Source organism: Bubalus kerabau, chromosome 6 (assembly GCF_029407905.1).
Source record: "Bubalus kerabau isolate K-KA32 ecotype Philippines breed swamp buffalo chromosome 6, PCC_UOA_SB_1v2, whole genome shotgun sequence".
Lineage (NCBI taxonomy): Eukaryota > Metazoa > Chordata > Mammalia > Artiodactyla > Bovidae > Bubalus > Bubalus kerabau.
Genome location: NC_073629.1, coordinates 83,140,613 through 83,284,791, shown reverse-complemented (window position 1 = coordinate 83,284,791; position 144,179 = coordinate 83,140,613). Strand labels below are relative to the sequence as shown.

Here is a 144,179-nt window from a genome sequence, read left to right as displayed (position 1 = left end):
ATAGGGTATAGAACTCCATTACATCTGAGGTAATGAGAGGATTGAATGTGTGGTAGAAACTATATTGCAGAGGGACATGTAGGCATCATAAAGGAGATAGATTAAAACTGGATCAAATATACACAAGCTTTAAAAGAAAAAGCTATATTATTTACCACCATAGTCTTGACTGCTATGGCTTCTGATGCCTTTTTAAAAATTTTTTTTACTTTGAAATTCACTGGACAACATTCTAAACTATTTATATAACCAAATCTGGGTTCTTCCAAAGAGATGTGGATTTAGTTTTTCAGCAGTTCAAAACATTTTTCTTTCTTTCTGTTTTTCTACTATCTCTGATATTGCTGTATTATTCCTCCTACTCAAAAGCCAAGAAAGACATTCCAACTACTTCCTCCTCCAGCATACTTACAGGAAAGAATAGAAACAATTCTATCAACTCCAGCTGGGGCAACACAAACGCCAGAAAGCTTTTTTTAGATTTTTTTTTTTTAGTCCTTCGTGACTCTCACTGTAGGTGCTTTTCAACAATTCAGTTTTCTTTTTCTTGAATTCTGTTCGTGCTACAGAAACCCTCAATTGTCTAACACTAGTGGCATTTAGTAATCTTTGCCAAGTTTAATTCCAATTCTGTCACTTGGAAGGTTTCAGTGACCCTGGAAGAAGGTTTTGTAAAGCTCCTTATTTTGGGCAATAGAAATTTGCTCAGGAAGTGTGAGTCAGGCCCCGCCCCCTCCCTCACAGCAGAATAGAATTGATTCCCTTTTTTTTCAGGCTAAGAGCTGAAGACAAACCAAAAAGTATGACCATCACCCTTGCTCCTACGCCAGTACAAGTTAAATCTGCAGCATTGCAAGAAGCAGTGTTTACCTAAGGGAAGTATATGTATCTCTGATAATACTCAAGGTCATTTTAGGTGGTAAGCAGGCAAATTTTTTAGTTTAATAATTATGTATTCATTTTAGGGTATATTAGAAAAGTATAACAACATTAATCCATCATTTCATGGATGTTATTATTTCCCATTAGGCTAACTAATAATGAAAGAAGGTTCTATGAAAATATGAAGTAAATGATCATATGATTAGTATGCATATCCTGAAGGTGGAATGTGAAAAATGGTGTATGAACAGCTGATGTTTAAGAACATCGTCCAATTAAAATATACTCAAAATAGTCTTAAGACAAAACTGTTTTGAATCCCAGCACTGTTACTCTGTAGCTGTGAGCTTGGTAAGTTTGCAAATTTTGCTGAACCTCAGTGTCTTCATTTTGTAATGTAAGGATGCTTTCTACCTTACAGAGTTGTTGAGAGGAACCAAGCTACTGGATTTAAGTGTATTTTTATAATAAGCATAGTGTGTGCTTATTAAATGGTAAACATTGTATCTGATTCCTCTCCACTCTGTTTATTGTTGTTTATCTTAAGTAAAAATCTTGTAGCCACAAAGCAAGTAATCAGCATTCCTGTTCAACATTAGTGTCAGAAAATACTGGCACCCTTGAGAAATAGGGAATCTAATGAATAGGGCACTGTTTCGAGAATCAGGAGATCTGGCTTTCACCCTGGACTTACTGCAGCAAGTGACTTAACTTACAAAGAGACCATGAAAACAAACCTTATGCCTGAATAAATAAACCATCTCAACTCTTTTCCTTGATGTGTTTGATTGTCATGAGGTTGTTTTCAGAACTAGGAGACCGTGACTTGAGTTCAGTTCAGGTCAGCAAGCATTTTTTTTTCTTAGCACGCAGTCTGTGTCAGGCACTGTGAGTTCTCAGATATGATAATAAACAAGGCAAACTCCCTGAGCTTTCATTCACTCATTCAGTAAATGTTTCCGGAGTACCTAGTAGGTAATAAAAACCTTGCAAGGGTTGGGAAGTCAAAGAAAAACAGTTACTGCCCTCATAGAAATTATAGGGACAATTATAGAGTGATGTATTACTAATTGTTAAGAATTAGCTCTATAATAAAGAAATTAAAAAGGTAGATAAAGGGCTTTCCCTGGTGGTCCTGTGGTTAAGATTTTGCGCTCCCAGTGCAGGGGGTGCAGTTTCGATCCCTGGTCAGGGAACTAGATCCCTTATGCCAGAACTAAGAGTATGCATGCCTCAACAAGAGATCACACATCTAGGGCAGAAGGTATGTGCATGTGTGTATTAAATTTTGTTAAGACAAAGAATGTGTATCACACAATTTTTAAATAATATATATACCTTTTTGTAGAGTCATTATAACAAATTGATTCTCACAGAATGATTTTGTAGATTTTTGCAAAATTCTTTTATGCAGGGCCAACCTATGATTGCAATTGGCAAATGAGTGTGGTTCCACCTGAATGTTGGTTAATATTTTCATTTAAGTTAACAATATAAAAGTGAAACAAGAAAGAGAAATGTCAAAACGTCATTTGTTTGTCAAAACTGATTGCCTTGATCAATGAGATAATAGTTTTCAAATATTTTTGGAAGACTATATCCTCAATTATTTTGTACTGTTCACAATCTAACCATTACAGACACATTACAGACACAATCTAACCATTGCAGACACTATACACTATCTAACCATTACAACACACCCTTAAATTTAATTTTATTACAGCACATTTTTAATTTATTTATGTGATTGCAGCCATAAAATTAAAAGACGCTTACTCCTTGGAAAGAAAGTTATGACCAACCTAGATAGCATATTGAAAAGCAGAGACATTACTTTGCCAACAAAGGTCCGTCTAGTCAAGGCTATGGTTTTTCCAGTGGTCATGGATGGATGAGAGAGTTGGACTGTGAAGAAAGCTGAGCGCCAAAGAATTGATGCTTTTGAAGTGTGGTGTTGGAGAAGACTCTTGAGAGTCCCTTGGACTGCAAGGAGATCCAACCAGTCCATTCTAAAGGAGATCAGTCCTGGGTGTTCATTGGAAGGACTGATGCTGAAGCTGAAACTCCAATATTTTGGCCACCTCATGTGAAGAGTTGACTCATTGGAAAAGACCCTGATGCTGGGAGGGATTGGGGGCAGGAGGAGAAGGGACGACAGAGGATGAGATGGCTGGATGGCATCACCGACTCGATGGACATGAGTTTGAGTGAACTCCGGGAGTTGGTGGTGGACAGGGAGGCCTGGTGTGCTGTGATTCATGGGGTCGCAAAGAGTCGGACATGACTGAGTGACTGAACTGAACTGAACTGAACTGAATTAATTATTAATATTTTCTCTATCACTTAAGTCTAGACAATGAAAATAACAATATAAATTCCTTATTTGTATCATTTTCTGATTTCTATGCTATAAATACTCCCACTATGACCACTTTTAAGCTGCTAATATAACTTCACTGAATATGGAGTTGGGAAGCATCACTGCATGCGTGTGTACACAGTCGTGTCTGGCTCTTTGCGACTCCATGGACTGTAGTCTTCCAGGCTCTTCTGTCCATGGAATTTTTCAGGTAAGAATACTGGAGTGGGTTGCCACTTCCTCCTCCAGGAGATCTTCCTGACCCAGGGATTGAACCTGCATCTCCTGAATCTCCTGCATTGGCAGGCAGATTCTTAACCACTGAGCCACCTGAGAAGCACATCATTAAAATAGGTGTAAGACCACAAATAATGTGGTCTTATTATCTAATAAAATAATGTCAAGACCACAGATAATAAAAATTCACTAAAATCATGAGGAACTGATAAATTTTGAGTATTATATACTTTTAGTATAAATTATTTAATTGTAAGTTGTAAACTACAAGAAACATTGTAAGCTTATTTAATCTTTAGTAGTGATTAACAACTGGCTCACAAATTCCTGAACATAAAACATCTATTCTTGCAAGCCAGTATGAACTAGCTCCAGTACTGTTGGAGATGTTATAATATCTTGAAATATTAATACTTGTGCTTTTTTTCCTATACTTTCTTGTAGCTGATTATTTCCCTGTAACCCAGAGGTAGCCATGCTGCCTTGAGAAGAAGCATGACAATCATAGTTCAAAGGAGACAAAGGTTTTGGCTGTATATGTTAGATTGAACACATGTATTCACCACAGATTTCTCCTGAAATCCCCATAAAGGCATAAACCAAGAAGGACCAAGAGAATGGGAGAGGAGACAATATAACAAAATTTGCAGCATGGAAGCAGATGAATAACTCACAGCTAATATCCTAGTCAAGGGAAAGCTCAAATCTAAACTTGCAGAAGGGAAGGTACTAACAAGCTGATTCATGCTGTGAACTCTCAAGAAGCTCAAGAATTGGAAAATAAACTTGGAAGGAAACCCTGAGAAAGTAGGATCAAAAAATAAAAGTTTAAATTTAAGAAGATGGAAAGTGGAAAATAGATGAAAATCAAGAATTTCGGAAAGAAAAACACAGAAAAAACAGAGGGGAGGAGATTATCAAAGTCATAATTCAAGCAAGTTTTCCACAACTAAAAAGACATGACTTTCAAGAGTTAGAGAACTCACTAAGTGCTGAGCACAATAGCTTTAGGAAGACCATATTGAGGCATCTCATGAGAAGTTTTATTTACCAGGGACAAAAAGAAGTTCCTAAACATTTCCAGAGGGAAAGAGAGGCCATAAAGAGCTAGAATTAGGAAGGAATTGACTCTTTCACAAAGCTTCATCCAAGAAGACAATGGAGCAATGTCTCCAGAATTACAAGGAAAATGGAGTCAGTCTAAAATTCTATATTCAGCCAGATTGTCAAGTGTGAGGATAAAGACATTTGCAAATGTTCGTGTTCTTTTTTTTTTTTTTTTTGGCCGCACTTCGGGCTACTTACCTGATCAGGGATCAAATCCATACCCCCTGCAGTGAGAGTGCAGAATCTTGACTACTGGACCACCAGGGAAGTTACAGATATTTGTGCTCATACGGATTGTACTTAGTATGTACCTTTTGTCAGAATAAGTATGAGGGAGATCCAAGAGCAATAACTGCATAGTATTTCTAGAGAACAAACTGTTCATTTGGAGGGAGCAGGAAAGCAGAGGGATCCACCAGGGATGTTGCTGTCTAATGAATAAAAATAAAAATAACCTGATGTACTTGAACATCATGAAAGGAAATGTATAATTCTGGAGGAATTTTAGAGGATGTGTCAGTTATAGGAATATAGAAAACTAAGACAATAATAAAGATAGTTTTTAATTGCAGGAAAAATTAAAAAATTGTACAAGAAAGGAAGTGTAATTGTTTTGCATTGCTTGGTCATGTTGAGTTAATCAAAAGTTACATATAGTATAATCATATAGGTAGAAATGAAGGAGGAAAAGAATGCATGTGAAGGTGTGAAGTAGGGCATGGGTGGGCAGTGTTACAAGAGAGCCTAATCTTCACCCTCCATAGTAGGAAGCTAAAAGATATGAAACTGAGCAATCTCAAAATAGCAGCAATGCAGGGATGTCACTGAGAAAGACAGAAGCAAATACTAGAAGAATATTCAGCTAATATAATGGAAAAAAATGTTGTATTTGAGAAGTGGTACTCAGGGTAGAAAAAGAGGAACAGTATACCACTTTTTCCCATTATGAGTCTTACAGTATTATTTAACTTTTAGAACTCTGTTCAAAGATAAACTATTGTTTTAAATAAAAGAACAACAAATACCTACTTTATTTTTTCCAAATAGTCCTTTGAAAAACAAAGAGAATGAAATGAGGAAAGTGATAGTGGTATATGAGGGAAAACTTCAGCCCTGATGGTTATATAGTTCTGGACAGTGGTAATTAGTATCAACAATAATCAAGTGCATGCTCAGTTGCTCAACTGTGTCTGACTCTTTGTCAACCCATGGACTGTAGCCCACAAGGCTCCTGTGTCCACGGAATTATCTCTACAAGAATGCTAGAGTGGGTTGCTATTTCCTTCTCCAGGGTATCTTCCCAACCCAGGGATTGTACCTGTGTCTCCTGCATTGGATTCTCCTCAGTGGTAAAGTGGATTCTTTACCACTGAGCCACCTGGGAAGCCTAAAATAATCACACCCTTAACTTTTATAAAAGAAAAATTATAGGGAATTGAGGACACATAATAGGGGAACTCAATCCCATCCGGAGTTTGTGGAAGGTTTCCATGTAGAAGCTTACAGTTCAGCTTCTACATGGAAAGAAGAAGCTACATGGCAGCTTCTACATAATCTGCCAAGGAGACAGATTATGAACAGATAATTTCAACACAAGGCAGAAGTAGAAAGGACAGAAGTACACGTAGATGGGTTTAGAGCACAGAGGAGGGGATATAGCCCAGTCTAGATAGGTCAGCAAAAACTTGCTAGAGTGAAGAATGACTAAAGATATGCAGGAGGGTAATGAAGGCTATAAAACAACAGTCAACCTGAGCAACTCAGCTCTTTTTGTGTTTTATTTTTTTAACTTCCGTGGTAATATTTTAACAAAGAACTCCTCAACAAAGACAAACAGTGCTTTTTTCAAATCACTGTACATTTAATATTTCATTTAATCCTCAAAACAACTCAGTATGGCTGACAGATCATTTTTCAAAATGCTACTTGAGAAATAAAGATATGAAAAAAACCAGACACTGACTGACTGAGCCGCTTTTATAGAGCTAGTTAGCTTTATATCTGAGATGAGAATTCAAGGTCAGATGAAAATTGTCTGGGGAATTCAAGGTGGTAGTTTCTTATAGTTACTGAAGGGTGAGCCCCCAAATTAGATTTTTAATATCTACAACATTCGTATCTCTCCCTGAACCTGTTGGGGTCACCAATGCCGCATGACCCTACTGAAGGATTAATTGTTCCAACCCTAATACTTTGGTGAGTTTTATTTCTAAATTAAAAATCGAGGTTTGTAATCTAGCAAAAGATGTTTTACTAGAATGCGTGAATTTATTTATAGGAAAAATCTTCAAGAAACATAAGTTAAAATCCAACAAAGGAATGACCTTTGCTATGGAAAAACAAAAGAAAAATCAGGTCTTTTCTGAAAAATCTGGGACACTGAATCATTAGCAATATGCTTCCCCCCTAGGGATATAGGTCACTTTCAATATTTGCCAAAGTGTTAGATCAGCCAGGCAGTAGAAAACATTTTTAAGCTTAGTAACTGAGCTGCTTCGACGTCTTTTGGTAAAAGTTTAAAACGTCTCTGGCCCCATTTTATAGAACATATATCTTTGGTATATGACATCTCTCCCTAACTATATTTGTGAGAGAATAACCATCTATTTAACAATTTTTATTTTGTATCTAGGGGCTTCCCTGGTGGCTCAGTGGTAAATAAACTGCTTACTAATGCAGCAGACACAGGGTCAATTCCTCTAGAGAAGGAAATGGCAACCCACTCCAGAATTTTTGCCTGAGAAATCCCATGGACAGAGGAGCCTGGCAGACTGCTGCTGCTGCTGCTAAGTCGCTTCAGTCGTATCCGACTCTGTGCGACCCCATAGATGGCAGCCCACCAGGCTCCCCCTTCCCTGGGACTCTCCAGGCAAGAACACTGGAGTGGGTTGCCATTTCCTTCTCCAATGCATGAAAGTGAAAAGTGAAAGTGAAGTCGTTCAGTTTTGTCCTACTCTTAGCGACTCCATGGACTGCAGCCTACCAGGCTTCTCGGCCGTGGGATTTTCCAGGCAAAAGTACCGGAGTGGGTTGCCATTGCCTTCTCCAAGGCTACAGTCTAGGGGTCTCAAAAGAGTCAGACACGACTCAGAGACCAAACAACAATAATTGTGCTTCTAGTAAGTGTACCATGTATAAGGTTGTTTTGTTGCAAAACTGCAGTGATTACAGCTCTGTAAGAGGGTTTGGGGAAAGAGGAGGAATTTGTAATCTGAATAGGAAAATCTTAATTATTCAACTGACTAAAAGTATGTCAGTCTTCTCTGCTTTGCAAATAAACTAGAAATCAGGGGCAAACTTAGATCAAGAACAAAACCTCAGAGATCTCTAGGCAAGAATACTAGAGACGGTAGCCATTCCCTTCTCCAGGGGATCTTCCCAACCCAGGGATCAAACTTGGATCTTCTACATGAAGGCAGATTCTTTACTGTCTGAGCCACCGGGAAAGCCCAGTAACTAAGAAGACAGGCATTAAAAAAGAAACTGAAGCAAATTTGTTGTAGGGTGGAAAATGAGAAAACACAGATACTTTCTTTTTAAGAATTAAAAGCTACCTGAAATCCCACCAACCAGAGATAAGGATTATTAAAATTTTAAGAAACATCCTTCCATACTTTATATGTATATATCCATCTGTACAATAAAAACTATATATTCTGTTTTATAACTTGGAATGGAAATTTTAAATTTTTTAAAAAAATTAATTAATATATCATAAGCATATTTCTATGTCAAGTGCTGCTGTGGCTGCTAAGTCACTTCAGTTGTGTCCGACTCTGTGTGACCCCATAGACGGCAGCCCACCAGGCTCCCCTGTCCCCAGGATTCTCCAGGCAAAAACACTGGAGTGGGTTGCCATTTCCTTCTCCAATGCATGAAAGTGAAAAGTGAAAGTGAAGTCACTCAGTTGTGTCCGACCCTCGGCGATCCCATGGACTGCAGCCTTCCAGGCTCCTCCGTCCAAGGGACTTTCCAGGCAAGAGTACTGGAGTGGGGTGCCATTGCCTTCTCACTGTGTCAAGTGAGAAACTAAAATGTCCTGTTAGTTATTACATAGTGTGTTATTAGATTAATTTATCAAATTTCCATAGAAAGATCTTTATTTGGGAATATCAGAAAATCTGAGTTTTGATGTATATAAATATTAAAATGGTAGACATTCTTATAACCAAAGTCTTTGGAATTTCTTTTTAGTTTCTGAAGATAACCTCAGAAATGGAATTGTAAGTTATATTGGTGAAGACTCTTTGGGTGCAAGTAACAGAAACCCAGGTAGAACTAACTTAAGGAAAAAGGAAGAATGCATTGACTCACATTCATTCAAGAATCTTTATGAAGTAGCAGAGCTTTTGTTCATTGGAAACTATGAGGATACGTTATTTATTTTCCAAGTTGGAAAACAGATCTGCTCAAAGAAAGCTATAGGAAATGTTTTTGTGTTTTTACAGTTCCCACTTCAGACTGTTCCTCATTTCTATACTCTGATGAGTAGTCAGCTAAACAACAAAGAGGAACCCTGCCGATCTGCAGTGCACTCTCTCAGTGCAGCAAGCACCTCTCTAGTGTGTTGGCGCTGAGAGTTCTAGCTGCCTTGTCCTCCCAGGACCCCCAACTCCATCTTCTCAACTCAGAGAGATCGTGAGGCTCTCTGAGTTCCCCCTCTTTGCAATGCAGTACGAAAACTCTCCCAGTGTTAAAATGGGGTAATCATAGAGCTAATTTTGTTTGTTACCTCTCTCAGAAATCACATCGTTCTGTACTGTCTGATGTCCAATATCTAAAAACTGGTTTTTTTTTCCCTCATGTATTTTCTCTGTCTTTTAAATTGTTTCAGAAGGAAGGTAAATGTGGTCCCTGTCACTTGATCTTGGTCCAAAGTGAAGTATCTGTCTCAACAATGATTCTTGGCATGCCTGTCATGTGCCAGTCACTTGCAATCCTTCCTTTTATAGAGCAGTGATCAAACTACAGGAAAGTCAGAAGTTGAGATAGCTCCAAGGACCTCAAGATCCAAGCATATAAATGCTACCAGATTTTAAGATCTCTGTTTCTCTGTCTCATTTTCCATTTTTGTGTCTCTGTATTTTTTTGCACAGTGATGTTAATCTTTGCTTCTATAGATGAAGTGAATTCATGAAGAGTACACAGACAAAGCAGCTTGTAATTTTATTCTTTCAAGCTTATCTTTTTTAGAAGAAGATGAATCTTTTTCTCAACTTCAGTTTCACAAATCTCTGGGAAGGAATGATGAGCCCATTCCTTGAATGAATCAGCAGGGCTGGGGAATTAGGAATTTAAACTGACCCAGTCTGCATCATGTGCCTACCTTTGTGCGCAGAGATCTGGAATTTTCAAATCATATACAATCACAGAGGAATCAAGTGAGCAGCCACTCCAATTTGCATCTAAAGTTCTGGGCATACTATTTTTGATACTTAAAGAACTACTTTGAAATAGTTTTAAACTTCATGACATTCACCACTGGTTAGTATTAAGGCTCAGATGCTTGCCTAATATGTTGTGTAAAGAAGCTAAAGTAGAAGTGCATTCTCAGTCGCTTCAGTCCTGTCTGACTCTTTGTGACCCCATATACCATAGCCCACCAGTCTCCTCTGTCTGTGGGATTTTCCCAGCAAGAATACTGGAGTGGGCTGCTATGCCTCCTCCAGGGGATCTTCCCAACCACAGGCAATACAGCTCCCATCTCTTGCATATCATGCGTTGCCCGAATTCCCTGGAGCTGCGAGCCACTGGGAAAGCCCTAAGGTAGAAGTAGCCTTAATATTTAATTAATGAATATGGTTCAGACTAGCAGTATGTTATTTAAAAAAGCATATGAGGATCCAAAAGAACAAGAGAGAGCATTAAAACGGCCAAGGAGACATTTAGAAACTACCAAAAAGGAACTTAATAATAAGTTTGGGAAATATTTTCTCATTCATTGAGCCATGGTCGAGAAATTCTTAAAATATCAAGGGTAGCTATGTCTCAGTCTGGAAGAGAAAAAACTTTAACCTTGGAGTCATTTTTGATTTGTCTCCCCACTCTTTACATTTTCAGCCAATTATTTATCCAGTCCTGTCAACCTTCACGGGCCTCTCATTATCCAAGTCACTCTCATCTCTCACTTGGATACTGGAAAGATCTTTTAGCCTCCTTATAAAGGAGGCTTGTGCTTGCTGCCCAGCATCAATTTCTGGTTTTTCTTGGTAGCAGGACTCTAAAATTTCCTTTGGGGAAAAAGAAATCTCTATCTCATTCTCAATCATGTAATTTGGGTGGGATTAACCTCATCTTCAGTTCCAGAAGTGGATTTTGGTTAGTTTAGCTACTCAGTGAATTCCTAATGATGTAGTGAATTCACTAATTCACCTATTCTTCTGACTATAGTGATTATTTTAGGCAAAATGAGACACAATGACATGTTTGTTGGGGGCTTCTGGGAGCTAACTTCTATTTTTCCTTTGTTTCTGTATAAAAATGTCACTTTCTCATGAAAATTTCCCTAATCTCACAATTTACATTGTTCTCTCATGCTGTACACGCCTATAATTATTTTTTATGATAAATATTGCTTTTGTAATTACTTATTTAAAGTTTACCTCTTTTTAAAGAATATCCTCTCCCTGGGTGCAGATCTTCCTATCATTGAAATATTCTCAGAGTCCAACACAAGACCTGAGACCATATACACAGTGAACAAATCAAAAGACCAAGAATGAACATGGAGCTCAGAACCTATAGAGAAGGTAAAAAATGTATTTTAAGAAGGAATGGGCAATCCACCAAATCTAGCTTAAATGTCAAACTAATATTCATAAATCTGAGTATCTTGGTTTAAATTCCAACTTAGATTGGGCTAAGAGAGGAAATGTGAAATCTTATCATGCCTTGCAAGTCAACTTTTGACTATACGTTCCTTATCTAATGTGCTCTGTGAACTCATCTGTGTCTATGCCTGTGCATGTCATCATTTTGGAATTTTCTTATTCACTAATTCAACAAGTTTGTATTCATTATCTCCCCTACTTACACCTGTTATAGATGCTAGAGAGACGATAAATAAAATAAGATCCCATAAGAAATTTACAGTTTAATTAGAAAGGTAGATGTGTAAAAAAATTATAATATGACATTGTAATTGCTGAAAGAAGAGAATAGTGATTATGACTTGCTTCAAACATGAGGTGTTATTCATCAGAGGTCTTTCAGTTAGAAGTGACAGAATCCCAACTTCAAATAGCCTAAGCAGAAAAATGCAATCTACTGGCTTATGTAACTAAAAACTCCAGGGTTGGAACTGAACTGAGGAACTCAAATAATATTAGGGTTGGGCCTTTCCATTTCTGTCCGGATTTATTTCTTGCTGTTTGGGCCTCATCTTCTTCTTCTGAAGATGGATTCTGAGGTGGATTCTGTGGTGTACCATTCAGAAGCCACTTTTAGGATGGAACTACTGGTTTCCCCCAGCTATGGGGAGTGTTGGTGTTGACGGCTTAAGGTTAATTGTCTCTCTCTGGGAATTGCCCTTGCACAAAGGAGGAACCTCACTCAGAGCGAGGGCTATGCTTCCTCCCTGGGAGTAGCTTGCATCCAAAAACTGACCAATGAGGAATACCAAAGCCTGGCCTCTTTCCTTTACCGAAGATATATCTGAAGACGCTTTAGAATTATCCATGTGGGAGGCTGAGAAGTTTGAGGAACTGAGATCTGACTTCTGGCAGATCTGTTCTATAAAGAAGAGATACTGAGTTTATTTGTAAAATTCTGGATAATAGGGTAGTACTGGAGAGAAGAGAAGAGGAGCAAATACAAAGTGAAATCAAAGATTATTCCAACTAAGACAAGACCGTGCACTTTGCCTCTGACTCCTCTTTAGGACTTAGCAGATCTCCATCAAGTATTTGAGTGCAAGTGTTTGTGTGTGTGTGTGTGTGTGTGTGTGTGTGTGCGTGTGTATGAAAGCAGTGAAGAGACTAGGCATCCTCCTCGGACTGCCTAGGATGGGGTAGAATACAGGTATATTTGTAAGTTTACAGACATAATCTGAGGAAATAAGTTCTACAACTTTGCAGAAACAGTGGGTAGGGCTATGAACACTATAGGTTATAAGGTTTAACTAGTGAATATCTGGATATATCTGCTACAGCAACAAATATTAGAGAATAGAGTATAACTTTATTCTCCAAACATTTGTGCAGGAACTAACAGTAAAACTAATAAATGACAATATAATAAAATAAAGATAAAATGCTATGGAAATAGAAAGGTCTTGAGTAGCTAACTGATATAGTAAAGACAAATTTTGAACATCATCATTTAGTTTTACAATACAGAGAAAGACTAAGGGAAGAGTTAACTTTAGAAATAACCAGATCTAAATTTATTATAAAGAAATGAGATATCAAGAAAAATGGGAAATTCATTCTCCATGAAAATTTAAGACATAAATTATGTTCATCCATCTATCATGACATATATAAAATAATCAAAATTCTAGGCTCCAAAAAATATTTCCAAAATGATTTTCTTAAAAAATAAAGAAAAAAGAACCCTCAGAAGTACCCACTGAAGAAGGACCTCTACAAATTAATTTACAACTGTGGATTATAAACCCTACCAGAAGATAGACAAATACATTAGACAACTCCTGGAGAGCCATTTCTACCCTGTTACCGGGGTTGTTTGATTGTGTGACTTTATGCATAAAAGCACAAAACTGAACTGAAATAAAATAGCAAATTAAGAGAGCCATCTACTGGTAGCTCATTGAAATCTGTTTAATTTATCAGGTTTCTCTGACAAATAAATTTCCATAGGTGATACTGTGATTAACTTTCTGGCTAAATTCAGTCTGACCAATATTTTTGCCATACTTTTTATGGAGGATATATTTAAATAATATCATAGTTATAACTCGAAGCACATATATTCACGTGGAGGAGTTATTCTTTTACTGTTAGCCAACTAAACTATTACAGTAAGAATGGTAACAACAGGATATACGACGTTTAGTGATCTGTACAACATAAGAACAGAAAATGTATGTCTAGTATGGCAGAAACCATCACAATATTGTAAATTAATTATCCTCCAATTAAATAAATTTTACAAAAAAGAAAGAAAATGTGTCTCTAGCACTGTTCCATGTATCTTACTTACATTAATTCTTAAAACCCCCACAAAATCTTATAAATTAAGAGCTATTATTATTCTCATTTTGCAGGTGAAGAAACTGAACATAGAGAAGCTAGATATCTCCACCAAAAGTCAAGCAGCTAAGAAATTTCAGAGAGTAGATTAGAACTCAAAAATGTGGAACAGACTGGTTCCAAATAGGGAAAGGAGTATATCAAGGCTATATATTGTCATCCTGCTTATTTAACCTATATGCAGAGTACGTCATGAGAAACACTGGGCTGGATGAAGCACAAGCTGGAATCAAGATTGCTGGGAGAAATATCAATAAACTCAGATGTGCAGATGACACCACCCTTATGGCAGAAAGTGAAGAGGAACTAAAGAGCCTCTTGATGAAAGTGAAGGAAGAGACTGAAAAAGCTGGCTTAAAACAACATTCAGAAAACTAAGATCATGGTATCTGGTCCCATCACTTCATGGTAAATAGATGGGAAAACAATGAAAACAGTGACAGACTTTATTTTTTGTGGGTGACTCCAAAATCATTGCAGATGGTGACTGCAGCCATGAAATTAAAAGACGCTTGCTCCTTGGAAGGAAAGTTATGACAAAGCTAGACACGTATGGATGTGAGAGTTGGACTATAAAGAAAGCTGAGTGGGGAAGAATTGATGCTTTTGAACTGTGGTATTGGAGAAGACGCTTGAAGGTCCCTTGGACTGCAAGGAGATCCATCCAGTCCATCCTGAAGGAAATCAGTCCTGAATGTTCATTGGAAGGACTGATGCTGAAGCTGAAACTCCAGTACTTTGGCCATCTGATGTGAAGAGCTGACTCATTTGAAAAGACCCTAATGCTGGGAAAGATTGAAGGTGGAAGGAGAAGGGGATGACAGAGGATGAGATGGTTGGATGGCATCACTATGGACATGAGTTTGAGTAAACTCTGGGGGTTGGTGAGGCATGAAAGGTCGCAAAGTAGTTGGACATGATTGAGCCACTGAACTGAACTGAATTTGGCTGCAGAGTGTATACTCAACCATTAGGGTTGTTATGGTTTATAGAGATACTAAGTCAAATTTGAGAAAGTTACATTTACTTAGGATCACAGATGCAAATGTAGATAATTGTAGCAAAAATAATGTGGTAAGTTAATTAAACTATGTAAAGGATGCTCTAAGACCACAATGAAAAGGCACTTAGCTCAACTGGATGGAGGAAGAATGGGATAGTGTCTTAGCTTGTTTTCTTAGTCATGGGACCAAGCACATTAAAATGTAACTACTTGCTTACCTTTCTAGAGTGCAAAGTCCCTGAAGTCAGGGGCTATGTCTGCTTTCCTCACTCCTTTATTCCTCATATTGGGCATTACATATTTGTTTAATGAATGAATGCAACTCATTACTGTTGAGAAAAAATTTTGAGACACAGAGTGATGAAAGATGAGGCTGGAAGAAGTGCAAAGGCCATTCCTAGAGGCCTTGATACATTACCCTGTGCTGCTGTGCTTAGTTGCTCAGTTGTGTCTGACTTTTTGAGACCCTGTGGACTGTAGACAGCCAGGCTCCTCTGTCCATGGGGATTCTCCAGGCAAGAATACTGAAGTGGGTTGCTACATCCTCCTCTTGATACACAATCAGGTCAGTTCAGTTCAATCGGTCAGTCACCTCTGACTCTTTGTGACCCCATGGACTGCAGCTCGCCAGGCTTCCTTGTCCATCACCAACTCCTGGAGCTTGCTCAAACTCATGTCCATTGGAGTCAGTGATGCCATCCAAACATCTCACCCTCTGTTGTCCCCTTCTCTTTCTGCCTTCATCTTTCCAGCATCAGGGACTTTTCCAATGAGTCACTTGTTTGCATCAGATGGCCAAACTATTGGAGCTTCAGCTTCAGCATCAGTCCTTCCAATGATGTTTGACTCCTCAGTCATGTTCGATTTTTTGCAACCCCAAGGACTATACCCCACAGTAGTCTGCCTGTCTCCTCTGTCCATGAAATTGTCCAGGCAAGTATACTGGAGTGGGTAAACATTCCTTTCTCAGGGGATCTTCTCGACTCATGGATTGAACCTGGGTCTACTGCATTGCAGGAAGATTCTTTACCATCTGAGCCACCAAGACTTAACTTGTTAATTTCTTCAAACAGAATACATTTCTCCTCTATCACCAAATCTGTTCCATTATCTATAGTCTTTTGTTGTTGCTGAGTTATGGTTCATATATTATTAAATTCATGCTTTTGAAGTATACAATTCAGCATTTTTTAAGTATATTCACAAAATTGTGTAACCGTCATCACTAATTTTAGAATATTTCATCACTGCTCCTCCCAAAGGAAATCCCATATCAGTAGGCATTTACCATCTTATCCTTCCCTCCAGAATCTGGCAACCACTGCTTCAGTTCAATCTATATGGATTTGCCTATTTTGTACACTTCATAGAAATGAAACTATGCAGTACATAGCCTTTTGTGTCTGGCTTCTTTAATATAGTATGATGTTTTTAAAGTTATTGTTTATTATAGTATAATGTTTTCTAAGTTCATCTGTGTTGAAGTTTATATCAGTACTTCCTTCTCTTTTTGATGACTAAATACCATTCCATTGTAAGGATAGGTCACATTTCTTTATGTATTCAGCAATTGACAGACATTTGGACTGTTCCCACCTTTTGGCTGGTATGAATAATGCTGGGACAAATATTTGCGTATAAGTTTTTGTGTTATATGATATATGTTCTCTTTCTCGAGTGTGTATGTACCTGGGAATGTTATTGCTGGTTATGTGGTAATTCTATGTTCAACTTTTAGAGGAATTTATTTTCCAAAGCAGCTGCACCATTTTATATCCCTACCAGTGATACATAAGAGTTCTGATTTTCCAAATGCTTGTCAACAGTTGCTATTATTTCATTCTTTTTCACAGCTGAGTATATACACCACATCTTCTTTATTCATTCTTCTGTCAGGGGACACTTAGGTTGCTTTCATGTCTTGACGATTGTAAATACTGCTGCAGTGAATGTTGTCATGTGTGTATCTTTTTAAATTTTAGTTTTGATCCAGAATGGGATTTCTGGATCATAAAGTAACTCGATTTTTACTTTTTTTTAAAGAACCTGCAAATTGTCCTTCCGAGTGGCTGTACCAATTTACATTCCCACTAACAGTGTATGAGGGTTCCCTTTTCTACCCATCCTCTTCAGCATTTATTACTTGTAGATTTTTTTGATGATAGCCATTCTGACTGGTGTGAGGTGATACCTCATTGTAGTTTTGAATTTTATTTCTCTAATAATTAGCAATGTTGGGTGTCTTTTCCTATGCCTATTGGCCATCTGTATGCCTTGTTTGGAAAAATGTCTGTTTGGACATTTTGCCCATTTTTTTGATTGGGTTTTTTTTTTGTTTGTTTGTTTCTTTTAGAATATTGAGCTATATGAGCTATTTGTAAACACTTTTTGTGGTTAGGGTTTGCATTTCTTTGATGCTAGTGATGTTGAACGTTTCTTTGGAGAAACATCAGTTCAAATTCTTTGCCCATTTTAGGTTGGTTTGTCTTTTTATTTTTTAGTTCTTTGGGACACGACTGAAGCAACTTACCAGCATACTCTGGAGATAAGTCTTTTATCAGCAACATAATATGCTTATTTTGTCACTTTCTTAATGAAAATAAAAAACTTTTGAAGCAAAATACATTTAATTTTGATAAAGTTAAATTTAAAATCTTTTTCTTTAATCATTTATGCTTCTGTTATTGTATCTGAGAAACTTTTGCCTAACTTACAATCATGAAGATTTACTCTTGGGTTTTCTTCTGACAAATGTATTGTTTTAGCTCTTACATTAAAGTCTATGATCTATTTTGAGTTGATATTTGTGTAAGGCATGAGGTACAGGTCTAAACTGATAGCTTTGCATTTGGTCCCAGAACCACTGAAAGGGAATCCATGGTGGCTCAGGGGTAAAGAATCCACCAACAAAGTTGGAGGACTCACATTTCCCAAATTCAAAAGTTACTGAAAAGCTACAGTAGTCAAAGGCAGAGGTACTGGCTTAAGGATATATATATATAGAATTGCAAGTCCAGAAATACACCCCTATATTTATGGGCAATTGATACTTGACAAGGATGCCACCACAATTTACTGGGGAAATAATAATCTTTTTTAAAAATGGTGATAGAAAAACTAAATGCACATGCAGAAAAATGAAGTCATATCATATACCAAAAAGAACTCCAAATGGATCAATCAAAGACCTAAGTGTAAGGGCTAACACTACAATATTCTATCTTCCTATCTTGCCAAAAAATACTTTTATAGCAACAAATTAAAAAATTGTTTAAATTTATGGTTTTATCTGACTGAACGTCATCAAAATAGGAAAGATGATTGAATTTAATTATTACTGTACATGTTTGTATATTTTGTCAATGGATTGGCAATGTCTGGATTAGTAACAAAAAAAGATATGTATAACCCATAAATTATTGTTCAATCACTAAGTTGTGTCTGACTCTTTGCGACCCCATGGACTGCAGCACACCAGGCTTCCCTGTCCTTCACTATCTCCCAGAGTTTGCTCAAACTCATGTCCATTGTGTCAGTGATGCCATTCAATCATCTCATCCTCTGTCACCCCTTCTCCTCCTGCATAAATTATTGCATGATTTATTAGCTTGCTAGGACTGCCATAACAAAGTACAACAAAAATTGTGAATTAAACATTAGAAATTTATTGCCCCACAGTTCTTGAGGTCCATGATCAATGTGTTGGCAGGGCTACGCTCTTGATGATGGTGCTAGGAAAGGATCTGTTCCAGGTTTTTCTCCCAGCTTCCAGTAGTTCCTTGGCTTGTGACAGTATAACTCAGTCTTCAAATGGTGTTCTCCCTGTGTGAGTGTCTCTTTGTCCAAATTTCCCCCTTTTAAAAGATCATCAGTCCTATTGGATTAGTGATCCACCCTACTCCAGTGTGACTTCAGCTTAATTAATTACATCTACAAGGACTCTATTTTCAAGTAAGATCATATGATGAAGCAATGGGGATCAGGACTTCAACAAATGACTTTCAGGAGGGACACAGTTCCATCAATAACAGATTTTTTTTCATAAGTTAATATTCTTGCTTTCATTTCAGCAAAATAATTAGTGATACTCACCATCACCAATCATAAAAGAAAAAAAAAAGACAAGGCACAGCAGGGTAAATAGTTTAAGATTGACTACTTTGAATAATTCCAGTGGGCTCTGGACTATAGACTTGGTCTCTAGTTGCCTGATACCCAGCCCTGGGATGATTTAGAGCAGGGGAGATACTGGTTTAGTGTGAGAGTTAGATAAGGAGATGGTTGAGGGTATAGACTCAGGATTGATTGGTTTGCACATTAAAGGCATGCTCAGTAGACAAATAGTTATTATCTGTAGGAATTAGCTAGCCTTTGGAGGAGTATTCTCTCCCTGGGTCCCCAAGTGCCAGAGCATCAAAAAGATAGAAAATAGGGCCTGGGCTCTGCACTCAAGCAAGGCGATTGTGGCATCAGCTGGTTCTAGGCCATTTGAGCTCCAGTCAGGATGATCAAGGTTGTGGCAGTGACTGTCTGGGGAAGAAAGTCTGCATTAAATGCAATACTGATGACACCACTGGGGACCTTAAGCTGATCACAGCTCAAACTGGCACCTGTTGGAAAAAGATGGTATTGAAAAAATGGTACATAATTTTTAGAGACCATGTGTCTCTGGGGGACTATGAAACCCATTATAGGATGAACCTGGAGCTTTATTATCAATAGAGGAGAATTCCTCTTCCCTGCCCTTCCCTCTTTTCCCACATTCCTCCCCCTACCCCAACTAATATGAATGCTTGTTTTTGGAAACTCATGTTGATAAAAACTTAGAGACTGAAAAAAAAAAAAAGAATACAAAAAAAAAAAAAAAAGCTAATACAAGATTTGACCTGTAATGATTGGATGCCAAAGAGGCAAACACAGAATCTAATAAAATATAGCTAGAACAACTTCATCCCTACTGGGAAGCTATAATCAAAAAATGAAAAATATTAAGTGGTGTAATACGTGTTGGAAAAGATGCAGAGAAGTGGGAACCTTCACACATTGCTGATGGAATATAAAATAGTACAGGTGCTGTGAAAGAGTTCTGCAATTTATCAAAAAGTAAAACAGAGTTATCATATGATCTAGTAATTCCACGACCACATATACACCCAACATAATCAAAAACAGGGATGTAAACAGATACTGTGTGCTAGTGTTCATTGCAGCATTATTCACATATCCAAAGAGTGTAAATAACCCAAGTGTCCATCAACAGATGAATGGGTAAACAAGTGGCATATTCTTACAATAGAATATTATTCAGCCATAAAAGGGATATAGTACTTATAAATGCTACATCATAAATGAACCTTTAAAACTATAGGCTAAGAGAAAAAAGCCAGACAAAAAGACCATATGTTTATGATTCCATTTATATGAATTAACCAGAAATAGCAAATCCATAGAAAGAGAAAGTATACTACTAGTTTCCAGGAACTAGTGGAAGGAGTAAAAGAGAATGACTGCTTAATCAATATGAGGTTTCTTTCAAGGGTGATAAAAACATTTTAGGACAAGATAGTAGTGACAGTTGCCCAACATTGTGAATTTACTAAACGGCACTGAATTGTATAATTTGAAATGGTTGAAATGATGAATTTCATGTTATCTGTATTTTACAACAACAACAACAAACATCACACACACACAAAAAGCCCATCTTCTGTTGGGTACTTCAGGTTTGAATGTGACAGTGAGAACTTTCAGTTCAGTTCAGTTCAGTCACTCAGTCGTGTCCTACTCTTTGTGACCCCATGAATCCCAGTACGCCAGGCCTCCCTGTCCATCACCAACTCCCGGAGTTCACTCAGACTAACGGCCATCGAGTCAGTGATGCCATCCAGCCATCTCATCCTCTGTCGTCCCCTTCTCCTCCTGCCTGCAATCCCTCCCAGCATCAGAGTCTTTTCCAATAAGTCAACTCTTCGCATGAGGTGGTCAAAGTACAGGAGTTTCAGCTTTAGCATCATTCCTTCCAAAGAAATCCCAGGGCTGATCTCCTTCAGAATGGACTGGTTGGATCTCTTTGCAGTCCAAGGGACTCTCAAGAGTCTTCTCCAACACCACACTTCAAAAGCATCAATTCTTCAGCGCTCAGCTTTCTTCACAGTCCAACTCTCACATCCATACACAACCACTGGAAAAACCATAGCCTTGACTAGATGGACCTTTGTTGGCAAAGTAATGTCTCTGCTTTTCAATATGCTATCTAGGGTGGTCATAACTTTCCTTCCAAGGAGTAAGCGTCTTTTAATTTCATGGCTGCAGTCACCATCTGCAGTGATTTTGGAGCCCCCCAAAAATAAAGTCTGACACTGTTTCCACTGTTTCCCCATCTGTTTCCTATGAAGTGATGGGACCAGATGCCATGATCTTCGTTTTCTGAATGTTGAGCTTTAAGCCAACTTTTTCACTATTCACTTTCACTTTCATCAAGAGGCTCTTTAGTTCCTCTTCACTTTCTGCCATATGGGTGGTGTCATCTGCATATCTGAGGTTATTGATATTTCTCCTGGCAATCTTGATTCCAGCTTGTGCTTCTTCCAGCCCAGTGTTTCTCATGATGTACTCTGCATATAAGTTAAATAAGCAGGGTGACAATATACAGCTTTGACATACTCCTTTTCCTATTTGGAACCAGTCTGTTGTTCCATGTCCAGTTCTAACTGTTACTTCCTGACCTGCATATAGGTTTCTCAAGAGGCAGGTCAGGTGGTCTGGTATTCTCATTTCTTTCAGAATTTTCCACAGTTTATTGTGATCCACACAGTCAAAGGCTTTGGCATAGTCAATAAAACAGAAATAGGTATTTTTCTGGAACTCTCTTGCTTTTTCGATGATCCAGTGGATGTTAGCAATTTGATCTCTGGTTCCTCTGCCTTTTCTAAAACCTCTTGAACATCTGGAAGTTCAGGATTCACATAGTGCTGAAGCCTGGCTTGGAGAATTTTGACCATTACTTTACTAGCGTGTGAGATGAGTGCAATTGTGTGGTAGTTTGAGCATTCTTTGGCATTGCCTTTCTTTGGGATTGGAATGAAAACGGGCCTTTTCCAGTCCTGTGGCCGCTGCTGAGTTTTCCAAATTTGCTGACATATTGAGTGTAGCACTTTCACAGCATCATCTTTCAGGATTTGAAATAGCTCAACTGGAATTCCATCACCTCCACTAGCTTTGTTCGTGGTGATGCTTCCTAAGGCCCACTTGACTTCACATTCCAGGATGTCTGGCTCTAGGTGAGTGATCACACCATCGTGATTATAAAACTAGAGTAGACTCATTAAAAAACAGACTTTTGACATTCATCAGTAAAATTTGTGTACTTATTGAGTAAATAATAACCTTTAACTCTCTACTGAGACTTAATAAACAAAATCCTTCCCAGCTTCTGTGTTTCTATAGACAAGTCAAAAAGAATTAATACAAAGAAGAATTCTCTTTTGGCTGTCTTTTTACTTTAAAATGTATAAATAGAAAGTTTTTCTAATTTTATTTGAAAGCTACAGTTTAGTGATATTAACATTTAATATTAATATTAACTTAATATTCATCTTAAATTAGTAGTCTTTTCTGAACATTCTTCCAATTCGAAGTTTGAGTCCTGGCTTTGGTTCAAGTGACAAACCGTCAGTATTAGACTCCTTCCTCTTCCTCTAAGCTAACTGAATTCCTTGGTCTCCAAACATCCAAAATAGTTAATTTTCTATCAAAAGAAAGAGAGAGAGATTATTTTTATTATTTTATTTATCTATTTACTTATTTGGCTGTGCTTGGTCTTACATTAAGCAGGATCTTTGTTCTTTAATTGTAGCATGTGGGATCTAGTTCCTTGACCAGAGATCAAACCCAGACCCCCTGCACTGGGAGCATGGAGTCTTAGCCACTGAACCATCGGGAAAGTTCCACTTCATTTATTTTTATTGTAGTAAAATACACAGTTTTAACCATTTTAAGTTACAGTTCAGTAACACCAAGTACATTCATATTGCTGTGCAACCATCACCATGTCTCTAACACCATTCATTCAGGGTCAAAGTTCTGGTCCACAAACACTTCCCTGTAGGAGGTTCAGTACTTGAGAAAGAATTTGTAATAAACCAAACCTCCTAGGATGGGTAGCTCCAGAAAAAAAAAAAAAAGAATCTTACAGAATCCATTCTATCTTGCAAAACTGAAACTATATCCATTAAATAATGACTGTTCCTTTCTCTCTCCCAGTCACTGGCAATCAGCATTCTACTTTCTATCACTGTGAATGTGACTACTCTAAATAAGTCAGGTAAGTGAAATTCTACAGTACAGTTGACCCCTAAACAACATGGGTTTAAACTGAGTGGGTCCACTTATTCTCAGATTTTTTTTTAAATAGTAAATACTACAGTGATATATACTCCAAGGTTGGTTGAATCTGTGGATGCAGAACTGTGGTTATATAGGGCTGGCTACAAGTTACATGTGCAGATTTTCAACTGCATGGGGATGGGTGCCCTAACTCCCTCATTGTTCCAGGGTCAATTGTATTTGTTTTGTTGTGATTGGCTGATTGGCTTATTTGACTCAGTACAAGGTCCTCAAGTTTCATCCATATTGTAGCATGTATTAGAATTTCCCACTTTTTAAAAAAGTAATAATGATACATTATGTCTGTACACCACATTTTGCTTACCCGTTCACCTGTTGATGGACCCTTGGCCTGCATCCACCTTTTACCTGTTGTGAATAATGCTACCCTGACGAGAGTACACAATAGGCACTGCTTTTTGTTAGAGAGAAAAACTTTTTCCAGAAGTTTTTCTTCCCTTCCAGCCCAGCAGATTTTCCCTCACATATTATTGCCTGAAATTATCTCACGTGTTCATGCTTAAACCAAGAGAAATAGGCCACAGTGTTTGCTTTAGAGTCTATATGTTAAGCAATTCACAATTTATGACTTGTAGGGTTTGGGTGGGGGTTATTTGTCTCCTGAAGCTCTTGGCTGTGAGGACTCTGAGTTCCACTATAAAAGAGAATGTGAGTGTAAGTACACTCTTGGCTGCCAAGACTAGTGAAGCCTACATATACAAATTCGGGTGAATGGCAGATTCATATAGGATTTCTATTTTTAAACCTTGAGGCTGGTGAATACTACCTCAGGTTCCTGGCTGGTCATCATTTTTTCTTTTTAAAATGTATTATTATTATTATTATTTTTGGCTGTGCTCACTTTTCATTGCTGTACACGGGCTTTCTCTAGTCAGGAGGTACTCGTTGTTGCAGTACGTGGACTATGTCTTGCGGCGGCTTTTCTTATTGCAGAGCAGGGCCTCTAGGTGCGCAGGCTCCGTGGTTTCAGTTTGTAGGCTCAGTAGTTGTGATGCACAGGTTTAGCTGCCTAGCAGCACATGGGATACTCCCAGATCACGGACTGAACCCGTGTTGGCAGGGGATTCTCAATCACTGGGCCACTAGGGAAGCCTGATCATCATCTCTTTTGTGTTTATTCTCACTCGTGCTTCCTTTCTTATGACCCAATCTCCCACTACTTTTCTCCATTTGAAATCTTTCCATTCTTTCTCTGATGCTCTAATTTCCTACTTCCCGATTCTTCTCACTGAATTCTTTAAAAAAAGTTTTTTTATTTATCTGGCTGACCTGGATCTTTGTTTCTGCGCATGAGCTTTCTCTCTAGTTGCGGTGTGCGGGCTTCTCACGATGGTGACTTCTCTTGCTGTGGAGCACAGGCTCTTGGTGCTGGGCTTCAGTAGATGTAGCTCACAGGCTCAGTTGCCCCGCGGCATATTGGAATCTTCCCAGATCAGGGATTGAATTCACGTCCCCCGCATTGGCAGGTAGGCTCCCAATCACTGGACCACTGGGAAAGTCCAACCCATGGAATTCTTCCTTTCCTTTCTGGTCTTAATAAATGCTGACTCTTCTCTGAAGATTCTGTATCCCTGCAATTTTTTTGAATTTATGCTTTTTTTGTCTTTCTGATCTCATTTACTCATGAACACCCAGTCCAGGTATTTGACCCTCTCATTTTTCAATGCTACACCTAAACCAGGAACCCTCTATTTTTATGTAAAACTCCTGTTCCTTTCAAAATTTCATGATATTTACTTATACTGTTCTCCACCTCCCTCATTTCTGTCACCTTTTGGCTTCCTGGTTACTAGCTCAGATCCCCACCCACCTGGTTCATAATCTGATCTATGCCCATGATTTCAACTCTCACCTAAAGCTAATGAGTCCCAAAGCTATGAAACAAAGTGAAAGTGAAGTCCCTCAGTCGTGTCTGACTCTTTGCAACCTGTGGACTGTAGCCCACCAAGCTCCTCCGTCCATGGGATTCTCCAGGCAAGAATACTGGAGTGGGTTGCCATTTCCTTCTTCAGGGGATCTTCCCGACCCAGGGATCGAACCCAGGTCTCCACATTGCAGGCAGATGCTTTAACCTCTGTGCCACCAGGGAAGCTCCTGTAGATATATAGCTATATCCCAAAGCTATAGAGTCAGCTCAAATCTTCCTCTTAAGCTCGATAGCTAATTGCCTCCTGGGCACCACCCTCTGATGGTGCTAAAACATTCTTACTCAACAGGTAGAAAATTGAAAAAACAGAAACCTGGGAGTCTCCTTTGCTTTCTCCCCACCTTATCCCACCCTTCTCTGGGTTCGACTGTCTTAATATATGAGTAGTTTTTTTTTTTTTTTAATCTTCTCTTATTACTATGTATTTCAGATCTCCCATTTTCCTCAAATCTGATTTATGAAAACAGTCTCCTAACTGTTCTTTTCATTCCAAGCCATTCTCTATAATCCTACAACCAGCAGTCAACAATGCAATCTGTCATTCCCTAAATGGTTTCCTTTATAACCAGTTTAAAGTTCAAGATTGTTACCATAGTATACAAGTGCATGTGTGTGTGTTAAGTTGCTTCAGTTGTGGCTGACTCTTTCTGACTCTATGGACTGTATGGGATTCTCCAGGCAAGAATACTGGAGTGGGTTGCCATGCCTGTTCCAGGGGAATCTTCCCAACTCAGGGATCAAACCTACCTCTCCTGCATGGCAGGAGGATTCTTTACTGCTGAGCCACCAAGGAAGCACAGAATGTACAAGTCACACTTCCTAAAATTGTGTGATTCAAAAAAAGACTTCATCGCCTAGGCAGAGTGCTTTGCCCCAGCAGTACTTATGTATTTGTTGAATAAAAATGAACATCTTGTGCAGTTACTCCTATGCAGTTTGCAATTGGCTGAATAGGAGTCAATTTAGAGGAGAGAATATTGCTGAGTGCTGCATCTGTAAGAATCTCTTTTAAAAACCTAAAGTCTCTTACATAAATTGTGTACTCTTTAGACTCTTTCCCACGTTCATTTATACAATTGATCATTGAAACTGCTTTAGAAATATGTGTATCAAATATTTAGCATATTTCAAAGCTTCCTTAATAACATCCCTAATAAGTGGATCTAATTATGTGTTTATTTACTACAAACACCTATGAATAGCAGATAACCTAATTATAGTTTATTATTACCTCTGAATCATTCCAATGAAAATGTTTTCTCTCACAGAGTTCACATTGCTTTGGTGCATGAGTATAGAAAGCAGCAGATTGTTTTCCATGATAGTAGGTTTTAAATATTTACCTGCTTGTGCTGCATAATTTAGCACTCGGGAGTTGGATAGATGCCATGCCAAGGTTACAAATATATTTCCCCTCTGTGACTTCTATGTGAAGTTGTAAAAGCGGAAAGTATTCTACTGTTTTACTAACCAATTAAAATTTGTTTTGTACAAGTAAATCCACAGAATACCAATGTTTGTGGTATACACAGTTTTATTTTGTATAATTACCATGTAGTTTAATGAAGGAATCAAAGCATTGTTTCTCACATCCTGTTATTGTATATTAAAAATAAAATTTATTTGCTCTTGTAATCTAAGACTTTATGAAAGTAACAAAAAATCATCCAGAAAGCTTGTTAAATGTATATTATCTGTCCTAAAAAAGCAAAAGAGTTCTGTATTTTAAAATGTGGATCCACCAGCTGTCTAATCAGGCAAGAAAACAGTTCTTTTGTTCGCTCCCTCTAATAAATGCTACATCTTACTATATTCTTTGTGTGATTGGTTATTTGGTTGCCCTACTGCATAACAGAAAATAAGTAGTTGTGCAGTTACCTGTTTTTGTGAGAATAATAATAAAAATAATTCAAACCATTAAACACATAAAAAAATGAAAACGTTTTCAAATCTAATTTTGAACTTTTCAACTCTGCATTCTGAAAGATTTTCTTTCCCATGTGGTTTCAGAGTCCGCTAGTACAGACTGTTAATTTTTCACTTCTAGCTCTTACTGTAATTCCCTACGCAATTCAGAAGCATGTCTCGTAGCCCTTGTTTCAGCAAAATCTTACAGCATTACACTTCGCAATAATTTAGTATTTCTCTCAACACACCTTATGAAAGAGGATAAAAATTTCCATTTCATAAAAAGCCTTCGCAGACTGTTCTGTTTCAATTCTGGAAAAAAACATGGAAAATGAAAGCACACATTCCTTGATATTTTATAAGCATTTACCTATAGTCCCTTCAGAATACTTTCACAAAAAGAAAAGAAATACTTGTATTTTATACCAAAGTGGAGCTCGGTAGAAAGGTCTATATTAATCTAAAGGATTTAGTGAGTCTTCAGAAAGCGCTTTTGGGGTCTGCGGGTGTTTCGGGGAGAGTGAGAAATAAACGGCACAGTGCATGCTGGATCTTGTAGTTCCCGCGTTAGAGGAGAGGGCGTGGTGTTCACGGCACGCTGGGAGTTGAAGTCTGTTCAACACGAACTCAAGGCAGGAATGATGTTTTGTCTATCAGAGACACCGCTTATAGGTGGATACTTTCCCTTGGTTCTGTGCTTGCTATATTGGTGGCTTGGAGCGAAAAAAGGATGGACGAAGTAAATAGATTAGGGGCCTGTCGCTATGGCTATTGCACATTTCAGTTCAGTTCAGTTGCTCAGTCGTGTCCGACTCTTTGCGACCGCTTGGACTGCAGCACGCAAGGCGTCCCTGTCCATCACCAACTCCCTGAGTTTACTCAAACTCATGTCCATCGAGTCGGTGATGCCATCCCACCATCTCATCCTCTGTCGTCCCCTTCTTCTCCCGCCTTCAATCTTTCCCAGCATCAGGGTCTTGCCATTGGTCTGGCTATTGCTGCCGCCAATCAATAGGCTTTAATGCCCCGGAAGTGGCTGACCTACTAGGTTTGAAGGGGGTGGGGTGGGGCGTTTCTCTGACTACGGTGGCCGGGGAGCTCGAGGTGCCTGTGGCTGCGGCGCTGAGGTCGGAGAGTCGGCTTGTATGCGCGCTGCTTTTGGGGCGGCTGCTGCTGGAGCTGGAATATTTCCCGGTTGGTGGCTCCTGCACATTGTTTACACTTCTCCAGTTCTCTTTTTGGTGAGGGAGCGACTTGAGGTTCTTCTCCTGACTCTGCTAGCCTCAGGAGAGTCTCTGGTCCCCTCGAAAGATCGGGTTCCTTGAGGAAGAGGCGGGTGTTGTCTTGCCCTCAGTGGAAACGCTGTGGCCAACCTTTTCGGCTCTCTGAGGGTTTTGGCGTCACCCTCATCTCTCCTTTCTGGTACCATTTTTCTGACTCCTTGCCCTTCCTGGGCTCCAGCGCTAACTAACCGTAAGCCTTCCTGTGGGCAGCTGTTTCCCCTCCTCTAGAGGGTTTTCTTAGGTGTTTCTTAGGTGTTTCAGGCACGATCTCTTTTCTCCTCAGTTCTTGCATCTATTTAGCTCCTTCCCTATTTCTCTCCGATAAAAAAAAAGAAGAAGAAAACCCTCCCCCCCAAATCAGATCCTCAAGATCTTAATCTTCTCATTCCTCACTCCTTTATCCCTTTTTAGGCCTTTGTTACTGCTTCAGACACTTAATACATTTGCCTGAATATCTTAATGCTTTTCCATCCAGACCTTAACAGTTTACTCACTCTATTTGGTTCCTACTCATCCTCAACCCTTCCACCTCCATCCACATCTCAGGGCTTTTGTAGGTTGGAGGTTCAAATACATCGTTATGATGACTGGTGAATACGAGAGACGTCAACTATCAGCTAAACGTGACTCTATGGAGTTTATACTTAAGATCTCTTTGGCTTACGTTTTCGGTTTGTTTTGATTATTTTCCCACAAGGGGTTACTGCTACCCCATGGTTAGAGGAGAATACCTCCTCCTAGAGCTCCTTGTATCTGAAATACTTAGATGGGATCTTTTTCTCTTTTCCTACTCAAGACATACGTCCCCAGTGGAATTTTTGCGATGATTTTATGTCAATTAATAGCAGATAAACACAATTAATAGTAGATAGACACAATAGCTCTTTCCTCCTTTGTTGTTTATGATTGGTGATTAGATCGTGAGTCATTGAAAGTACCCAGAGGGATTGGAAAAGCTTTGAAAGGAAAAGTTTGTGTATATACCAATTTACAAAGTAATAAAGTGTCTTCCCTGAACAAGGGAGAGTTTCTAATTAGTTCAGTAATCTGATGCTATGTTGAATTAATAATCTCACTGTAAAATTCTGGGAACTGTTTAAAGTTAAAAAGTAGCCAATATAAGAAATATAGGTTTGTAAAAAGAGTTTAAAGCTCATTTTAACTGATCCTCTTTTTTCCCCTGTAAAATTGAATGCAAATATATTGAAGAGTTTATTTGTTGTGATTGTTTATCACATATTTATATATATTTTGATAGAGCTGGTAAAACTGCTTTATATAATTTATTACTCACTAGTGTTTTGTAGACAGAAACTTTTGTACTTCTCGGCTTTCTGGGGACCATGTAACTTCAGTAACTGCAGCTTTCTTTTATTCTCAGTATTTTACTACTCTAATAATAAAATTATTGTTCTTCTTTAGGAATCAAATATAATCTCTATGTGTCAGTAAAGTATAAATATTAATACTTGTACACTGTCTACTTGGTGGGGTTATTCCTAATTAATCAGAAATGGTTTCAACCATGCTTAAGATTGAGGGTGAATGTGCATATAATATTTCAGAATTAATTCACTCATGAATTCTTTATTGAATAAATGATGAGGTTAGACATTGCTCAAACTTAATATTTTTCCTGAGATTTTATTCATTTAATAGGCATTTATTGAATGCTTCTTACTGTTTAACTGTTGTCACACTATCATCAAAACATTTACTGAGAGCATCCTCTTGTCCTCAGCTCTGTACTAGATGCTTTAAAGCATTATTGCATTGAATCATTATAACAACTCAGTGTGCTATTGAGTATTATTTACATTTAGCAGATGAAGAAGCTGAAGCCCAAGGAGTTCAACTCATTTAGTCCAGTTCCTTTTGACTCTTCCCTCTTACTACAGCTGCAAAGATTTGTTCTGTACCCTGGAGTATATTATTGTTGTTCAGTCGCCAAGTCGTATCCAACTCTGCGACCACGTGGTCTGCAACATGCCAGGCTTCCCCGTCCTTCACTGTCTCCTGGAATTCACTCAAACTCATATCTATCGAGTCGGTGATGCCATCCAACCATCTCATCCTCTGGTGTCCTCTTCTCCTTCTGTCTTCAATCTTTCCCAGCCTCAGGGTCTTTTCCAATGAGTCAGTTCTTTGCTTCAGGTGGCCAAAGTAATGGAGCTTTGGCTGTACTTTGCATTTAAGTTAAATAAGCAGGCTGACAGTATACAGCCTTGACATACTCCTTTCCCAATTTTGTTTCATGTCTGATTCTAACTGTTGCTTCTTGACTGCATACTAGAGAGCATTAATTCAGTAGATACTAAGCAGCTATTATGTACCAGATACCTTTCTAGGTGCAGGGAATATAACAGTGAACAAAAGAGACAAAAATCCCTTCTTTTAGGGAGCTTACACTCTATCAAATTGTATGACATGTAAACCTTGCCTTCAGGAAACAGAAAATACAACCAATATGGGGGGCTTCCCTTGTGGCTCAAATGGTAAAGAAAATCCAACCAATATGCATTAGATTTCATCTGTTTTAAAATGTTAAGGTTGAAAGATTAACTAGGGGATATTTCATGAACATGAAATATGATTTAGAGCTAAAGTATTGAGTAGGAATTTTGTAGATAGAAATTGGGAGGAAAGTAGTTCCAGTTTGAGGCATAAAATGAGCAAAATTCTGAATTATAAGAGAGAGATTAGTGGAAAGCACATATAGCTGGACTGTTTGGTATCTTCACTTCTTTGCATATAGGTGCACAGTGTTGGTTGAATTTGAAGCAAATATTTAAATGAATGAAGCTAGGGCAAGAACTCAGCAGGCAACGTGGAATTAGATAGGTGTTGTGTCATTATTCTGGGATTTAAGGAAAGGAATTGATTTGATAGCTGTTGGTGAAAGAACCAGTAGGCCCTGTTAATTATTGAATACGGCAGTAGCACAGTAGCCAATGGAAAAGGGAGGTTAGCCTACCAGGTTTGAACTGAGTGAGCCAGATTTACCTGTTTCATCAAATCATGAGGTTTTTTCCCCCTTGTTTATTTTATTTCAAGATGTGCCATTATTTTATGAACTGCTATGAAAGAAAAAGATTGCCAATTAAGCATACAGAGATTGTTGACTATAAGATGTATCCAGTTTTGGAGTTAAAGATATAAAAATAAAAAAAATGAAACGTAACAATGTGTGATCTAGAAATGATGAAATAAAGTACCCCTTATAATGGTTAGTGAACCTTATAACTACTTAATTTTTGGGGACTATTTCTAAATAAGTTTGTAATCTTTGACATGCATTCAATCATTTAGCATTTATATATTTATTTACTAGGCACTTTTCTAGGCCATGGTGATATGGTGATGAGTAAGTAGTGTCTCTACCACACAAAATGTACAAGGGAAGGCAGACATAAATATTCCATCAAAAAAGGTACAGGTGCAGTTGTTTGTTAAGTTTTATGAAAAAAGACTAGATGTTATACAGAAGAAAAACTTAGAGAAGATAGTGTAGATGAGAAGAGGCCATATAAGAGACGATAATACCTTAGACAAAGTGATGGTGAAGATAAAACTGGAGGGGTTTTAGAGATGTTTAGGTGTGGAATTTGGTGATTAATTGGGTATGAGAAATGAGGGAGAGAAAGGTGCCACTGGCCACCACTAGATTTTTTGGCTTGTGTAACTAGATGGATTGTGGTACAATTCATGAAACAGAAAACAGTGTAAGATGACTGGGTTTGGGGGGGACATGCTTTGTTTTCACTGTGGCATCGGTGTTAAAGGTTAATGTCTTAATTATTCTTTTTTTCCTTTTATGTCATTGTTTAAGTATATTTGAGAAATAGTGTACCTGAAATAAGTTTTTTCAGTATTATTTTTCTTGAGTGGGCAGGGAGGAAGTTCTAGATGAAGGCCTTTGGAAAAATATTGGAATTTGTTTTGAATTTTTATGTAACATATTCAACCATATATATGAATAGATAACTGAGTAATAAAGCTATATATCATCTTTATTTTCACTTGGGGTTTGGCAATAAATTGGGCATCTGGTTAAATTCTAACTTCAGTTGGTGTATATATAAACATAAAAGTGTTTTAGGGAATGCTTTTGATTTTTTCTGAAATGACTCCTTTATGTAATTTTTGGTAGATATTGGATCAATACAAGTTGGTTATTTAAAAGTTATAGTTCATAGTAAAAAGCTGTAGAGAGTACAGAGCAAAAAGCTTGGGCTTGGAGTCAGGTTGCCTGGATTCAAGGTGTGTTTTGCTATTTTGTAGCAGTATAATCTTGCAGCATTTAGCCTTGTTAGTTTTTAAATCTATAAAATGAGTATAACAATAATACCTGGCTTAAAGAGTTGTTGTGAAGATTAAATGAGATGGGATGTGTGCATAGGTTAACAAAATTCCCAGTACAGAGTTTGTTTTGTTATTGTTATGATTATCATTATAGTGATGTTGTGTCTGAGATCATCTGGATTTCTGAACAATGTTTTAATTTTAGAGTTCCTTTTTTAGATCTCTTGTTTGGTAGTCATATTTGGATTTGGGGAAAATATAAGAAAACTTTTGTTTATTCACAGTTACTCATCCTAAATGAGTTAGCACATGTCATCTTTCCCAGAATTCTCACCAGAATCTGCCTGCCAATGCAGGAGACTCAGATTTGATCCCTGAGTTGGGAAGATCCCCTGGAGAAGGAAATGGCAACCCACTCCAGTATTCTTGCCTGAAGAATCCCATGGACAGAGGAGCCTGGTGGGCTATGGTCCATGGGGTTGCAAAAGAGTTGGATATGACTTAGTAACTAAATAACAACAGCAACAGCTATAATTGGAAATTAACGATGGATTGGCTTGTAATTACTTATTATTTGTTAAAATTACTACTTTTATTTTTAGTCCAACCTTTCTGAACTTTTATTGGCTTTTAGGTCTTATGGATAGGGTGAAGAAGTAGTTAAATGTTATAAAATCTGATCAGCTGCTCTAACGTCAGTTTAATTTCCATCCTTCTTTTTTCCCCCAACTTATTTTCTTTTGAAAGTTATAAACCTATAAAAAAAGTTGAAAGAGTAATACAATACCTATATATCCTTCACCTAGATTCACTTGTTGTTAGCATTATGGCTCGTTTGCTTTTTCTCTAGCATGTGCGCACACACACACACACATACATGCACTTAGTCACTTTAGTCGTATCCAACTCTTTGTCACCCCCTGGGCTATAGTCCACCAGGCTCCTCTGTCCATGGGTTTCTCCAGATGAGAATACTGGAGCAGGTTGCCATTTCTTCCTCCAGTGGATCTTCTCAACCCAGGGATGGAACTCACATCTTTTACGTCTGCTGGCATTGGCAGGTGAATTCTTTACCACTAGTGCCACCTGGAAGCACACACATAAATGCACACTTTTTTTTTCTTGTTGGACCATTTGGAAGTAAAGTAGAAACATCATGACACTGTCTTCCTAAATATTTTGTCATGCATCTCCTAAGATCTAGGACATCCTCTTAACATAACTATAATGCTATTTAATTTGATAATATTAACCTAATGTACAGGCCATATGAAAAAAATTGAAATTTATCCAAATGTTCCAGTAATTTCCCTTATAACTTTTCAGGAGAAAAATATTAAATTTAAGAGGAGATTATAAACTGTATTTAGTTGTCACATCTCTCTGTTTTATCTAGAACAATCCTCATCTTTTTCCTCCTGTCTTCCTTCCTTTTTCTTTTTTTGGTCTTTCAAGACTTTGACAGTTTTGAAAAGTCCAGGCCAGTTGTATGTAGAATGTCTCACAAAATAAATTTGATTGTTTCCTCACAGTTTCAGGCTATGTGTTTTTTTCCCCTAAGATTGTTATTATATGGTAGTTATTGTAAACTTTTCGTTTGATTACATCAAGAGTAATATAATGATAATTTGTAAGTTTTTGGTGATGTTAAGCTTGACCGCTTAGGTGAGACAGATTCCTACATTCTAAAGATATCTTTTCTGTTTTGTATTTAATAATTAATCTCTGGAGGTGTTACTTTATCACTGGATATTCTGTTTTCTATTAACTTTTTTCTGTAACAGTGGTTTTAGTAACCATAGATGAGCCTTTTCTGAATCAACCATGGCATGGTGGTTTGCAAATAATGGTTTTCTAGTTCTCTCATTCTATCTACATGTGTTGGTTGACTATCTCTCGAAAGAAGATATATTCCTTCTCCTTTTCTTTTTAGTTTCACTGTGTACCCAACAATTCCTTTTGAAAAAATTTATCCAGTGTGATGATCTGTTACCATTATTCTTTTAAAAAATAATTACATTACTTAGTTTATTTATGGCTGTGTTGGGTCTTCACTGCTGCGCAGGCTTTTCTGTAGTTTGCCAAGTGGGCTTCTCATTGCAGAGGCTTCTCTTGTTGTGGAACATGGGCCCTAGGGTGTACAGGTTTCAGTAGTTGTAGCACGTGGGCTCAGTAATTGCAGCTCCTGGGCTCTAGAGTACAGGCTCAGTAGTTGTGGTGTACAGGCCTAGTTACTCGCAGCATGTTGAGTCTTCCTGGATCAGGGATTGAACCCATGTCTCCTGCATCGACAGGTGGTTTCTTACCACTGAGCCACCAGAGAAGCCCATGTTAGCATTATTCTCTTTTGATGATTGAGTTATCTCAAATTTGATTAGTCCCTTCAAAGTAGTTCCTGTGACCTTTGTATATGTCCATATTGGTATTTGGGCACCTTCTTCCTTTTTTGTACAATAAATGTTGCAGGCTTACCTTATCTATTCTCTGCTTGAGGCTTGGAATCAACACTTTTACCACCCTTTTTACCTCCAGCACCCTTGTTCATTTTAGTGGAAAATGGTACTTAGAAACCAAAATTTGGGCATTGAAAAAACTCATTACTACTGGAGTATCGTTGCTTTTGGGCCCTTTAAATGGACACACACACACACACACACACGTTATAAAAAAAATCATGATTTTATAGGATACCTTCAAGTTCAAAACCACAGAGCTCAACTTTACCTTCCCTCAGTTTATATTTGTGTCTCCCTTTTCCTACAGGGAGAATTCTGATTCTTAGCCATATTAATATATTTACTCATTTATATTTACTCTGTCTTACACACATATATGCCTGGAGGAGGGCATGGCAACCCTCTCCAGTATTCTTGCCCTGGAGAATTCCATTGACAGAGGACTCAGGCAGGCTACAGTCCATGGGGTCGCAAAGTCAGACATGACTGAGAGACTAAGCATGCACGCACGAGTACACACACACATACCACACACACACACACACACACACACACACTAGTTTTGGAATTACTATACTGATACTCCCTCCTACAACAGATTTACCAAGTAAAGATTTCTTTGCCAGTTTATGTCCTTGGAATATATCCCTCTAAAGATGTATAGTCAAAGTAGATGTTCAGAGTTATTTGAATTATTTTTTCTGTGATTATATTATCAATTTAAAATATAGTTAAGTTCTTACTAAACTACTTTTTAATAGATTTCCTGTAAAATTGGTTATCAGTAAAACTACTAAAGTAGACATAATAATTTAAAATGATATCATAATATATAGTAATAGGAAACTCTAGAATAGTTAGAGAATATACAGTTTTTATCTTTATAAGGCTTTAAACTCATAGCTCTATTTTCAAACTGGTGTTATTTTTTTATTATTTAAAATTAAAAATGTTGAGAAAAATGACATCAAACAATCCCAGTTGTAAGCCAGAACAATTGTGTTTGTGAACATTTTAAACAATGCTCTTCTTTTGACTGATAATACAATTCAAGCATTAATCTTTAACAATAGATATAATTGTTCAGGGTGCTTTAACTCACTCCTAAAAACTATGGCTAGTGTTTTCCTGTATTTATACCCAGAATAGAAAGATATTATATAAGTCCTTGTCCTTCATATTTAAAGAATGCCTTTTCATGTGTGAATATTCTCACTGGAAAAGGAAAAAATATTTCTCTTAATAATTGAGCATTTTATATTTCTAATGTGAGACATAATAGCCATATTCAGTCTTGCGTTCTGATTAGTTATAAACATCTTGCTGATTAAAATGCCGGGTTAATGGGGACAGGAACTGGGTTTTGTGCTTATTGTATTTCCTATAGTGCCTTACAGAAGTGAGCACTGCAATACTGGATGAATGAATAAATATGATGCTTTGTGTTTATATGATATGTAATTTCTAGTTTGAATAATATGGTTGCATCTTTTCCTTGACAAAAGTATCTAATGGAATGGGACTTAGAGGAGATCTTATCCAAATTTGTTTGTTACAAATCTCAAAATCACTGTGTCTCACACTGAATCCCCCATCTTTCTTTAGCTTTTTATCCCCGAGTTCCCCTTTTCTGTTAATAGTATCATTATCCTCTTAGACATCAGACCTGAAATCTCAGTCACTTTAGTCTCTCTCCTGTATGTGGGCATATAAATATTCATATACGATGTTGCTCATTCTGCCATCTCAGTTTCTTGCTTGTATCTCCTTATTCCTTATCCCCTTACCAGCGCCCTGATTGAGGCACTCGTTACCACTCATATAACAATCCTCTGACTAACTGAAGGAATTAAGAATATTGAAAGTGAAAAGAGATGATGGGGTGGGGTGAGGAACAAGAAGTATGTCTTTTTTTTTCTTTAAGATTTATTTTTGGCTGCACTGGGTGTTCGCTGCTGCTCAAGGGCTTTCTCTAGTTGTGGAGAGCTGGGGCTACTCTCTAGCTGTGTTTCACCGGCCTCTCATTTGGTGGCTTGTCTCGTTGAGCAGCAGAGGATCTAGGTGCCCAGGTTTCAGTAGTTGTGGCATGCGGGCTTTAGAACGCACGCTCAGCAGTTGTGGTGCAGGGGCTTAGTTGCCTCCCAGCATGTGGGATCTCCCCAGAGCAGGGCTCGAACCCATGTCCTCTGCATTGGCAGGCTGATTCTTAACCACTCAACCATGAGGGGAGCCCAGGAAGTTTGTCTTAAACTTTCTGATGGGCTGTCAAATGGAAGAGGGATTGATTTCAGAAAACACAACTAGGAACTGTTAGTGGAAATTATCAGGACAGAGACTTTTGGTTTTATATGTCATTCAAACAAGTGTAGGTGTTTAGAATTGTTGTTGTTGTTCAGTCACTAAGTTGTCTTGACTCCTTGTGACTCCATGAACTCCAGCACGCCAGGCTTCCCTGTCCTTCATTATCTTCTGGAGTTGGCTCAAACTCATGTCCATTGAGTCAGTAATGCCATCCAACCATCTCATCCTCTGTTGTCCCCTTCTCCTCCTGTTCTCAATCATTCCCAGCATCAGGATTTTTTCCAGTGAATTGGCTCTTGGCTTCAGGTGGCCAAAGTATTGGAGCATCAGCTTGAGTATCAGCCATTCCAGTGAATGTTCAGGATTGATTTCCTTTAGGATTGATTTGTTTAATCTCCTTGCTGTCCAAGGAACTCATTATGTTAGTAGAGAATAGAGAATAGTTTAAAATATTATCAAACTTTTAAACTTATAGCTGTATATTCAGCTCAGTACAAAGCTCATTATATACTGAGTTCCCTGTCTTAGGAGTGTTCACTCAGAGACTGGTTGAATGCACTTGGCAAGGTTGTTCTAAAGGAAATTGTGCTGCTGTATGAGTGGATGAACCTGATTAGTGATTAATAAGTCCAAACCAGAGAGCAGATCAGATTCCTGGGAGAAGAGTGATTATTTTTTTTAACTTACACATTTTCTTTCACTGCTGCTGCTGCTGCTAAGTCGCTTCAGTCGTGTCCGACTCTGTGCGACCCCAGAGACGGCAGCCCACCAGGCTCCCCCGTCCCTGGGATTCTCCAGGCAAGAACACTGGAGTGGGTTGCCAATTCCTTCTCCAATGCATGAAAGTGAAAAGTGAAAGTGAAGTCGCTCTTTCGTGCCCGACTCTTAGTGACCCCATGGACTGCAGCCTACCAGGCTCCTCCGTCCATGGGATTTTCCAGGCAAGAGTACTGGATTGGGGGGTGCCATTACCTTCTCCAACTGCTCCCACCCAAAATGTGGAAGATAGAATTAGGAGAAGCTACTGGTAGATTGGAGTGTATTGGGTGGGAAAATGCCCATGACTATTAATATTACTACTTAATAGTTCCTAGATGCTTTAAGTTCCCCTTTAATGCTAAGATTCTGAGTCCTTGAGTTTTTATAGCGGTTACGTTTATTTTGTTGATTAAATGACTTGACCGAAGTCAATGGCACCCCACTCCAGTACTCTTGCCTGGAAAATCCAATGGATGGAGGAACCTGGAAGGCTGCAGTCCATGGGGTTGCTGAGGGTCGGACATGACGGAGCGACTTGACTTTCACTTTTCACTTTCATGCATTGGAGAAGGAAATGGCAACCCACTCCGGTGTTCTTGCCTGGAGAATCCCAGGGACGGGGAAGCCTGGTGGGCTGCTGTCTCTGGGGTCGCACAGGGTCGGACACGACTGAGGCGACTTAGCAGCAGCAGCAGTATATTATTTCTTATATGTAGACTGTGTACTTAATAGCTGCAAAATTGCATTTTAAGTATGGAGGCTGCAAGCATTCATAGTTATCTTGGAGTCATCAGAGGTTACTGAGTTACTGACATAATGCAAAAGGAGAAGAGAGTAGCAGAGGATGAGAGGGTTAGATAGCATTACTGACTCAATGGACATGAATCTGAGCAAACTCCTGGAGATAGTGAAGGACAGGGAAGCCTGGCGCACTGCAGTCCATTGGGTTGAAAGAGTCAGACACAACTTAGCACCTGAACAGCAACAAATCAAACCATAGTCAATATTGTGTTCTTCTTAGAGATAAGATCAAGGAATACTTAAGACAGCCCAGATAACATTAAAAGTTCTTATTGTAGCCTTTAACCATCTAGGTTAGTTATTATGATGACTTTATAGTCTGTGAACAAGTAATACTCCATGCTGCACAGGTGAAGGCTTTTGCCTACTGGCACTTGATACAGCTCATTGCTGTCGTTCAGTCACTCAGTCGTGTCCGACTCTTTCTGACCCATGGACTGCAGCATGCCAGGCTTCCCTGTCCTTCACCACTTCCCGGAGCTTTCTCAACTCATGTCCATTGAGTCGGTGATGCCATCCAACCATTTCGTCCTCTGTCATCCTCTTCTCCTCCTGCCTTCAGTCCTCCCCAGAATCAGGTTCTTTTCTAAGGAGTTGGCTCTCCTGTATTCCAGGCAGATTCTTTACTGACTGAGCTGTGAGGGAAGCCCCTGTGCTTCACTGTCTCCCAAGAGTTTGCTTAAATTCATGGCCATCAAGTCAGTGATGCTACCTAACCATCTAATCCTCTGCCACCCCCTTCTCCTTTTGCCTTCAGTCTTTTCTAGCATCAGGGTCTTTTCCAATAAGTTGGTGCTTTGCATCAGGTGGTCAAAGTATTGGAGTTTCAGCTTCAGCATCAGTCCTTCCAATGAATATTCAGGATTAATTTCCTTTAGGATTGGTTTGATCTCCTTGCAGTTCAAGGGGCTCTCAAGAGTTTTCTCTAACACCACAGTTAGAAAGCATCAATTCTTCAGCGCTCAACCTTCTTTATTGTCCAGCTCTCACATCCATACGTGATTACCGGAGAAACTGTAGCTTTGACTAGACAGACTTTTGTTGGCAAAGTAATGTCTCTGCTTTTTAATATGCTGTCTAGGTTTGTCATGGCATTTCTTCCAATGAGCAAGCATCTTTTAATTTCATGGTTGTAGTCACCATCTGTAGTGATTTTGGAGCCCAAGAAAATAAAGTCTGTCACTGTTTCCACTTTATCCCTATCTGTTTGCCATGAAGTGATGGGATGGGATGACATGATCTTATTTTTTTGAATGTTGGGTTTTAAGTCAGCTTTTTCACTCTCTTTCACTTTCATCAAGAGGCTTTTTAGTTCCTCTTCACTTTCTGCCATAAAGGTGGTGTCATCTGCATATCTGAGGTTATTGATATTTCTCTTGGCAGTCTTGATTCCAGCTTGTGCTTCCATCCAGCCTGGCATTTCGCATGATGTACTCTGCATGTAATTTAAGTAAGCAGCATGACAATATACAGCCTTGATGTGCTCCTTTCCTAATTTTGAGCCAGTCTGTTGTTCCACGTCTGGTTCCTCTTGAGTTGCATACAGGTTTCTTAGGAGGTAAGATGGTCTGGTATTCACATCTCTTGAAGAGTTTTCCACAGTTTGTTGTGATCTACACAAAGTCTTTAGCGAAGTCAGTGATGCAGAAGTAGATGTTTTTCTGGAATTCTCTTGCTTTTTCTCTCACCCACTGGATGTTGGCAATTTGATCTCTGGCTCCTCTGCCTTTTCTAAATCCAGCTTATACATCTGGAAGTTCTCGGTTCATATATTGTTGAAGCTTAGCTTGGAGGATTTTGAGTATTACCTTGGTGACTCATGTGAAATGAGTGCAATTGTGCACTAGTTTGAACATTCTTTGGCATTGCCCTTCTTTGGGATGGGCTTCCCTTGTGGCTCAGCTGGAAATAATTGCCTGTAATACAGGAGACCTGGGTTTGATCCCTGGGTTGGGAAGATCCCCAACTTGGGGGAGAAGTTGGGGATCCCCAACCTTGGGAGAAGGTAAAGGCTACTCACTCCAGTATTCTGGCTTCGAAAATTGTATAGTCCATGGGGTCACAAAAAGTTGGACACAACTGAGTGACTTGCACTTTTACTTTCTTTGGGATTGGAATGGAAATTGACCTTTTGCTGTCCTGTGGCCACTGCTGAGTTTTCCAAATTTGCTAGTATATTGAGTGTAGCACTTTCACAGCATCATCTTTTAGGATCTGAAATAGCTCAACTGGAATTCCATCACCTCCCCTAGCTTTGTTCGTAGTGATGCTTCCTAAGGCCCACTTGACTTTGCATTCTAGGATGTCTTGCTCTAGGTAAGTGATCACACCATCCTGGTTATCTGGGTCATGAAGATCTTTTTTGTACAGTTCTTCTGTGTATTCTTGCCACTTCTTCTTAATATCTTCTGCTTCTGTTAGGTCCCTACCATTTCTGTCCTTTATTGTACCCATTTTTGCATGAAATATTCCCTTGGTATCTCTAGTTTCCTTGAAGAGATCTCTAGTCTTTCCCATTCTATTGTTTTCCTCTATTTCTCTGCATTGATCACTTAGGAAGGCTTTCTTATCTCTCCTTGCTATTCTTTGGAACTCTGTATTCAGATGGGTATAACTTTCCTTTTTTTCCCTTGCCTTTTGCTTCTCTTCTTTTCTCAGCTATTTGTGAGGCCTCCTCAGACAACCATTTTGCCTTTTTGCATTTCTTTTTCTTGAGGATAGTTTTGATCACCACCTCCTGTACAATATTACAAACCTCCGTCCATAGTTCTTCAGGCAGTCTATCAGATCTAATCCCTTAAATCTATTTATCACTTCCACTGTTTAATTGTAGGAAATTTGAGTCTCACCTGAATGGCCTAGTGGTTTTCCCTACTTTCTAGAATTTAAGTCTGAATTTTGCAATACAACTCATATGTGAGGGTAAATGTCTATTTAGTACTGTTTTTTTTCATTTCAAATTTAAGAGAACACATAAATAGTACATTTTATTTATATCATCATTACACAGTAGCTGTGCATTGATTTAGTGTCTTTAAATGGAGGATGCAATCCTGAAGAATTCTAAGAATGTTTGCAAGATGTATACTTGAGGGAAAACTACCAAATCAGCTTCTGGATATGCGTGCATGCTCAGTCACTAAGTCTCTTTGCAGGCCCATGGACTGTTGTCCATCAGGCTCCTCTGTCCATGGAATTTTCCAAGCAAGAATACTGGAGTGGGTTGCCACTTCCTCCTCCAGAGGATCTCCCCAACCCAGGGATCAAACCCACGTCTAATGTGTCTCCTAGGTTGGCAGGCGGATTGTTTACCACTGAGCCACCTGGGAAGCGGCTGAATATGCATATCCTGCCCTAGTAAGTTGATGTTTCTGTTAACAAAGAACTGAGATGGAGATAAGAAATAACAGAGATGGCAGGCCAACATATTGAGAGACATTCAAGGTCAAACAAGGGATTGATATTTGTTACTAAAAAAGGAAGCAGGTAGAAAAGGTTGCTGCTGCTGCTGCTGCTAAGTTGCTTCAGTCGTGTCCGACTCTGTGCGACCCCATAGACAGCAGCCCACCAGGCTCCTCTGTCCCTGGGATTCTCCAGGCAAGAACACTGGAGTGGGTTTCCATTTCCTTTTCCAGTGCATGAAAGTGAAAAGTGAAAGTGAAGTCGCTCAGTCGTGTCCGACTCTTCGAGACTCCATGGACTGCAGCCTACCAGGCTTCTCCGTCCATGGGATTTTCCAGGCAAGAGGACTGGAGTGGGTTGCCATTGCCTTTCTCCGGTAGAAAAGGTTACAGTAGATGAAAAACTTCCTCACAGCTCATTTTATTTGATGGTATAGCTAAATGCACATGAAAAATTCTAAATCAATATCTGTATTCCTTTTGCTGCAGAATACCATTTGGGAAAGATGCCCAAGCATACACAAATCCCAGAAGCCTGCAGTGTTTTCATTGGTTGTACTATGTGATTGAGATATATTCTGTAGACTCAGTCCCTAAAGTTCTGTCAGGAGTTTTTACTGGCTTTAAATTCTCAATGGATAAAATATTCTATTTATTGCCATGTGAGAGAAGCTGATTACCTTCATCTGCCCTTCCAGGACATTGATTTGAGTATCTTTTTCATTTATCAGTTTATAATTTATCGACTGTCTTAATGCATGGTTATGGTTAGAAAAGTGACTCTCTCAAACTGACATTTAGGTCTCAATGGATATTTTCATATCAAATGTTGTAGTTCTGTCTTCCAAAATAGATCTATTTAGTCTTCACTGGCTTTTCAAATAATTGACAATAAAGTTGAGCAATAAACTTCACGTAGTAGCTTTATCTGTGTTTACTGAGTTACAGAGTTTTCTCATTTTGGTGATGGTGGTTTAGTTGCTAAGTCATGTCTGACTCTTGCAACACCATGGACTGTAGCCCACCAGGCTCCTCTGTCCATGGGATTTCCCAGGCAAGAATACTGGAGTGGGTTGCTATTTCCTTCTCAAGTGGATCTTCCTGACCCAGAGATTGAATCCACATCTCCTTCATTGCAGTCAGATTCTTTACTGCTGAGCCACCAGAATTCCCTTTCTCCTCTTTAATGCTATTAAAAAAAATATTTATTTATTTTTTGCTGCATTGGGTCTTACTTGCAGCATGTGGAATTTTTCATTGTAGTTCATGGACTTCTGTCTGGTTGTGACCCGCAGGCTCCAGAGCGTGTGGATTCTGTAGTTGAGGCATGTGGGCTTACTTGCCCCGTGGCTGTGGGAATCTGTTCAGGCAAGAACACTGGAGTGGGTTGCCATTTCCTTCTCCAGTGCATGAAAGTGAAAAGTGAAAGTGAAGTCGCTCAGTCGTGTCTGACTCTTAGCGACCCCATGGATTGCAGACCACCAGGCTCCTCTGTCCATGGGACTCTCCAGGCAAGAGTACTGGAGTGGGGTGCCATTGCCTTCTCCTTGACTTACATACATGATGAAAAAATGACTATCAATAAGTGGAGTGAACATCCATCATCTTGTATATACAAAACTAAAGAAATAGAACATTTTTTTTTCTTGTGGTGGGAATTCTTATGATTTACTCTCTTAACAGCTGTCATATATAACACACAGCAGGGTTAATTATATTTATCATGTTGTTAATTCCATTCCTAGTACTTATTTATAACTGGAAGTTTGTACCTTTTGACGGCCTTCATCCAATTCCTTCCTTCTGGTTGAGACTTCTTCCAACGCACAGGGTGCAGGTTCCCATAGGTCTCGTATCTGCCCCCCTCAAAAAAAAAATATCCAAAACATAAAACAGAAGCAGTATTACAACACAATTCAGTAAGGACTTAAAAACGGTCCACATCAAAAAAATCTTAAAAAAAAAAATATATTTCGGTAGACTGAATGGCTGTGAGCATTAATTTATTCTTTTTCCCCTTTCCAGGTCTCATCCCCCTTTGTTTAAGGAAAAACAAAAATTATCAATTAACAAGGAATATCCTCCAAGTCATTTTATTTAGCCAAAGCTGCTCTAGGAAACTAGATTGAGGAAGTTAAGTTTTGCAAGTGACTAAATAGCTGAATCTGAGGTCTTTAGGAACCACAAGAATAATGCTGTTTATCTTAAAAAGGAAAAAGCACTTCATCTTAGTATTTTTATATTTCTTATAGGCTGTTTAGCAGTTTTGCAACAGTGTATCTTCTCTGTAGATTTCTTAATTGAGAAGTTTCAGTTTTGTTAAGAGTTGAACATAGCCTGGACACATTTATAATTTGTGTATAGCCTGAACACATTTATAATTTGTGTATTAAGTTTTTCATTTGAGCAACTTATTTTTCAATAAATAATCTTGTTATTTTAAAAGAAGCTCAATGTAAATAATAAGAGAAGTACAAAAAAGGAAGAAATAACATTGCACAATATCAACATTTTTAAAATTAGTCTCACTGTTAATCATATCTTGTTATATAGAGCTTGTCCTAATGTTTAAAAAATGACCTCACATCTCTTAGAGTTTCCACTTTTAACATTATGGACTTCTAGACTTTTATTTTTTTTTTTTTTCGGAGAAGGCAATGGCAACCCACTCCAGTGCTCTTGCCTGGAAACTCCCATGGATGGAGGAGCCTGGTAGGCTGCAGTCCATGGGGTCGTGAAGAGTCAGACACGACTGAGCGACTTCACTTTCACTTTTCACCTTTCACTTTCATGCATTGGAGAAGGAAATGGCAACCCACTCCAGTGTTCTTGCCTGGAGAATCCCAGAGACAGAGGAGCCTGGTGGGCTGCCGTCTGTGGGGTCACACAGAATCGGACACGACTGAAGTGACTTAGCAGCAGCAGCAGACATTTTTTTATGCATATGTATTTGTGTGCGTGTAAATGTATGTACATACATAACACATGTGTATGTAGATGCCTAAATTGTATTTATCCTGTTCTTTTTTTTCTTTCACTGCATGTCCTGGCGATATTTTAAAAAATTATTTAATAAACTATTTTTAGAGCAATTTTAGGTTTACAGCAAAACTGAACAGAAAGTATACAGAGTTTCTATATACCTCCTCCCCACAACACACATGACTTCCCCACTTACAAAATCCTGCACCAAAGTGGTATATTTGGAACAATTGAAGAATCTTTGACATGTAATTATCACCTAGAGACCATAGTTTACATTAGGGTTCACTTTTGGTGTTGTATATTCTGTGTTTGAAGAAGTGTATAATGATGTGTATAGACAATTACAGTATCATATAAAATAGTTTTTCTGCCCTAAAAATCCTCTATGTTCTGCCTACTCATTCTCTCCCTCTAACCCCCCAGCCCCTGGCAACCACTTCTTACTGTTTCCACAATTTTGCTTTTTCCAGAACACTATCTTGTTGGAATCATGTGGTATTTAGCTTTTTCAGATTGTCTTCTTTTACTTTACATTTAGTTTTCCTTGATATCATTTAATGGCTTGATAGCTCATTTCTTTGTAGTTCTGAATAATACTCCATTGTCTGTCTGTACTCTAGTTTATTTATCCATTCACTTACTGAAGGATATCTTGGTTGTCTCCAAGTTTTGGCAGTTATAAAAAAAGCTGCTATAATATCTGTGGGCAAGATTTTGTGTGAGAATAAGTTTTCGTTTCATTTGGATATATACCAAGGAGCACAATTACTGGATCTTATGAGTATGTTTGGTTTTGTAAAAACAAAACAAAACAAAACAAAAAAAACTACCAAACCATCTTCCAAATTAGCTGCATTCCCACCAGCAGTAAATGAGAGTACCTGTTCTTACCAGCATTTAGTGTTGTCAGTGTTTTGGATTTTGGTAATTCAAATCACTGCAGATGGTGACTGTAGCCATGAAATTAAAAGACGCTTACTCCTTGGAAGGAAAGTTATGACCAACCTAGATAGCATATTGAAAAGCAGAGACATTACTTTGCCAACAAAGGTCCGTCTAGTCAAAGCTATGGTTTTTCCTGTGGTCATGTATGAACGTGAGAGTTGGACTGTGAAGAAAGCTGAGTGCTGAAGAATTGATGCTTTTGAAGTGTGGTGTTGGAGAAGACTCTTGAGAGTCCCTTGGACTGCAAGGAGGTCCAGCCAGTCCATTCTGAAGGAGATCAGCCCTGGGATTTCTTTAGAAGCAATGATGCTAAAGCTGAAACTCCAGTACTTTGGCCACCTTTGCAAAGAGTTGACTCATTGGAAAAGTCTCTGATGCTGGGAGGGATTGGGGCAGGAGGAGAAGGGGACGACAGGATGAGATGGCTGGATGGCATCACTGACTCAATGGACATGAGTCTTGGTGAACTCCGGGAGTTGGTGATGGACAGGGAGGCCTGGCGTGCTGCGATTCATGGGGTCGCAAAGAGTCGGACACGACTGAGTGACTGAACTGAACTGAACTGAACAAGTGTGTAGTGGGATCTCACTATTGTTTTGATTTCTCTGATGACATATGATGTGAAGCGTTATTCATATGCTCACTTTCCATTTGTAGATCTTCTTTGGTGAGGTATCTATAAAGATCTTTAGCCCATTAAACAAATAATTTATTTATTTACTTTGGTCTGTGCTGGGTCTTTGATGCTGTGTGTGGGTTTTCTCTAGTTGCTGTGAGCCAAGGCTACTCTTTTGTTGCAGAGTACAAGCTCTAGGGTGCGAGGGCTTCCATAGTTGTGATGTGTGGGCTCAGTTGTTGTGATACATTGGCTTAGTTTCTCAGACCAGGGATTGAACCTGTGTCCCCTGCATTGGCAGGCAGATTCTTAACCACTGGACTACCAGGAAAGTCCTGGTCCATTTTTAAATTGGGTTGTTTGTTTTGTTATTGTTGAGTTTTAAAAGTTTGTTTTGTATTTTGGATAATGGTCCATTATTGAATATGTCTTTTGCAAATGTTTTCTCCTAGTCTGTGGCCTGATCTTTTCATTCTCCTGATATTGTCTTTTTTTAAGAAAACGTTGTTTATTTTTGGTGACACTATGTCTTCATTGCCGGGTGTGGGCTTTCTCTAGCTGCGGTGAGCGGGGACTATTCTGCACTTGGCAGTGCATGAGCTTCTCATTTCACTGCCTTCTCTTGTTGCTGAGCATGGGCTCTAAGGGTGCAAAGGCTTCAGTAGTTGTGACATGGGGGCTCAGTAGTCAGAGCGTGTGGGCTCTAGAGTGTGCTGGTTTCAGTAGTTGTGGTACATGGGCTTAGTTGCTCTGTGGCATGTGGAATCTTCCCAGACCAGGGATCAAACCTGTGTCCTCTACATTGGCAGGTGGGTTCTTATCCACTGCACCATCAGGGAAATCCTTGACCTAGTCTTTAGCAGAGCAGAAATTTTTAATTTTGATGAATCCAGCTTGCCAATTATTTATTTCAGGGATTATATCTTTGGTGTTAAATCTAAAAATTTATTGCCACATTGATGGTCCTTTGGATTTTCTTCTGTGTTATCTTCCATGACTTTTATAGTTTTGTGTTTCTCATTTAGGTCTATAATCCATTTAGAGTTAATTTTTTTTGTGAAGGATGTATGATCTGTGTCAAGATTTAATTTTTTGCATGAGGATGTCTAATTGTTACAGCATCATTTGTTGAAAAGACTATCTTTGCTGTGTTGTTTTGCTTTTTGCCTTTGTCAGAGACCAGTTGACTATATTTATGTGTATCTATTTCTGTTCCATTAATCTATTTGTCTGCTCTTTTGAAATGCCACACTGTTGTGATTGCTGTAGCTTTATAATGAATCTTGAGGTTGGGTAGATTCCATCTTCCAAAATTGTTCTTCAATATAACGTTGGCTACTTTGTGTCTTCTGCCTCTCCCTATAAACTTTAGCATCAGTTTGTCAATGTCCACGAAATGACTCACTGGAACTTTGATTGAGATTGTACTGAATCTATAGATCAGTTACAGAAGAGTGGACATATCGACAGCATTGAGTCTTCCTAGCCATGAATATTTTTCCATTTGGTATTCTTCTTTGGTATTTCTCAGAGTTTTGTACTTTTCCTCATATTGGTATTGTATATATTTTGTTTGATTTATATCTATTTAATATTTTTTGAGTGCCAATATAAATGGTAATATCTTTTTTAATTCCAGTTGCTGCTTGTTCATTGCTGGTGTATAGGAAAGTGATTAACTTTTGTGCATTGACTTTGTATCCTACAGCCTTGCTGAAATCACTTATTAGTTCGAGGAGTTTTTGTTGTTGTTATTGTTGATGCTTTAAAATATCCACTGGAGATAATCATGTCATTTATGAAGAAAGACAGTTTTATTTCTTCTCAATCTATATACCTTTTACAGCCTTTTACTGCCTTATTACATTAGCTATGATTTCATGTACAGGCCTTTTGTCTCCTTAAGTACGTTTATCCCTAGGTATTTTATTCTTTTTGATTTGATGATAAGTGGGATTGTTTCCTTAATTTCTCTTTCTGATCTTTCATTTTTAATGTATAGAAATGCAACAGATGTCTTTGTATTAATTTTGTATCCTGCAACTCTTCTGAAATCATTGATAAGTTCTAGTAGCTTTTTAGTAGCATTTTGGAATTTTCTATGTTTAGTGTCATGTATCAATATAAATTTAATGTGTATAGTATAATGATGTGACTCATATGCATCATGAAATGATTGTCACAATAAGTTTAGTGACTAGTCATCATCTCCTATAGATACAAAATTAAAGAAATTTTTTTTCTTGGGATGAGAATTCTTAGGATTTATTCTGTTAATAATATTCATATATATCTGATGCTGTGAAAGTGCTGCACTCAGTATGCCAGCAAATTTGGAAAACTCAGCAGTGGCCACAGGACTGGAAAAGGTCAGTTTTCATTCTAATCCCAAAGAAAGGCAATGCCAAAGAATGCTCAAACTATCACACAATTGCACGCATCTCACACACTAGTAAAGTAATGCTCAAAATTCTCCAAGCCAGGCTTCAGCAATACGTGAACCGTGAACTTCCTGATGTTCAAGCTGGTTTTAGAAAAGGCAGAGGAACCAGAGATCAAATTGCCAACATCCGCTGGATCATGGAAAAAGGAAGAGAGTTCCAGAAAAACATCTATTTCTGCTTTATTGACTATGTCAAAGCCTTTTGACTGTGTGGTTCACAATAAACTGTGGAAAATTCTTCAAGAGATGGGAATACCAGACCACCTGATCTGCCTCTTGAGAAATGTGTATGCAGGTCAGGAAGCAACAGTTAGAACTGAACATGGAGCAACAGACTGGTTCCAAATAGGACAAGGAGTACGTCAAGGCTGTATATTGTCACCCTGCTTATTTAACTTATATGCAGAATACATCATGAGAAACGCTGAACTGGAAGAAACACAAGCTGGAATCAAGATTGCCAGGAATTGAAATCTCAATAACCTCAGATATGCAGATGACACCACCCTTATGGCAGAAAGGGAAGAGGAACTAAAAAGCCTCTTGATGAAAGTGAAAGTGGAGAGTGAAAAAGTTGGCTTAAAGCTCAACATTCAGAAAAGTAAGATCATGGCATCTGGTCCCATCACTTCATGGGAAATAGATGGGGAAACAGTGGAAACAGTGTCAGACTTTATTTTTCGGGGCTCCAAAATCACTGCAGATGGTGACTGTAGCCATGAAATTAAAAGACGCTTACTCCTTGGAAGGAAAGTTATGTCCAACCTGATAGCATATTGAAAAGCAGAGACATTACTTTGCCAACAAAGGTCCGTCTAGTCAAGGCTATGGTTTTTCCAGTGGTCATGTATGGATGTGAGAGTTGGACTGTGAAGAAGGCTGAGTGCCGAAGAATTGATGTTTTTGAACTGTGGTGTTGGAGAAGACTCTTGAGAGTCCCTTGGACTGCAAGGAGATCCAACCACTCCATTCTGAAGGAGATCAGCCCTGGGATTTCTTTAGAAGCAATGATGCTAAAGCTGAAACTCCAGTACTTTGGCCACCTCATGGGAAGAGTTGACTCATTGGAAAAGACTCTGATACTGGGAGGGATTGGGGGCAGGAGGAGAAGGGGACGACAGAGGATGAGATGGCTGGATGGCATCACTGACTCAATGGACGTGAGTCTTGGTGAACTCCAGGAGTTGGTGATGGACAGGGAGGCCTGGCGTGCTGTAATTCATGCGGTTGCAAAGAGTTGGACACGACTGAGCGACTGAAATGAACTGAACTGAACTGAATAACATGCAAAATTATATTTGTCATGTTGTGCATTACATCTCTAGTACTTTTAAATGGAAGTTTATATCTTTTGACTGTCTTCATCTAGTTTCTTCTCTCCTCACCCCTTGCCTCTGGTAAGCACAAATCTGATCTCTTTTCTTCGAGTTTGTTTTTGACATGTAATTGACTGACAACATTTGTTCCTGTTTTACAACACAGTATAAGCAATATCATGTGATATTTGTCTTTGTCTGGTTTACTTCACTTCATATGATATTCTCTAGGTCCATCTATTTTGCTGCAGATGGTATTATTTCATTCTTTTTTTTTTTTTTTTACAGCTGAGTAATATTCCGTTGTATATGTACCACATCTTTATCATTTATCTGTCAATGGACATTTAGGTTGCTTCCATGTCTTCAGTTCAGTTCAGTTCAGTGTCTTGGCTATTGTAAATAGTGTTGCAATGAACATTGAACATCAGGTTGCATTTTGAATTGCGGTTTTGTCTGGATATATGTCCATGAGTGAGATTGCAGGATCATATGGTAGTTTTGTCTTCAGTAAGTAGTGTTGAGAAAACTGGACAGCTGTTTGTAAAAGAATGAAATTAGAACATTCTCTAACACCACACACAAAAATAAATTAAAAAATGGATTAAAGACCTAAATGTGAGACTGGACGCTATAAAACTCCTAGAGGAAAACAGAACACTCATTGAAATTAATCACAGCACTGTCTTTTTGGCTATGTCTTCTAGAGTGATGGAGGTAAAAAAAAAAAAAAATGGAATCTAATTAAACTTAAGAGCTTTTGCACAGTGATGGAAACCATAAACAAAACAAAAAGACAATGCACAGAGTGAGAGAAAATATTTCCAAATGACGTGACTGACAAAGGATTAACCTCTAAAATATGCAAAGCAGCTCATACAATTCAATATCAAAAACCCAAATACCACCACCAAAAAATGGGCAGAAGATCTAAATAGGCATTTCTCCAAAGAAGACATACAGATGGCCGATAGGCACATGAAAAGATGCTCAACATCGCTAATTATTAGAGAAATGCAATCAAAACTACAGTCAAGTATCACCCCACACTGGTCAGAATGGCCATCATCCAAAAGTTTAAAAATAGTAAATTCTGGAGAGGGTGTAGACAGAAGGGAACTTTCCTACATTGTTGGTGGGAGTGTAAATTGGTATAGCCATTATGGAGAACAGTATAGTGCTTCCTTACATTCTCTTAAACATTTTTGATTTAGAAGATTCATGGTTAGTGGCTTTTTAAAGCTAAACTTTTAAAATTCTAAACATTACATATATTCTCTGTATAAGATTTGGAAAATGTGGGCAATAGCGATATAAAAATAATCAGTCACAGTTTGTTAGGGAAACTGTTGTCAGCATTTTGGTATATATTTTTTTAAAACTTCCTCGCTTCCCCCTCAGATCCCAACCAGTAAATGTTATATGATACGTAAAGTTTTAGGTTTTGTATATTGTTTCTCCATTTTCACAGACTCTTCAGGGGCATTTTAAATGGATATATTGCCCATCATATAGATTCACTATGTATAATTCACACATTTTATAAACTTTACTCCTACTTTTCCAAATTTTGTTAAATACACTTTTGGGAGGAAATTTTTTTCCTTTATTCTCATTGTCAATTAAAGAATTCTAAATATGACAGGTAAAATACTGCTACTTTTCATTATCAGTTTGTGATTCCCTTAAACCTTTTGAGGACCAATTGTGTGTCAGGCACAATTTAAGGACACTTAGAAAGTTTACTGGCTAGTGTAAGAGAATGTAAGAAACAAATGATTATAACATGTGTGATGAGTACTGTGATAGAGGAAGACATAGGACTCTAAGGGACTAAAAAGAGGGACTTCTGTATTGGTTTGAGGTTGGGACAAGGGTAGAAAATTTACTGATCTTACCAGAGGAGGAGAAACTTTTTTTTCTTTTTTTAAAAAAATTAATGTATTTATTTTAATTGAGGATAATTACTTTACTCTATTGTAATGATTTTTTGCCATACATAAGCATAAATTGGCCATAGGTGTACATGTATCCCCCTATCCTGAACCCCCTATCCCAATGCCCTCGCTGCACCATGCCTCTAGGTTGTCCTAGAGCACCGGCTTCGGGTGCCCTGCTTCATGCATCAAACTCACACTGGTCATCTGTTTTATATATGGTAATGTATATGTTTCAATACTATTCTCTCAAATCTTCCCACCCTTTCCTTCTCCCGCTGAGTCCAAAAATGTTCTTTACGTCTGTGTCTCCTTTGCTGCCCTGCATGTAGGATCGTTGGTACCATCTTTCTAAATTCCATACATATGTGTTAATATACAGTATTTGTCTTTCTCTTTCTGACTTACTTCACTCTTATGGACCCTGGGTTCATCCACCTCATTAGAACTGACTCAAATGCATTCTTTTTTTTTTATAGCTGAGTCATATTTTATTGTGTAGATGTACCAAAACTTCCTTATCCATCCATCTGCCGATGGACATCCGGGTTGTTTCCATCTCCTAGCTATTGTAAATAGTGCTGCAGTGAACATTGGGGTACATGTGTCTCTTTCAATTCTGGTTTCCTTGGGGAATATGCCCAGCAGTGGGATTGCTGGGTCGTATGGCAATTTTATTCCCAGTTTTTTAAGGAATCTGAGGAGGAGAAACTTAAACGTACTCATGATATAAGGCTGTCAAAAAGTGAGGGTAAGCCAAAAGGCATTCTAGATGGAGGGAGTGGCACATGCAAAGGCAAGGAGGTATTAGCATGTCAAGTTTAGGAAGCTTTAATATTAATATTAAAAATGGCTTCTGTCTATGGTGCATGTGAGGGAGTGGCAAGAGAGAAAGCTTAGTAAGTGGGCAGATGTAATTTCATGAAGGGCTTTGAATATCATCCTTAAGGCTGGGGTGTCATCATGAATGAGGCAGAATCGTTGAGAAACATGTTTATAGCTCTGACTCTTCCATTTGTACATCAGCAATTCTCAACAGCTCTAGCCCAAACCTCACCTTTGAGTTCCAGATCTATATATCCAACCGCCTTGATGGCCTCTTCAGAATGTCTAGAAAGTAAACTCCACGAAAGCAAGAATTTTACTCCTTTTGTCCTAAGCTGTATCTGCATTTCTTAGAACAGTGCCTGGCAATAAGTTACCCCGAGTGATTCAATTCAAAAGGGAACGATTCCTTACTATATCTCAGAGGTGTCTCGAACTCCACATAAATCCAGTTCATGATCTTATCCCTCTAATCTGCCCTTCTCCTGATGTTGCTTGTTTAAGGGATTGGCACCATCTATTTAATTTCACAAGGTAGAAACCTGAGTGTATCTTTGACATATTTCTCTTTTTCACCTTTCACATTCATTTTATCACCAAGACCAAATGCATTTTTGACACATTTCTTCATGTGCCCATTTGTCTCCATCTCCACTGCTCTAGTCCAGGCTACCATCTTTCTCCTCACCCAATACAATAATAGTAAACTCTCACCCTTTACTTTTGTCCCTTTTCAATCTGTTTTCTCTGTGTTGGAGTGTTAAAAAAAAAAAATTACACAAACCCACAGAATTGGATTCTGATATTCCTGTTTGCATCCTTTGCTCTTTGCATAAAGAACAAAATTCTTAACACAGGATGCAGGGCCCTGTGTGCTCTGGCCCATGTCTAACCCAGTAGCCACACACATGTCACTTTTTTGGACTCTGCTCCTTAGTCACATTGACTTTTTAAATTCTTCTAGTGGACCATGCTTTCTTCTGCCACAATTATAATGTTTAATTAGTTACTTCTAATACATATTATAAAATGGAATATCTATTGTTAGAGAAGCAAATGTACCAATCCTGTTGAGTTGATATTTATAATTCTGAAAGGATAATATTCTGTGTGGCATTCCTTTTCTTTTATAATTTTTTTTGTTGTTGTTGTTGTTGTACTGGATCTTCATTCCTGCATGCAGGTTTTCTCTAGTTGTGGAGAGTGGGGGCTACTCTTTTTTGCAGTATGTGGACTTCTCACTGTGGTGACTTCTCTCGTTGTGGAGCATGGGCTCTAGGGTCTGCAGGCTTTAGTAACTGTGGCATGTGAACTCAGTGAATGCAGCTCCTGAGCTCCAGAGCACAGTAGTGCTCTAGCACAGTATGCCAAGTAGTTGTGGCATACGGGCTTGGTTGCTCCTTGGTATGTGGGATCTTCCCGGACCAGGGATCAAACCTGTGTCTCCTGCTTTGGCAGGCAGATTCTTTACCACTGAGTACTAGGGAAGCCCCTGCATTCTTTTCTTGAAAAGAAAACTGTCTGTGAATTATGACAAATAAACTGGAGTATTTTCAGTAATAATTTGTTGCTCTTTCAGATTACATATAACATATCTCAATTTTCCATCAAGTCATTTAAAAAACAAAGGCCTATAAGCTACATTTATTCTTGTTTTAGAGTAAGAAAGCATTGTCTGTTGTAAATTTAAGCCTTTCTATTTTTTTAAAAAAATGTGGCTGTAAGAAGGATATATAGGAAATATAGGAAATGCCTTAATTAAAAAAAAATGATTAGGCTTTATATGAAAGCAGTGACTTAATACTAGAAAAGGCAATAGCAAGCCACTCCAGTACTCTTGCCTGGAAAATCCCATGGATGGAGGAGCCTGATAGGCTGCAGTCCATGGGGTTGCTAAGCGTTGGACATGACTGAGCGACTTCACTTTCACCTTTCACTTTCATGCATTGGAGAAGGAAATGGCAACCCACTCCAGTGTTCTTGCCTGGAGAATCCCAGGGACGGGGGAGCCTGGTGGGCTGCCGTCTCTGGGGTTGCACAGAGTTGGACATGACTGAAGTGACTTAGCAGCAGCAGCAGCAGCAGCAGCAGTGACTTAATACAAGTGGAAGTCTCCATTATGAATATAGTTATCATTTCTTATGATTTCAGATCACTGTGTCTAATTACAAAGAAACAAATCTTGGATAGTCTCACCAAAACTGAGTTGTGTTACTGTTACTGTTTTTAATTGTGTGTATCTGTGGGGAGTTATTGTTTGGATTTGTGTGATAACTTTTTAAAACATTTATTTATTATTATTTATTTTGACTGTGTCTGGTCTTAGTTGTGGCATGCAGATCATAGATCTTCATTGTGGCATGCAAACTGTTGTTTGTGGCATGTGGAATCTAGTTCCCCGACCAGGGATTGCACCTGGGCCCCATGCATTGGGAGCACAAAGTCTTAGTCACTGGACCCCCAGGGAAGTCTCTTGTGTGATAATTTTTATTGTTGTATATTTGGTATTAAATATATTTTGTAATTTAAATATATATAGAGTGTATTATATTTTATTCTGTAAAATGAAAAATTTGTTTGCTCATTTCCAGTTCAAATTGTATTTAATCGCTTAAGTAACTTTAGCAGGTATTATACCATAGAATATATACTCATTACTTACTTTTCTTTAACTTTTTCTTTACGTCAGAGCAAAAGACTAAACTTACAGAAGAATGCAATCAAGTGATGGCTTTTTCTTTAGAATCTGAATATGGAGGCCACAGGAACAGATGATGTCGATAAGCTGAAAACTAAATTTATATCTGCTTGGAACAACATGAAATATAGTAAGTATCATGATTTGAAAATTATATAATCCAAAGAAATATTTGAAGATATGTATTATCTCCCTTATTCAGTCAGTAACAATTGCTGAGGTTTTCCTTGAATGAAATATTTCTGTAAGGAATAAAATATAATATATTCTCTATATATGTCAGTTACAAAGTATATAAGAATACTTCCTAAAGAAAGAGCCAAATATCCTCATAAATATTGCTTAGAAACTCAGGCATATCACGTGGTCCTTTAAAAAGGAAAATGCCAAAGCAGATATAATTTATTCAGGTAATGGATACTACCTCAGTTTTTCAGACTCAGTTTCAGGCAGCCTCATGTCTGAACCAGGAACCAAGCAAAATAGATGTCTGAACACACAAAGCAGACCATTTAAAGTTCATACTCTGATACATATAACTTTCTTCTAGGAGCACACTCAGACACTTAATTATAACTTAGTTATTCTTGGTTTGCATACAAATCTGGTAAGGATCATATAGTTGTTTTGAAGCATACTTCAGACTGGAAACAAACTGTCGATGAAGAATCTTTCAAAGGTGGAGAAATATGGAGAATTATTGTCAACAGGAAGAAGTTCATATCCATAAAATAGGAATGGAAAAATTTAATAAAACCCATAGGCAGTGCAAACTCAAGTAAAACACAGTTGGCTGTTGGCTCCTGATTCACTGGAAATCACGGCCAGCTAGCTATTTAGACAGTTAAAACTTGGTAATAACTTAACATTAATAGCTTAACATTGCATTTTGAAGATTATAGGCATTAATTTTTTGAAAATTTGAGATAAATCATTTGCTACTAAAATTCACCCTTTCAAAGTGTATAATTCAGTGGCCTTTTAATATATTTGCAGAAATGTACAACCATCGTGACTAACTCCAGAACATTTTTATCACATCTCAAAGTTGCCCTGTACCCATTAGCAGTATAAGAATACTCCCTATTCTTCCCCATCTCTCTCCAATCCCTGACAGCCACCATGCTACTTTATGCCTCTGTCAGTTCAGTTCAGTTCAGTTGCTCAGTCGTGTCCAACTCTTTGTGACCCCATGAATCGCAGCATACCAGGCCTCCCTGTCCATCACCATCTCCCGTCCATCACCATCTCCCAGAGTTCACTCAAACTCATGTCCATCGAGTCGGTGATGCCATCTGGCCATCTCGTCCTCTGTCATGCCCTTTTCCTCCTGCCTCCAATTCCTCCCAGCATCAGAGTTTTTTTCCAGTGAGTCAACTCTTTGCATGAGGTGGCCAAAGTACTGGAGTTTCTACAGATTTGCCTATTCTGGACTTTTCATATAAATGCTATCATATAACTTGTGGTCTTTTGTTTTTGACTCCTTTCACTTAAAACAGTGTTTTCAAAGTTCATCCATATTGTTGCATGTATGTATCAATACCTCATTCTCTTATATGGTTGAGTACTATTTCACTGTATGGATATATGCCATTTTCTTTACTCATTAGTTGATGGACATTTGGGTTATTTCTACTTCTTGGCTATATGAATAGTACTGCTGTGAATATTGTGCACAAGTTTTTGTGTAAACTTAGTTTCAGTTCTCTTGGGTATATACCTAGGAGTAAAATTACTGGATCATATATTAACTCTAAGTTTAACTTTTTAAGGAACTACCAAACTGTTTGGACCATTATACATTCCTGCAGCAATGTTGGAAGGTTTAAATTTCTCCATATCCTCAGCAGTACTTGTTAATGTCCATCTTTTTAATTAGATCCCTTTTAGCGAGTGTGAAATATCTCACTGTAAGTTTGATTTGCATTTCCCTGATGACTGTATGAAGGTAAGTGTCTTGTCATGTGTTCATTAGCCATTTGTATGTATTCTTTGAAGATATGTCCATTTAATTTTTTACACATCTTAAGATTGGGTTGTCTTTTTATTATTGGGTTCTAAGTGTTCTTTATATATTCTAGATGAAAATCCCTCAGCAAAAATATGATTTGCAGATATTCTTTCTCATTCTTCAATTGTCTTTTCACTTTCTTAATAATGTCCACTGAAGCATAAAACTTTGATTTTGATGAGGTCCACTTTGCCTATTTTTTTCTTTGTTGCTTATGCTTTTGAAGCTGTATTTAAGAAATGTTGATTAAATCAAGATCATGAAGATTTACACCTATTTTTAAAGATATTTTTTCTTTTTAGCTCTTCTGTTTAGGTCCTTGATCCATTTTGAGTTAATTTTTGTGTGTGATGTGAGGTAGAAGTTGCACTTCATTCTTTGTATATGGCTTTCTAGTTGTCACAGCACCATTTGTTTAAAAGAATATTCTTTTCCCATTGAATGGTCTTGCCACCCTTATGTAGAATCAGTTGACCATAGATGTAAAGAGTTTATTTCTGGACACTCAATTCTATTCCGTTAATCTGTATGTTTGTTCTTATGCCAATACAACATTCTCTTGATTAGTTTAGCTGTTTGTGAAATCTGAAACTGGAAAGTATGATTCCTTCAATTTTGCTCTTCTTTTCCAAGGTTGTTTTAACTGTTTTGGATCTCATGCATTTTTCCTGTGAATTTTTGATCATCTTATCAATTCTGCAAGAAATTCAGCTAGGATTTTTATATAGATTTTAGTGAATCTGTAGATCAGAGTATTGACATATTAACAGAATATTTCCATATTAAGTTTTCCAATTCATAGACATGGGATGTCTTTACACTTATTTAGATTTTAATTTCTTGCCATGACATTTTGTAGTTTTCTGTGTGTAAGTCTTATACTTCTTTTGTTAAAGTTATTCCTGTTTTATTCTTTTCAATGCTATTTTATTTTTAATTTTTTTCCAATTTTTGGCCACACCTTGCAGCATGTGGGATCTTAGTTCCCTGAACAGGGATTGAATCCTCACCCCTTGCTTTGGAAAGTAGAGTCATAACCACTGGACCACTGGAGAAGTCCTTCAATGCTATTTTAAAGTGAATTGTCTTCTTAATTTCTTTTCATATTCTTTGTTAGTATGCTGCTGCTGCTGCTAAGTTGCTTCAGTCGTGTCCGACTCTGTGCGACCCCATAGACGGCAGCCCACCAGGCCCCGCCGTCCCTGGGATTCTCCAGGCAAGAACACTGGAGTGGGTTGCCATTTCCTCCTCCAATGCGTGAAAGTGAAGTTGCTCACTTGTGTCCGACTCTTAGCGACCCCATGGACAGCAGCCTACCAGGCTCCTCCGTCCATGGGATTTTCCAGGCAAGAGTACTGGAGTGGGGTGCCATTGTTAGTATAGAGAAATACAATTTATTTTTTTGTGATTTGATCAAGTGTCTTGTAAACTTGATCTCCTTTATTAGTTCTAATAGGTTTTTGTGGATTCTAGAGGATTTTCTGTGTAAGCTCATGTCATCTGAAAATAGAGACTTACATTCTTTTCAGTCATTTAATCTGATGGATAGGTTATGTGATGAAGATTTCATTTATAAGGTCTGGAAATTATCATACTGGTACTAACACATTTTAGCAGTATCCTGCTGCTGCTACCGTTAAGTCGCTTCAGTCGTGTCCGACTCTGTGCAACCCCATAGACGGCAGCCCACCAGCCTCCCCCGTCCCTGGGATACTCCAGCAAGAACACTGGAGTGGGTTGTCGTTTCCTTCTCCAATGCATGAAAGTGAAAAGTGAAAGTGAAGTCCCTCAGTTGTGTCCAACTCTTCGCTACCCCATGGACTGCAGCCCACCAGGCTCCTCCATCCATGGGATTTTCCAGGCAAGAGTACTGGAGTGGGGTGCCAGAATCCCTAATCTCTGAAGAACAGAATGTTCAGGGTAACTACATGTTACCCTGAAGAAGAGTACCCTCCAGAAGGTACCTTCTGGAGAAGGACATGGCAACTCACCCCAGTATTCTTGCTTGGGAAATCCCATGGACAGAGGACCCTGGCAGGCTACAGTCCATGGGGTCTCAAAGAGTTGGACACCACTTAGTGACTGAGCAGTCACATGTTCTAGATAGTTTTGAGTTATAGAATAGTATTTTGCTGCTAAGTCACTTCAGTCATGTCCGACTCTGTGTGACCCCATAGACGGCAGCCCACAAGGCTCCCCCGTCCCTGGGATTCTCCAGGCAAGAACACTGGAGTGGGTTGCCATTTCCTTCTCCAATGCATGAAAGTGAAAAGTGAAAGTCAAGTCGCTCAGTCGTATCCGACTCTTAGCGACCCCATGGACTGCAGCCTACCAGGCTTCTCTGTCCATAGGATTTTCCAGGCAAAAGTACTGGAGTGGGGTGCCATTGCCTTCTCCGATAGAATAGTATTTTAGTTTGATTTTATTGATGAAAATTATTCTAAAATGTTTAATATGTATTCCTGGCTTAGAGTTTGTATTGTATGGGTGGTTTGTGTGCATGCTAAGTCACTTCAGTCATGTCCAACTCTGTGATCCTGTGGACTATAGCCCACCAGCCTTCTCTGTCTATGGGATTCTCCAGGCAAGAATACTGGAGTGGGTTGCCATGCTCTCCTCCAGGGGATCTTCCTGACCCAGGGATTGAACCTGTGTCTCATAGGTCTCCTGCACTGGCATGTGGGTTCTTTACCATGTGTGGTTTAAGAAGTACTAAAACATTTTTTTGAATTTATTTGCTTTTAATTGAAGGATAATTGCTTTACTGTATTATGTTGGTTTCTGCCATACATCATCATGAATCAGCCATAGGTGTCCCCTCCTTCTTGAACCTCTCTCCTACCTCCCTTCCCATCTCATCCCTCTAGGTTGTCACAGAGCACCTGTTTGAGCTCCCCGAGTCATACAGCAAATTCCCACTGGCTATCTGTTTCATGTATGGTAGTGTATGTGTTTCCATGCTACTCTCTCCGTTCATCCCACCCTCTTCATTCCCATGCTGTGACTATTAGTCTATTTTCTATGTCTGTGTCTCCACTGCTGCCCTAGATCTAATAGGTTCATTGGTACCATCTTTCTCGATACTGTATATATGTGTTAATATATGATATTTGTTTTTCTCTTTCTGACTTCCACCTGATTAGAACTGACTCACATGTATTCCTTTTTATGGCCGAGTAATATTCCATTGTATATATGTACCATAGCTTCTTTGTCCATGCATCTGTCATTGGAAAGGGCTTTCCTGGTGGCTCAGACAGTAAAGTGTCTGCCTGTAATGAGGGAGACCCAGGTTTGATCCCTGGGTCAGGAAGATCCCCTGGAGAAGGAAATGGCAACCCACTCCAGTACTCTTGCCTGGAAAATCCCATAGATGGAGGAGCTTGGTAGGCTACAGTCCACGGGGTCGCAAAGAGTCGGATATGACTGAGCGACTTCGCTTTACTTCGCTTCTGTCAGGGGATATCTAGGGTGCTTCCGTGTCCTAGCTATTGTAAATAGTGCTGCAATGAACATGTGTAGATGGGGTTCAGTTCAGTTCAGTTGCTCAGCCGTGTCCGACTCTTTGCGACCCCAAATCGCAGCGCGCCAGGCCTCCCTGTCCATCACCAACTCCTGGAGTTCACCCACACTCATGTCCATCGAGTTGGTGATGCCATCCAGCCATCTCATCCTCTGTCATCCCCTTCTCCTCCTGCCCCCAATCCCTCCCAGCATCAGAGTCTTTTCCAATGAGTCAACTCTTTGCATGAGGTGGCCAAAGTACTGGAGTTTCAGCTTTAGCGTCAGTCCTTCCAATGAACACCCAGGACTAATCTCCTTTAGAATGGACTGGTTAGATCTCCTTGCAGTCCAAGGGACTCTCAAGAGTCTTCTCCAACACCACAGTTCAAAAGCATCAATTCTTCAGCGTTCAGCTTTCTTCACAGTCCAACTCTCACATCCATACATGACCACTGAGAAAATCATAGCCTTGACTAGACGGACCTTTGTTGGCAAAGTAATGTCTCTGCTTTTTAATATGCTGTCTAGGGTGGTCATAACTTTCCTTCCAAGGAGTAAGCATCTTAATTTCATGGCTGCAATCACCATCTACAGTGATTTTGGAGCCCAGAAAAATAAAGTCTGACACTGTTTCCACTGTTTCCCTATTTCCCATGAAGTGATGGGACCAGATGTGAATGTCGAGCTTTAAGCCAACTTTTTCACTCTCCTCTTTCACTTTCATCAAAAGGCTTTTTAGTTCCTCTTCACTTTCTGCCATAAGGGTGGTGTCATCTGCATATCTGAGGTTATTGATTCCAGCTTGTGCTTCTTCCAGCCCAGCATTTCTCATGATGTACTCTGCATATAAGTTAAATAAGCAGGGTGACAATATACAGCCTTGATGTACTTCTTTTCCTATTTGGAACCAGTGTGTTGTTCCATGTCCAGTTCTAACTGTTGCTTCCTGACCTGCATACACATTTCTCAAGAGGCAGGTCAGGTGGTCTGGTATTCCCACCTTTTTCAGAATTTTCCACAGTTTTTTTGTGATCCACACAGTCAAAGGCTTTGGCATAGTCAATAAAGCAGAAATAGATGTTTTTCTGGAACTCTCTTGCTTTTCCTGTGATCCAGCGGATGTTGGCAATTTGATCTCTGGTTCCTCTACCTTTTCTAAAACCAGCTTGGACATTTGGAATTTCACGGTTCACATATTGCTGAAGCCTGGCTTGAAGAATTTTGAGCATTACTTTACTAGCGTGTGAGATGGGGTACATGTGTCTTTTTCGGTTCTGGTTTCCTCCAGGCATATACCCAATAGTAGGATTATTGGGTCATATGGTAGTTTTAGTCCTAGTTTTTAAGGAGTCTCGTATTATCCTCCATAGTGGCTGTATTAATTTACATTCCCACCAACAATGCAAGAAGGTTCCCTTTTCTCCACACCCTCTCCAGCATTTATTGTTGATTTTTTGATGATGGCCATTCTGAACAGTGTGAGATGATACCTCATTGTAGTTTTGATTTACATTTCTCTAATAATGAGCGATATTGAGCATTTTTTCATGTGCTTATTAGCCATCTGTATGTCTTTGTAGAAATGTGTGTTTAGGTCTCTTCCCCACTTTTTGATTGGGTTGTTTGTTTCTCTGGTATTGAGTGGCACAAGCTGCTTGTATATTTTGGAAATTAATTTTTTGTCAGTTGTTTCATTTGCTATTGTTTTCTTCCATTCTGAGGATTAGCTTTTCAGCTTGTTTATAGCTTCCTTTGCTGTGCAAATGTTTTTATGTTTAATTAGGTCCCACTTGTTTATTTTTGTTTTAATTTCCATTCTACTCAAGGGAGGTGGGTCATAGAGGACCTTTCTGTGATTTGTGTCATACAGTGTTCTGCCTATGTTTTCCTCTAAGAGTTTTATAGTTTCTGGTCTTACATTTAGGTCTTTAATCCATTTTGAGTTTATCTTTGTATATGGTATTAGGAAATGTTCTAATTTCATTTTTTTACATGTAACTATCCAGTTTTCCCAGCACCACTTATTGAAGACCCTATCTTTTCTCCATTGTATATTCTTGCCTTCTTTGTCAAAGATAATGTGCCCATAGGTGCCTGAGTTTATCTCTGGGCTTTTATCTTGTTCCATTGGTCTATATTTCTTTTTATTTTGTGCCAGTACCATACTGGCTTGATGACTGAAGCTTTGCTGTATAGTCTGAAGTTAGGAAGGTTGATTACTTGAACTTCATTCTTATTTCTCAAGATTGCTTTGGCTATTCGGGGTCTTTTGTATTTCCATATGAATTATGCCTTTTTTTTTGTTTTAGTTCTGTGAGAAATGCCATCAGTAATATGATAGGGATTGTTTTTGGTAATATAGTCATTTTCACAATATTGATTCTTCAAACCCAGGAACATGAAATATCTCTTCATTGTTTATGTCATCTTAGATTTCTTTCATCAGTGTCTTATACTTTTCTGTATACAGCTCTTTTGTCTCCTTAGTTAGGTTTATTCCTAGGTATTTTATTCTTTTGGTTACAGTAGTAAATGGAATTGCTTCCTTAATTTCTCTTTCTGACTTTTCATTGTTAGTGTATAGGAACACAAGTGATTTCTGGGTATTGATTTTGTTTCCTGTGAATTTACTGAATTCACTGATTAGCTCTAGCAATTTTCTGACACTATTTTAGGGTTTTCTATGTGTAGTTCATGTTATCTGCAAACAGTGAGAGTTTTACTTCTTTTCCAGTCTGGATTACTTTTATTTCTTTCTCTTTTCTGATTGCTGTGGCTAGGACTTCCAAACCTATGTTGAATAATACTGGCAAGAGTGGGCACCCTTGTCTTATTTCTGATCTAGGTGAAATGCCTTCAGTTTTTCACCATTGAGATTAATGTGTGCTCTGGGTTTATCATATATGGCCTTTATTGTGTTGAGGTAGATTCCTTCTGTGCCCATTTTTTGAAAAATTTTTATCAAAATTATTTTGTGCTGAATTTTGTCAAAAGCTTTTTCTGCAAATATTGAGATTATCATATTATTTTTATCTTTCAGTTTGTTAATATGGTGTATCATATTGATAGATTTGAATATATTGAAGAATCCTTGCATCCCTAGGATAAACCCAACTTGGTCATGGTGTATGATCTTTTGAATGTGTTGTGTTTTATGATGTTTGAATATGTTGAGGATTTTTGCATCTATGTTCATCAGTGATATTGGCCTATAATTTTCTCTTTTTTTGTGATGTCTTTATCTGGTTTTGGTATCAGGGTGATGGTAGCCTTGTAGAATGAGTTTCGAAGTGTTCCTTTCTCTGCAATTTTTTGGAAGTTTGAGAAGGAAGGCATCAGCTCTTCTCTGAATGTTTCATAGAATTCAGCTGTGAAGCCATCTGGCCCTGGGCTTTTGTTTTTTGGGAGATTTTTGATCACAGTTTCAATTTCAGTGCTTGTGATTGGCTTGTTCATAATTTCTGCTTCTTTGTGGTTCAGTCTTGGAAGGTTGAACTTGTCTAAGAATCTGTCCATTTCGTTCAGATTGTCCATTTTATTGACATAAAATTGCTTATAATAGGCTCCTTTGAGCCTTTGTATTGTTGTGTTGTCTGTTGTAACCTCTCCTTTTTAATTTCTAATTTTGTTAATTTGATTCTTCTCCCTTTTTTTCTTGATAAGTTTGGCTAATGATTTGTCAATTTTATTTATCTTCTTGAATAAACAGCTTTTAGTTTCATTAATCTTTGTTATTGTTTTCTGCATTTCTTTTTCATTTATTTCTTCTCTAATCTTTATAATTTTTTTCCTTCTACTAACTTTGGGGTTTTTTTGTTCTTCTTCCAGTGTCAAGTTAGGTTGTCTGTTTGGTGTTTTTCTTGTTTCTTAAATTGGATTGTATTGCTATAAATTTCCCTCTTAGAACTGCTTTTGCTGCATCCCATAGGTTTTGAGTCACTGTGTTTTCATTGTCATTTGTTTCTAGGAATTTTTTGATTTCCCTTTTTATTTCTTCAGTGACTGGTTGATTATTTGGAAATGTGTTGTTTAATCTCCATGTGTTTGTGTTTTTAAGTGTTTTTTTTTTCTGTAATTTTTATCTAGGCATTGTGGTCAGAAAAGATGATTGATTTCAGTTTTCTTAAGTTTACTGAGACTTGATTTGTAACCCACAGTGTGGTCTGTCTTGGAGAATGTGCACTTGAGAAGTACATATTGAGAAGAAAGTGCGCTTGAGATGCACTTGAGAAAAAAGTGTATTTTTCTGCATTTGGATGGAATGTCCTGAAGATATCAGTTAGGTTCATCTGGTTGAATGTGTCATTTTAAAGCTTGTATTTCCTTATTAATTTTCTGTTTTGATGATCTGTCCATTGGTATAAGTGAGGTGTTAAAGTCCCCTACTATTATTGTGTTACTGTAGTTTCCCCTTTTATGTTTGTCAGTGTTTGCCTTGTGTATTGAGGTGCTCTTATGTTGGATGCATAAATATTTACAATTGTTATGTCTTCTTCTTGGATTGATCCCTTGATCATTATGTAGTGAAGAAGGACTGAAATTGATTGAGCACCCACTAGTATATTATACCTTATGTACCTTATCAATTAAATCTCATATCTTTCTGAGTTAGAGATCTTTCTGAGATTTAAATCTCCTATCTTTTTAAGGTTTTCTTTTTTTGTAAATTAGAAAACTGACATTGACATGTTCAAGGTCACATATCTAGATAAGTCTTGAAACATATTCAAGTCCAGTCTCCCTTGGCTCCCTATTCTTGCTGTTCTCTGGATACACTGAACGTAATTTAGAATTATTTTTTTATCAATGTCAGTATTATGATATGAAGACAGAACTAGAAATGGCATAACACTTAAATTTTAAAAGAGACTGGAGCTTACTTTCTTGAAAAAATGTTTAATTTTTGCTTTCCTCTCCCACTTATTTACATGACTTTACGAGGTATATAAACTTGATTTCCTTTTTAAAATATTAAATAATTCATCCTTCTTCTAAATTATCCTTCATGATTTCTGTTCCTGCAGAAAATTGTTATCATCTCTACTGTTTCTATGTTCTTTGACTTGTTTACACTTTTAAAGCTTTATTTGTGATTTTATAATTGCTAACTTAATGGACTGTAGGTTTTGGGGTAACACTTTGTTTATGGTGACTCTCCTAAGACAGTCCTCAGTGAATCACATTTTGTGTTGTTTTTTTTTCTCATTTGAATCTGGGCTGGACTGTGTCTTACGTCAACCAATAGAATGAGAAAGGAGGCTATGTCAATTCTAGGCCTAACTCTTAAAAGACAACTTCTACTCTCTTTGTGCACGATAATTTATTGCTTATGTAAAATGCAGATCATTGCAGAGCCTCAGACTCGGACTCAGATTCACTTTTCTTTCTTTTGGAAGGACTGGTGACTGGTAAGAGGGTGTAGGTTGAAGGTAAAGTGTAGGGACAGAGAAGTCCTCCTTAAAGGCTTTTTGTTTGCTTTTAAGGTTGTGTTTATGAAGTTCTTAGGACTTACTTTGGAAATATTGCCTTTTGGGGAGGGGGGAATTGTTACTGGGTTGGGGGTTAAAATCATTCTAGCATGGTACTAATAACACTCGTAAATTGGGAACAAGAACAACTGCATGTGTGAATTAGAAGAAGATTTAAATGGATTGAAATGGGCTGATATTGGGGAGGATAGTTTTGTCATGGAATAATATGAACCAAATAGTAAAGCCCACTTGAGTATAGATGAAAATTAGTGGAAAAGATAGCTCTAAAGGTAATTTGTATCATATTGAGGAAAGTCTTTAGTATTACAGAGAAGTTCATTATAAATCTGTTAGGTTAATGAGTCATTGAGGTTGGTTTTTGAGCAGATGAGTAGATGAATTACCTAATCAAAGCTGAGCCACAGGGAGATTAATTTGGCAGGGATAAGTGGCATATGCTAGCATGGGGAAAGACTGATGACAAAGAAGCCATTTGGGGGAGTACTGCAAATTAGACTTTGGAGTAATCCAAAGTCTAATCAGTATATTTAACTTTCCATTCTCTCTGTTTCAGTATCAAACTCAGATACTTGTATGATTTTTATTATAAATACATATTTTAATGTACTTGTTCTTTGTACTTATTTGTATTATAGTCTTTAAGGAAGCACTTTCATAAAAGTCACTCATTTAAACTTTGTAACAACTCTGTTAAATATAAATGCTGGTCTGCTTAAGACTAGACCTAGTCTTGATTCCCAGTTTCAGATTCTGTTTCTATGTTCTTACATTTTAGGAGCTGCTTTTTAAGGCTACATTAGCACGTAGGAATTTCATATACTTGGGAATATTCAGGAATGTAATGAGCAAGTGCTTTTCTTAGGAAATTGAGAATATTAATGGCATCATAAAAAGCCAAAAGGGTAGTACCTTTTAGATATAGACAGTTTAGTAGGAAGAAAATTGAAAGAGTTAGAGTTTGCAGCTAAAAGTTGAGGATTGAGGATTTGGTTTGGGAGGTGGAAAATTGAGATGAAAATGTCTGAAAGCTTTGTATATCACTTTCAGAAATCCTTATTAAGCCGAAATGATGGGGTTAAAACAGATTTCCCTAGGAAACTTCAGAGATCTGCTCTTATCATAAGCACCAGTATACTCTGGGAGAAGGAAATGGCAACCCACAGTACTCTTGCCTGGAAGATCCCATGGACAGGGGAGCCTGGTAGGCTACAGTCCATGAGGTTGCTAAGAGTCAGACACGACTGAGCGATTTCACTTTCACATTTCACTTTTATGCATTCGAGAAGGAAATGGCAACCCACTCCAGTATTCTCGCCTGAAGAATTCCAAGGACAGAGGAGCCTGGTGGGCTGCCGTCTACGGGGTCGCACAGAGTTGGACACGACTGGAGTGACTTAGCGGCAGCAGCAGCAGTATACTCTGTGATCTTATCCCTAAATTACTTAATTGGAATGTTCAAATATTTTTAACTTTTAAGTTATCTAAAATGGAAGGAAATACAATAAATTGGTAATACTTATTGCCTTTTGGAAGATGGTTGGTGTCAAGAAAACTGGAGTAGAATTTTTAACTTTTAATTTGTATACCGTGAAAACATTGTGATCTATTGGAAAATAAATTAAAACTAAAATGTTTTCTCTGTTAAGTAGATAGAATGTGGTTAAAATACTTAGCTTTATTTTAAAATATTTAATGTAAGTGCCCTGTATTTTCAGTTCATTGTCAACATATTTTTGCTCCACTTCTAAAAGATGTACATCTGTATTGAGAATTAGTGATTTGAAATGAAATAAAAGAAAATGCTGCTAAACTTTTAGTCTGAAATCCCTTAATTGCAAAACTGTCTTTCTCTTTGTCTCATTTAGGTTGGGTGTTGAAAACGAAGACATATTTTAGTAGAAATTCTCCTGTATTATTACTTGGAAAGTGTTACCATTTTAAATATGAAGGTAAGTGCTAAATTTGTAATCCATTTAAAAATCTTTGTAGAAACTCACTGTTTTGTTTTCATTATTTTATTTCTAGATTAATCTACATTTGACATATTTCTTTTGTTTTTCACTTCCAGTTATTTTTATGTATTTAAGTGGTAAAATACACATAACACAAAATTTGCCATCTTTGTCATTTTTAAGTGTACAGTTCAGTGGTATTAAATACATTCATAATGTTGTGTTACTATCATTACCATTCATCTATAGAACTCTTTCTCTTGTAACACTGAATTCGGTACCCATTAAACAGTAACTCCTCATTCCTCTCTTCCTTTCATCCCCTGGCAATCTGCATTCTACTTTTTATGCATATGTTTTGGCATGTATCTTTTAAGAACCTGTATTTTATGTAACACATAAAATATGGATAGAAGGTTAACTATGCTAATTCCTAACACATAAAATATGTTACATAAAATACTGCCATGTGGTTTGAGTTTCTTGTAAATTCCTTGAAATTAAAGTTCATACCATTGTACTCCATTTATTATATTCCCTCATAGTTTTGGACTTACAGTATGAGTGCTAAATAAATATTATTTGAATTGATATCTTAATATTTTTATCAAATTCTCTGATAATTTTAAAGTGTATGATAATAATTAAAAGTATACCTTCTAGTTAACCTAAAAATGGTAAGTTTTCCAGTTCATAAGGATGCTCCAATTTCTGAAATTGTTTACTGTATTTGATGTTTCTGAATTCTCACATATACTCATCCTTTCTGTTATTATTGTATATTTTCTTTTAATAATTTATACCCTTTATTGAGTGCCTACTATGTGTCAAGCATCATGCTAAACTCTTTGAGAAATGTCTTTAATTCTCATAACAAGCCTACAAGGTAGATTTAAGTAGGCTTAATAGTAATATAATATTCTGTTGATCACATTTGAAATATTTTAATGCTAATCTTTTCTTTCTTTGTATGTCTATAAGGACTCATAGGTTTTTAGGTTCTATACTGTGCATTGGTCAGTCTCCACCAGTAATCGTCTTATGGTACTCAAATTGTTAGCCAGTGGAGATTTCTTTCAGATTGGCTTATCTTTCAACAAATGCTAAGTAATTTTTGGAAATTTTCTATTTTCTTCTATAAGTAGATGTGCCATGCCCACTTTATACTTTTCAGCCTCAGATATAAAATCAGCCATTCCCAATGAACTCTGGTTTCTCGTGTAGAAAAAGGTTTCATTGTGGAGATAACATTTCCCCAGGCCACTTGAGTGGACAGAGCCAGAGAAGATAAATATTTTTTTCTTTTTTTTTCTTATAGAGCCATCAGTGTATAATAGTTGTTTTCAATCTAGTTCTGATGGATCACATTCCCACTTAAATTCTTGATTTTTAATTATTTTTTTCTATTATGTAAATATTTTCTAATAGTTTTTTCGTTTTGCTAAGGATTTTAGTCAAATTACTTTAACCAGAGTCACTTATCTCTCATTATTTATTGACATTTATCTGGTGGATAGTTTGTTCAGTTGTTTCGATTCCCTTTCAGTTTGAAGGTGTTGGCAATCTGTTTCACAGATCTAAGTGCTTCCAATCACAATGGTTTTATTTTGCCTCCCTCTGAGTTATCTACAATGAATTAATGATGATAAATAAGTATAAGATTCTTGTAAGGTTATAATCTTAATATGATTATATTACTTTATGCAAAGTCTGATCTGCTTTTTCAAGGTTTAAATTTATCTTGCTACCTTTCTTGAACTACAAACTTATATTATGCAATTTTTCTTTCCCAGAGTTTGATATCATGCTGTGCATTGTTAAGTCAATGTTCATGGTATGTAAATCCAAATGGTCCTTCCAATCGGTATTATTTTGATCAAGTACCAAAATTTAATAAAAAATTAAGGTATCTCTAAGAGAAGCAGTTAAGGATTTTATCTTATTTTAAGAAAGCCTCATTTCCCCTTAGATACCATGCCCCAATCTGGCTAGGATTTTTTTAGATTTTCTCTTAGATGGTTCAGGACACGATGGGTCCAGAGACCATTAAGGAAAAAATTTATGTGTGGTTATCTCTAGCATACCAGTTCTTTCTTAGGGACCCAAAGGATTTAACAAGAATAACCGGAGATAAGGCTCTCTCCCTCCTAATTTTGTGGCTAAGGAACGCCTATAGACAATCATTCTAACCTATGGACAAAAAAAAAAAAGTACATGGAAAAAAGGGTAAAAAAGTTTTTAAGAAGTAGAGAGGGTAGCACAGAGGCTAGAAAATAATAAAAGTTTTTTTCTGAGCTGAAGCCAGCCCAGGGTGGAGCTTTGCCTAGGGATCTCTTTATAGAACAGAAGAAAGGGCATGAAATTAACATATCAAAGGGTCTTCTTGGATATGGTCTTGGTTCTTGTGCTATCTCTGCTATTTTCATGGATCTCTCTTATTCCAGATATTGCCAAGATTATGCCCAAATGTTATGGAAATAAGATCCCACAGTGTGGAATTTTTTGAAACATGACTTTTTGCCATTTACTAAGAAAGGGTATGTAGGAAGAAATTAATTATTTAGAAGTACATTGCTCAATTTGGACATTTTCCAGATCTTGTTCTGTTATTGATTTTTAATTCCATTGTGTTCAAAGAAAACACTTTTATGATTCTAATCTCTTTAAAGTTATTGAGACTTGCTTTATGGTCTAAATATGGTATAATGTTCTAAATATGGTAAATGTTCTTTGTGTGCTTGACAAGAATGTGTATTCTATTACTGAAATGTTCTAAAAGGACAGTTAAGTCAAGTTGGTTGAGTTCAAATCTTTATTCTTGCACTGTCCTACTTGTTGAGAGGGATATTGAAATCTCAGACTGTAATTGTGGATTTGTCTATTTCTCCTTGCAGTTGTATTAGTTTTCACTTCACTGATTTTGAAGCTCTGTTATTAGATGCATAAACATTTAAAATTGTTTTGGTCTGTTAACGAATTGACCCCTTTATAATTATAAAACCCTTCTTTATCCCTGGTGATATTTTTTGGTCTGAAATATACTTGTCTAGCAGCAGCAGCATACTTGTCTTATATTAAGCTTTCTTTTGCTTAGGTATGGTATATGGTATATATGGTATACCTTATATGGTATATCTTTTTAAATATTCTAAAACATTTAATTTGTTTGTCTTTATGTTTAAAGTTTGTTTCCTGTAGGAAGTGAATAGTTGAATCTTGCTTTTTTATCCAATCTGATAATCCTTGCCTTTTAATTAAGTTGTTTAGACTATAGGCATACTTTGGAGATAATGTGGGTTTGGTTCCAGACCATTGCAATAAACCAAATATTGCCATAAAATAAGTTGCACAAATTTTTTGGTTTCCCAGTACATATAAAGGTTGTATTTACACAGTATAATAGTGTAGTAAGCATGCAATAGCATTATATCTAAAAAATAATATTGCTGTTTAGTTACTCAATTATGTCCAACTCTTTGTGCCTCCAAAGACTGCAGCACGTCAGGCTTCCCTATCCTTTACTATCTCCCAGAGTTTGCTCAAACTCGTATCCATTGAGTCAGTGATGCCATCCAACCATCTCATCCTCTTTCACTCCCTGTCCTCCTGCCCTCAATCTTTCCCAACATCAGGGTGTTTTCTAATGAGGTGGCCAAAGTATTGGAACTTCAGCTTCAGCATCAGTCCTTTCAGTGGATATTCAGGATTGATTTCCTTTAGAACTGACTGGTTAGATCCCCTTACAGTCCAAGGGACTCTCAAGAGTCTTCTTCAACATCACAGTTAGAAAGCATCAATTCATCAGCCCTCAGCCTTCTTTATGGTCCAACTCTCACATCTGTACATGACTACTGGAAAAATCATAACTTTAACTATATAGACCTTTGTTGCCAAAGTGATGTGTCTGCTTTTAATACACTGTCTAAGTTTGTCATAGCTTTTCTTAAGGAGCAAGTGTCTTTTGAGTTTCATGGCTGCAATCACCAATGCAGTGATTTTGGAGCCCAACAACATAGAATCTGTCACTGTTTCCATTTTTTCCCCATCTATTTGCTATGAGGTGATGGGAACAGATACTATGATCTTTGCTTTTTTAAATGCTGAGTTTAAATGCTAAGCCAGCTTTTTCACTCTCTTCTTTCAGTTTCATCAAGAGGCTCTTTAGTTCCTCTTTGCTTTCTACCTTTGGTGTCATCTACATATCTGAGATTATTGATATTTCTTCTGAGAATCTTGATTCCAGCTTGAGCTTCATCCAGCTTGGCATTTTGCATGCTGTACTCTGCATATAAATTAAGTAAGCAGAGTGACAGCATACAGCCTTGATGTGCTCCTTTCCCAATTTTGAACCAGTCCGTTGTTCCGTGTCCGGTTCTAACAGTTGCTTCTACATACCTTAATTAAAGATTACTTTATGGCTAAAAAGTGCTAATCATCATCTGACAATGCAGGGTTGTCAACAAAGCTTCAGGTATAAAAAATTCACTATTTGCAAAGCACAATAAAGTGAAGAATAGTTAAACAAGATATGCCTGTGTTCACCTTTTATATGGTTATTGATAAAGTAAAGTTTGTCATCTCATTGTTTACTTTCTATTTGTTAAATCTGCTTTGTTCCCTTTTCCTCTTTTCTACCTTCTTTCAGAATATTTGACTATTTCTGGTTTCTATTTTATCTCTTTGCTGGCTGATTAGCTATAACTTTTTATTATGTTATTTTGCTGGTTACTTTAAGGTTTTGGTATACATCTTTAACTTATCACTGTCTACCTTCAAGTGGTATTATATCAACTTACATATAGTATAAGAACCTTGGAGTGGTGTATTGCACTTCCCTCCTCCTGGTCTTTATTATGCTATTAGTGTCATATATTTTATTTATTTGTGTCTAATACATGCCACAATACATTGTTATTGTTTTTGTTTCAACAGTCAATATCCTTCAAGAGATTTAAGTGCTAAGAAAACTTACATATTTGCTCATGTAGTTATTTCTGGTATTTCTCATTCCTTTGTAGGAATCCATATTTCTGTCTGCTAAATTTCATTCTTTTTCTGCTTGAAGGACTTATTTTAACATTTCTTACAATGCAGGGGTGCTGGTGATGTATTCTTTCAGCTTTTGTATCTCTGAAAGAGTCTTGCTTTCATTTTCAAAAGGTTTTTTTGCTGGGTATAGAATTTTGGGTTAATGATTTTTTTCTTTCTGTGGCTTTAAAGATATTGCCCTTTTATCTTTTACAGTTCAGTTCAGTTCTGTTCAGTCGCTCAGTCGTGTCCAACTCTTTGTGACCCCGTGAATCACAGCATGCCAGTGGAAACAGTGTCAGACTTTATTTTTCTGGGCTCCAAAATCACTGCAGATGGTGATTGCAGCCGTGAAATTAAAAGACGCTTACTCCTTGGAAGGAAAGTTATGACCAACCTAGATAGTATATTGAAAAGCAGAGACATGACTTTGCCAACAAAGGTCCATCTAGTCAAGGCTATGGTTTTTCCGGTGGTCATGTATGGATGTGAAAGTTGGACTGTGAAGAAGGCTGAGCGCCGAAGAATTGATGCTTTTGAAGTGTGGTGCTGGAGAAGACTCTTGAGAGTCCCTTGGACTGCAAGGAGACCCAACCAGTCCATCCTAAAGGAGATCAGGCTTGGGTGTTCATTGGAAGGACTGATGCTGAAGCTGAAACTCCAATACTTTGGCCACCTCATGCGAAGAGTTGACTCATTGGAAAAGACTCTGATGCTGGGAGGGATTGGGGGCAGGAGGAGAAGGGGACAACAGAGGATGAGATGGCTGGATGGCATCACCGACTCAATGGACATGAGTCTGAGTGGACTCCGGGAGTTGGTGATGGACAGGGAGGCCTGGCGTGCTGTGATTCATTTATCTTCTTGCTTGTTTTGTTTACTGTGAGAAACCTGATGTTATCCTTATCTTTCTTTGTACATAATGTCTTTTTTACTCTTGACTGCTTTTAAGATTTTTTACTTTATCGCTAGTTTGGAATAGTTTGACTATGATGTTGAAGTGGTGTCGTTTTCTTCATGATTGCTTGGGTTTTGGTGAATTTCTTGAAACTGTTGTCTCATAGCTTTCACCAGTTCTGAATTTTTTCAGCCATTTTGTCTTCAGATATTTTTTTCTATCCTCCCCTCTCTTCCCTCTCCTTCTGGATCTCCAGTTGAACATATATTAGCACGAATGAAATTGTGCCACATCTCACTGATGTGCTTTTATTTTTTAAAAAAATTCTTTTTCTTCTCTGTTTTAATTTGTATAGTTCCTATTGCTTTGTCCTCAAGTTCACCAGTCTTTTGATCTTTTCCTCAGCAATAGCTGTCATAAATCCCAGTCAGTATATCTTTTATGTTGGACATTGTAGTTTGTATGTCTAAAATTCCAGTAAAAAGACTTGTTTCTACTTATCTTTTTGAACATATGTAATACTGTTGTGAGGTTTTCCAGGTGGTGCTAGTGGTAAAGAACCTGCCTGCCAGTGCAGGAGATGTAAGAGGCATGAGTTCAATCCTTGCCTGGAAAGATCCCCTGGAGGCGGGCATGGCAACCCACTCCGACTCTTGCAGCATGGCAGGCTGTATATAGTGAATCTCATGGACAGAGCAGCATGGCAGGCTATAGTCTGTAGGATTGCAAAAAGTTGGACATGATGGAAATGACTTAGCACAGCACAGCACAATATTATAATATTAATAACTCTTTTAATGTTCTTGTTTGCTAATTCTAGCACTTTTGTAAGTTTGGGTTCAGTTTTGATTGACTGAGTATTCTCTTTTTGGCTTGTGTTTTCCTGCCTATTTGTATGCTCGACTGATTGCCAGACATTGTATTATTTACCTTTTTGGGTGCTGGATATTTTGTATTCTGAGTATTGCATTGTGTGAATATGCCACTTTATTAATCCATTTTACTTGTGGTGGAGATTTGGATAGTTTTCAGTTTTTGGCAATCAGTAAGAGCCCTCCTGTGAATATTTTTGTACATGTGCTTTAATGGACATGTATATGGATTTTCATACAGTGTGTATACCTGGGGATGTAATTGCTGAGTCACAGGGTATTCATATGTTCAGTCTCAGTATATACTACCGGATAATTTTACAAACCAGTTGTGCTAATTTATATTTCTGCTAGATGCGTATGAGAATTCTGCTTGCTCTCAGCTCACCAGTACTTGGTATTTTTTCATATTTATTAAAGAAACATTTTATCTTAATTTGCGTTTGTTTGATAACTGATGAAACTGAGCATATTTTCATAGATATTTTTCCATTTAAACATGTCTTCTATTAAATTGTCTCTCTAGATTGTCTTCATATATTTTGGGTATGAATCCATTTTTGAATATATCTACAGGAAATGTTGTCTCCTACTCCCTTAGTTACTTTTTCATCATTTATCTTTTGAAGAGCTCATAATTTTAAAGAGTTCATAATTTTAATATAATCTGGTTGACTTTTTTACTTTCTTAAATGGTTAGTAGTTTTTGGATTCTGTTTAATAAATTTTTGCTCACTTTAGGACATGATTTTCTCTCTCTAGTGTTTTAAAGCTGTCATTTTGTGTGTGTGTGTTTTCTCTTTGGTTGTTTTTAAGATCAGCTCTTTGTCTTTTGTGTGGGCTTCACTTTATTCTACTCAGAATTCATATATTTCTTAAAATCTGAGAAAATTTCAGTCACTTTTAATTATAGTTTTTCTCCATTTTTCCTGTTCTCCTGTACATCTTTGACAAGCTTTTCTGTTATTAGTTTTTTTTAATGTCTCTTAAATTCTTTGGTTTTTAGATATTAGTTATTTTGCGTCTCTGTGCTGTGTTCTAAGTAATTTCTTTAGTTTTTCTGGTTCCTTGATTATCTTCTGAGCTATGTGTAGTTTTCTGTTTAACTATACCAAATTTCTATTTTCTGTTATTATTATTATTTATTTCTAGTAGTTCCTTTTGGTTTTCTTTTACATGTGCCTGGTCAATTTTAATAGTCTATTTTATGTTATTTGTCCAACTTTTTTTGTTGGTGAGAGGCAGACTTTCACTGAGCTCTCAATATTGCTAGCGATTCTCTTCTCTTTCCTCTATCAGCTTTCTATCTCACTCTTTTAGTGGTTCTTTTAGGTATTCTCATTTTTTATAAACCTCTGCTCAGAAATCTGTTCCATCATGGGAAACAAAAGCAAAGCAAAACAAAATTTAAAAAACATGTCTTCCTTTGATTCCATTTATCTTACATTCACCTGACAAATGTTTATTGTGCATCTCCTATGGACTGAACTCTGTGTTAGGCACTGAACATTCAGAGGTCCAGAAGATAAACACATTTCTTCCTCTCTGGTATACTTGAAATCTGGATGGAAAGCAGATGTAAATAAAAAAAATATTCTTGATATAATTAATACTGTAAAAAGGAAAGCCAGTCAAAGAGTGGAATAGAAGGAACAGTATTATAGTGGAAAGTGAACAGGACCACAAAGTTCATTTAGTACTAGGAGTTTTCCAATAATATTTAGAGTAAATATTAAGAGGGACACTAGATCTTAAAAGGATAAGGAATTAGTCACTTTGTCAAGGTAGGAAATTAGGAACTATGTGTTTGGCAAGCCACAGGATAAGGTGTGATAGTTATGTGTTATTGTATTCAATTTAAAACAAATTTAAATGTCTCCTAAAGTAGAAACTTTTGACATATTTATAGTGCCATATTCAGTTTCCAGGCATTTTAATTTTTATTTATAATTAGATTCAAGGTTTAGTATTAAGAGAAATTCATTGATAAAAGAGGATTGGCATGTATTCTTTTAATTATTAAAACTATATGCTACAATTTAGCTCCATTAAACTGAATATTATGAAGTTTGGGTGATTGTAATTTTTTTCAGAATGAGCTTAAGAGGGATAGATGCAGAAAACATGAGGAATAAAAGCATGATAAAACTGCTTTAACATCTTGCATAATGGCATTAAAAATTAAACTCCTTGGAGTTGAGAGTTATAGGCAGATTTATTTACCTATCCATCCATTCACCCAAACCAGCCAACATTTATTAGGATCTGTTTGTGCTAGGTACTGTATGCATGCAGAAGCTGAAAAGATGACTAAGACTTTCTCTCTGGAAAGATCAGGGAATGTTAGTTCATTCTGAGCACTGGTGTTTTATAAATTATTGGGCAAATAGTGACCATAGTTTTCACATAGAAATTGTATTCAGTTCAGTTCAGTTTAGTCACTCAGTTGTGTCTGACTCTTTGTGACCACATGAATCGCAGCACGCCAGGCCTCCCTGTCCATCACCAACTCCTGGAGTTCACTCAGTGAGTTCACTCAGTTCCATCGAGTCAGTGATGCCATCCAGCCATCTCATCCTCTGTCGTCCCCTTCTCCTCCTGCCCCCAATCCCTCCCAGCATCAGAGTCCTTTCCAATGAGTCAGCTCTTCACATGAGGTGGCCAAAGTACTGGAGTTTCAGCTTTAGCATCATTCCTTCCAAAGAAATCCCAGGGCTGACCTCCTTCAGAATAGACTGGTTGGATCTCCTTGCAGTAGAGAGAATCAATTTGTAAAGGCTTTTAAAAATTACATATGTGAGTGGCAACAATTAAAAAATATATTTTAACATGATTGGGTAACAACATATTTAATAATTTTATTTGTTGTTGTTGTTCAGTTGCTCAGTCATGTCTGACTCTTTGCTACCTGATGATGGACTGCAGCACTCCAGGCTTTCCCATCCTTTACTGTCACCTGGAGTTTACTCAGACTCATACCCATTGAGTTGATGATGCCATTAGCTTATTAGTTTTGGTTTTATAATTTGAGTATAAATGTTCCTAACAATAAATACATCTATATTTTATTTGAGCTAGTTATCATATGATATAGTTATCATATGATTATATACATTTTTTACATATTGGCAAATCATGATATTTTATTTGTTAATCTCATTTTAGAGAGTACTAATACCTGTATATTGAGCCAAGTGAGGCAAAAAGGAAACATTTTTATATTATCTCATTAGAGTTGATTATATTTGGAATATAGAATGTTATTGTTAACAGAATTACTGATAATATCTTATATTAGTTAGTACCAAAGTGTACAAATCATTTCTGCATTCATTCTTATTTGATTTTCATAACAGCCTGAACAGAATGTAAGATTTATCTTCGTTTAAATCTGAAGAAAGAATTGGATTGTGCCATACTCCATATGAACAGTAATGGGAATATATTACCATTACTGACATTTTTTTGTATATATTTATATATTACTTTGTATATATTTTTTTATAATTTTATTTTGTAGATGAAAATGAACTCTTACCTGCAAGATCAGGGTGTACAATAGAAGATCATGTGATTGCAGGAAATGTAGAAGAATTTCGTAAAGATTTCATTTCAAGAATATGGCTTACCTACAGGGAAGAATTTCCTCAAATAGAAGGCTCAGCTTTGACAACAGACTGTGGTTGGGGGTGTACATTAAGAACTGGCCAGATGCTACTGGCTCAAGGGCTCATACTACACTTTCTTGGTAGAGGTAAATCAAATTTTTGGTTTGGGGGTTTTTATTGCTGTTGTTTAAATTTTAAGTCTAGCTTGCAAACTGAATGAAATTCCCTGATGTTAACTTTCTTGACTCTCTGATGTCTTCTGAAGTTGTAACTTATTTAGCAAGTAACATAACATCTTTGTTGAATTGGGCCAGTATGACTTTAACTTTCATGATTCACCTTTCCAAAATACAGGTTGAATGTAAATATTATTCATGGCTACCACTATGAATTAAGTTCAAGTTTTAGTAGTCTTTGGATTTTTTTGTTTTTGTTATTATTTAGTTCTTTTCAATTGGACTCTCTGGATTATCTGCAGTTTGTAAATTCTGGCAGCAACGACTGAGCAGATAATTATTGTGCAGTTAATATTTTTACATTAAAATATTTTTATATTATTTAAATCTTAAGAAGTTTTATATTGGTTTCTTTATTTTTCACTCTACATATCATCAGTAATGCTTTAATATTATTTTTATTTTTATAAATATGGCTGCTACTGCTACTGCTAAGTCACTTCAGTCATGTCCAAGTCTGTGCGACCCCATAGACGGCAGCCCACTCGGCACCCCTGTTCCTGGGAGTCTCCAGGCAAGAACACTGGAGTGGGTTGCCATTTCCTTCTCCAATGCATGAAAGTGAAAAGTGAAAGTGAAGTCGCTCAGTCGTGTGGCTATAATCAGTTAAATTGATTGTTATTTTCTATTAATAAATAAAGTCATCATACTTTTAGACTCTAAAAAATGTCATTGATACCTGACTTACATATATCTATTTTTTCTGATGTGCCACCTTTCTTAACATTTCCACTAGTTTATTTTTACGTAATATGTACGTTTGTAGGAAGATTTTAGTTTACTGTTTTAGGCTATTGTATCTGGTTGCTACTAAGTATCATTATATTTTTTTAGGTGTTGGATAATTTTCTGCAATGCCCAGCAAATATTTAATAACCTTTCTGTAGGTATTATTGATGAGATCATTTAGAGAGAATATTTATTCCAGAATGGTGTAGATATTGCAAGGAAAGGAACTTTTCAGCTTTTCCTGGGATGATTCATTTGTAGTCTCCTGCAATCATGGACGCAAATTGGAACACTTTTCACAGTCCTGACTTGGCCTCTGAACCTGTGACTCATTTGGCTAACTTAAAATTGCATGAATGTTTGGGGACTGTCTTATTATTAAAAAGAATGAGGTAGTGATATAGTTGATTTTGTGTGGGGGGATCTTTGATCTCTAATGACTTTATTAACTTCACTTACTAGAGAATTGATATTATTCCCCAAAGAATAATTAAATTATTTTGAAAGGAGTATATGAGGAAAAAAAAACCTTGAAAAGAAATATTTAACTTCCATGGTCAAACTTTTATTTTAATGTATAACCAAAACAAAACACATTTTCTGAAGTGAATCTCTCATGAATACTGTGAATGATATTCAATATATTTATTGTGCCTTTGGGTAGTCAAGATCTGGTGAGCAGTATTGGTAATGGAATGTAAAAGTCTTTATCCCATCTTAGTACTATAAAAAAAAAGAAAAGAAAGAGAAACATATTGAATTGTCCATTTGTACCTAAGTTTACTATTTTTTTCTCTTTCATTTTGGTAATTTTTTCCTGATTATATGTAATATATTCCCATTTAAAAATTTTTAGAAACTACAGAAAAGTGTGGAGAATATTATTTCAACTCTAAATAAAGCATCATTGATAAATTAGCATGTTTTCTCTGCTTGTACCTTTATTTTTTTAAGCACCTTTATTAATCTACATACTATAAATTCACTTATTTAAAGTGAACAATATTTCAGTGGTTTTTAGTATATTTACAAAATTTTAATATTATCCCCTTAGGACATTTTCATCTTCCCCCAAAGAAACCGCATGCTGATAGTGCTGTGCTGTGCTTAGTTGCTTAATTGTGTCCAACTCTTTGCAACCCCATGGACTATAGCCTGCCAGGCTCCTCTGGATTTTTCCAGGCAAGGATACTGGAGTGGGTAGCCATTCCCTTCTCCAGGGGATCTTCCTGACCCAGGTATTGAACTGGGGTCTCCTGCATTGTAGGCAGATTCTTTACCAGCTGAGCTATATGCTATGCTATGCTAAGTAAGGGAAGCCCATACTAATAGTGGTCATTCCCAGTATTCCTCCTTCCCCATATACAACCATTAATCTACTTTCTGACTTTATTATTTTAGTTTAGTAACTCATGTAACTTTAAATGCTGCATACTTATTTTAGTAGAATTGTTAAAGTCTAACTATTTAAAAGATCTGAATAATTTGCTTTGTAACTACTATAGCTTGGACCTGGCCAGATGCTTTGAACATTGAAAATTCAGACTCTGAATCATGGACTTCCAACACTGTAAAAAAATTTACTGCATCATTTGAAGCATCGCTTTCAGGGGAGAGAGAACTCAAAACCCCAACAATTTCTCTGAAGGAAAAAATCGAGAGATATTCTGATGATCGTGAGATGCAAAATGAAATTTATCACCGGAAAATCATCTCTTGGTTTGGTGATTCCCCCTTGGCTCTCTTTGGTTTACATCAGCTAATAGAATATGGAAAGAAGTCTGGGAAAAAAGCTGGAGATTGGTATGGACCGGCTGTTGTTGCTCACATTTTAAGGTAAAACTGTTTTAAAGTCTTCCATCTCATGACAGAGGTCCTCAGGCTCAGAGATACTGATTTTTGCAGTGCATATATCTTATTAGAACTTTTAAAATCTAACTGTATGAGAATATTTATAAAGGAACTTTCATTTGCTATTAGGGAAAAGATAAGACATATTGTGATTCTAGTCACATTTAATTTATCTACTGACAAATTTTTCTTCTTTTGCTCATAGGTATGGATATCCAAGGTCTCTTTCTAACCAGGTTTTCACTAGACTACCTTATTGAAATGTTCTTAAAACTAACAACTCTTTCAACCTTGGAACATGCATGACATTATAGTTTTTTTTTTAAACAGTGTAACCTGGGGGCTATAATGTACTGATAGTGTAATGAAATGTCAAGAGCTAAAATTGATGTTTCCAGCATTTCTTTGCACACGTCAAATTCTTGTGAATTGTAAATGTATGGGATTATTAATATAATTATATCATAGTAAAAGTAAAGGGTATGTGATATTCAGAGTACTTAGAAAAAAGTTGAAAGTCAAATTTCACTATACCCCAGGTTTATAGTGCCATTTACTACTGAAGTTTTAAAAAAATTATCTTATTTGTTATATTTCCCATTATTATTAACTGAACCATTAATAATATCATCAAATTACAGCATGTTATAGTAAATTTAGTCCATTTAGAATAATATAAAAAATCCAAATTATTACAGTGTTTTTTGCATATTAAAAGATTTATATTTTATAGGCCAAATGCTTCCAGTTGAAAAAATATTTGCCTAATGTTATTAAATGAATTATTAAGAATAATATCAAGTCCAGTTTAGTATGACATTTATAAAAACATAATCATAAAAGCATAGTTTCTGCTCTTCAAGATGTTACATTCTATATCCCCGGGGATCAGGGCACTTTTTCTGTAAAAGACTTGATAGTAAATAGTTGAGGCTTTTCAGGCTCTATAAGGGCTCTATTGCTCATTTTTCTTATTAAAAAAAATTTTTTTTGTTTTACAGTCTGAAAACTAAAACCCATTTTTTAGCCTCAGATTGTACAGAAACAGGCCTCAGCTCATGTTTGAACTGTGGGCCATAATTTTCCATCCCTCTTTTATACTAGCACATAAAAACATGCAAAATAAGGGATATTAAAGTAAAAAAAATATAAAGATACAGTTAAATAAAAGTATCTATTTTTCTACAATTTGTGTAATTTCCTTTTACAGATATTATGATTTTTTTTTCATATCTTGTGAACCATTGAGAGCATTATATTCACTTGGAAAAAATTTTCAATTTGCAGTTTTACTTACAGAATTCTAAGACTTGAAAGTAGGAAATTCATCTGTTCAGGTCCTATAGGTTTTTGAATGAAGGAAAGAAGTCATGCTATTGTTTAAAGAAAAGATAAAAAACTTCCTTAAATGTACTAGAGAACAATCATATTTTGCTAATCAGTAATGTAATGGGCTTCCCTCATAGCTCAGTTGGTAAAGAATCCACCTGCAATGCAGGAGACTTGGGTTTGATCCCTGGATTGGAAAGATCCCCTGGAGAAGGGAAAGGCTGCCCACTCCAGTATTCTCCCTGGATTGGAAAGATCCCCTGGAGAAGGGAAAGGCTACCCACTCCAGTATTCTGACCTGGAGAATTCCTTGGACTATACAGTCCAGGGGGTCGCAAAAGTCGGACACAACTGACTGACTTTCTTTCATTTAATGTAAGTTAATATGAGGCAAACCTTGAAGCGTATTGTAATAGCACTTTTTAGAAAGCATTTAATATAGCCAGGGGAGTTTGAGAGAAATTCTTTTGGGAGGACTGGGTAGGGTTCATGCTTTTATACCCAAGAATTTAAAATTTTAAACTTATGTTTTTATGTTCTTTGAGTAATTTAGAGTAATATTCTACTTTGAAAAAATTGACGTGATTTTTTAAAAATACCATTCAGGTAATAGTTTTGAAAGCAGGCACTAAAGGTTAAATAGGAAAGTCTAGAAAATGTTGGCTTTCTTTTTCTTTAAATGAAATCTTTAGTTATTAACTGGAAATGTTAGGATTTTAAAGGATAATCCTTATTATTTTCTTAGAAAAGCAGTTGAAGAAGCAAGACACCCAGACTTAAAAGGAATCACTATTTATGTTGCACAAGATTGTACAGGTGAGGAATCTATTATATGATTTTACTTTTCATCCACTTATTTGGTTAGACCTTTTTAAAAATTTAGGTATAATTGATATATAGCATTACATTAGTTTCAGATGTACAGCATAATTTGTATTTGTATATACAAATTTGTATGTTGCATTGGTTTCAGATGTACAACAGTATTTGTATATATTGTGAAATGATCACAATAAGTCTAGTTAGCATCCATCACCATCCATTCTGTCCATTCCGTTCTCATTGTCCAGTTGTGTCTGACTCTTTGCGATCCCAGGGACTGCAGCTTGCCAGGCCTATCTGTCCCTTACCATCTCCTGGAGTTTGCCCAAGTTCATGTTCATTGCATCGGTGATGCCGTCCAGTCATCTCATTCTCTGATGCACCATACATAGTTAAAAATTTTTTTGTGTGTGATGAAAACTTTTAAATATACAATATTATTAACTATAGTCCCCTTCCTGTACATTATATCCTTGTAATTTATCTTATAGCTAGGAGTTGTACCTTTTAATCCCCTTCACTCTTTTTGTCCCCCCACTCTACCTCTGCCAACCATCAGTCTGTTCTCTGTATCTATGAGCTTGGTGTTTTATTCATTTTGTTTTGCTTTTTAAGAGTCTTCATATAAGTGAGATGATACAGTATTTGTGTTTCTCAGTCTGACTTATTATACTTAGTATAATGCTCTCAGAATCTATCCATGTTGTCACAAATGGCAAGATTTCATTCTTTTTTATGGCTAAATAATATTCTTATATATTTATAAACACATATACATACACCACATTTTCTTTATTCATTATTGATGGACACTTAGGTGGTTTCCATATCTTGGCTATTGTAAATAATGCTGCAGAAAACAAGGGGATGCATTTATCTTTTTGACATAGTGGTTTTGTTTTCTTCAGATAAATACCTAGAAGTAGAATTGTCAGATCATATTGTAGTTCTATTTTTATTTTTTTTAAGAACCACTATAGTGTTTTCCATAGTGGCCATGTTAATTTACATTCTCACCAGCAGTGCGCAAGGGTTCCTTTTGCTCCACATCCTCAACATTTGTTGTTTTTTGTCTTTTTTGATAATAACCATTCTAACAGGTGTGAGATGGTATCTCATTGTGGTTTGATTTGCATTCTCAGATGGTTAGTGATGTTGAGCACTTTTTCATGTATGTGTTGGCCATTTATATGGCTTCTTTGGAAAAATGTCTCTTCAGGTCTTCTGCCCATTTTAAAATTGGATTACTTGTTTTTTTTTGATGCTGAATTGTATGAGTCTTTTTATATGTTTTATATACAAATATTTTTGTATATTTTGTATATTAACCCCTTATCATATATGTGATTGCAAATATTTTCTTGTATTCAGTAAGTTATCCTTTGATTTTGTTGACATTTTCTTCTACTGTAACAGAAGCTTTTCAGTTTGATGTATTGCCATTGTTTATTTTTGCTTTTGTTGCCTTATGATGCCCAGTTAAAAACATTATCACCAAAACCAATATCAAGGAGCTTTCTGCCTGTTTTCTTCTAGGAGTTTATGGTTTCAGGTCTTAACGTTCAAATCTTTGATGATCCATTTTGATTTAATTTTTGTGCATGGTATAAGATGGTGGTCCAGTTTTATTCTTTTGCATGTGGCTGTACAGTTGTCTCAACACCATTTATAATTAGATTTTTCAAAAGTATTTAGCTTATTCCAATTATACTGTAAATGATTATGAAGGTGGGGACCATGCTTTCACATTTTTGTTCCAACATGGCACCCTATGTAGGCACTTATTAAATAGTTCTTGATTGAATGTATACTATGACTTATAAGTTGCAATATTAAAATAAATTCTTGAGGAAAATTTCAGTATTTAAAATGACTACTTAAAAAAAGATAGGTGGGAAAATTTAACATAAGTATATACTTGGTCTGCATGTCTGCCAAGTACCTCCTCATTGGTGGATTTGTTTCAAGGGAGGAAAATTCTCAGTTTGATTTGTCTCTTACTAGTCCATCAGTAAATCATCTGATCATGATGCAGGTATTGTCCTGAATGTAGCTTTGTTTTATTGTTTTGGGTCTTCTGTTTAATGACCAGTATTTATAGTAATTTTGAAACTGTTGTGGATAAAATAGAACCTTAATTTCCTGATAAAATAAAGTGCCTTCAAAATAAACCACCTCATATTGTTTATTTTTTACAGAAATGCTTTCAACAGGACAAAGTATGTTAATGTTGGGGAAAGTTAAGTTATACTCTAATTATGTTTAATATAATGGTGTTTATAAGAGGTTTGAGAGTACCTTGGTAACTGACTAGTGCTGATAGTGTGGAAATAATGGTTAGTAAATACACATGCATTTTGTTTGGGCTTTTGTTAAGGTTAATTGGATTTTTAAGAAAGGCTGATAAGCCATGATTATAACCATATGAACATGAAAGTTTTAAGTTTTCAGACAAGTGCATAAATTTTCCAGATACTATATTTGTTTTTCAGGTAGGAAATCTTACAAATAAAATATACTGTATTAAGAGTTCTAATTAAGCCAAAGGATGTACGTAAACAATTAGTCATTAAATAATTTATGAATTTGCCTTTTGCATTTTGGTTGATATCAATCAGCTTTGGTCTTTAGTGTCACATACTGTTAATTAAAGAACACAAAGCTACTCAATATCTACGTGGTTTGTGTAATTTGAAGTAGATATTTAAAATTTTGAACACTGATATTTAAAATTATAAAGGGAGAATTTATATTACTGTAGTGCATTTTGATAGATTGTGATGTTAGAAATTAGGTGAAGCCAGAGTCAATTAATAATTAATTCCCCACCATTCCGCCATCTTTGTTAGTGCTTTTTTTTATTAGTGTTTTTAGAAGCTCCACTTTCTATTATTTTCTCTTCCTCTCATTCTGTATTCTTTTCCTTTGTAATTACATATTTTTCCATGGCTTTAAATAGTTAGGACTATGCTCTATATACTAGGACTTTAAAACTGCACTTCTAGTGCTGCTGCTGCTGCGAAGTCGCTTCAGTTGTGTCCTACTCTGTGCGACTCCATAGACGGCGGCAGCCCACCAGGCTCCCCCGTCCCTGGGATTCTCCAGGCAAGAACACTGGAGTGGGTTGCCATTTCCTTCTCCAATGCATGAAAGCGAAAAGTGAAAGGGAAGTCGCTCAGTCGTGTCTGACTCTTAGCGACCCCATGGACTGCAGCCCACCAGGCTCCTCCATCCATGGGATTCTCCAGGCAAGAGTACTGCAGTGGGGTGCCATTGCTATTTGTGTTAATATGAGGTAACTTGTATTTTCTGCCATCCTTAACTATTTCCATGTACATGTTCTACAAGCACTTCAAATTCAGCACATTTAAAATTAAACCTATCATTTCTCTCTGTACACGGCTCCTTTCTTGCTTTCTGTTTTCTGTTCACTCATAGTATCATGTCCACATGCATGCTTACTTATTCTTGACTCTTTTCTTGTTGCTAATATCTAGTTAGTCAACCAAGGCTTAACAAATTATACTTAAAAACAAACATGGCTCTGAAATCTGTCTCTTCTTCACTCTCATTGATACAGATCAGACCCTTATCTCTAACTAGGACTTGGACATGATTTCCCTATCTTTCTTTTCTATTTCTCATTCATTTTGTCAAAAGAAATTGATCATGTCCCTTAATTTGAAAACCTATGAATGTCTGTTAACTCCAGTCTCAAGTTATTGTAGCATTTAAAATACAGCACATGAAGTCTTTCACCAATTGTTTGACCTACATTTCCAGCATCGCCTGTCAACTGTCTTGCATGCTAGTACACCAAAGTACCATCAACCTGCACACCATTCCTTGGACATACTATCATTACCTTTCTTCCATGTCTTTGTTGATATTATTGCCTCTGCTTAAAATGCCCCTTATTATTAAAATGCTTTGTATTAACTTTTACTCATTCTTTAAGAACATGCTGTGAAGCCTTTTCCAGCTTCTATCAGGTAGAACTAGTATTCTGTGTTCTGTAACATTGTGGAAATACTTATATTAAATATTGTACTTGTAATTCACTTTTAATAATACTTGTGCTTATCTGTAAGTCCTTGTAGATCAGTGTTGGGGGAAAGTACCAGAACTGTCTGGTTGGGAATCACTACTGTAGTGAGCCTCTGTTATGGAATTGGACTGTTTTATAGCCCTTCCATTGTGTTGAAAGTGGAGGAAAAATACCAAAACATTGAGGCAGACACTGTGAATTAAGGATCTTATTTGCTTTTATATTTCCCTGGCATAGAAAGCTTCAATAAATAGTTGGCCCTCAATAAATGTGTGTTGAATGAAATACAAGAGTAAGAAGAAATTGAAGAGTAAGAAGCACTTAATAAGGAAGAAATTGTTGTATATGCCAAGGGAATATTATTACTTTGTCTTTTTGCAACAATATTTGTTTCTGAAGGAAGTAGTCCTTTGGAAAAACCCGTTTGATTGGAGTATGTATTAGTTCAGAAAAGTCAAAGATAGAAATGGTCATGTGTGTACTGTCTCAGAAAAGTGAGAGAATTTAAAGATTTATAATTAGAAGTTTTACTGAGTAGCTTGGCAAAAGTAAGATGAATTGAAACATGGAAAGAACTATTTTTCCATTTTTGTAGCTTTGGTGTAGACTGACCATGGGAGGTACACAGTTCCTGTGTACATATTTGGATTTACTCAATCTCGTGGCTTTCCAGTACCATCTGTCTCCTGTCAGTTCCCAGATTTTTAGCTCCATCTCAGACCTGTCCGCAGATAGAGACTTTTTATGTCCTTAACTGCCTACTCATCATCCCTGCTTGCATATTTAGTAGATATCTCAAGTTTAGCATGTCTAAAACTGAATTCCCGTTTCTCCTTCCTGTATTTTCCCTTCCTACAGTCTTCTATGTCTTTGTAAATGGCAGCTCGCCTACTCTGTTTGCTTATATCAAAACTACGCCAAGCATCTATGACTCCTTTTTCCTCTCGTATATTATTTTTAATGTATCACTTTTCACCACCTCATGATCATCTTGTGACCATTCTGCATCTTGACAGTTATTGCCTTTGTTCAGGCTACCATCATCTGTTGCTGGATTCTTGCAGTGCCTTCCTAACTTCTTTGTGTTTCAGCCCTTGCCCTCTGCAGTCCTGTGTTAATAAACACAGGAACCACACTGATAAAATATAAATCCAGATCAGGACATTTGTTTCCTAAAAAACTCTTCAGTGGCTTCCCATCTTACTCAAAGTAAAAACTGAAGTCTATAATGGCTTTTAAAATTTCCTACCATCTGTCTTTGTTCTCTCTCAATTTGTAACCTTATCTCCTAACCTCATTATCTACTATTGTACCCTTACTCACAGTCCCTCCAGAGGCACTGGCCTCTTGGTCCTGGAACAAGCTGTCCATGCTTCTGCCCTAAGACATTTGCACTTGCTCATCTTTCTATCTGGAATCTCTTCCCCCAGGTATCTGTACTTCTTGGTTTATTACTTTCTTTAGTCTTGAGTCCCTACCAGCTTATTTTAAATTGTGCTCCATTTCAACATTTCCTATCCATCTTTCTTCCCCTCTGTTTTCCTTCAGAGCAGCTATCACCATCTGTCTTATCTTATATTTTACTCATTTATTGTCTCCTTCTCTGTGTTAGAGGATATGCTATATGAGGTCAGGGGTTTTTCTCCATTTTGCTCACTGCTGAAGACTCAGTGCCATATAATAGTTATTTGATAAATACCTATTGAATGCATAAAGGATGTGGGTAATTTTTAACTCATTAAGACCTTGTTAATGATGTTAGAAATTGCATGACTGGCCATTGTTGGGAGAAAAATTAGGGTACAAGTGTTTCTGAAAATTATTTTTATAAAATTTAATATGTATTAATTGTATTTTTTCTCAGTTTACAGTTCTGATGTAATTGATAAACAGTGCACTTCCATGGCCTCTGATAATACAAATGACAAAGCTGTTATTATTCTAGTTCCTGTTAGACTTGGTGGAGAAAGAACCAATGCCGACTATTTAGATTTTGTAAAGGTATGAAATAAGAACTAAAAATTTTTGAACGCAATGCTAGCTAACATGAAAAATACAGAAGGTTTGCAGTCTTTTTTCTATGAAATGGAATGATTTTATAGTTGTAGATTGATGATTTTATAGTTGTAGGTTGTAAAATTTGACATTATAGATTTTAAATTTCAGTATTACAAGATCAGATGTGATTTGAAGAGTAAGGTGTTCAATGACAAAATAAAAAGCCTTTTAGTCTTTGCAGCTAATCAAGGGGATACAGTGCAGCAATAATCATAATCTGAAATATGTCTATAGTTCCCATTATTCTTATGTGTGATTTTTAAATGTATGTACCTTTATTTATTCATAAACCCACATTAAACTATATTTAGGTAACTATTTTAAAAATTACTGCTGCATTATCTTCTACTTTGTTTCATGTGCTATCATAAGGTCCATAAGTAGGAAGAATACTTATTTATGTAGACAGAAATGATGAAGATAATGTTGGGGAAGTTCCAATTTTGTTTTCCTTATATTAACCAGTTACAAATCTGTTCTATTTCAGGACACATAATTTTTTTTTTTTTTTTTTTCAAAAGAACCTAATTAGGTTATCTTGTCACAAAACTTGACCTTTTGAAATAGTCTGTTTGAAAGTTAGTATTTATATTATTTGCATAGTTTTAATAAAATGAAGGCCAGAGATGGAATTCCTCTTCAAATGGACTGTCATGGCATATACTAATCTTGAAATAAAGTTTAGATTTCTACCTCACGTGAAACACAATAATAGTCCCATACTGTGATCCCAGTGTGTATAGGTGGAACATGTATCCTCACTCTAGATTGTACTGATTCTAAAAATCTAGAGCAGTTCATTTCAATATATGGTATATGCAAGTCTTCTAGCTGATATCTTGGCTTTTTCTAATAGTTAATAAAAATTTGCAGGCTACTTATTACTAATAATAGCAGTGTGTACATGCTGAGTTGCTTCAGTCGTATCTGACTCTTTGCAACCCTGTGGACTGTGGTCCACCAGGCTCCTCTATCTATGGAATTCTCCAGGCAAGAATACTGGAGTGGGTTGCCATGCCCTTCTCCAGGGGATCTTCCTGACCCAGCGGTGAACCCATATCTCTTATGGTCTCCTGCATTGGCAGGGGGGCTCTTTACCATTGGTGCCACTGTAACCAATAGCTTATGAATCCACTAGATAAAAGTGGGGCTTTGATTTCTAACATGTGGACTCTTTAGTAGAATTTTGGGTGCAATATGAGAAGTTATGAACCATTTCATGGGGGCTTTGAGATTTCGGGCATGCTCTTATGTCTCTGTTGTAACCAAATCTAAAATGGATTGCCTGCCTTCTCTACTACCATGAGAAGATCAGAAACTGAGGCATTTTTGGAATCGACTTGCTAAAACCCCATTTCTGGTGAAAAGGGCTGCAGATAGCTTCATCTGGCTGAGGGCTTCACTGTTTGGCGGCATTGAGAACAGTTATCAGATGGCAGGGCTGTGTAATCCTCTTGAGTGATTCATTGGAGTCTGCATTGTAGTGAAACAAACCACGGTTAGCTGTTAAAGTGATCCTTAGTACCTAGCATACAGGAGTTGCTTGACAGGTATTTGTATAACACTTGTAATACAGATTTATCTCATTTTGCCCTCACACTAGCTGGGAACTCAACTGCCTTTATAAAAAAAACAGAAATGACAAAAGTTAAGTGATATGTTCAACTTCAGATAATAAAACTATTGACAGAGACCTGACCTTTTTTCATATGTTCCCATAGAATCTGGACTTCCTAACATGTAACATTTCTTTGAACTCCTACTAATTTAATTTATGCTACAGTCCACTTTTAGAATAGTATTAATAACTATTAATATGTTTAAGATTTTTGATTATCAGGTAAAAATGTCTAAAATGGCTGAGTGAAGTGGGTGTTATGTTAGGTGTGGTGCTTGGTCACAGGATGGTTGGGTCAAAAGCAATAATGAGATCATGTAGAGAGCTATTCATTTAGGAGTGAAAAAAATAGTGTGTCTAATAGACCTAAAAGAAAAATAATCATCCTCTTCTTCCTCTTTGGTTTCTGCTCACTTTTCTTCTGTGTTTCCTCCTCCTCCACTTCTACCCCCACCTCCCCACGCACTCCCTCTCCCTCTTCTCCTCTCTCTATGCTTCTTCCTCTTCCTTTGTCAGCGTTGTATTTTTTTCTGCCAAACTACTGTACATTATACTCTCTAAAATTCACCATTCAATTCTATTATCTAAATTTATTAACCAAGGTAATTCCATGGTATTTCAGAGATGGTACCATTGCCTGCTACATTCTGTGAGGAGAAAAATTTGGTGTGGTGCTTTATCAGTCCCTACCACAAGAAGTTTACTTATTTATTTATTTTTAAAAGAACCTGGAATGAGGAAAATCCAATATGTTCTCTTTGTTCAGCAAGACAAATTAGGACTTTCCTTCTTTGACTGATTACTTCAGTCTTATTTATTGCTTCATGGATACAGCTCAATCAATGCTCACCACTAGGTAACTGTGGAAAAGCTTTTTTAGGAACTGAAAAGTGTTTCAAGTTTCCAGATACGGCTTCTTATGTGTAATGACATTTTAGCTCCTAATCTGCTTCTAAGTGTTTATTGCTAAATCTGCTCTATTTTGTTGAAAAGGAAATATAGATGTCAAGAACCAAAGTCTTTCTTCCATTACCCAAAATCATTCTTTTTTCTGATAGTCTGTGATGATTCCTGCTATGCGTTTTTTTCTTCTTTCTCTCGATTTTGAGGGACTTAGAACTTTTACTTTCTCCTGGTTCCCTGTATCAGAAACATTGTGTTTCAGCTGATAGATTGCCTCAGGTTGAAGGCACTCTCTAATTGTGTTAAAGATCTTTATTTTGGGGGAATGCAGTAGAATAATAGTACTGTAAATAGAATGATAATAACATAGAATAATAATAACTTATTATCAAGATTTTTGGTATAATTGCATCTTAATTAATTTTTGTTGTTGTTGTTATTTAGTCACTTATTTGTGTCCAGTCCATCTGTTTTGTGACCCCATGGACTGTAGCCTACCAGATTCCTCTGTCCTTGGGATTTTCCAGGCAAGAATACTGGAGTGGGTTGTCATTTCCTTCTCCAGAGGACCTTCCGGACCCAAGGATTGAACCTGCGTCTCCTGCATTGGCAGGCAGATTGCTTACCACTGAGCCACCTGGGAAGCCCCAATTGATTTTTCTCTGTTTAATTTTTTCAGTTGCAGTTCTCCTTACCCCACAAAAAACACCTCTATGATATTTTCACAAAGTATACAGAGTTTGCAGCCATTAAACATTGTAATATAGATCTATAGTTATTGATAGGAAAATGTTTAAGAGATCATGAATGACAAACATTACAGTGGCATTTGTTATATAATGCCATGTATATATAATTGTATTTATAAATCTATATGTGAATATATGTAATATAGACAGATGTCAAGAAGGTATTCCCTTAAGTGTGGTTAATGATGAAATCTGAGTGTTGGTGTTTTGAGAAATTTTTGCTTTTTGATTTATTTTCTGTGTGTGTTTTTCAGTAAACCACATTACTATTTTTAAGAAAATCATTAAGTTTAAACAAAACTGTTCTGTTTACTTGTTAAAAGAAAAAAGCATTTGATCACACAGTCTATTTTTGTGTCTTCTAGATTTTGAAACATCCTCTCATTTAAGAGAAGGGAAGTTTATTGTTTAATACTTTGGGGGTTTATAGCATAAACTTTATCATCATTAGTGTTTTCTACCATAATATATGCTAAAATTAATATAGAAGCTATTGACTGTTTCTACATTAATAGAATATGGATATTAATTGATTCCACTGGGCATATTTTTAAATGACTCTACTCCATGGACATGATTTTTTTTTTAAAGTATAGAATTATTTAGGCCAGAATTATTCTCTGTTGGTCCAGTGGTTAAGGATCTGCCTTGCAAGGCAGGTGACGCAGGTTTGATCCCTGATCAGGGAACTAAGGGGGCTTCGGCTTCCCTGGTGGCTCAGCAATAAAGAATCCTCCTGCAATGCAGGAGATGGGGTTTGATCCCTGGGTTGGGAAGATCCCCTGGAGAAGGAAACTCACTCCAGGATTCTTGCCTGGGAAATATCATGGACAGAGGAGCCTGGTGGGCTGCAGTCCATTGGGTTGCAAAGAGTCCCACATGACTTAGTGACTAAACAACAACAGGGGAACTAAGATCCTACATGCCTTGGGGCAACTAAGCCCACACAAGCACGATTGAGCTGGTGGGATGCAACAAAAGGTCCCCCGCGCTGCAAGTAAGACTCCACACAGCCAAAATAATAAATGAATTAATTAATTAAAAAAGAAATTGTTTGACCCACCTTAAGCAGCTGCTTAGGGAACTACTAAATGATTTATTGAGGTATCATTGATATTTATGATTAGTAAAGTAAACTGACTTTAAATACAATAATAATTATTCTTTTCCTTGGATTAGATTGTTTTCATTAGTCTGATTTTATTCCAAATGAAGTAGCACAAAATTTTTGTCAAGTGAACGCCATTGATTAAAAATGATTTTTAGTTTGTTGTTTTAAGACAAGTTTCAGTGAAAACAAGAACAATGTCTAATAATTATGTATCGCATTTCAAAAAGTGTGATGAAAATATTACATTGATCACAGCAAAGTTGCACCAACTAACTGACTGGCCATGTGTTTTGACTTTGGCAGAAATGGCTTATTGCCTTTCCATAGTTATGTTGTTTATAACCGGCATGTAGTGATTGTTTAATATTGTTAAATGGAAGATAGTTTGGTAGACAGAAGGGTTTCAGAACATGGGGGAAAATGTAATAAAAATAAAACTGATGGTGAAAAATTTGCGGACTACTACTAGTAATACAAATTTAGTTGTTTTGAATAATTATCATTTGTCTCTTGACCCTAAATCTGAATTAATTTATTTTGGCAGGGAATTTTAAGCCTTGAATATTGTGTGGGTATTATCGGTGGCAAACCTAAACAGTCATATTACTTTGCTGGATTTCAAGGTTAGTAGTTTAGTAAAGTATATTTCTTCTTTGTTTTCTTTTAAAAGTCAGAAAGTTAACATAGGATCATCCAGAAACAGGATGAGTAACGGAGCAAAATGAGTACCTTATAAATTCATCAGTCCTGCCATAGCCATTCATTTGTCATTTGGTCCATAGTATAATTGGATTCTGTAAAATGTATATTTAATTTTTCTTATTGCATAAACAAGGCATAATTTATTGATTTTTACTAAACTTTAGAAGACATTGCTGCCATATTCTGGCAGTTGCTATTTACATATTTACCTTATACCAGTTTTAGTGGTGCTAGTTGATGATAAAATGACAAGCAATATGTTCTTCCTGTCAGGATAAAGTAGTGCAATGCATTTTTCATATGCAAACTGTAGAATATAATTGTGTGTTTGTGAAAGTAATTTTATCACCAAAAATTAAATGACAGTCTCATCACTTTATAAAAATTCTGCTTATACAAGCATATTTGATTATGCAAAAGTTAATCTGTCCTGTGCAAACCTATGTTTCAGTCAATGAATATCAGTCTGGCAAGCTGTTACTCCCAGATTTTTTTCAGCTATTCTACATAGAAATTGGATTGTAAGCAGTGTAATAATAAGGTGTTTTTTGAATTACTTGTCTTCTGTTTTGTCCTTGTAGATGACAGTTTGATTTACATGGATCCTCATTACTGCCAATCTTTTGTAGATGTCAGCATAAAGGATTTCCCTCTTGAGGTACTGTGGTTAAAGAGCTGGTACTGTTTTCTTACCATATGAAGCAAACTCTTAATTATTCAGAGATATGCTAAGCAGCTATGCTTTTATGGTATTCCAAGTTAATAATAAATATTTTACTAATTTACAAGTCCATAATACATACAGTGGTCAAAGGTTAGATAATTTTTGTTGCTGAATTTTAATTTATAATACACTGTCTTCATTTATCTTTGTCTCTAACTTGTTAGATATCCTAGCCCTACCAAAATAAATGATCAAGCTTCCATGTAATTTTGTACATATACAGCTGAACAGTACTGACGAATTTAAAATGTTAGACATGTTTAAAGAAAGAAAGGGGGTGAAAAGAAAAAGAAGACAATGGAGTTGGGTTAGAATGACAAAATGATTGAAGGGGAGTGTGACATTATTTTGCTTTAAGTATGTAATTAAGACAAGTTTCAGTGACAATAAGAGCAATGTCTAATAATTATTTCTAGCATTTCAGTAATTAAGTCTTAGCCTCTAGTTAAGTTTCCATGAATTTTAGTTGGGTTTCTAATATTTATTTTAGCTTTGATTTCTTAAAGTCTTCTTTTCCTTCCTGTTGATCATTTTCTGAGCCAGCATTTACAAAATTTTTAAATGGATTTACAATGTTTTGTTAGTTTAAGCTGTACAGCAAAGTGAATCAATTATACTTGTATAGGATTATATTTCAGAAAATTTTGAGAGTGCATAAATGAGAAATGTAACTGTTACATGGTATCAGTTCTTATTTTCCCAGTTGATGCTTTTAAAGACTTTTAAAGTCATCTTAATCACTTGAGTGGCACATAGATCACTAATTCTCCAGGGCTTGACAAATTGGAAATGTGGTTTAGTACTTTGTTTTAGTAATAGCTTGTTAGCTAATATTAATACCTAATTATGAAGATGGATAAAGCACAAGATTAAAATCTGGTACTAAGTGATACATTATAAAACAGCCTAGCATTTTTTGTAGACTATTACCTCAACTAAAGTACGGGCCAGAGAACAGCTTTGCTTTCTACTTTCTTCCTTCACTATACTTTGCATATAAACTTTAATAAGTATTTCCAGTTGACTGATTAATACAGTGGGAGGCACTCTAGAATTGTGCTATGTGAACCACACTGTAAATCTGTTTCTGCTGCGTTGTGATCTTGTGGCACTGATTCCCGTGTCTTCAGTTACATTTCCCATGTGTCAAATTGACTCCTTAAAAAAAAATAAATACTTGAGATTTAGATGGAAACTTGTTCATAGTGTTCTAAGCATTATCTAAAATAGGCAAATTAAAAGATTATTAGTGTCGGCTGTTTTGACCAGTAGAAAGAGATTATTCATCTGATATTTTGAGAGACTCTACAAAGATGCCAGGTCAGTGAATATCCATGTTATCCACACTGTTATTAATGAATGCCTACACAATCAATATTAGGAAGGTTGTAGCTCATTGGGGGAGAAGGCAATGGCAACCCACTCCAGTACTCTTGCCTGGAGAATCCCATGGACGCAGGAGCCTGGTGGGCTGCCGTCTACAGGGTCGCACAGAGTCGGACATGGCTGAAGCGACTTAGCAGCAGCAGCAGCAGCAGCTCATTGGGAGAATGTTGCAACACTTCACAGGCGAGTCAATAGAAGCTTGAAGTGGGTGGTAGTGGGAATGGAAAATAATTTCATTTTAAGAGACTTTGTAAGTAAAATTTGGTGAAATTAGATAACTTCTTAAAAGCACAGAAGCATTTATTTTTTATATATTGAGATGCCAGAAAGTGAGTTTAAGATGAGATTTAGCAGTGAGGCCATGTTAAACTGTGGATTCTCATTGTTAGTAGTTAGGACAGGGCAGAGTTTCAATTGTTCGGATGAGAGGACTAGTGGATATACATTATCTTATACACATTTATAATGTATATGTGTATGTATGCAGGCATGTATCTGTGTGTGTGTGCATATATTTAAAGTAAGATTTCTTAAACCAGAAACTATTGCTTCATGCTATTTCTGATATACTTTCAGAGTGACTTGATTCTATCTCTTTACAAATACTGAGAATATTTTATTATTCAGGTATTGTTGTACTGTTCGTTGTTTTGTTGCCAAGTCATGTCTGACTCTTTTGTGACCTAGGCTCCTCTGTCTGTGTCCCAGGCAAGAATACTAGAGTGGCTTGCCATTTCCTTCTCCAAATATTGTGTTACCTTAATATTAACATTCTACTAATAAGATTAAAAAAAAAACCCTTATTACAGAAATGTTAGTCTCTTCTGATTGCTAGGCCCCCAATTCCAAGTTTCAGGTTTTAGGAGGTGTATACAGTGGTGATTATTTTAATATATCCTTGTAAATTCAAAGCTTAGTGGCACTAAAGCTATTAGAATGATGTAATGTGATTATGTTGATAGATAAGTGAATTTCTCAGTGAAAGATGTACCCTTTATGAATTACACATGTGAACTGCAGTAAGTAGGAGGTGCTTTTTAGTAAGGATGTATTCTCTAATTAATTATATTAGGAAGTTTTATCTAAATCACCAAAATAACAGAGCTACATCTAAAATTATTTGTTTCAGTATTATTTGTATGTTCAGGTAGTAGAACCCACTCTTTGATATAATAAGTCTGGAAGAGTGCGTACCATTTGGTAGGTGCCTAATAACTATTTTATGAGGCAATGAATAAATATTGTACCAGAAAAATGAAATAAATGGGAATTGACTCACTCCGGCCAGTTTTTTCAAAAACGTAAGTGCAGAAGTGTATCTAGTGATACTTGCTAAAATGTGCTTCAGTAGAAGCTGCTACTCTTACCAAATCATCAGAATTTTAAAAACTAAAAAAGAAATCTAAGTGCATGCTGCTGCTGCTGCTGCTAAGTCGCTTCAGTTGTGTCTGACTCTGTGCGACCCCAGAGACGGCAGCCCACCAGGCTCCCCTGTCCCTGGGATTCTCCAGGCAAGAACACTGGAGTGGGTTGCCATTTCCTTCTCCAGTGCATGAAAGTGAAAAGTGAAAGTGAAGTCGCTCAGTCATGTCCAACTCTTAATAACCCCATGGACTGCAGCCTACCAGGCTTCTCCGCCCATGGGATTTTCCAGGCAAGAGTACTGGAGTGGGGTGCCATTGCCTTCTCCTCTAAATGGATAGCGCAGAGAATTATCACAGAGTGAACAGAGCTGTGTAATGCCACTTGGGAAAAATACCATAAAGTCTAAGTTGTTCTACAATAAACAGAATTGATTCTGAATTATAAATTAATCTTGGTTTGATTAATCTTGGTTCAGAATATTCTTGGGTGAACAAACAATATGATTTAAATGGTATAAAATGCCTCTCTGTAATATGAGTCCTAGTACTCATGTAGGAACACCAGATAGCAATTTTCAGTTTTCAATCATCAGAGATTTATATTTGTGTTTTTGTGAATAATTTTAAAAGTTTTCTATAGATATGATAATAACTATGCTTAACTAGTGTTTGTCATTATTATCTATGGTGATGGAGACAATACAATGAAATAGCACTAAGCCTATATTGGTTTAGTCTTAATGATTCTTAATGAAAACTTTAATCAATGCTTTAATATAATTTAGGGCATCCATATAGACAAGTTAAGAAAATACTTTGTTGGACCATACAAACTTTTGACTCGTCTTTCTTATCCCCAAGTAGTAAAAGCTAAACAAGCATTTCTTATTACTGGCTTTTGGAAAGAGGAGTCAATGACTATTGTTAGATATCTTGTATGTCAAATAATTTTTGTTTTGTAAATATGACCTAGAACTGTCTGAGCCTTAAATAGTAATACTCCTGTATATTGTTAACTACCATATTTACCTAGCTCTTCTATACCTTTCCAGATCTGTTTTTTAATATCTTTTTATAAACAAAATCGGTAAAACAATGTTAGAAAAGTCCAGCTAAGGCAGTACTCATATTGATTAGAAAGATGGACGTTCCACTTTGGCTGGGTTGAGTCTTACTGTACAGTAAGTGTTAGCTAAGGGTTTCATAGTAGTCATAGTTTTAAAAACACATTTGTTTGGTTATTTACTAGCATGATGTTGGATTTGAAGCTAATACATGACTGAACTATTGGTAAGGGGAAAAAAACAGTTTGAATGTATTCGTTTTGCTTAACCGCTGGTGATAATATGAAATATTAATTGGATCACAGGATATATGTAGGGGGAGAGAAAAGAGTGGTTTTGATTGATCTACCATGAACATAAATACGAAAGTCTATATTCTTCTGCTTTTTTATAGATAATTCCAAGTTTAAATCCCTTAGTTTTAGGCATTAAATGTAGGGAAATTTTAAGTTTATGGATTTATATCCAGCCTAGATTATTTCTTGAGCAGCTTATTCTTTAATTAAAAAATATAAAATGAAGAATTTCTCATACCTGTCTCCCATCTGCCAAGTTTTCTCCCTTTTCTCTAAATTTGTTAATTTTTGTATATCCTATGCAAATATGAATATATATTTTATGGCCCTCCTTTTTAACATAAACATCCTTTTCCTTATACATACAAGAAAAAGATTTGGTAGCATCAGTGATTTTTAAGGAAAAGTATCTGAGCATTTATGCAGTTAAAAAATGTTTTAAACCAAGTACTAGAGTGTCGTGGTGAAGAAAAAAGATTGGAATGATTAGCTTTATATTCTACCCTTTTCCTACTTTTGCATTCTCTAAAGATAACCAGATTCTACTAATAGCCACAGCCTGCTAGCAAAAGTAGAGTCTAGAGCAGTATTTTTGGCCCATTTGCATCTTTAACACTGTGACTACTGGAGAAGAGTGAACTAAGGGAAGAGGGCAGGGACCATAGTAGAACAATTTTCACCTTATCCTCTGTGGGACTAAACAAGAACTTGAGGTAAAGCTCAGTAGAAGAGTGGGTTAGGACAGTGTGCAAATTATGTGCTGATTGTGTCAGTTGCTAAAACTCTCACGTTGACCTCTTCATATCATCATGGAACATTTTCATAAACCTGCATATTTGTTTACAAAGTCTTGGTTTTTTTATTCCAAGGTTTATAAATATTTTAAAAATCTCTAACTGAACAGACTTAATTGCACTTCAATAGAAATAGCTAACTCGATTCTAAACATTGTACTAGCTTATTCATGTCTTTTTCAGAGATACATTTTTTTCCCTTCTGCAAGTGTTAGAAATGCACCCTGCTTTTGACACACTTCTTTTCTTTTGCAGAATGGCCCTAATGTGTAAGGTGGAGATTTGGTAAACTGAATATACACAATGTTGGCTCTTATGTTTTACAGCTTTGGAGACTGGGAGGGATCATCTGCATAGGATATACTAAAACACCATTTGAAAGCATGTTTATAGTTTGAAGAATAGCTATATAGCAAATTTTAAATGAAGTGATATTTTTGTATATAAAGTCCATTAAATAAAACTAAATTAATCCTAAAGAACTTTTAAAATTACAGACATTCCACTGCCCTTCTCCCAAAAAGATGTCATTTCGAAAAATGGATCCTAGCTGTACAGTAGGATTTTACTGTCGAAATGTTCAGGACTTCAAACGAGCTTCTGAAGAAATCACTAAGGTACTTTTATTTTAAATATTACAATAATATTTGTAAATGATCTAATTTTTATTAGAGATAGCCTATCAGAAGATAAAAATCCATAATTTATAATATGGTTATAAAATTTCCCCTTGAATGTTAATATTATTAGGAATATTGTGAACCAGAAAATACAACTATTTGGGGATTCCTAGTCTTTGAGAGTGATGAAACTTTTTGACCAGTTGAAAGTATTGACTGATCCACTAGGTGGCACTGTTGAAATAAAAATCTCTGCAAACTGTAGCCATGTGCAAGCAATTAGGTTATATTTTATTTGAAGATTTTAAAAGGGCAATACCTTAGGGGGTAGAAAAAAATTAATGAAGTATTTGATCAAGCCAAATTGTGCATTATTTCTTGTTAGTCCAAGTGCTTCTTTGATTTTTTTTTAAAGAGAAATGGTATTTTTGGATTTCTCAGAACTGCTTTATCAAATGAGCTGTGTTGTTACCTTCCAATAAGCTTGTTTAATCTGATCTATTCTACTTATAGGGTCTCTGAAATAGGTTTATTTGACTCCTCTTATTACCTTTAAACTTCTGCATTTTTCTGGCCATTGAGTACTGCTAAAATATTTATAGAGCCTTAAGGTCTGTGTATATTTAGTAGTTTGGAAAGATTACTTATTTAGGAAGTAAGCATAATTGGATGGCTCTCTTTATTAGTATCAATAGTTACAGATTATCATTTATGGTAAGTAAAACCAGTACTAGAATCATTTTTAGGAATTCTTAACTTGAGCTCAGTTGTAATAGTATGCCTTATAACTGCTTTATTTCCAGTTAATTTTATTCAGGAAAATGGACATACTGGGTTAAAATTTTATTTTTGTAATGTAAAAATAGAATGAAAAAGTTAAACAAAAAGTTTCATTTGAGTTAGGTTTAGTTTACTTGACTTGCCATGTAAAAGGAAATTTAACAGAAATATGACAGAAAAATGAATGAGAAGAGGAGAAAATGAGATATGTGAGAACATTTTCTTATTCCTCATTTCTCACAGTTGTCGTCTTTTCACTCTCCTTTTCAACCTGAAGGGCCAAGTGAACATAAGGAAATATGTTTTATCCATTTTCTGTTTTTTATTACTTGAAATTAGTATATACATTTGTATATTTCATTTTGACAATGCTCTGTCTTTATAAGGTGTTATGTACATACTAAAATATACAGATGCAGATGATGCTGTAATATAGATTGATGTTGATGAACATTTTTCCATTAAAAAGTCCCATTTCTATGTCCGTTAGTTTATTTTCTATCTAGGTTGAAATAAGTATATTTAGAACAGTGAAGTAATTACCTTTGGAATAGAAAACAGCCCAAATTACTATTATCAAATTGAAAAACAATTATATTCATAAATGAGTTGCATGTTGATATTTTCTGATTAAAAGCATAGTTTTGTGGGTTTTATACTAATAATTATAGTTTTTATGCTGGAAAACTACTTCAAAGTTATTGCACTTGATGTATCCTAGTGATATGCAATGTTAAAGCAAAGAGAAAACATGCTGAAATATTATGGAAGTGTTGAGAATTTTGCTAGACTCTATTAACTTTGGTTTAATTATACTGTTGCTTTTAAGTTCATAGCGTTTTGTAGCAATATCAGAAGCTCACTTTGTCAATTAATAGTTCAGTCATTTACTTTTGCTTGGAAGATTGTAAGTTAAGCAGCTTTCCTTCTTAACAGCTGAATTTGGCATTTTTAAACTGTAATTTTTTTTCTTTGAAAATTAAAACTTCTTAAATTATTTGTTTCTATATAGGATATGTTTTCAGTTTTCTCATTTTGAAAATGAGGCCAGATAATCTAGATTCTCATGTTTAATTTGTAATGCTATACGAATGAATATTCTAATGCTTTTGCCACATGAATTTTAAATGTTAATAAAACTTGTTAAATTAATTCAGTGTTTAGCAGAGCTCAGTCCAGCAAGTATCTGAATAACTATCATGTTGAAATCATAAAATGACCAAGCCATAATCCCTGCTTTTGCCCTCAAGTGGCATTTATAGTTCAGGAGGCAGAATAAGAGAAGATATGCATTACATTGAATGTGATAAGCATTCATACAGAAATAGAAATAAATTGATAGGGGAAGGAAGAAGGTTAAAATGAGAGAGATGTCACGTCCAAGTCAAAGTTCTTTATTGTGATGGTGATATTTAATATGGGCCTTAAAGTGTAGGCTTAATTTCTATTGGCTCAGGGAGAAGGGAGTGTGCTTCAAGCAGAGGAAATAACAAAAGGAAAGGTACCAGAAAAGAAAAATATAGTTTCTTTAGAAAATAGCAGATAGTCCAATTTCTTAGGTGCCATGGATACATGTAGGGCAGGGCTTCTGTCTTCTAACGGCCTGAATCAGAAGTCTTAGAGATTTGGCCTGGGACCTTTCATTTCTAACAAACCTCCCAAGTAACCTTGTACATCAAATTTGAGAACCACTGATGCACAACCCAAGGTGTAATACTTGATGTTTTTAGGTGACAGCAGGACAAATACTCTAATACTTATATATATGTGTATTCATAATAGAAAAGTATAGCTGCCTTGTTAAACATGTGATTTCCTCCTTATCATTGACCTGTACAAGGCTATTTGAGTCAAAATTCTGAAAAGAGGCACTTGCTTGGTGGTCTAGTGGCTAAGACTCTGCACGCTCCCATTGCAGGGGTCCTGAGTTCAATGTCTGGTTGGAGAACTAGATCCCACATGCCACACCTAAGACTAAGTGCAGCCAAATTAATTAATTAATTAAAAAAATAAAATTCTGAAAAGAAAAATGTTCATTAATTGTAATAGAGATGACCTATATAGTGAAAATAAGGAAACACTATAGTAAATAGTAAAGGATGAGGCTAGAAAAGGAGGTTGGAATAATATTGTAGAGAGTTTTGAATGCCAGGCTGAAGAAGTTTGTACTTTTACAATATGTTGACATTATTAGACTAGTTTTTAAAAATGTCAAGCATACAGAAATATAGAGGATAGCATAATAAATACCCATGTGCTATCATTAAGCTTATGGAAAAATAAAGCCCTCGTATATTATTGAAGTAGATTACCCTTCCCCAATCTTATTCCCTTATTTCCTTCCAAGTGGCAGCCACTATCCTAAATTAGTGTAAATTAGTATACTTGATATATCCATAAACAAAATACACTGTTTTCTATGTTCTTAAACTTGTCATTAATTATATATTTATATAAAAAATATATATCCTTTTGAAACTTGCTTTTTCATTTGACTGACTTGGAGATTTTATCTGTTCATGTTGGTCTAGCTGATTCATTTAAACTGCAAAAGAATAATACTTCTTACAAATCTGTCACTTCAGTCACTCAGTTGTCTGATTCTTTGCAACCCCATGGACTGCAACACCCCAGGCTTCCCTGTCTATCACCAACTCCCGGAACTTGCTCAAACTCATGTCCATCGAGTCGGTGATACCATCCAACCATCTCATCCTCTGTTGTCCCCTTCTCCTCCTGACTTCAGTCTTTCCCAGCATCGGGGTCTTTTCCAATGTGTCAGTTTTTTGCGTCAGGTGGCCAAAGTATTGGAGTTCCAGCTTCAGGATCAGTCCTTCCAATGAATATTCAGGTCTGATTTCCTCTAGGATGGACTGTTTGGATCTCCTTGCAGTCCAAGGGACTCTCAAGAGTCTTCTCCAAAGCCACAGTTCAAAAGCATCAGTTCTTCGGCACTCAGCTTTCTTTACAGTCCAACTCTCACATCCATACATTCTGTTGCTGCTGCTGCTAAGTCGCTTCAGTCGTGTGTGACTCTGTGCGACCCCATAGACGGCAGCCCACCAGGCTCCGCCGTCCCTGAGATTCTCCAGGCAAAAAACTGGAGTGGGTTCCATTTCCTTCTCCAGTGCATGAAAGTGAAAAGTGAAGTTGCTCAGTCGTATCCGACTCTTAGTGACCCCATGGACTGCAGCCTACCAGGCACCTCCGTCCATGGGATCTGCCAGGCAAGAGTACTGGATTGAGTTGCCATTGCCTTCTCCACATCCATACATGACTACTGGAAAAATCATAGCTTTGACTAGATGGACCTTTGTTGGCAAAGTGATGTCTCTTCTTTTTAATATGCTTTCTAGATTGGTCATAGCATTTCTTTTAAGGAGCAAGCATCTTTTAATTTCATGGCTGCAGTCACCATCTGCAGTGATTTTGGAGCCCCCAAAATTAAAGTCTGTCACTGTTTCCATTGTTTCCCCATATATTTGCCATGAAATGATGGGACTAGATGCCATGGTCTTTGATTTTTGAATATTGAGTTTTAAGCCAACTTTTTCACTCCCCTCTTTCACTTTCATCAAGAGGCTCTTAGTTTTTCTTTGCTTTCTGCCATAGGGTGATGTCATCTGTGTATCTGAGGTTATTGATATTTCTCCTGGCAATCTCGATTCCAGCTTGTACTTCATCCAGGCTGGCATTTCGCATGATGTACTCTGCATATAAGTTAAATAAACTGGGCGACAATAGATAGCCTTGACGAACTCCTTTTCCTATTTGGAACCAGTCTGTTGTTCCATATCTAGTTCTAACTGTTGCTTCCTGACCTGCATACAGATTTCTCAGGAGGCAGGTCAGGTGGTCTGGTATTCCCATCTCTTTAAGAATTTTCCATTTTGTTATGATCCACACAGTCAAAGGCTTTGGCATAGTCAATAAAGGAGAAGTAAATGTTTTTCTAGAACTCTCTTGCTTTTCCTGTGATCCAACGGATGTTAGCAATTTGATCTCTGGTTCCTCTGCTTTTTCTAAATCCAGCTTGAATATCTGGAAGTTCACGGTTCAGGTACTGTTGAAACCTGGCTTAGAATTTTGAGCATTACTCAGAATTACATTTTACAATATAATACATAAAAAAAAAATTTTTTTTTTAATTTTTGAAGTATAGTTGATTTACACTTAGGTTAATTTCTGCTGTATAGTTATAAATATATATTCTCAGTTATATGTTCATTTTCATGTTATTTTCTATTGTTTTATCATGATATATTGAATATAGTTTCCTATGCTATTCAATAGGACCTTGTTGCTTCAGATCAGATCAGATAAGTCGCTCAGTCGTGTCCGAGTCTTTGTGACCCCATGAATCGCAGCACACCAGGCCTCCCTGTCCATCAACAACTCCCGGAGTTCACCCAGACTCACGTCCATTGAGTCAGTGATGCCATCCAGTCATCTCCTCCTCTGTCATCCCCTTCTCCTCTTGCCCCCAATCCCTCCCAGCATCAGAGTCTTTTCCAATGAGTCAACCCTTCGCATGAGGTGGCCAAAGTACTGGAGTTTCAGCTTTAGCATCATTCCTTCCAAAGAAATCCCAGGCTGATCTCCTTCAGAATGGACTGGTTGGATCTCCTTGCAGTCCAAGGGACTCTTAAGAGTCTTCTCCAACACCACAGTTCAAAAGCATCAATTCTTCAGCGCTCAGCCTTCTTCACAGTTGCTTATCTATTTATTTAAGTATAGATGTTGAACGTCTTTTCATGTGCCTATTGGCCATCTGTATGTCTTTAAAGAAGTAACTATTTAGGTCTCTTTCCCATTTTTTGATTGGGTGTTTTTTTTTTTTTAATATGGAGTTATATGAGCTGTATGTATATTTTAGATATTAATCCATTGTCAGTTGCATCATTTGCAAATATTTTCTCCCATTCTGTAGGTTGTCTTTTCTTTTTCTTGATGGTTTCCTTTGATGTGCAAAAGTTTGTAAGTTTGTTTAGGTCCCATTTGTTTATTTTTGCTTTTCTTTCTTTTTCCTTGGGAAACTGATCTAAGAAAATACTACTATGATTTATGTCCAGGAAGGTTTTGCCTGTATTTTCTTCCAGGATTTTATGTTTTCATGTTTTATATTTAAGTCTTTAAGACATTTTGAGTTTATTTTGTATATGGTATGAGGGAATATTCTGATTTCATTGATTTATATGAGGCTGTCTAGCTTTCCCAACACTACCTGCTGAAGAGACCATCTTTTTCCCATTCTTGCTTCCTTTGTTGTAGATTAATTGATTGTAGCTGTGTGGATTTATTTCTGGGTTCTTGCTTCTGTTTCATTCATCTATATGTCTGTGTTTTTTCTTCCCCCAAGTACTATGCTGTTCTGATTACTGTAGCTTTGCAGTGTTGTCTGAGTTCTGGGAGAATTTCTCTCCAGCTCTGTTCTTTTCCCTGAGGATTGCTTTTACGGGGGTCTCTTGTTGTTCCATATAAATGTTAGGATTATTTGTTATAGTTCTGTGGTAAATGTCTTGGGTAATTTGATAAGGATTACATTAAGTTTGTCAATTCCTTTGGGTAGTATGCCGATTTTAACAATATTAATTCTTCGAATCCAAGAGCATGAGATCAGTTTGTTCTTTGTATCTATGAATCTGTTTCTGTTTTGTCTGTTCATTTGTTTAGTTTTATAGATTCCACATATAAGTGAAATCATGCAGATACTGGTTTTCTCTGACTGACTTATTTCACTTAGTATAATACCCTCTAGGTCCATGTTGTCTCAAATGGCAAGATTTGATTCTTTTTTTTGTGACTGAGTAGTATTCAACTGTGTGTGTTTGTGTGTAAAACATCTACTTTATTCAGTCATCTATCAGTGGACATCTAGGTTGCCTTCATATCTTGGGTATTGTAAATAGTGCTGTGATGAATATAGGGGTACCTATATCTTTTTAAATTAGTGTTTTCATTTTCTTTGAGTAAATAACTTAATTAGAATTGCTGGATTGTGTAGCAGTTTGAGTTTTAGTTTTTTGAGGAACTTCATAACTTTTTCATACTGCCTGCAGCAATTTACATTCGCATCATTAGTGCACGTGCTTTTCTCCACATCTTCACTAGCACTTATTTTTTGTCCTTTTGGTAACAGCCATTCTGATGGGTATGAAGTAATAGCTCATTATGGTTTGCTTTGCATTTCCCCAGTGATTAGAGAAGTTAAGTGTCTTTTCATGTGCTTGTTGGGCATCTGTGTGTTACCTTTGGGAAAATGTATATTCTCATCTTCTGCTCATTTTCTAATCAGGTTGTCTGTATTTTGATATTGAGTTATATGAGTCTTTTTTATATAATTTGGATTTTAACCCCTTATCAGGCATGTAATTTGCAAATATTTTCTCCCATTTAGTAGATTGTCTTTTAATTTTTTTTTTTGATGGTTTCCTTTGCTGTGCAGAAGCTTTTTAGTTTGTTATAGTTCCACTTTTAAATTTTTGCTTTTGTTGCCTTGGGGTGTTAAAGTTTAAAAAATCATCACCAAGACTAATGTCAAGGAGCTTACTACCTGTTTTCTTCTAGATGTTTATGGTTTCATTTAAGTCTTTCATCCATTTTCAGTTTATATTTGCATATGGTGTGAGAAAGTAGTCTGATTCTTTTACATGTGGTTGTCCAGTATTCCCAATACCATTTATTGAAGAGGACTTTTTTCTGCCATTGTGTATTGTTGTTTTCCTTTGTCTTAGATTAATGAAGCATATGAATGTGAGTTTATTTCTGGGCTCTTTATTCTGTTCCATTGATCTGTTTTTGTGCCAGTACCATACTGGTTTGATTACTATAGCTTTGTAGTATAATTTGAAATAAGGGAGCTTGAAACTTCCAGCTTTGTTCTTCATTCTCAATAATCTCTCTGGATATTTGGGGTCTTTTGTGATTTCATACAAATTTTAGAATTATTTGTTTCCTTTATGCAAAAAATGCTATGGTATTTTGATAGAGATTACATTGACTGCAGATTGCTTTCAGTAGTATTTTAATAATATCGAGTCTTCCAGTTCAGTTGTCTTCTTTAGTTTCTTTTGTCATGTTTTCAGAGTACAGGTCTTTCACCTTCTTGGTTAAATTTATTCCTAGGTATATTGTTCTTTTTGATGCAGTTGTAAATGAGATTTTCTTCATTTCTCTTTTTGATAGTTTATTATTAGTGTACAAAAATGCAAAAAGAAAAGAAAACTGGAAAAACGCAAATATTTGGAGGTTAAACAGTGTGCTACTAAACAATCAAGAAGTCAGTGAAGATATCAAAGAGAAAGTTTTTTTAAGAACCTTGAGACAAATAAAAATGAGAACACAACTTTCCAGAATCTGTAGACACAGCAAAAGCAGTTCTAAGAGGGAAGTTCATAGTTATAGAGGCCTACCTCAAGAAATAAGAAAAATCTCAAATAAAAAAATCTTATTTTATATTTTAGGGAACTAGGAAAAAAAGAACTAACAAAACCCAAAGTAGTAGAATGCAGGAAATAAATAAGGATGAGAGCAGAAATAAATGAAAGAGATTTTAAAAGCAATAGAAAAAAGATTAATGAAACTAAATGTTGGTTCTTTGAAATGATAAACAAAATTGACAATGTGCAGCCAGACTCATCAAGAAAAGAGAACCCAAATAAATAAAATTGGAAATGAAGAGGAAAAATTGCAGTCAATACCATAGTAATACAAAAGAGCATAAGAGGATACTATGAACAATTATATGTCAACAAATTGGACAACCTAAAGGAAATGGATAAATTTCTATAAACATACAATCTTCTAAGACCAAATCACAAAGAAATAGGAAATCTGAATAGATCAATTGCTAGTAATGAAGTTGAATCATTAATTAAAAAAAAACACTCCCAGCAAAATCTAGTTCCAGCTGGCTTAACAGATGAATTCTACCAAACATTTAGAGAAGCATTAATTCCTGTCCCTCTCAAATTATTCCAAAAAATTGAAGAGAAAGGAACATTGGCTAGCATTAACCTAATACCAAATCCAGACAAAGACACTACAAAAAGAGAAAGGGGTGCGTATAGGCCAGTATCCCTGATGAACTCCTCAAATAAAACAGACAGCAAGCACTTGCTGTTAGTCTTAGCAATGTTTTTTTAAAATATATCTCCTCAGGCAAGGGCAACAGAAGCAAAAATAAACAAATGAGACTACATTAAACTAAAAAGTTAATGCACAGCAAAACCATCAGCAAAATGAAAAGGCAACTATGGAATGGGAGAAAATATTTGCAAATGATATATCTGATAAGTGGTTGATATCTAAATATTTAAAGAACTCATACAACTAAACAGCAAACAAAACAAAAAGCTCTATTTAAAAATGGACAGGAGACCTGAATAAACATTTTTCTAAAGAAGACATACGGATGGCTAACAAGCATATGAAAAGATGCTTAACATCACAAATTATCAGGGAAATGCAAAATCACAATAATTTACCGTCTTACACACACACACTAGATGGTTAAAATTACAAAGACAATAACAAGGGTTGGTGAAGATGTGGAGAAAAGGAAACTGTCATGCACTGGTGATGGTAATATAAAGTAGTACAGCTGCTATAAGAAATAGCATGAAGATTCCTCAAAAAACTAAAAATAGAACCACAATACAATCCAGCAGTACCACTTCTGGGTATTTATCTGAACAAAATGTAAACCCTAATTTGAGAAGATATATGTTGACTTACAATATTGTGTTAGTTTCAGGTATATAGTGTATTCAATTTTCTTCTTGTAATTGATTTCTTGTTTTATACTGTTGTTGGTTGTGGTTGAAAATGATGTTTGGTATGATTTTAATCTTCTTAAATTTATTGAGACTTGTTTTCTGACCTAATGTGTGATCTATCTTATAGAATGGTCCATGTGCATTTGAAAAGAATGAGTGTTCTGCTGTTTCTGACTGGAATGTCCTATATATATTTATATTGAGTCCATCTGGTCTAATGTGCCATTTAAGGCTGATGTTTCTTTATTGATTTTTCTGTCTGGATCATCTGTCCTTTGATATAAGTGGAGTATAAAAGTCCCCTACTATTCTTGTATTGCTGTCTATTTCTTCCTTTATTTACGTTAATATTTGCTTTATATATTTTGGTGGTCCTGTGTTGGGTGCATGGGCTTCCCAGGTGGCTCATTGGTAAGGAATCCACCTGCCAATGCAGGAGACTCAGAAATGGGTTAAATCCCTGGTTTGGGAAGATCCCTGAAGGGGGAAATGGCAACCCACTCCCATATTCTTGCCTGGATAATCCCATGGACAGAGAAGCCTGGTGGGCTATTGTCCATGGGGTCATGAAGTGTCACACGACTGTGCGACTGAGTGTGCACACACCATGTTGGTGCTTAAATGTTTACAAAATGTTGTATCCTCTTATAGGATTGAACCTTTTATTGTTATAATACCCTTCTTTGCGTTTTGTTAATAGTTTTTGTTTTAAAGTTTAATTTGTCTGAGTATTGCTGCTGCTGCTGCTAAGTCACGTCAGTCATGTCCGACTCTGTGCAACCCCAGAGACGGCAGCCCACCAGGCTCCCCCGTCCCTGGGATTCTCCAGGCAAGAACACTGGAGTGGGTTGCCATTTCCTTCTCCAATGCATGAAAGTGAAAAGTGAAAGTGAAGTCGCTCAGTCGAGTCCAACTCTTAGCGACCCCATGGACTACAGCCTACCAGGCTCCTCCGTCCATGGGATTTTCCAGGCAAGAGTACTGGAGTGGGGTGCCATTGCCTTAGCCTAGCTTTTTTGTTTCCGTTTTCATGGTATATCTTTTTCATCTCTTCACTTCAATCAGTGTCTTTAGGTTTGAAGTGAGTGTCTTGTAGGTGGCATATGTATTTGCATTCCTTTCTCACTTTCTTTTGTATATTTACTTTTTTTCCTTTGTGCTTACTGTGAGATTCACATATAACATTCTCTGTACATAGCAATCTCTTTTAAGTTGATAGTAACTTAATTTTGAACACATTCATTTTGACTCCATGTTTGATATTTTTGCTGACATATTTTACATCTTTTTATTTTATGTATCCCTTGACTAATTATTACATTTTTAAAGTTTTTGTACTGCTTTTGTCTTTTACCATTTGTACTTGCTTTATAAATGACTGATTTACTACCTTTATCATTTATTTACCTTTTCCACTGAGATTTCTACATTTATATGCTTTCTTATTAATTAGTGCTTTTCTTTTTAACTTAGAGAAGTCCCTTTAGCATTTTTTGTAGTGTTTTAGTGGTAATAAACTTTTTAGCTTTATTTATTTGTAAAGCTCTTAATCTGTCCTTCAATTTTGAACGATAAGTTTGCTGGGTAGAGAATTCTTGGTTGGCAGTTTTTTCCTCTATGCACTTTGAATATGTCGTACCACTCCTTTCCTGGCCTGTGAAGTTTCTGCTGAAAATCTGCTCATAGCATTATTGGCTTTCCCTGGTACAAAATAAGTTGCTGTTCTCTTTCTGCTTTTAAGATTCTCTTTTTATCCTTAACTTTTACCATTATAATGTGGCTGGTATGTTTTCCTTTGGGTCCATCTTATTTGGAATTCTCTGGGCTTCTTAGACCTGGGTATCTGTGTCCTTTCCCCAGTTATGGAAATTTTCAGACATTATTCAAATAACTTTTTGGTCCTTTCTCTCTGTCTTCTTCTGAGATCACTATAATCGAAACGGTATTCTGCTTGATATTGTCCTGTCTTCTTTTATTTTTTCATATTGCCACTCTGTCTGGATGTTTTCCATTGCTTTGTCTTCTGGATTCGTGTTTCTATTTTAAAGCCATTCTGCTCTTGAACCCCTCTAGTGTATTTTTCAGTTGTTCCACCTTCTGTTTGGTACTTTCTTATATTTTCTGTCTTTTTTTGAAATTCTCATTTTGCTCATCCATTTTTCTCCTGAGATCATAGGATCTTTATGATCATTGTTTTGAACTCTTTATCAGATAGGTTGCTTATCTCTGTTTAATTAAGGTTTTGGGGGAGGGATTTGCTTTGTTCTTTGGTTTGGAACATATTCCTGTGTCTTCTCCTTTTGCCTGTTTGTCTGTATGTATTAGCTACAATGGCTGCCTCTGTCTTAAGGAGTGATCTTATATAGGAGCTGTACCATGTGGCTCAGAAACGCACTCTCCCCTGGTCACCAGTGTCAGGTACTCGATGGGAGTCCTTTGTGTGGGCTGTGTGCCTACCAGCTGTGAAAGGACTGAGGCTGCTGTGTGGGGAGGGTTGGGCTCAGGGCCTTGCATGGCCTGATTGTGACTTGGCCATTGTGCAGGGAGGGCAGAACTTAAATTGCTTACCTACCCCAGTTGTGGCTCAATGTCTGCATGGTGTAGGTAAGGATTGGTTAAAGTTTTGTATTTGTGAGGGGTGGGTGGAGTTCAAGGCACTTGCCTGGCCCTTTTGTGGGTCAACTGCTGCATGGGTATGGTGGGGCTGGGGGGTTTGCCTAGCCATCTTGTGCCTTGACTGCTGTGCACCAGGGCAGGACTCAGGGTGCTCACCCATTCTGGCTCTTTTTGGAGTATCTCCTGGTTTATTCTTGATATACCTGTGTTGTTGAGAGCCTACTGAGACCTGTCAGTGTTTCAAGGGGAGGAACCTCATTTAACACCTAATTTCAGGCTGACGGGGTGCTAAACCCTCAGTCAGCAGCTTTTAAAATATGCAGCTAAATGCAGTTTTGGGTCTGGATCTTGTTCTGATGGGTGGGGCCATGCTCAGTAAATCTTTAATCCAATTTTCTGTTGATGGGCAGGGGTGTGTTCCCTCCCTGTTGTTTGAGCTGAGGCCAAACTATAAAGTGAGAAAGTGAAAAGTGAAGTCGCTCAGTCATGTACGACTCTTTGCAATTCCATGGACTGTAGTCTACCAGGCTTCTCTGTCCATGGGATTTTCCAGGCAAGAGTACTGGAGTGGGTTGCTGTTTCCTTCTCCAGGGGATCTTCCTGACCCAGGGATCAAACCCAAGTCTCCTGCATTGTAGGCAGATGCTTTACCCTCTGAACCACCAGGGGCCAAACTATAGTGGAGGTAATGAAGATAATGGCAACCTCCTTCAAGAGGTCCCATGCATGCACTGCTGCACTCAGTGCCCCCCACCCTTCAGCAGTCCACCGCCGATCCATGCCTCTGCTGGAGACTCCTGGACACTCACAGGCAAGTCTGGGTCAGTCTCTTGTGGGGACACTGCTTCTTTCTCCTGGATCAATCTCTCCCATCAGGAAGCTTCCGTAAGCCTCTTACCCTTATCCATCAGAGGGCAGACAGAATGAAAACCACAATCAAAGAAAAGTAACCCCACATTGATTACATGGACCACAGCCTTATCTAACTCAGTGAAACTAAGCCATGCCGTGTAGGGCCACCCAAGACAGATGGGTCATGGTGGAGAGTTCTGACAAAACGAGGTACACTGGAGAAGGGAATGGCAAACCACTTCAGTTTTCTTGCCTTGAGAACCCCATGAACAGTATGAAAAGGCAAAAAGATAAGACACTGAAAGATGAACTCCCCAGGTCAGTAGGTGCCCCATATGCCACTGGAGATCAGTGGAGAAACAACTCCAGAAAGAATGAAGAGATGGAGCCAAAGCAAAAACACCCAGTTATAGATGTGACTGGTGATGGAAGTAAAGTCCAATGCTATAAAGAGCAATATTGCATAGAAACCTAGAATGTTAGGTCCATGAATCAAAGCAAACTGGAAGTGGTCAAACAGGAGATGGCAGGAGTGAGCATTGACATTTTAGGAATCAGTGAACTAAAATGGACTGAAATGGGTGAATTTAACTCAGATGACTGTTATATCTACTACTATGGGCAATAATCGCTTAGAAGAAATGGAGGAGCCATCATTGTCAACAAAATAGTCCAAAATGCAGTTCTCGGATGCAGTCTCAAAAACAACAGAATATCTGTTCATTTCCAAGGCAAATCATTCAATATCATAGTAATCCAAGTCTATGCTCTGACCAGTAATGCTGAAGAAGCTGAAGTTGAATGGGTCTGTGAAGACCTACAAGACCTTCTAGAACTAACACCCCCAAAAGATGTCCTTTTCATTATAGGGGACTGGAATGCAAAAGGAGGAAGTCAAGAGATACCTGGAGTAACAGGCAAATTTGGCCTTGAGGTACAAAATGAAGCAGATCAAAGGCTAACAGTTTTGCCAAAAGAACACACTGGTCATAGCAAACACCCTCTTCCAACAACACAAGAAAGACTCTACACATGGACATCACCAGGTGGTTGATACCGAAATCAGATTGATTATATTCTTTATAGCCAAAGATGGGGAATCTCTATACAGTCAGCAAAAACAAGACCAGAAGCTGACTGTGGCTCAGATCATGAACTCCATATTGCCAAATTCAGACTTAAATTGAAGAAAGTGGGGAAAACCACTAGATCATTCAGGTATGACCTAAATCAAGTCCGTTACGATTATACAGTGAAAGTGACACGTAGATTCAAGGGTTTAGATCTGATAGAGTGCCTAAAGAACTATGGATGGAAGTTCATGACATTGTACAGGAGGCAGTGATCAAGACCATCCCCAAGAAAAAGAAATGCAAAAAAACAAAATGATTGTCTGAGGAGGCCTTGCAAATAACTGAGAAAAGAAGAGAAGCTAAAGGCAAAGGAGAAAAGGATGAATACCTCTTTGAATGTAGAGTTCCAACGAATAGCAAGGAGAGACAAGAAAGCCTTCCTCAGTGATCAATGCAAAGAAATGGAGGAAAACACTAGAATAGGAACAATTAGAGATCTCTTCAAGAAAATTAGAGGTACCAGGGAAGCATTTCATGCAAAGATGGGCTCAATGAAGGACAGAAATGGTATGGACTAACAGAAGCAGAAGATATTAAGAAGAGGTGGCAAGAATACACAGAAGAATTATCCAAAAAAGATCTTCATGACCCAGATAACCATGATGGTGTGATCACTCACCTAGAGTCAGACATCCTGGAATATGAAGTCAAGTGGGCCTTAGAAAGCATCACTACGAGCAAAGCTAGTGGAGGTGATGGAATTCCAGTTGATCTATTTCAAATCCTAAAAGATGTTGCTGTGAAAGTGCTGCACTCAGTATGCCAGCAAATTTGGAAAACTCAGCAATATCTCCAGAACTGGAAAAGGTCAGTTTTCTTTCCAATCCCAAAGAAAGGCAATGCCAAAGAATGTTCAAACTACTGCACAATTGCACTCATCTCACATGCTAGCAAAGTAATGCTCAAAATCCTCCAAGCCAGGCTTCAACAATACATGAACTGTGAACTTCCAGATGTTCAAGCTGAATTTAGAAAAGGCAGAGGACCCAGAAATCAAATTGCCAGCATCCATTGGATCATTGAAAAAGCAAGAGACTTCCAGAAAAACATCTACTTCTGCTTTATTGATTATGCCAAAGCCTTTGACTGTGTGGATCACAACAAACTGTGAAAAATTTTTAAAGAGATGGAAATGCTAGACCACCTGATCTGCCTCCTGAGAAATCTGTATGCTGGTTGAGAAGCAACAGTTAGAACTGGATATGGAACAACAGACTGGTTCCAAATTGGGAAAGGAGTACATCAAGGCTGTATACTGTCACCCTGCTTATTTAACTTATATGCAGAGTACATCATGAGAAATGCCAGCCCAGATGAAGCACAAGCTGGAATCAAGATTGAGGGAATCAGTAACCTCAGATGCACAGATGACACGACCTTTATGGCAGAAAGCAAATAAGTAAAGAGCCTCTGGATGAAAGTGAAAAAGTTGGCTTAAAACTTAACATTCAGAAAACTAAGATCATGGCATCTGGTCCCATCACTTCATGGCAAATCGATGGGGAAACAATGGAAACAGTGACAGACTTTATTCTTTTAGGCTCCAAAATCACTGCAGATGGTGACTGCAGCCATGAAATTAAAAGACGCTTGCTCCTTGGAAGAAAAGTTATGGCCAACCTAGACAGCATATTAAAAAGCAGAGACATCACGTTGCCAACAAAGGTCAGAGCTATGGTTTTTCCAGTAGTCATGCATGGATGTGAGAGTCAGACTATAAAGATAGTGAGTGCTGAAGAATTGATGCGTTTGAACTGTGGCTTTGGAGAAGACTCTTGCGAGTCCCTTGGACTGCAAGGAGATCCAACCAGTCAATCCTAAAGGAAATCAGGCCTGAATATTCATTGGAAGGACTGATGCTGAAGCTGATTCTCCAAAACTTTGGCCACCTGGTGCGAAGAGCTGACTCATTTGAAAAGACCCTGATGCTGGGAAAGATTGAAGGCAGAAGGAGAAGGGGATGACAGAGAATGAGATGGTTGGATGGCATCACTGACTTGATGGACGTGTATTTGAGCAAGCTCCGGGAGTTGGTGATGGACAGGGAAGCCTGGTGTGCTGCAGTCCATGGGGTTGCAAAGAGTCCATCATAACTGAGCGACTGAACTGATGCAGTTTTGTAGGGCCATAGTCAGTAACTGCTGGACTCCAGACCAGGAGGTTTGATGGTGTCCCCTGGATGACAGTTACAAAAATTGGGGCTCTTGACAGTGTCTAAGCTCCATCATGGGAAGTCTTGCTGAACTGTAGTGAGGCTACAGGAGTGCTCAGGGATGGTGTCTCCCTGCCTAATTGCCATGGGAGTGCCTCCTTTGCCTGTATATTTGAGGGTTACTAAAGCCTGTCCCTCGGGATGAAACTCTAGTTAAGTAAATAGGCCTTTTTACAGGAAGACAGGGTAGTGTTTCAGTCTCCTCTCTATGTAGTACTCTGGTGGTGGTTGCCTGTGAAGAACTGTGTGCGTGTGTGTTAGTTGCTCAGTCATGTCCCACTCTTTGCGACCCCATGAACTGTAGCCCACGAGGCTTCTCTGTTCATGGAATTCTCCAGGCAAGAATACTAGAGTGGATTTGCATTCCTTTCTCCAGAGGATCTTCTTGACCCAGGGATCGAACCCTGGTCTCCTGCATTGCAAGCAGATTCTTTACCATTTGAGCTACAGGGATGTGTCTAGTAATATTTATTTCCTTGAAGCCTGTTTTTGTGTTTTATTGTTATATAATTTAACCCTATACATATTTTAAATTCCACAAGGTGTTATTTTTTAAATAGTCAGTGTTATCCTTTGTGATGCCCTTCAATCTTTCCTGTATTACTTTATTTCCCTCTGGGATCATTTTAACTTCTTTCTGAACAATTCCTTTACTGTTTCTTTTGTGCTATTTGCTGGTGATAAATTCACTCAGTTCTTGTTTAATACATTTTATTTTGTCTTTATTAAAAATTGGAATAATTGCATCCTTATAGAAAAGTTGTAAATATAATACAAATAATTTTTTTCTGAGCTGTTTGAGAGTAAGTTACCAACATGATGCCCCATACTCTTGAATAATTGTGCAGTTCCTACATTCTCTTATCAGACTACTGTGAAAATGTAAGTGTTTGTCACTCAATCGTATCTGACTCTTTCTGACCCCATTGACTGTAGCCACCGGGCTCCTCTGTCCATGGAATTCTCCAGGCAAAAATACTGGAGTAGGTTGCTATTTTCTTCTCCAGGGGAATCTTCCTGACCTAGGAATTGAACCCAGGTCTCCTGCTTTGCAGGCACATTCTTTACTGACTGAGCCACCGACCAAACAACAGCAGCAACATAATGTTGTTCACTAATCACATGGTATACTATGATCACATTTCTTTTTTCTCTAAATTTTATTTTCTTGGAGTAAATACTACCTCTCCCCTTTTTATTTCCTTTGCACGTACTGAGTTGTTGTTTGGGGTTCTTTAGTCACTAAGTCGTGACCGACTCTTTGTGACCCCATGGGCTGTAGCCCACCAGGCTCCTCTGTCCATGGGATTTCCCAGACAAGAATTCTGAAGTGGGTTGCCATTTCCTTCTCCAGGGGATATTCCTGGTCCAGGATTGAACCCATGTCTTCAGCATTGTAGATGAATTTTTTTTACCACTGAGCCACCTGGGAATCCCATACTGACTGATATTTATTTTAATTTTTTACTCATATCTGTCAAGTACCTAGCAGCAAATTTTTCATGAATATAAATGTAAGAAAATACATCATTTTCTTCTTTCCTTCTTTTTTCTGGAGACTTTTCTCTCTCAGTTTTCTCTTGGCTGCAGTCTTCTTTCTTTTCTAGACTTGATGCAGAATTGTCTGTTTGGAACTCCCTAATGCTGCCTTTCTGCTTTGGATCCCCTATCTTCTGAATCTTTATTTAGTTTAATCCCTTGTTTTGCTGAAGCATGGGCTTCCCTCATAGCTCAGTTGGTAAAGAATCTGCCTGCAACACAGGAGGCCTCGGTTTGATTCCTGGGTTGGGAAGATCCACTAGAGAAGGGATAGGCTACCCATTCCAGTATTCTTGGGCTTCCCTTGTGGCTCAGCTGTTAAAGAATCCACAATGTGGGAGACCTGGGTTCGATCCCTGGGTTGGGAAGATCCCCTGGAGAAGGGAAAGGCTACCTACTCCAGTATTCTGGCCTGGAGAATTCCATGGACTATACAGTCCATGGGATCACAAAGAGTCAGACACGAATGGGCGACTTTCACTTTCATTTTGCTGAAGCATTGTTTCTAGTATGAAAGCATACTTTCAAAGAAAAATATGAGTAGATTATAAAGTTTTTGAATGCTTACATGTCTGATCATCTTTATCTTTTCATTTATTGATATTATATAGAATTGTAGAATGGAATAATCCCTTGCCTCCTGTCCCACCAAACGTTAGAAACATTGCTCTGCTCCCGTCTAACGTCCAGTGTTGCTGTTGAGAAGCTTAATGTCACTGTGGATTATTTTCCTCTGAATGTAAACATTTTTTTCTCTCTGAAAGTTTTCAGGTTTGAATCCTGACTCTATCATCTCATGACTGTATACCTCTGGCCTCACTGGTTAACCTCTCTGTGCATCAATGTTCTCATTGGAATGAAAATAATAATAGCTACCTCTCTCAGTAGCATAATTATGAAGATTAAATGATTACTAGATTAGTACTCTGTAGGTACTATATAATGTGTTAGCTATTACTAATTATCCCTAGTATTCTAAAACTTCGTTATGTGTCCTGGTTTATTCCTTTTCCTTGAGTCTTGTTTCCTTCCAGTCTGAGAAGAAAAAATTTTTTAAATAGATATAACATTATTTCCTATCTTTTGTTTTCTTCATTCTTTCTCTCTGGAATTTTTATTATATGGTTGTTGGACCCTCTGAATTGTCCTCTGATTTTCCTGTATTTTTTTCCTTTTATTTTCCTTATCTTTTTTTATTAGGAGATTTTCTCCATCTTTTAATGCTTTTGTTCTCAAATTAAAAGTCATGATATTTACATTTCTGGGAGTTATTTATGTTTTTCTATTACTCATTCTTCATAGCATTCTTTCATTTTTTTAATGGGTGTATTATCTTCTCTTCTCCCCCAAGGAAATTAATTATAGTAATTTTGAAATTTTCCTCCATTTCCTTTGCTTTTTATGTTCCCTTCCTGTTGGATCCTTTTTGTTTGGTTGGTTTTCTATTTTTTGTTTTAATCTTCCAATTTTCCATTTGATGCTTTCCTCCAAATGACTGGTGATCTTCTGTGTCTGTTTATACTTGAAAGTGGGGCACTAAAGAGCTGAGTAGATGTTCCCTGTGTTTGAGTATGGCTTTTTAGCTGGTGACCTTCATACTAAGGTGATCAGGTGATGAGCCTTCCTTTTTACTAGGTGACCCTCAAGTGTTATTAAGTGGTAATCTTTTCTCTAGGGTTGTTTTATTTTTTTTCAGAGAAAAAAATCTACCATCTCTCTGTAGAATGTATGTTGCCTCTCTGTGCTCCCAGAGCAGGAAGTGAAGAATGCTGAGGTCCCTATGGTTTAGTATTTTAGACTGTCACTTAATCCCTCAACTTTTATATTCATCACTCAGCTGGGTATATTAGAGTACATGTATTTATTTGAGTTTTCTAATATAAGTCTTTATTTTCTTGTATGTAGATGGTTAGTTCCTGGTGGCTCAGATGGTAAAGAATCTGCCTGCAGTGTGGGAGACCTGGGTTTGATTCCTGGATTGGGAACATCCCCTGGAGGAGGACATGGCAACCCACTCCAGTATTCTTGCCTTGGGAATCCCCATGGACAGAGGAGCCTGGCAGGCTGCAGTTCATGGGGTCGCAAAGAGTCAGACATGACTGAGTGACTGAACACAGTAAGGGCTAAAAGTTTCAACTACAGGGTTTTAAGATTGAGTAGGAGGGAACAGAATGGAATTATCATCACATGCGCATTTAACTTCGGTTCAATGATACGTATTTGTGCATGTGTACTTTTTATTTCATACTGTGCATTGCTGTGTGCCACACTGTATTGTACACTTATACATGTTACTAAACATGGTTGTGTACACAGAATTATGCACAACACCCTTTAAGTAATTTAAAGACTTTATGAAGGTAATTTTTTTACTATATTTGATTTTCATATTAAGACCTGACTTTAGAACCTATCCCCTACATAATATGTACCTCCATCATGGTCAGCATGGACCACATAGGTACAGACTGCTGTGTGCTGGGTCTGATTTGACATGTGTGGTGGCAGAGACTTGCAGAAAAGGTTCTAGGGCTGGGGGGAAGGAGTCATCTTGTTCTCTTTCTGTTCTTACTTTACAACTGCTAGCTTTATGATGGAAGAAATTACTTGATTTTTGTCCTCCAGGTTTTTCCTTTGTAAATTCTGAAACCCATTAATTTAGCACATAGGAAAAATTATATAAAATATTTGACCTCTTAAAAAGACATTTATGATTTGCCTTTTCGACAATCAAGCCTCTTCAGTGTATCTTTAGCTGTCTTATTAAACTAGAACAGAAGACTTGCCTGTTCTAAAGTTATTGTTGAGTAAACTAATGAACTGCTTTAGAAATATAGCTATGGGATAGTAAATCCAGTTAGCTTAAATTAAAAACAAACAAACAAACTTGGTTTTCTCCTCACTGTATAAGAAATACATATTAGAAATTTTGGAAGATAAAAGTATAAAAAAAATAACCATTAAGTCTTTCATTCAGAGATAACTGTTAATATTTTGTTGTATTTTCTTCAAACTTCTTAAAGTACGTGTTTAAAATTATTTTAACAAAACTGAGATTAAATTTTATATCTAGTGTTATATGCTGTTTTTCCTTTACCATTATATAATAGTTATTTCTCTAAGTTATTAAATAACTTTCATTATCTTTATTTTGTATATTATCTCAATTGATATAATACCCCAAGTCATATAGGTAACCTAATGTGGAATTTTTTTGGTGTAGATTTTATATTATCCATTATGGAGGGACCTTAGTGTTTTGACAGCGCATCCTATTTTGTAGTATAAAAAAGAAAACTAAACTTTTCCCTTCTGATAGATGTTTAAATCAATGATTATTCTTAAAAAATCTGAAAGATTCTTGATATGGTACTTAGAACTTTGAAAGGCTTGTTGATAAGGCAGTGTCTCAGTAATTCATTTTCAGTTTATCTCTTTTTGCTGTTATGTCATCTTGGAAAAGCAATTTAAATCCTTTGGGTCTCAATTTTCCCATTTATAAAATGAGAATAAGCTAGATAATTTAAATCTCCATTGGCATTTTTATTTTTATTTGTCCTAAATTTACTTCTTCCTATCATATCATGTTTATATTTGTCAGTTTATCACTTAACATTGCTCAACTCAATTGTGTGTGTGTGTGTGTGTATGTAAAAATGCGTGTGTGTGTGTCTGTGTATATATAGAGAGAATCACACAGTATATAGTGTATATAGTAATTTTCTCCTGTCTGGGTGTACCACAGTTTATCCACTCATCTATTGAAGGACATCTTTGTTGTTTCCAAGTTTTGGCAATTATGGATAAAGCCACCAAAAACATTGTGTGCAAGTTTTTTTTATGGTATAAGATTTAAACTTATCTAAATAAACCAAATTTTCATTTACACACTGTTTTCCATTTATTTTTCATCTTCTAGTCTTTAAAAATGTTTAAACCTAGAAAAGTTAGAAAATATAATTCTCAAAGCCTGAATCAATAAATATGTATAATGAGGCCTTATAAAATTTGATTAATTTTAGGATGCTATCAGTTTTATACCATAATTTATGTGTCACTGAAGAACAAAGAAAACAACCCATGATAAAGAAAAAGGGACCCAATTAAAAAGCTAGGACACTGAAAGTCTACAACTTAGGTAAATATAAAATTAAAAGGGAAATAAACTTTCCCACAGAAAAGGACAGAAAAGAAGCTTCCACTTCTCAACCTTGGCACTGAGTGGAGGGAGTTAAAAAGAACTTCCCTGAGAATTTGAACTGTAAGCCAGTACTGATTCAGGTTTTCAGGCTGAATTCATGCTGCAGTATTGTACAAAACCGAAGAAGGCAATGGCACCCACCCCAGTGCTCTTGCCTGGAAAATCCCGTGGACGGAGGAGCCTGGTGGGCTGCAGTCCATGGGGTCGCTAAGAGTCAGGCACGACTGAGTGACTTCCCTTTCACTTCTCACTTTCATGCATTGGAGAAGGAAATGGCAACCCACTCCAGTGTTCTTGCCTGGAGAATCCCAGGGATGGGGGAGCCTGGTGGGCTGCTGTCTATGGCATCACACACAGTCAGACACGACTGAAGCGACTTAGCAGCAGCAGCAATGAGGGCTTATATTGCAAGTGGGTTTGCAAAAGTAGGTGCATTTTATAATTAAAGGACTGGGAGTTCCTTTCTAACATTTTGCCTTGGGGCACAGATTTGAATTTTAGTTAATGTACAACTAATAAACCTAAATGACTTAATTCTTGATTTTGAAAGAAACGATGAAGAGATGATAATGTTAGCTCTGTTATGTTGAATTAAAAATGATGCAAAGATACCTGCCTATTAGATACTGGACTTTTACAAGTGACATTAAATGAATATAAAATGATAACAATTTTGGCTTGTATTCCAACCATTGGCTGGAGGTGAAAGATGCCAGCTCCCTCTGTCTCTTTTTCATTTCCACATTTTTGCCCTTCTCTCTCCCATTTTTTTAGAATATAAATTAAATTTGAGAATAAAAGTAGGGGCACAATATGAATTTATAGGATCAAGTTTTCATCACATCTGGCTTTTTAAGTACTTGATTGTTTTTAAATGGTTCATTTTCACTGTTAGAAAATGTATTTCATATTAACTGTCTGATTGAAATATTTTAAATTTAACATTGTATCATATCCTAGGGCTACATATTTATTTTAGCCTTGTTTCAAGAGAATCTGTAAATGTAATATATAAGAATTTGATGAGCCTTCATTTGAATATCAACATTTGAGAGAATTTAGTTTTTGCTCCTAAAATTATCCTTCAACAAGTTATATTTAATTGATTGTGATTAATGATGTATAAATACTATTGATATTTTTTCAGCATTCTTTGTAACTCACATAAATTTTTCAGAATCTTTCTTATAAGCCCCAATTACCTATAGAAATGTTTATTTCTATAAAAACATTCTTCACTCAAAAATTTTTATTCACTTTGAAATTTAAATTGTTTTAATTTTTAAATAGACTGTTTAACAGAAAGACTTAAATGGCTTAGAATGAGTTAATTGACTTGTCAGTGAATCCCAAATTAACAGAGGTTATATAAAGGTTGTTGGTGTTCCCACAAAATTTCAGGTATTACTTATTTTACTTCCATATTATATAACATAACTTTAGAAGGTAATATGTAAAGTGTGGATTATTGCAGTATATACAAACACTGTTTTTGTATTGACTAGATTATTGCAGAAGTATATTTTTTAAAATGGAAGTCTTTGAAAAGACCAAACTTATTATTTTGGTCTTTTAAATAAAACTTGTTTATTTTAAAAAATAACTTTTCATTGCTTTTTGTCATCCTCTTTTCTCTGAGGTAAGGAGATTGGATATCTTTTGCCCACTTTTATAAATGAGGTATGGGGAGGGAGGTGGGAGAGGGGTTCAGGATGGGGAACATGTGTACACCCGTGGTGGATTCATGTTGATGTATGGCAAAACCAATACAATATTGTAAAGTAATTAGCCTCCAATTAAAATAAATAAATTTATGTTTTTTAAAAAAAGAAAAAAAAAAATGAATACCTAAAAAAAAAAATAGATGAGGTAGAGTGATTTGTCAAAAGTCACATCAAAGTAAGTTGTAGAATTGAGATTAGAGTGGATATTTTTGACTTAGTTTAATTTTTTTTTTCTGCATTATGGTACTAAACAGTCATTCACAGTATTTTGCCATAATCAGTGATACCATTTTGTTTCACTGTCTATTACAGGAGATAAATCTTAACTCACTAGTAACTCTTCAAACAATGTGACCAGAAAACTTTACTTTGGGGGGCTTGGGGTAGGAATGATAATATACTTAATTTTTGGTGGTCTAATCCTAATGAGGAAGTAGATATTTAGCTGGAAATAAACTGTATAGTAAGCACTGGTCAACTTTTGTCTTTTAGCCAGAACAGGAAAGCAGTAGCACTGGGTAAATGTCACTGGGAGAAGCTAACAGGAGCAGTTCAGGGCTAGAACTTTAGATTTCATCGTGTGGTCCTGCTGTGCACTATTGCATCCAATAAGGGATTCTTCTGTACTTTCTGTTACAGATGCTGAAAATTTCTTCTAAGGAGAAATATCCCTTATTTACTTTTGTAAATGGTCATTCCAGAGACTATGATTTTACATCTACTACAACCAACGAAGAAGACCTTTTCTCAGAGGATGAAAAGAAAAGAATAAAAAGATTTAGCACAGAAGAGTTTGTCTTGCTGTAAAGAATAGCACATTTGTGCTTGATGAGAAGAAATCCTTTGAAGGTGGAAAAATGAAGAGAAACAAGAACATTCAAAACTGGTTTATTTTCACCAGTATCTTAATTTTATATGTTCTTTTAAACAAAAGAGCATTTGAAAATATACACATTTTAAAGATATTTTTCTGAAAGAGAAATGATTTACTGAATCCTGATTTCTAATAAATATTAAGTGATTCTGACCACATTCCTATTTCCCTGAAGTTCTGCTAATGATAAATCTACCTTAACTGCAAATCTTCTAGTCTTCAAATTCTTGCACTGGGGCCCACTATTCTCCTGGAGGGTTTGTGGTATTGGGCCCCCCAAATGGCATCACCCAATAGTTTAAAAAGCTTCAGTTTATACTAATCACCAGAAGACCAGAGAATGAATCTTAAGTGCTGCCTAAGCCCCCTGATATTAATGCAACCAAAGGACACTTTTGGATATATCTTGATATATTAAATAGTAATTTTTAGCTGTGATATGATACAATTATATGAGAAGTTTGAGTTAAGGTAATACTTAACAGTACAATTCTATAACGGTTCTTTATTTTGCTTGCCTGTTAGCCTTCTCTGAGGAATAAAGGTAAAGTACTGGTTTCCCCACAGATTTAAAGGTTATATTATTAATAACAACTACATCTAATCAAAGCAGATAAAGGCAAAATTGTTTGTTTCCTATCTCGAAAATGAAATTTATGGGAACTTGACTTATTATACAGTTTTGAAATCTAAAGATAAGTACCAAGAAAGCTATCATTAGATGTTCTTCTATGTGATTTTCGCTATTTGTATAAATCAGTGTAGTGGTGTTTAGAACTGAGACCATCTATAAGGTAAATCTGCCTTAAGTGTATTATGTATTATTAAAGGCAAATTTGTAATAATAAAAATATGAGTTACTATTGAGTCAGGTTTACAAAGTAAGTACTTTAATAAAGATATAAGAACATAAAATACCTTTGTTTTGGTTTTAATGGGATTATTTTAATCCTTTCACTTGAAAAATCATTGTCTCAGATGAATCCTGTTTATTTATAATGAAGGCAAATATTGTTGCTTTGAAAGCAAAATATTAACTTATTTTATGAAGCTTCCATGTTTTAGTGTGAAAAAGTGACTCATAAAGACATAAAATTCTGTATCATTTAAACTCATTGATTTTTTTTTCTCCATCAGGAAGCCTGTTGTTAGGTTTAGAGTTGCATGCAAAACAGAAACAGAGAGTGGGCAGATAGATTGCTTTGGTATGCCCGATGAGAGAGATCAGGTTTGGCATTTCCCAGTGAAGATAGTTACTGAATTGAAAAAACAATCAAAAATCTAAAATTTTCCTTTATCCTAGATGAAATCTGGACAAGTTAAGTCTAGTACTGATTTTCCTAGTATGCAAAAGTAGTATAGGTACAAGAAGCCAGTGGTACACCCGATTTTATACAATGCAGCTTTATACACGATTTTTTACACTACAGTTCCTTCATCTAAAGTATTACAGTTGGTTATTCCTACATACCTGCAGTAGTCACAGGACTCTACCAATATAACAAACACATCAGATGAGAGCACCATATCTTCAAATGAATCAGAACTGATTGTAAGTGTCCTCTTACAATAACTATATACAAGCTTAGAATTAGAGAATAGCATTCTGTTATTGTCACAGCATATTTGGGGATCATTTTTAAGTAGGAATTGGAATGAGACAAAACTGCACCTGGACAAAGTTGAGGTGAGAGGAGGCAGAAACTTCTTTTCCATTGAATATATATTGAGGATACTCAGAATATTGCAGAGACAAGACAGATCTTAAAACACAATCATTCCCACGTCTGAGAATAAATGGTTAGGATCAGCAATTATCAGAATAATAAATGCATGAAAAGCATTCAGCCAATATGCATGAATGAATGCATGCGTTCTTGGCAGTTGAGAGATACACTGATGGATATATCTTACTTATTAATAATAGAGAAATCAGCTTCAGCCAAGGACCAGCCAAAAGTTGTGCTAATCGTTTATTGGAAAGGCAGCAACAAGACTACATTATTAGAATAGATGTTTCAGACTTTGAACACAGATTTCATTTCAAGTTCTGACAGCCAGTAAACTCAGTCAATAAAGCTATTGGATGATCTCTTTCAGCCTGGAATAAAAGGAAAGTAAAAAAAGACAAAATTCTAAGATGGGTGTTCTCTTAGAATTATGATAGAAGGATCCTCCATTTGGACCTCAATATTAAGATACTAGATTTTACCATTAACATTTCAGAAATGAATTTTTAAAATATTTGATGTGACTTTTTGGTGGTGAAGGTTTCTTTACTCTCTTTTTCATAAAATTTGACACTTTGAATCCCCTTTTGTCAGTATATTAACTGGCAACAGGCAATCTTGAGAGTCATCATTTGTTGAATGACTGAATGGAAAGATCCTTTATAGTGTAAGTCTATCCAAAAGAATTTCCCTGAGGTATCCATTTTTCTGTTTTTACATTAAACCAACCCCATTAAATTTGTATTAGTGAGAAGACAGCTTCAGAGAATTAAAAGTTAGGTCACTTTTCTATTCTGTTAACCTGTGTGCTTAGTCGCTTCGGTCGTGTCCAACTCTTTGGGACCCCATGGGCTGTAGCCTGCCAGGCTCTTCTGTCCATGGGGATTCTCCAGGCAAGAATCCTGGAGTGGATTGCCATACCCTCCTTCAGGGGAACTTCCAGACCCAGGGATTGAACCCAGGTCTTCTGCCTTGCAGGCAGATTCTTTAACAGCTGAGCCACCAAGGAAGCCCAAGAGTCCTGGAGTGGGTAGCCCATCCCTTCTCCAGGAGAACTTCTGGACCCAGGAATTGAACTGGAGTCCCCTGCATTGCAGGTGGATTCTTTACCAGCTGAGCTACCAGGGAAGCCCGTTAACTTGAGGGTTTAGCATTGTCCAAGGACAAACATATCTAAAATATGTATATGTCAATTTTCTCTTATTTTTAGAAGAGTGGAGACAAAAGAGTAAAAATAACTTATCTGTATAGTCTGTCTAATTTTAAGTCAAAAATCTCTATTTTTTAGAGATCTCTAGTTACTTTTTATTATTCCATGCCAGAAAGTGCTGTATTTCTGGTAAAATCATACTAATTCAGTCTTTTTTTCTTTTCCTTTTCTCCACTGATTTCTTTGCTACTAGGAGAAAGTTTTATTTTCATGGTTTATCACAGTTCACTTTCAGTAGCTTGCATTGTACATCTGTGTCTTGACTATTTTCATACACCGTCATAAAAACACTGAAGGATTTTTTCCAAAAGCGGGAGACAGGAGGAAGAACAGATAATGAAAAAATGCTTTGAAAATATTAAATCACTATATGAACTTCTATTGAAATACAGACAAGATAAGGAGGATACTGAGAATTTAAAATAATAGTGAAATAGAAGCAAGATATCCAGAATATATTGATAGAGGTAATTTCTTAGAAAGGATGATGGATTATTATTTTCTATAAAAAAGAAGAGCAATGTCTTTCAAAAAATTTTAGGAGAATAAATACTTAGCCAGTGATATTTATTATAGCCTCAGTATTGTCAATTAACCATACTTTAATAGTACTATATTGTTCAACATTTAAACTGAATATTTTGAGGTACCAAATTGAAAAGTTCAAACATCAAACCAGGAAAAACTGGAAACATCCTGGAGATCAAACCCAGTCAATCCTAAAGGAAATCAACCCTGAATAATCAGTCATTGAAAGGACTGATGCTGAAGCTGAAGCCCCAATACTTTGGCCACCTGATGTGAAGAGCCAACTCATTGGAGAAAACCCTGATGCTGGGGAAGATTGAAAGCAGGAAGAGAAGGGGACAACAGAGGATGAGATGGTTGGATGGCATCACCAACTCAATGGACATGTTTGGGCAAACTCTGGGAAATAGTGAAGAACTGGGAAGCCTGGCATGCTACAGTCCTTGGGGGTCACAGAGTCAGACATGATTGAGCGACTGAACAACAACAAGTTGATTCTAAAATGTAAATTTTCTATTATTTTATAGTTTGAATCTTAGGTCAGTTTAGAAATCTTTAGCATTTTTGTGTGATTTTCATGATTATACAAAAGTCTTCCTCATTGTCTATAAACTCTGGAAAATATATTTAGAATCAGTATTGTAGACACATTTTTGAATTAGCATTTTCCTCTCTCTTTCTTACAGTCCTCCTCAACTTTACTGGGGGCAAGCAATGGCCCAAAACATTCACAACTACTATAAAATTTCACTTATCCTCTCACAGTAAGAAAACTTTGCTAAAAGTGGAGAATACCTATTTGTGTTAGGTAGAAAAATTATTGTGCCACCCTCTAACCAATTCCTCCAGAAATTGAGAAGCTCAGTCTTCCCCTATTTTAAGTCAATAGTCATTAGATACTGGTGTCATTCAAGAATGAATCACAAAAAATTCTACAGAGAATTATCTTTCATTTAAGTTAATAAAAAATATAAATACAATACATATTTATATTTTATACTCAGATTATATAATAAGAATTGGGAATTCATGGGTTTTAAAAGAAGTAATAAGCAAGAAAGGTAAACAAAGGAAAATAAGTCCAATAGTAGTCTGATAATAGAAAGGATGAATTATTGATGGCAAGTTAGCATGTCTAGGCAAATACACCATACCAAACTGATACAGATAAAAAGTATGAAATAAAAAGGCTTGAAGGCTGGTGCTGGGATGATTTAAAATTTGGTATAGACATTGGAAGAAAATAAATACTGATCCCAAAGGGTAGATATGTAGCTTCCATGTTGCACAACTAATGAATGGCACTTCCTGGAATTGTTCAGTGTGGCATTCTTGTAGCTAACATCTACACGCATGCCTGCATGCTCAGTCATGTCCAACTCTTGGCAACCCTGTGTACTGTAGCCTGCTGGACTCCTCTGTCCATGGGATTATCCCAGCAAGAATACTGGAGTTGATTGCTATTTCCTACTCCAGGGGATCTTCCTGACCCAGGGATCAAACCTGTGTCTTCTGTGGCTCCTACATTGACAAGTGGATTCTTTACCACTGAGCCACCGGGGAAGCTCTAATATCTACATACTACTTGCTAATTTACTCAGCACTGTTTTGATCTATTATGTTGTATTAAATTGAACCTAAGATGGGGAATTAGACCTGGGATTAAAGAGACAATTAAGCAGTCCTGAGACTTGGATGATCTCATAATGGCACAAGTCAGGAGAGTCCACAGTTAGGACTGTCATTAGTTATCAAAGTTTTAATGGAGAGATACCTGGGTCAGGAAGATCCTCTAGGGAAGGGAATGGCAACACACTCCAGTATTCTTGCCAGGACAATCCCATGGACAGAGGAGCCTGGTGGGCTACAGTCCATGGGGTCGCAAAGAGTTGGATACGACTGGGCAACTGAGTACACATGCAGGCACACATCAATTATTTCCAAGAAACTTTAAGTAGATGTCATAGGAAAAAAATCCACCTACTCTTCTGGTACCTCAACTTCACTTGTCTATATTCCTCTTCTTTTTTTTGTGTTTAATAAGTTGAATTTTGATACTTATTTTTAAAATTTAACTGCATTCTATTTGATGGAGAGAGCCACCAGTCTTTCAACTTTTTATTTGTGCAGTGACGTCGTTTCTCTGACTTTTTTTGTAGTCCTACCTGTGTCTTGTGACTGGTTCCTAAACCTGACCCACTGACTTAGCAACTAAACAACAGCAATGATTATTTATGTATTAATTATATGAAATTTGACACCTACATTTCTTACCATGTGCACTTTCATTTTTGTATTTTCCTGTCATGTTTACAAAATAAGGGGAAATGGAATGTTAAACTAATATTGTGTAAGCTTCTACACAAAGATCATGCTGTTAACTGGCACACAGCATCAGCTCAGAGCTCATAGTGCTTCTTTGTCAGCTGATGTTCCAAAGTCTAACTTTTATATTTAAGGTCATTTAGGAGACAAGAACAGGTGTTTCAAAAGTAAGACTTTACATATTCACTTAATACTACTAGTTTGGAAAAAATTATGAATCCTTATATTTAGGGAAAAACAGATACTTAATTTCTCTGTTGAGCTCCAGTGGTACACCGTGGAGATGGCACTAATGAACTGGTTAAACTAGAGTCAGACTGGCTTTCTTCAAATTGAGACTTTAGCACTTACTAGCTACATGTGTGTGTGCTAAGTTGCTTCAGTTGTGTCTGACCTTTTGCAGCCCTGTGGACTGTAGCCCGCCAGGCTCCTCTAGTATCCAGGCAAGAATACTGGAGTGGGTTGCCATGCCCTTTTCCAGGGGATCTTCCTGACCCAGGGATTGAACCTGTGTCTCTTGCATCCTTTGTATTGACAAGTGGGTTCTTTGCCACGAGCGCCACCTGGGAAGCCCTACTAGCTACATGGCCTTGAGCAAATAATTTAATCTCATCTATTAACTATGAATAATGGTAACTATCACAGTTGGGCTATTGTGAGGATTAAGTGGAGAGGAAACATGCAAAAACACTTAGTGAGTACTCAGTAAGTGTTAACCTTTAAAACTATTGTCAAGATTTCATTCATCTCTGTCTTAAGATTTGGAAAGGCTTTAAGAGTATGCTTTTTTTAAAACTGGCATTGAAGACCAAGAGTTAGAAAAGAAAAAAAAAAAAACAACCTAAAACTTCTTAATTCCATTCCAGTATTGAGTGTCAGGCTCTGCAGAATACCTTGAGGTAATAAAAGTGACATTGCTTCTGTCAGGAAGCTTAGAGATTTACCTAAGCGTAAGGGAAATACACACAAAGAAATGGCCACACTTTGTAGAGGAAGAGAAAACTTAAAATAGAAATTCTCTAACATAGAATTGTATTTTGTTTCATAAGAGTGCTCACAACTGGTTATGGAAATTAGGAACATCTTCATGGAAGCGGCAGCATTTGAGATGAGCCCTAAAAGTCTGATATATAGGCAGGGATGAAGTAAGTATTGGGGCTAATAAGGAAACAGCAGAAATCCCTTGGGGCACATTTGAGGTACATGTGGCCAGTTTTGGTTGTTCTACTAACCAGGGAGCACTAGTGGCATTTAGTAAGGGGATAATGATAATAAACATTCTGCAATGATGTGGGTAGAAGAATAAGTGATAAGAATGAAACATATGTCAAAGCTATATTACTGAAGGTCCTGAGGGTCATGCTGAAATTTACATGTAAGTAGGTAGATGCCTTCGAGTAGGAAATGGCAACCCACTCCAGTATTCTTGCCTGGAAAATTCCATGGACAGAGGGCTTGGTGGGCTTCAGTCCATGGGCTCGCAAAGAGTGGGACACAACTGAGCACGTGTGAGTGAGGTAGATGCCTGGGAGAGAGCCACAGGGGGAAGGGTGCTATGATGGAAGAAAAAACGGGCATAGAAGTCAGAAGAACTGGGGTTTAGCTCTAACACTTTAAAACATGAAGATTTAAAATTGGAATATGATTTCTCAAGCCCTACCCTTGGAGACTGTTTTACTTTGATTAATTCTATAGTCTATGGATGAAATTAGTAAATTTAAATGGGGCTGAGGAAAGGTCAGTCATTTAATGTAGAGGTTCTTAACCTGATGAACCCATGAGTAGAATTCAAGGGTCTGTGAACTTGGATGTGAAAAAAAATTACATCTTTATTTTCACTATCATCTAACTAAAATAGCATTTTCTTCCACATTCTTCCAGAATGTAGGCAAAAATATATAGTAATATCAGCAGTACCCAGGACATTGTCACTAATAGAAATCATACATTCCTTCATGATCATTGTTGATATGGTTATCTTGAAATATTTATACTGCTCTGAAATTACAGTTAGGACTTGCTGCTAGGACTTATTAATGTATTGATAAAGACACAAATCAATTATTTTATGTCACGAATTTTAAAATATTTTAATAATAATTCCCCTGATAACTATGTAAGTTTCATTTCTGTTTAAAAATATTTTATTGAGAATGGGTCCATAGACTTTACCAGACTCCCAAAGGATTTAAAGTGAGGAAGTGGAACAAACAGAAAGATAGAAGATTGTGTGGATCATAGGCAAGGCTTGAAAAATGGAGCATTTTGGTGTTGAAGTAAATGGATGCACATCAGGAGGAGCGGGGTGAGAGATGAAGATAGAGCAGCACCTGGAGGCAGGAATGCAAAGTCAACCCCACCCCAATGGGAGATATTCAGATGGAAGGAGGAGTTTCTGTTCAGTTCAGTTCAGTCGCTCAGTCGAGTCTGACTCTTTTCGACCCCATGAATCGCAGCACGCCAGGCCTCCCTGTCCATCACCAGCTCCTGGAGTCTACCCAAACCCACATCCATCAAGTCGGTGATGCCATCCAACCATCTCATCCTTATGGTCCCCTTCTCCTCCTGCCCTCAATCTTTCCCAGCATCACGGTCTTTTCCAATGAGTCAGCTCTTTGCATCAGGTGGCCAAAGTATTGGAGTTTCAGCTTCATCAGTCCTTCCAATGAACACCCAGGACTGATCTCCTTTAGGATGGACTGGTTGGATCTCCTTGCAGTCCAAGAGACTCTCAAGAGTCTTCTCGAACACCACAGTTCAAAAGCATCAATTCTTCTGCTTTCAGCTTTATTCACAGTCCAACTCTCACATCCATACATGACCACTGGAAAAACCATAGCCTTGACTAGATGGACCTTTGTTTACAAAGTGATGTCTCTGCTTTTTAATATGCTGTCTAGGCTGGTCATAACTTTCCTTCCAAGGAGCAAGCGTCTTTTAATTTCATGGCTGCAATCAAAATCTGCAGTGATTTTGGAGCCCCAAAAAATAAATTCAGCCACTCTTGCTACTGTTTCCCCATCTATTTTCCATGAAGTGATGGGACTGGATGCCATGATCTTAGTTTTCTGAATGTTGAGCTTTAAGCCAACTTTTTCACTCTGTTGGTTGAATTTAAATGAGAATTTAGTATTGCCAATTGATGCTTTCGAACTGTGGAGAAAGCATCCACAGTTTTGGAGAAGACTCTTGAGAGTCCCTTGGACAGCAAGGAGATCAAACCAGTCAATCCTAAAGGAAATTAACTCTGAATGTTCAATGAAGGACTGATGCTGAAGCTCCAATACTTTGGCCACCTGAAATGAAGAGATGACTCATTGTAAAATACTCTGATGCTGGGAAAGACTGAAGGCAAAAGGAGAAGAGAGCGGTAGAGGATGAGATGTTTGGATGGCATCACCAACTCAATGAACAGGAACTTGAGCACACTCCGAGAGGGTGAAAGACAGGGAAGCTTAGTGTGCAGCAGTTGGTGGGGTGGAAAAGAGTCAGACACAACTTCGTGACTGAACAACAAGTATTGCCAAAGAAAAATTTGAGTCAGTGTGAAGAGAAGACTCAATGGACATGAACTTGAGCAAGCTCCAGGAATTGGTGAAGGACAGGGAAGCCTGGCATGCTGCAGTCCAAGGGGTCGCAAAGAGTCGGGTATGACTGAGGGACTGAACTGAACTGAAGAAAAAAATTAATGAATGCAATGATGATAACAATAGCAACAGCTGCCATTTATTGAGTACTTTACTAAGTATTTCATTAAAATGTATTATTTCCTTAAATCTACTCAAAAATCCTGGGAAGTTAATTATTTTTATTACCATCATTTTACAGATGAAGAAACTGATGTGTCAGATATGGTAGCTTGCCAAGTTAGCACAGCTGATAATTTTCAGGGCTGGGGTTTAAACCTCTCGTGATTCCAAAGGCTTTCTAGTTTTCCCTGGAAGGTAGTGAGTTAGTGGCTCAAAAGAACCTAGAAGTGGATGCTAGTGAAAATGGCCCAGAGAAGGAAGGACAGCTGAGCTGGATGGAGATAAAAGTGGGGCTGCCCGTGGAAGAGAAGCCTCTGACCTAACGTAGCAGCATTGTGGAAAACTGGGATTAAAGACATGGACAGTTTGAGGAGGTTGAATAAGAGATGAGATGACACGCGACAGATTGGCTTACATTTTACTGGCTTTGCGAATCAGATTCTGTTTTTTCAGGAACTGCTAAATAGATGGGAAGTTTATGTAAGATGCTTCTTTTCTCTCTTCCCTTCACGTAGTACATCCTGCTCACCCTGAGGTGAAGAGTCTGATCTTAGTAGCCTTATGAAGCGAGCCTTCTCTTCTTTGCCTGGCCTTCAGACCCCAATTTTCCAGAGACCACAATTGAGAAAGACCTTTTGTTACTATACAATAGAGGGAAAACTCCCAGTGGTAGAAAGCAGACTGAGGACTTTGCAAAATATAGCAAGTTCATGTCTGCTAATATGTTAAGTTATTTGGCCTCCCTAGTTTAAGCAGTGATTTGTTGTTTTCATGCTAATACAAATTCTTGTATTAATAGGAGCATGGCCCTGGGTTTCTTCATCCGCCTGGGAAAAAATTACTTGTTTGATGGTAAACAAAGAACAGAAGAATTGATTCACTGTCCTCGTTTTAAAAAAAGATGGTATGAAGCAATAGTGGAATAATTTTAATTGTAACCCTCTAACACATGCAATCAGTAAGATCATTTGTGTTCTGTTTTTAGGAAATGGAGTATTAAAGAGTACATAGTGCATTAGAAATGCAAAACATGACCGCATGTTCTCAGGATTTTGTCAGTGTTACATGAAAGAGCACTTGTATTGGGATGCTCAGCTCTGAGGGTATTCTCTGTTCAGTGTGTATTTACAGAGATGTATGAATATTTGATTAATGAGTCATGGTCTCTGGAGAAATTTAATAACTGTATTGCTGTACAAAGCCAGGCCCTTAACTGTTAACACAGCTGCCAATAATGTCATTGACACTGCAACCCTTTCTGAATCTAATATATTCTGTGGAGTAAATTCCTTGGTCAAAAAAAGATCTCTGAGAGACATTATTCAGTTATCTGTTTTGAACTTTACTCAATTTACAGGCTCTGATTTGTAAAGATTTTTCCAGTGAAAACAAGCAGTGATATGGAAACTTTAAAATGACCTATTTTAAATGGTTACTTTTCCCAGAAATTAGTTGAAAAATTATTGATAAACAAAAAGCAATTGATAATTCTCTTCAAGATCATCTGTCAGGAATTTAGCAGTAATGTTGCCTTGCTTATCATACAAGGAATACCTATGAGAACTAGAAACATGAGATACATTTATGATATAGATCTCAGATCTATTTGCATGCCATAATCTACATTCATTATTAAACATAATTTAATGCTTTTTCAGGAATTATGGAAGACTAATTTATCCCTTCTTCATCTATTTTTCTGTTTTTAATATCTGTGGAGAAATCAATTCTAACTTTTGAAGTTAGGTAGGTATTTTACTATTGTTACCTCATTTAACTGCTTGGGTAACAGGGAGAAATGTCAAAAAAAGATAAATTTAGTGCAGAAGCTTTTGCTGGAAGCTGTAACTGCAGGTGAGAATTATCCATGCTATGCAGAATTTCCTGCAACACTTCTCCTTAGGGCCACAATGCATTATAGCAGACGTATAATGAAGCTGCTATAAAATCTCTGGTAATTAAGGGGGATTTGACAGTAATTGCAACAGTGAATCAACTTAATTATTACCTGCTTCAAAGAGAGCTAACCTGATGTTATAATCTAACCTTTTCTACTTTTAAAATGGGAGATTACACAAGTATATGTAGCATTTAAGAATTAAATCTGTTGAGATGGAATTGCATTAATATACTTCTAATATACATTTTATGCACATGTACACATCAGCCTCTCAAGGAGAACTAGAATTAGGCTCTCTGTCATCCTCTGAAGTTATCTGGTATGCTCTGAAAATTGAACCAAATCCACACCTCTGATTCAAGTCTGCTTCTCCTCAAGCCCAGACAGATTTACTTTGATTATGCTTTACCTGACTTCCCCAATATAAAGGATGCTTTCTTAATATTAACATGTAAAGAAAAGAAACACCATTATTATTATTACTGTTTGCATTTAGATGACTAACTCTTAGAATCTCAAATCTCATCAAGAGCTACAAGCAAGCTGGTATGAAAGTGAAGATGTAGAATCATCTGAAAACTCTTGCATAACTTCGTATATTCAACCCTGGGTACAAAGAACAAGACACCCGAATCTCAACCCAAGTTCTGTCAGTGGTAAAGCTTCTTATAAAGTATATTCTCCTGTTTCCTGTGGACTGCTGTCTTCTTTCTCACAGGAGTGGGAATGGAGAAAGATGAAAGAAGTCAGTGCAATTTTTCGAGTTCATGTTATATACCATGTACTATTAAGGACTTAGAACAATTAATACCTGGTTCCATGATTATGATTTGACCCCCCCTCCCCCACATACACTGGCAAACTGCCCCTCTTTTCTGCTTTTAAGTCATGTCTTCATCAGCTTTAGCTTTACCTCTAGCCATATGAATTCTCTATAATTATAGAACTTTAGGAGTGTTGTTTGGGAGCGTGAATCTTTTTGTATGGTTTTGTGTTTGCCATAATTATATGGAGACCCAATGACAGGCTGACTCATTTCATAAGAAACGATCCATGAGGCATAGATTTGGTACAGTTTGGGATAGAACAGTCTTACCTCCACTCTGTTTGCCAGTGAACCAGAATTGATTCTCTATCTCAGGCAGCAGGTCTTCTGGGCAGGCTTTGATCATTGATCTTTGTAAGATTCTTCCGGTATGTTGCAAATTCAGCCTGGATTCCCTGAAGGAAGATTGAGAACATGTGTTATATACCTTGTTTTCTAATGTTGCTTCATACCACTAACCAGATTCCCAATATGGGAACCAAATATGTATGGCTAATAATGAATAACTTATTAGGAAAATTAAGCAAAGTGAGTTTTTTAATTTCAATTTGGTTACTGATTTGGGAAAAATTGTCTAGAACTTATTTTCCCTTTATTCCTTTACTTGACTGAATTTCAGCTATTCCACGGGATTTCCTAAAACCCAGTCCACTTGTTTGTCTGTTGGAAAACTTTTACCCAAGCAGAAGCTCACCCTTTAAGGAGTGGCCTTTGTTAAGGTAGTTAGTACAACTTTCCAGGATTCATGTTGATATATGGCAAAACCAATACAATATTGTAAAGTAAATAATAATAAATGATTAAAAAAGTACCTATTTTGTGATCAGGTATACTCCTGTTCCATGTGAGCCATGGTTGTCTTTAGTTCATGCTCATAACTTTTAATTTGCCAGGGATCAGTGATTTATGTAGGGTTTATCCCTCTGAGTTTTGTCTTTTAGATGATTCATTCTTTGTTAGTAATGAGCAGAGGAGGTCAAAGGGCATGAAACTCAAACTAAATGATGTCTACTTGATAAAAAATGTAACAAGCCATGGAAAGAAGTTGGAATTGTTGGTCAGATAAATAATCTTTGACTTACACATCTTGTCTATACACTTGATATAGAAAGGTAAACAAAAGAGACAAAATCTCTGCTCTCATGGAACTCACATTTAGGTGTAACTTCCATTTACTAAGTGCTTGCTATTCTAGGCACTTTATTTGCATTATCTCATTTTTATGCCATAGACAGAAATCTACACTTTATAGGGAAGAAACTTGAGACTCAGAGAGATTAGTCAGATTGCCCAAGGCTACCCAGCTGGAAAATGATTCATTCAGGATTCCACCCCAGATCTATTTGATTCCATAAATGGTTGAAACTGATCAATTTGGGGATTGTATATGGAATTAATGAACCATATTTTTCTTTTCCTAGATATAAGTGAAAACTAACTTTACCATATTTACCAGGCCAAATATTTACCATATTTTTACTATAATAATGTAATAGAGAGACCTAAGCTTTTATTTTTGCTTATTTGTTTTTTACATATAGACACATATGACACATTAATACCTGTTTCTGACAAAACCCAGAAGTTAGCAAGGTTTCATGAAGACACCTGAAATACAACAGAATCTTCAGTGTTAACATTTTCACTATCAGATATAACATAAGCACCAGTGAATTTTGAAGCTATTGTTGTTGTTGTTTAGTTGCTAAGTTGTGTCTGACTCTTTATGACCTCATGAACTGTAGCCAGTCAGGCTCCTCTATCCATGGAATTTCACAGGCAAGAATATTGGAGTGGGTTGCCATTTCCTTCTCCAGGGGATCTTCTCAACCTAGGGATCAAACCTGCATCTCCTGCATCGCAGGAAGATCCTTTTACCACTGAGCCAACTGGGAAGAACTTTGAAGCTGTTACCTTCCATGCAAAAGCTATTACCTTCTCTCAGTTCCTCTCACATCTTTCCCATAAGCTAAACATGTACTAAGTTCTTTTGAACTTTATGAAGAATGGGTATCCTGCATGGTAAAGACAAATTATCTTACTTCTTTGTTCTTACAGAATGATGGAGTGAAAAAAATTAGGATTATGCTTTCTGAGAGAAAGTTAGTTATACAATCACCTCAATTATTCAAGGATAGAATATTAGATTAAGAATATATTCATTCCTGACTTGGGCAATAGAGAAGGATTTTTTAGTTGACAATAACAAGATTGCAATAAGGGATTATGAGTGATCTGGCATGACCTAAAAAATGATGTATGTCTTTGAAACGTGGCCAAGTTTTAGGAAATTTAAAGATTATCTAGTCCACTGTCTTCATTTTACACATGAGGAAACTGAGGCCCACAAAGATAAAATTACTTGCCCAAGTTACACAGCTAACAGGACAGAGCTCTAATTAGAATCCAGTTTTTTCTTTTAGCTGAGAGAGAATTCGTTTTAGAGTTAATGTTAGGCAATTTGAATATAAAGAGCAGAACATCTACTGATGTCATTTCAAAAGTCTACTCTTATTTAAGTAAATTGGATTGTTCAATTGACTTTCAAAACTAGAGTCTGGAAAAGAGATGGAATTCTTCTTACAGAAGTTGCCTTTCTTCTGGTGTCCGGCTTGAGTGTTGATGTAAACTTGGGATAGTGAGTGAATGAAACCATGAAGAGAGAAAATAGAAAACTATTTTCCCTGGTGGTCCAGTGGCTAAGACTCTGTGCTCCCAATGCAGAGGATGCCGGTTTAATCCCTGATCAGGGAACTAGATCCCACATACCACAATTAAAGATCCCACATGCTGCAATGAAGATCTTAGATCCCATGTGCCACATCTAAGACCTGGAGCAGCCAAATAAATAAATATTTTAAAGAGTTCCTCTTAAAAAAAAAAACCTAATAGCAGAGGGAATCAATCTGAGCTCCTTTGAAAAATTCTACCCCCTCCTCCCAATTCATATCTTGGCTTTTTGTGTTATTGTTATTGAGTCACTTCTGCAAGAGGCATAGGAATACAGGTGATAACTACCAGTTGCCATAACTTCAAAAGGAGGGTAAGATATGAGAAAAAAATGAATGGAGATCTTTAATGTAAAATCTGTTTCAGTTATCTATTGCCATGTAACATATCACCTGAATATATCATGCCTTAACCTAAAAATGATGTTATTCCTGATGGTTCTGCAGGTGGATTGAGCTCAGCTACAAGGTTCTTCTGCTCCTCATGGTGAAGCTGCAGTCAGCTATGTCTTGGACTAGAACATCCAAAATGGTCTCTTACTTCTAAGACCACTCTCAATTTATCTCTTATTATTCTAACCTGAATTTTTTAGTGCCTGGCAACACTTAAGAGAGCACAAATGTGGTAGCTTCTGGACCTTCTCAAAGCTCATACCAGAATCTTGCAAGAATCACTTCTGCTAAGTTTTATTGAGCAAAAGCAACTCAAAAGACCAGCTCAGATTCACAGCTAGAGGAAATACATTCCATTTACTGAGAGAAAAATGGCAAAGAATTTTGTGACCATCTTTAATCCATTATAATCTCGTGTCTATATCTCAGTTTTTGTTTCTCAATCTTATATCTTAACTTTTTTACCATCTTAATGTCCATATCAAACACTCAACAAGTGCCAATATTTCCTTAGCGCAGGCAATAATCTGCCTCTTTTCTCAGTTTCCCCCAAAGACAAAGAAATTCACAGACATACACGACTTAGGAAAATGCTAGGTTTATGATGTGAAAGCCTAGATTTCAGAGATTACAAAAAGATCCCTAATGATCTGCATGAGAATGGAAGTGAATTTTCCAGCCCCCTGTACTCTCTAGGGGTATAAAAACAAGGCCTCAAATCCTAGGAAAGTTAAGTTTTGGAATGAAAAGAAATATGAACATGTAAGAGTGAGCCAGAGAGAGAATTTTGGCTGGGAATTTAGATGTGTAATTTGGTTCAGCAAGAAGACCCAATCCATTTTCCCTTTGGCTGCTGCATTGTGATTTCTCTAATAGAGTCTGAATTTAGAGAATCATCTCTTCTGACCAGGTACTCCTCTGCCAGAACAACGGAAAGTGCCAAACTACCGCGGTAGTGATGGCCAACTTGACATAGAGACATTGGAAAAATAGGAATAAGGGATCCGCTTTGATTTCCCTAAACTTTATTAAAAAAAAAAAATACTTACAAAGGCACTACACACAAGCACTCAGTCTGCTTTTCTGCTGAAAAGGCAGAGATCGCACTGCCAGCAGGACCCTCTTAGTGAAGCATGTAGACAATGGTGGGAATGAGTGTTATGGAGTGGATTACACTGCAAAGACAGCAATGTGATTTTGAATCCTCTTTTCCCTGAAGGTACCAGCAGAATCACCAAGAGGCCGCCTCTTCCCCTCAAATGAGATACAGCAGTTTATCATGTCAGATTACACCATGGAGGGTTAAAGCCTAGAGGGCTTCTGGCTGTCAGGAACAGGATTTCATATTGGGGCCCCTTGGGCCATATGGAGGAAGACTAAGAAATTCATTCTCCTTTTCCCATTGTCTAGCATCTTGTCCCCTTTTCCCATCCCAGTCTCCTCTTGACCAACCTTATAGCCCAAGTTCAAATCATGTCTTTGAAATAAGCATTGTAAGATTTTCCTCTTATCCATCAAGAGAAGGTTCCCAATCATGTCTGAATAAATTTAGTAAAAAGAAATATAAAGGAATGGGATTTTATCTTAATTTGTAAATTTTCATTAGCTTTCACAAACTTAGGAAACTGTCTTTTAACATTTGGAACAATTCTATGAAAAGAATTTCAAATTATTTCTGCCTAATAAAGAATAATCTATAGAGGCAGCATCATGAGAGAAAAATATACATATGGAATTCTTTTGTAAGCTACTATATTAAGATTCCCTTCACCGCTCCTATTAGAGTTCATCACCACCTATTTCAGATTTTGCTCATAGTAATTATTTCATTGTAAAAATCTTTTGTATCTATTTTCTGAATTGCTATGTTGTCTATAAATATTTAGTGATAATTCATGATTGGGTTGTATTTACCCCTGTAGTTATGTATTACAAATGAAAAGGCAGCATCTGCTGAGATTAAAAGTGGCCGCATTTTCACTGGAGCTTAATTAAATGCCAAAATTTATCTACATTAACAACAAAGTAGTGAAATTTATTGATCAATTCACATGATATAAGTTGACAAATGGCTTAAGCAATTTCCATAATTTTCTACACGTGTTAAAATTTGTAATGAAAAAGAACACTATATTAACATTAAATGAGAAATGAAAGGGGGGTTTTGTACTGGGGCCAGTGCCCTGGAGCAGTGTACTTT

The 144,179-nt window shown here is 36.9% G+C and overlaps 2 protein-coding genes across 8 annotated transcripts; both read left to right on the top strand.

Annotated features, from left to right (window-relative positions):
- Positions 1–18,408: 18,408 nt before the first annotated feature.
- On the top strand, positions 18,409–19,525 carry LOC129656206 (ubiquitin-like protein 5). The gene is made up of 2 exons (XM_055586933.1): positions 18,409–18,633; positions 19,327–19,525. Exons 1-2 carry the CDS (start codon positions 18,614–18,616, stop codon positions 19,523–19,525), a joined length of 219 nt encoding a protein of 72 aa, XP_055442908.1. The 5' UTR covers positions 18,409–18,613.
- Positions 19,526–28,090: 8,565 nt separating this feature from the next.
- Positions 28,091–127,452, top strand: ATG4C (autophagy related 4C cysteine peptidase). 7 transcript variants are annotated; one of them, XM_055585637.1, is made up of 12 exons: positions 56,215–56,242; positions 68,985–69,068; positions 70,865–70,905; positions 71,516–71,608; positions 79,390–79,623; positions 81,948–82,278; positions 84,368–84,438; positions 90,357–90,493; positions 95,476–95,554; positions 96,215–96,291; positions 101,759–101,878; positions 126,355–127,452. In XM_055585637.1, the coding sequence occupies exons 4-12, from the start codon at positions 71,581–71,583 to the stop codon at positions 126,520–126,522; spliced, it is 1,245 nt and encodes a 414-aa protein (XP_055441612.1). In that variant the 5' UTR covers positions 56,215–56,242; positions 68,985–69,068; positions 70,865–70,905; positions 71,516–71,580; the 3' UTR covers positions 126,523–127,452. The 7 variants fall into 7 exon arrangements, with proteins under 7 accessions (XP_055441613.1, XP_055441610.1, XP_055441607.1 ...); XM_055585632.1 differs by lacking the exons at positions 70,865–70,905; positions 71,516–71,608 and adding an exon at positions 28,092–28,238 and having other exon boundaries at positions 56,104–56,242; XM_055585634.1 differs by lacking the exons at positions 70,865–70,905; positions 71,516–71,608 and adding an exon at positions 28,149–28,285 and having other exon boundaries at positions 56,104–56,242.
- The last annotated feature ends 16,727 nt before the right edge of the window (positions 127,453–144,179 follow it).

Coding starts and splice junctions, on each gene's coding strand:
- LOC129656206 (XM_055586933.1), top strand. CDS start 18,614: ATGGTGTTCTCCCTGTGTGA. Junction 18,634..19,326: donor ATGGTGTTCTCCCTGTGTGA/GTGTCTCTTTGT, acceptor AGGTTGTGGCAG/TGACTGTCTGGGGAAGAAAG.
- ATG4C (XM_055585632.1), top strand. CDS start 56,167: ATGGAGGCCACAGGAACAGATGATGTCGATAAGCTGAAAACTAAATTT. Junction 82,279..84,367: donor GTTGTTGCTCACATTTTAAG/GTAAAACTGTTT, acceptor TTATTTTCTTAG/AAAAGCAGTTGAAGAAGCAA. Junction 101,879..126,354: donor CTTCTGAAGAAATCACTAAG/GTACTTTTATTT, acceptor TTTCTGTTACAG/ATGCTGAAAATTTCTTCTAA.